This window comes from Rhinolophus ferrumequinum, chromosome 15, assembly GCF_004115265.2.
Source record: "Rhinolophus ferrumequinum isolate MPI-CBG mRhiFer1 chromosome 15, mRhiFer1_v1.p, whole genome shotgun sequence".
NCBI classification, from domain to species: domain Eukaryota; kingdom Metazoa; phylum Chordata; class Mammalia; order Chiroptera; family Rhinolophidae; genus Rhinolophus; species Rhinolophus ferrumequinum.
The window spans coordinates 43,738,553-43,880,244 of record NC_046298.1 but is presented as its reverse complement, the minus strand read 5'-3'; the positions used below and the strand labels follow the sequence as shown (position 1 = coordinate 43,880,244).

Genomic DNA, 141,692 nt, shown 5'->3' with positions numbered 1-141,692 from the left:
GGAAAACTGGGAAATGCGTTTAAAAACATTAAACAGTGTTAACTCTGAAAAAAAAACAATCTATGTACCCTTCGTAAAGATGAGAAGAATGGATGTGGCCGGGCAATTGACAGAATCAGCCACAGGAGACTGCAGTGCAAGTCAGAACAAATACTCCATATCAGTATCATACAAAGACTACATACTCTGACCGTAATGCAGTCAAATCTGGACCCAAAACAACAAACTGATAACAACAGCATCATAGAGCATATTCAACCCAAATCTAAATCAAACGCAACTCCAACAGGGCTACATGTTGGTGAGCTCAGACGTACGCTAAGTGACCTGTAAGGAGGCCACTAAATATCAAAGTTCATGTGGCAGAACTGGAAGGGTACACAGAGGGATAATCATCTTATAGGATTTTATTAGAAAAGAAAAAACTGGAAAAAAATGAATTTTGATTTCCATTGAAGGATGAGACAATAAAGGCAGCACTCATAACATTTACTGTGTTTCTTTCCTACTAGGTACTCACGTGGGCCCTGTAAGTGAAGAGCTGGGAACTCAAGGCTTTCTCAAATCTATTACAATCGATCTTTCTCCAGGTGTGGTCTCGTGTGTAACTTAAGAACTGAATGTTCAAAGAGGTTTTCCCCACATTCCGTCTTACAACGCGTCTCTGCAGTGAGAGTTCTTAGAGGGACTATGAATTTGAGACAGGCTTGTCCATATTCCTTAGATTCACAGGGTTTCTCTCTAGTGTGAGAATAAACATCTACTAATGAATGAAGATTAAAAACTTCCCACAGACCTTATCTTCAAAGGCTTTCTTTTCAGTTGGAATTTTCCCATTTTTGTAAGATGCAAGAGTTCAAGGAAGGCTTTCCCCTCTATGTTAACTTACTGAGCTCCCTTCCAATATGTCCTCTTTATGTGTTCAGCATTTTGAGAAAAATGAAGATTTTCCCACATTCCTTTCATTCACAGGGCCTTTTACAGCTGTGATTCTTTAGATGGTTTTTAAGTCCTGAATTATTAACGTAGGCTCTTCCACATTCCTGACACTTATAGGGCTTCTCTCCTGTGTGAACCCTGGTATGTTCGGTAAGTTTTGAGGATTTATGAAAGGCTTTCCCACATTCCTTACATTTATGGGACTTCTCCACAACGTGCTTTATTAAGTGTTTATTAAGGTGTAAGGAATATCGAAAGGCTTTCCCACAGTTCTTACATTCATAGGGTTTCTCTCCAGTGTGAATTTTCATGTGTCTCATAAGGAATGAATGGTAAACAAAGGATTTCCTACAATCTCGACATTTATAGGTTTTCTCTCCAATCCTAGTGCTCTTATGTGAATCAGAATTTGAAACATGGGCAAAGGTTTTCCCATGATGAGTGTTTTCATTATCTGTCTCTGCCATATAGGACTGCATCCGCACCGCACAGACCCAGTTATTTCGGAAGCTGTTTTCATATTCATTAGACTCAGACATTTTTTCTTTAACCCGAGTCCTGTGTGCCCCAAGGACACGGTCTTCAGTGCAGACTTTCCCAAATGGACCACATTCATGAACGTTCACCTCCATATAAATTTGATCATTTACATGAAGGCCATGGTTCTGATTATCAATCCACATTTTTGATTTCAGCTCTGTTCTCACACTTGGAACCAACTGAATGTTCTGCCACAGTCCTCTATCATATTTGCTATTTTTACAGATTTTTTGATTACTCATTAAGACACGATTTTGTTTCAAAATATTTTGGGGGACATATTTTCTTGTGGAATCAAGAGTACCTATATCTGTTGGTACACCTGTTTTCAATTCTTTTGGGTATATGCCCTGTGCAGACACCAGCTTTGAGTTCGGTTTAGGCTTTTCCCTCTTTTTGTGACATCCACAGACTCTAACCAGAGATTTTTTCTCTCGGTCAACTGCAACTTGCTTCACTTTTTGCTTCCTCTGTTTGTGTGGCTCCTCTGTTTGGTGGCATTCCAAGTCTTCTAACGTGGAGGGCTGGGAACTATTGCTAATGAGACACACTCTGCTGGCTGCATGAAATGTCTTTTCAGCAAGAATGTCCTGCTGAGGAACGGGGCCTTTGGTGTTGTGTTGACCATCTGAAATAAAGTGGCGCAAAAGTTAAGTTCTTTGTTGCAAGTAAAGGTAGGCTCGAGAAGATAAAATAGGTAAAGGCCCATGTGGTTTCTTTTCAAATGTTCACTTGACATATGAGAGGCAAATATGAAAGGGAAGAAAGCAAGCTGAGAGAGAGAGAGAGAGAGACTAGGGTATCTGGACTGTGTCACAGGGTAACTACGGTAAGGACAGTAGTTCAGTATGGATGGCAAGTTGCTAAGAAATGCTTTTGTGGAGATCGAGGGTGTGAGTGGGAAAGCCAAGTGGGAGAGAACTGGACAAAAGTTTGATATGCACTGAATTTGTTTCCCTCCCCAAAGTCATATGTTGAAGCTCTAACCCGCAATGTGATGGCATTTGCAGGTGGGGCCTTCTGGAGGTAATTAAGGTTGGATGAAGTCACAGGGGTACAGTCCCTGATGGGATGGGTGTCCTCAGAGGTAGAGAACAAGCTCTCTTTCTCTCCGTCATGTGAAGGCGTGATGAGAAGGTGGCCGTCTGCAAACCAGGAAGAGGGCCCTCACCAGGAACCCAACCTGCCAACACTTTGATCTTGGGACTTCCCAGACTCCAGAATGTGAGAAATAAATGTGTATTGCCACCTGATCTGTGGCATTTTATCATATCAGTCCGAACAAAAACAGAGTCCATGTGTAATTTTAAAGTTGAAGTCTTTAGCTGAGAAAAAAAAGCTATGAGAGGATGGATCAAAAAAAAAAAAATCTAGGTACCTGACAAAGTACACACATAGATGGGCCTCAGCTTTCCTTGCAGATGAAATGGGTTTTTAAATTAAATTGAGATGAAATTCACACAACATAAAAGTAACCATTTTCAAGTGCATAATTCAATGGCATTAAGGACATTCACCATGTTGTACAACCATCTCCATCAAGTTCCAGGACATTGTCATCACCCCAAAAGGAAACTTTGTGTTCATTCAGCAGTCCTTCCATGTTCAGCCCCTGGCAACCACTAATCTTTCTGTCTCCATGGATTTACCTGTTCTGGACATTTCATGTAAATGTAATGGTATAATATGTGCCCTCTTGTGCCTGGCTTCTTTCGCTGAACATTATGCCTGAGGTTTGTTCACGCTGTCACATGTATCAGAACGCCATTCCTTTTTATGGATGAATAACATGCCATGGTTTGTTTTCACCTTCTGGCTACTGTGAATAGTGCTGCTATCTATCTGCACACCTGTTTTCAATTCCTTTGGGTATATACCAATGTGTGGAATTGCTGGGGCCTTTGGTAATTCATAGTTACCTTTTTGAGGAACTGCCCCACTGTTTTCCAGGAAATGAAATGGATTCTTAATCAACATTTCTACATCATTTGTAAAATCCTTCCTCAAAAGGACTCAGATCTGCCTGGCACTCAGGTGCCCAAGTGCAGAGGAAAATTCCCCTGCACTGCTGCCTGACCTGCTTCATGCTCCAAATGGAGAGCATGTGGGGTTCGCCTGGTTGAGGTTCTGGTCCCTGGGAAATGGGCGAGTACATGACGTAAGGGAACGGTGCCAGGACTTTGCATGCAACGGTGCATGCTTTGCTTTGCAGGGGTTCTGAAGCTGAGGAAGTGAATTTCTCATGAATGCACCGAATCTCCACTTTCCCCATGAATGCACTCAAACTCTGTCCTCCACATCCACTCACTTAAGGACCTGCCAAAGGCTATTAACCACCAAGTGAATAGAAATGTAGTGCAGCGGACACATTTCCAGTTCCATGGTGGGAAGCCTACGCCTCCCACAGCAGCAGCTGTGTCTCTGCAACTTAACAAGTGGGGTCCCATTTCTCAGCAGCCTCCGGGAACATAAGAGGTGCCTGACTTGGCTTTGTCACATGCCATGACGGGGTGCAGGAAGGGGCATCCTTACCTATGGAGGCCAGGTTCCTGTAGTTCTCCAGCATCACATTTCGGTAGAGAGTCCTCTGCTCAGGGTCCAGCAGGGCCCACTCCTCCTTGGTGAAGTTCAATGCCACATCCTTGAAGGTCACCAGGTCCTAAAAGCACATACCCATTTTGTTCCCTCCCAAAGATATGCTGAAACCTAACACCCAGGACCTTTTTGTGACCTGATTTGCAAGCAGGACCTTTGAAGATGCAAAGAAGGTAAGACAGGGTCATACTGGAGCAGGGTGGGTCCTAATCCAAAGACTGATATCCTCTTGAGAGAGGAAATTTGGACAAACAGAGGGAAGAAGGTCACAGGACAATGGAAGTAGAGACTGGAGTGATGTGTCCACAAGCCAGGGAATGCCAAGGAGAGGCCTTTGCAAGTTGTGTATAAAATTGTCCCACCTCTAATTTGAAGGCAAATGAGGCATAATTTATCAAAATTTTACATGCATTTACCCCTCGCTCTAGCATTTGCACTCATGGGATTATAAAAATACCCTGGCTAAAAAGCCAAATGACACATATGTATAATTATGTGTTGAAGGTGATTTATAACAGCAAAAGACTGGAAATTACCCCAAATATTCAATAACAGGGATTGCTTAAAATCTGTGCTGCATCCACATAACAAAGAACTACAGAGCCGTGGATAAGAATGAGTAAAATCTCTTCTACTACGGATACAAAGTGGTATAATGTGGCCTCCAGGTTATAATTTATATTTTCAGTAAAAAGAAAAACAAGGGCCCAGGATATATACAGCAAACCAGACTTCTCAGTAAGAAACAGAGTGGAGGAGAAGGGATAGAAGTAAGACTTGTCATAATATAACCTTGTTATATAGATTTTAATTGGGAACCATGTAGTGTTGACATATTCAAAAATAAGAAAAAAAACCCCGTAAAATGGAAAAACTGAAACGAAGCATATATCAAGCCGGCAGGTTACCCACCAGAGGTAAAAAGTTGATTAAAGGGACTCCACAATGTGTAAGATTCCATCATACAAAAAGGGAACCAGGCATCGCACCAGGTGGCTTTACTGCAGAAAGTAACATGCTCACTGCTTCTTACAAAAATTTTATACCCACTGCAGGATCAGGAAGAGAGGGGTTATGTTAATATTAGGAAACAAGATCTTTAGTCTAAGAAGAAAGATTCAAATATAAAATAAAAACATTTTTAACGAGCCAGCTTTATGATCGAGTAACAGCATGATCCCTTGACCAGTCTATGCGAAGACAATGGTTAGAATTAATAAGCAGGAAGCAAGAGAAACAGCTGAGCCAGGAACAAGAAATACAGAATGGGAGTCAAGATATCTCGTGGTGCCAGAAGGCAGAGAAACCGTCCTAGACTCTGTTAAGAGGATGCAGAGGTTAGCTGCAAGAGTCTTCCAATGGCCCAATTTAGAATATTCTGAACCACAAAATTGCAATTCACTGAAACACACTGAATACTAAAAACACACAAACTCACGATGATACTCAAAAAGGGAGTGTCAAATGGGGAATAAAAGAGCAGTTCTCATCAGTGGAAGTGGCTTTAGTCCTTATTTTGAAACTACGTTAATAAAGAGGCATAATGAAGCCTTCAGTCTGCCTTTCTAGTAGACACGTTATTTGGAAGTAACTGACTAGCCCCTGCTGACAACAGGAAACTACAGAATTCCGGGTAAAAACTTGGAAGAAATGATTGCATTGAAAAGCTATCATTTTGCAAGCCAAATGAAATAACTGATTCAAGAAACAAACATTAATGGATGTTAAGACATGGAGGTGTCATATAATGGCAAGAGCTTTTATTTTCATATGGATGTCTTATGGGATGCGATATATTATGAAGGACATATCACCTGAGATGCACCACTGCAAAAAATGTCCGCCCTAATCCAATCACACCTTTAGGTCTAACAGGGGAGCAGTCACACAGATCTGCAAGCTGGGATCTTCTACGGCATTAACTCAGCGACTTCAACAGGTCAAGGTCATGAACAAAAGGCAGGCAAGTGCCAGTTAGACTATGAGACCTGAAAGAGAAACACTATCTATGCGATATGTTTGCACCCTGCTTAAAAGAAATCTAACTCTAAAAGATATTTTTGGTGGAAACTGGTGAAATTCAAACTCTGACCAAGGGGGTTATGAGGTGGTTTTTTTTCTTTCCTAACCCACACAAGTGGCTAATTCCTTAATCTGTGAACCTGCATGTTTATTACACTATTCAAAAATTCGACTTGTCTTTATGACTTGTCTTTATGAAATTTTTTCATAAACTCACATACTAAGCAAACTTGGATTGAAACTTAATTTTATAATATTATATTTATTCTGCCATGTAATTTTACAGCCAATCCACTCTTTAAAGAGCTCAGTAGTACAAAAAAGCTTTCTAAACAGTGATGTTAAATTATGGAAAGTATCAAACACACACAATATAGTGAGAATGAAATAAAACCAAGGCCTGGTCCACCTTTCACACAGCTTCCACACCCTCAATCTCCCACCCTTTTCCCACCTCCCTTCATTTCCCGTCTCTAATTGAATGATTGTAAACAAAACTCCAGATATTCTGGCACTTCATCATTAAATACTGCCGGTATATAGTATTCATAAAGCATGAGGGATCTTTTCAAATGTGATCACGACATCACCACACTGAGAAACACTAGCAGTCTGTTTTTATAGAATCAAATATCTAGTCAGTTTCCAAAACAAGATCCACATGTGTATTTGGTCACGTTAGTCTTTTTAAATCTATGACAGCAACCCCTTATATTTGCTGCAGGAGAGTGTACAACAAGCTCACTTTCATGAAATAAAGGGAAAATAAGGGGCCCTGAAAAAATACGCAAGGATCTATCAAAATGGTTACTTCTGGGTGGCCAGGAGTTGAGAACAGGCCAAGAAGAGGAAAGATTTCAAGATTTGCCCTCATCATTTTAATTTTTTTAAACACATTGATCATTACATATTTAAAAAATAAATTACCAAACAGAATTGAGTTTTCAATTAAACAATGAATTTACAACTCAATTTACGAGTTTGATTTTTTACTTTGAAGTCACACTTTCCAGCTGTTAAAGAGAAAAACCACAGGCCCCAAATGGCGTCACTCCTACTAAAAAGCCCATGGGCATGATCCTAAACCTAGATTTCACACCAGATCTAACTGCAGTTTTAACCTCTCCCAGAAATGTAATTTTGATCAACCAGTCTGGAATTTTCTGAACAAGCACCAGAAAGGTAATCTGTCACATGGGCCCTCTCCATCCCTCTTTGAAAGAAAAGGCAGTCTGCTTTATAAATCCCTTGCCATTCTCTTCCCCCAAAGAAAAAATTACCAGCATCCGAAGAATCCTTTCTTTCCTTTTATCAATAGCTGCCTTGTCCCACCCAACCCTGCTTCCTATAAAAACCTCCCATTTTGTACAACCTCTTAGAGCACCCTTCTAGTTGCTAGATGGGGTGCTGCCCGATTCATGAATCATTTAATTAAAGCATATTAGATCTTTAAATATACTTGGTTGAATTTCGTTTTTTTAACACAGCTAAAATAGGAACTCCTGTCTGAAGGATTTCATTTCAAAATTCTCTAGGGGCACAAAACAACAGGTGTTCTTCCAGCGGGAATGGTATCGCCTCATCTCCTTCAAAAATATACTTATTCCATTTCTTAAGAAATATGCGACTATACCTGTGTGGTATCAAAAAATTCAAATACCTATGCTGGGTCCTAAGATCCCCTGGTATTCGCTACTCCAGAGCGCTCATTAACTCAGGTTTTTACAAAATAAAAAGAAATATCTAGTCAGTTTCAAAATATTTACAAAATTATGAAACGCTTGGGCAAAACTAGACATTATAAGCAGCCCACAAATTGTGAAACGATGTGTAAATCTACCCTGCTATCCATTAGGTGGAGATAGTCAGACCCCGATGACACCGGTCGCAAAAAGTTTTTTTTCTTCTTCTACACACTGTTTTCTTACCTACTGAGAAACCTTGTTCTCTAAAAATCATATCCTAATCAAAACGAGACTGTTAGATATCAGATCAGTAAGAAAGGAACTTCCCATTTTGGGCTGGGGCAACTAAGTCACTCTGACAGAGAAGCAAACAGTTTCGGTCTGCAATTTGCAGTTTCCGATCAGGAGTTCGGGACCGGCATTCCACAGCTTATCGAGTTTGTGGTTTCCAAGGAAACAGCCAGGCCGGACGATAAACCCTCCGCACACAGCTCAGCCTGAGCTTATTTAAGCACATTTAAGTTTACCCTTTCTCCTCAATCTGATGACCTCAAACCTTCCGCTATCTGGCCGGTTCCTCTGGGGTGCAATCTCTCTTCTCGCAACAAACCAATACAACTGGGGCGCCGGTTTCGTCCCTGGCCTGGGACAACCGGGAACAACAAAAAAAAAAAGGCGTAATTCTGCGGCAGCTCAGGCCAGCAGGCAGAAGGAAACCATACACATCTGGCAGATGAAACACCTCCGCACCCGTGCCCGGGGCTTCCCGCGAACCAGACCTCCCCGGAGTACACGAAGGACAATTAAGCAACTTGTTCAGACCCTGGGGTTTGCTCCTGACAACTCCCCTGCCTCTCCCTTCAACCTGGCCTTTTATAAACTTCTACCGCGGTCTCAGTTCAAAAGGAAGCATGTGCCCATCGGACCAAAGTCAAACCGCGAAGCACTTTCTCTAGAAGAACCCAACGGACAGCCTCTCTGACTGCCTGGAATTTTCCAGCTCACCCTAATCACAACCAACTCCAACACTTTCACGGATTCAAGTAAAACAGCTCCCGCAGCAGTGTCCTCGCTCTCCCCCAGGGGAGGCGGCGTTTTGCAAGGTTGCAGCGCGGGGAGAGCCCCCCCCCCCCCGTTCCCTGCAAGGTGAAGGGCGCCTTCTGGGCGCAACACATGGGCCGCTAGGGGCTCCCCTTCTCCCCGGCGGAGAATAGGCTTTTGCACACAGCTACTCCCAACTCCTCGGAACCGACGCGGCCCACCCGACTCGGCACGCCCGCGGTGTGCACTTGTGCGACAATCCGGTAGCTACACTTACCATTTCCCCAACACCAGCTTCGGGACGCGCATCCATGGCTGGCGCAGCCCAAGAGCTCATTACAGATATTGAAGGGTTGTAGAGCTGCAGACAAGAGGGATGGAACTGTACAAATAAGAATAATCAAATAAACCAATAAAACTACTCCTCCTGCCCCAGCCCCAACGATCGAGAACAAAGATACGTCCTGCCCAGGCATCCTGTACCTGCTTCCAGAACCCCTCCTCAACACGGACGGGTTAAGAGGGTAAAGGGAGGAGTCAAGCAGGAAGGGGACCCACACCCTACCTAGCAGGAGCCCAGGGTCTGACTCCACCCCCAGCAGATTTGCATTTCCTGCAGAACTTTCTCATCAGACATTCCTGATCCTTGGACGCAGGAGACATTCCAGCATAGGTCCTGCCTCCTACTCTTTGGCGTTCACTGTCCCCTCCACGAGCTGCGCGTTCTCAGGCTTGGAACCTTGCCCGGAAGAACACTCTGGAATAGCTCTCCCTCACAGGCTTTCCCTATAGTCTAAATGCCTTCTCCACAGGTTTTGTTTGATTAGCCCCCAGCGGAGTCCCGCAGCAGCTGAGCTACTCAGACTTTATCAGGAACAACAGATGAGATGACATCCTGACATCCTGATCATACACCTTACTTCGCTCTGATTATCAAAACAATTTTACTCTTAAAAATATCTTCATTTTTGTCATAAACAAGTGGATTTGAAATCATATCAACCCAATGCACAATCATTTTAATGAAATGCTCCTTCACTTCTAGTAGTGCAACTCTACCCTAAATTTTACTTGTCTAATATTAATAAACACCTTGCTGGGGGCAGCCGGATGGCTCAGTTAGTTAGAGTGCGACCTCTCAACAATGGTTGCCGGTTCAATTCCCGCATGGGGTGGTGGGCTGCGCCCCCTGCAACTAAAGACTGAAAAGGGCAACTGGATTTGGAGCTGAGCTGCACCCTCCACAACTAAGACTGAAGGACAATAACTTGACTTGGAGCTGATGGGCCCTGGAGAAATACACTGTTCCCCAATATTCCCCAGTAAAAAAAACCAAACCACCTTGTTAAAAAACTAAAGTCAACCAAGTACAAAGACTATTTGTTTAGAGCTGTTTTAGGTTTACAACAAAATTGAGAGGGAGGTATAGAGATTTTCCATATACTCCCTACGCCCACACATGCATAGCTAGACCCCGCCCCACCGACAGCACTCACCAGAATGCTACATTTTAAACCAGAGATAAACCTACAGTGACACGTCATAACCACCCAGAGTCCATAGTTTACCTTAAGGTTCACTCTTGATGTTGAGCTTTCCATGGGTTTAGACAAATGTATAATGAAATATCCATCGTTATAATAGCATACAGAATGTTTTCACTGTCCTAAAATTCCTGTGCTCTGCCTACTTCTCTCTCCCTCTCCATCCCACCTATACTAGTTTTAAAACATTTTAAAAATTGTGATAAAATACGCATAATAAAAATTTCCACTTTAACCATTTTTAAGTGTAAATTCAGTGACATTAAGTACATCCACACTGTTGTGCAACCATCACCGCTCTCCAGATCCAGAACTTTTTCATCTTTCCAAACTAATATTCTGTATTCATTAAACTCTACCTCCTCATGTCTTTCCCCCCAGCCCCTGGAAACCTCTATTCTACTTTCCATTGCTATGAATTTAACTATTCCTCATACCTCATAGAAGTGGAATCATATAATATTTGTACTTTTGTGCCTGGCTTATTTCATTTGTCAACCGATGGTTGTTGGCACTAGATGGTCATTGGCACCAATTCAATGTCAACAAGAATCCCCAACTTGGGGTGCAGTGAACAGCTGGATTATGAAGCAGCACAGTTGTGGAACACGATGGCTTGGAAGCAGCCCTTAGGTGAGACCCCTCTCCAGCTCTGCTCCACACATGCAAGACCTCTTCCTGTCTTCCTGGGAAACAGTCCTCTGTCTTGCTGAAAAGCGGAAGTGCACTGTGGGTGGGGGGGTGGGGAGCTGACAGAAGGCCCTGATTGGTCTGCTCTAATGCAAATAACTCCATATCCTCACAGTTTGATTGGTCCAAAAAGTACTGTCCTGATTGGTTGGAACAGAGCGGCTCTGGTTGGAATAGAGCTGCTCTGATTGGTCAGTGGAGATGCTAATGAGATTATAGGTGCACAGCTCTGATTGGACAGAAAAGCCTCAGTCCTATTGGTTAAATACGATTCCAGGAACTCCTTTATAAGGGTTGGCTCAGGACCATAAAGCAGGCAGACAGTTCAAGGCAGCAGGCCCAGTTTAGTGCAGGTTTCTCTCTGAAGGGTGGCTTGTGTGAGAGGCTCATATTTAGCAAGTCTGCTAGGCTGTGTTTATAAATTTGAGCTCAGTTAGCCACCAGTAGCTCTTCTTAACAGGGCTTGCTCTTGAGGTCAACACATTTAACATGTTTTCAAGGTTCATCTATGTTGTAGCATGTATCAGTACTCCATTCCTTTTTTTTTGGTGGCTGAACAATATTCCATTGTATGGGTAGACTACATTTTGTTTACCCATTCATCCAACTATGGGTGTGTGGGTTATTTCACCTTTTGGCTTTTGTGAATTATGCCACTATGAACATTGGTATACAAATGCACCAGGTTTTTTTTGAAGTTAATGTTTTTATGGTATGATTTATTTTGAGGTTTTTGCCTTCCACATTTTGTTATCACTTTATTTGAGTCTAATCTCTAGTAATCACTATAATTGAATTTCAAAAATCCCATCTGACAAACTTTGTCTTTGAATTGGAGTTGATCTATTTATATCGAAGGTAATTAGTGTTATAATTGGATTTAAATTGTTGACCTAAAAAAAAAAAGTTATTTTCCCAGCAAAATGAGTTTACTCAGAAATAATAAAGAATTGCAATTCGGGACAAGCAAGCAAAGTCATAGACAAGTGCAAGAAAGAAGAGGAACATTTTTAATGGAGAAAAAGGAAAAAGTTGGGAGGGGCTGTTTTGAACAAAAGTCCATTAGACAAAGGTGAGCATTTAGGGATATGACTGTTTCTCATTGGCCGAGCTGCTGGGGGAGTTGATTTCTTGTAGGAGATGCAATGTACGTCTTTTCCTGAAGAGACCTGTAAATGATAATTCTTTCCTGTTGACAATTCTTCTGTTGGAGTCTGTAATTGACAATTCTTCCTGTAATTAACATGGAGCTGTACTGTGTGAGAGCTCCCCCTTCTGGTCTCCCAAATTTTAGTGAGGTTTCCCTTTATTAATTTTCACAAAATCTACCACTTTGCTGTTTGTTTTATATTTTCCCATATTGTTCAGTGTTCTTTTATTTCTACTTCCTTGCCTACTTTTGGATTATTCTGTAATCCCTCTCTAAATTATTCAGTCTTTAAAATTTTAGTTTCAGAAGTTGCCCCTAGAGATCTCAAAATGCATCCTTAACTTAAAAATCTAGTATAAAATTGTAGTCTTACTACATTGAAGATAATGTAAATATCATTATGACCTATTGGTGTTATGTATTTTGAAACAGTACATAATGTAAATTCAATAAGAGGTTATCATTGCTGTTTTATACAGACAATATTTAGATTTACTCCTATATTTATTCTTCCCATTGCTATTTGTGTCCTTTCCATATTTCTGCTCTCATCTGTTATTATTTTTCTTTTTCCTTTAGTGTAAGGCAGCTGGCAGTACGTTCTCTCAATTTTTTTGTCTTAAAATGATTTATTTCACTTTTATTTATTTATTTATTTTTAAAATTTATTGGGGTGACAATTGTTAGTAAAATTACATAGATTTCAGGTGTACAATTCTGTATTACATCATCTATAAATTCCATTGTGTGTTCACCACCCAGAGTCAGTTCTCTTTCCATAACCATATATTTGATCCCCTTTACCCTCATCCCCCACCTCCCACCATCCTTACCCTCTGGTAACCACTAAACTATTGTCTGTGTCTATGAGTTTTTGTTTCTCATTTGTTTGTCTTGTTCTTTTGTTGTTTTTGGTTTACATACCACATATCAGCGAAATCATATTGTTCTCTGCTTTTTCTGTCTGACTTATTTCACTTAGCATTATACTCTCAAGATTCATCCATGTTGTCACAAATGTTCCTATATCATCTTTTCTTACCATCGAATAGAAGGTGTATATATACCACAACTTCTTTATCCATTCATCTATCGAAGGACATTTTGGTTGTTTCCATGTCTTGGCCACTGTAAACAAAGCTGCAATGAACATTGGAGCACACGTGTCTTTATGTATAAACGTTTTCAGATTTTTTGGGTAGATACCCAGGAGAGGCATTGCTGGGTCCTATGGTAATTCTATTCGTAATTTTTTGAGGAACCTCCACACTGCCTTCCGTAACGGCTACACCAGTCTGCATTCCCACCAACAGTGTATGAGGGTTCCTTTTTCTCCACTTTCTCTCTAACACTTGTTACTATTTGTCTTGTTGATGATAGCCATTCTGACTGGGGTGAGGTGATATCTCATTATGGTTTTTATTTGCATTTCTCTGATGATTAGTGATGTTGAGCATTTCTTCATATGCCTATTTGCCATTTGTATGTCCTCTTTGGAGAAATGTCTCTTCAGGTTGTCTGCCCATTTTTCAATTGGGTTGTTTGTTTTTTTTTGTTGTTGAGTTTCATGAGTTCCTTGTATACTTTGGATATTAGCCCCTTATTGGAGGCACTGTTTGCAAAAATCTTCTCCCAGTCAGTTGGTTGCTTCTTTATTTTGTCGATGGTTTCTTTTGCTGTGTAGAAGCTTTTAAGTTTCATATAGTCCTATTCGTTTATTTTAGCTTTTACTTCCCTTGCCTTTGGAGTCAAATTCATAAAATGCTCTTTGAACCCAAGGTCCATAAGTTTAGTGCCTGTGTTTTCTTCTATGCAGTTTATTGTGTCAGGTCTTATGCTTAAGTCTTTGATCCATTTTGAATTAATTTTGGTACATGGTGACAGATAGCAGTCCGTTTCATTCTTTTGCATGTGGCTATCCAATTCTCCCAGCACCATTTATTGAAGAGGCTGTCTTTTCTCCATTGTATGTTTTTAGCTTCTTTGTCAAAAATTGTCTGTCCATATTTATGTGGTTTTATTTCTGGGTTCTCAATTCTATTCCATCGGTCTACGTGTCTGTTTTTCTGCCAATACCATGCTGTTTTGATTATTGTAGCCCTGTAGTACAAGCTAAAGTCAGGGAGTGTGATACCTCCAGTACTGTTCTTTTTTCTTAAGATTGCTTTGGCTATTTGGGGTCTTTTGTGGTTCCAAACAAATCTGATGATTTTTTGTTCTATTTCTTTGAAAAATGCCTTTGGGATTTTGATGGGGATTGCATTAAATCTGTATATTGCTTTGGGTAATATGGCCATTTTAACTATTTTGAGTCTTCCAATCCATGAGCACGGAATGTCTTTCCATTTCTTTGTGTCTTCTTCAATTTCTTTTAAAAATGTCTTATAGTTTTCAGCATATAGGTCTTTCACATCCTTGGTTAAGTTTATTCCTAGGTATTTTATTCTTTTTGCTGCAATTGCAAAAGGAATTGTTTTTTGTGTTTCTTTTTCTGAGATTTCATTGTTAGTATATAGGAATGCAATGTACTTTTGAACATTGATTTTGTAGCCAGCAACTTTACTGTATTCGTTGATTGTTTCTAATAGCTTTTTGGTGGAGTCTTTAGGGTTTTCTATATATAGCATCATGTCATCTGCAAAGAGTGACAATTTAACTACTTTATTCCCAATTTGGACGCCTTTTATTTCTTTCTTTTGCCTGATTGCTCTGGCAAGGACTTCCAACACAATGTTGAAAAGCAGAGGTGATAGGGGACAGCTCTGTCATGTTCCTGAACATAGAGCAAAGGGCTTCAGTTTTTCACTGTTAATTATGAGATTAGCTGAGGGTTTCTCATATATGGCCTTTCTTATGTTAGGTATTTTCCTTCTATACCTATTTCATTAAGTGTTTTAATCATAAATGGATGTTACATCTTGTCAAATGCTTTTTCTGCATCAATTGATATAATCATATGATTTTTGTCCTTTATTTTGTTTATGTGATGTATCACATTGATGGATTTGCGGATGTTGAACCATCCTTGTGCCCTGGGGATGAACCCCACTTGGTCGTGATGAATAATCTTTTTAATGCATTGTTGTATTCTATTTGCTAGAATTTTGTTTAGGATTTTTGCATCTGTATTCATCAGAGATATTGATCTGTAGTTTTCTTTTTTTTGTGTTGTCCACACCTCACTTTTATTTTTAAAGGGCATTTTTACTGGGTGTAGAATTCTAGATTGGCATTTTCCCCCAACACTTTGAAAACATCATTCTATATTTTCTCGGTGGTAGTTCAGTGTTTCTATTGAGAATTCAGCTGTTATTATAATTTTTGTTCCTTCAAAGGTAATATGTATTCCCCTCCCACTCCAAATGCTGTTAAGATTTTTAAAAATTGTCTTTCATTTTCAACAGTTTTATTATGGTGGACCAACATATAGTTTTCTAAGCCTTTATCCTGCTGTCATTCTGAGAACTTCTTGAATAACTTTCACTGGTTTTCGACGATTATTTCTACCCTATTGCTTCTGCCCCATTCTCTTTCTATTCTCCCAGAAGTTAGACATTTTCACTCTGCCTTCTATATTTCTTATTCTGTTATATTTTATATTCCATTCTTTTTTTATTCCATGTACCATTTTGGATTTTTTTCCTATTGACCTTCTAGTTCTTTGTTATTTACTTCAGCTGTGTGTAACCTGAGGTTATTCATACAAATTAATAACAAAATTAATCCTAAAAATGCTTTTAATTTTATGCTTCTCGCCAGACTTCTGCTGTGGCATGAAGGTATGATACTTGTGGGCACCCATGTGGCCATTTATTCTGGTGTATGTGCAAATCTGAAAGTGAGAAGGAATTAAACTTTCTCAGCAGCCGTTGACTGAGTCATGACTGGAGCCAGTGAGGAAAAGCCCCAGCTTCCCATCCTCTGTTGGGACAGTTCTGAGTACATTCTAGGTGGTTCCTCAAAAGAACCCCAAAATTATTGTTGCACAGCTGTTAAAGTGGGAACCAGCTTACTATTCCAGTCTTGGATTGACTCCCCCTTTTTCCCTATTTTATTGTTCTCAGTACCCCCATATCTGTTCCCTCTGACTTCTTCCCCAAATAAACTACCTGCAGACAAGCTCTTGTCTCAGGTTTTCCTTTTTGGAGATCCCAAATTAAGACAGAAGAGCTCAGGGGTGTTAGGCAGAGAAGCACGAGACTGGCTTCAGGCCTGCGCTCAAGAGCATTGAAGAATATTCCTCTTGCGGCCTCTAGTTGGGGGTGACCTAAATGCTTATTATGTTAGAAAAATCATCATGTTATACAATTGTGCAGAAGCCAAAGATTTCGAGGATAACTGGAACTTGTATGTATCTTGACCTGAGTCAGTTGCATTGACAGGTGATTTGTCTCCACGTTACTCCTGCTTTGCTGCCACCCCCTAAATCCACATCTATGGCCTCATGGGGGAGTTCCCTGTCACTGTTAACAGAGATGGAAAAAGCGAGGGTCTGCATAGCATGCCAGAATTAGAAGTTTTTGGTCATTGCATTATAACCCTGATCAAGCATGACCCCAAGAGAAGATGTTGAAGGGAAATTCTCTCAGGGGGCGGATTTTCCATACTTTGTGGAAAGAAAAGTGCCTGAAGTCAAAGACCTATATTGATATGTGGACAGTTCCTAAAGAGGTTTGCAGCTGGTCAAAGTCTTGGTAAAAGCAAGTTAAGAAAGGTAATGATGAGGAGTTCTGGAGGAGAGTACTCAATCCCTAGAAACTGGTTTTGGGTTTCTGGTCTTCAGAACTGTGAGAGAATCCATTTCGGTTATTTTAAGCTACCAAGTTTGCAGTCATTTGTTACAGCAGTCCTAGGAAACAATTACAAACACTGATGCTAAAATGACTAAATTGGCATTGCCCCATGAGAAAACTTTACTGATAGGGTTTTATCCCCTGCATTCAGGGCAAGAATTTTTCATCTGGACAAAGAACAAGCTAATGCTAAGGAGAACATTACATGTGTCTTCTCTGTAGTCTCCACTCAGCCTTCTAATTTTACTCTCTGACTTTCTGGCCCTTGGTCTGTGTCCCAGGAGGCAAATCTCCAGGGACTGCATTGTTCTGCAGGCTCCATACTGAGGTGGCATTTTTGCTTAACACCCCAACCTCAGTTCCACAAAACAATGCAGTGAGACAGCCACCAATTTAGATTTAATGTCCACAGAACCTGGGTACTTTCCTGGCTCCATCAGTAATCAATGGAATGAAGACTCTTCCATCCCAATACACAGCTTTTTGTCCTGGTTCTAGAGATCTTTGGGCAAACAGTATTCATATTGTGCCTCCATTATGACAAAGCTCCATTATTTCTCTCTCTCAAGGCAAGACTTATGCCATTAGTGATTGCTGGTATGGGTTGAAATAAGAGCTAGTCCTATCTCTCATCTACAGTAAGACCTAACTTCGGCTGGCTGGTGGATAAAGGAGATCAGAATATGCCACCCCATAAATAATTTTACAATATATATGTGTATCAAATGATCACATTGTACACCCTAAACTTACATGTTATATGCCAATAATATCTCAATAAAGCTGCAGAGAAAAAAGTATGTGCCATCCCCAAATATACCACTTTGCATAAGGCAATTGAGAACTGAGATACGGGAAGTTTGCTGACCTCAATTTATCTGCCAGAAATCAGGGCATATGTTTCTCTACAAAAAAGGTGCCCTTCTCTAACCTTGTACCTGGGAAGGAAAAGTAACTCTTATCACTGAAGATGGGGAGTTGGCACCAATGATGAGACAGGTGTTAACAGGAATGAGCTTAAAAATTAACCGTTGGGCTCTGAATCCCCCTGCTAGCTGTGGGAACAGAATGGTTCTCAAGAGAAGCCAATTGTAACGGCAACCCCCTGCAAGCTGACAAACACTCTACATCCCGCATAGAAAAATATAAATCCCCAGCTAAACAGAAACCCACCGCAGCTTTCTACTCTAGATTCTGCCCAGCCAACTCTCCCTCCTATTTTACTTTAATAAACCTTCTGTATTTCTGTGTGCCTCATGAATTCTTGCACAACCCACGGACAACCACAACAACCAAGAATTTGCATGATCAGACCTTACTACACTAGTCTGCATCTTTCACTCATTTCCCCCATATATTTCCTAGTCTCCTCCCTCACTGTTTATTGCTCCTTGAAGCCCAAACCCTCTTTCCTTTGTTAAAAGGGTTTATGAGCCCCCCATGTCTGCTTGTTTGAGTTTTACTTCTTTTCTGTAAACTCCCCAGAATGTAACTGTAATGGTGACCCTGTATCTTATATTTTTGAAATTTAAACTTCTGATGTAATTCAATTTGACAGTGGTTTGGCTTGGGACTTTTTGAAAATATTTTTTTCCTTTCTTTGCTTCCCTCTCCTTCCTCCCACAAACCTTGATGACTCTGTTTACTGGGCATTTACCATGCATACTAGTTTCAATGGTTCTGTTTACCTTGAATGAGTGTGCACATCTGACCTGGTAATTTGGGAGGGTTTTTATGCCTCTGTACCGGATTCATTCCTGAGCCTGGGGCAAACCAGCTTCTAGGAAGTGCCTGTTCCTGAAGTTGCCTGGCCAACTTCTCCTTCCTTTGTTTCGCGCCCCCTTGCGTATCTATAAAACTTTTCAGCAATATTGAGAGAGGAAGGCAGTCTTTGTGACAGGGAGTCCATTGTCTTCCCTTAATGCTGGCATTTTGGAATAAAATCTTACTTTTCTTTCCACCAACCTCGCCTCTCCAGTTGTGGCTTTCCTGTGGCAAGCAGCCGGACCTTTTGCACGGTAACATACTATTAATAAAAATTGTATGCCTTTCTCCTGTTAATCTGACTTTTGTTAGTTTAATTCACAGGCCTCCAGACACTGAACCTAAGAGGGAGAGAAAAAGTTTTTTCCTCTTCAACATGGGAAATGGTGCAAGAAATCATAAACAGAACAGATTCTGTAATTTTGTTATGTTTGAGTGTCGTTTAAAAAATGGAAAATGACTGTATTATCACATGGTTCTATTCCTTGATTTGAACCTGATCCACTTTAAAACACAAAATATGATAAACGTCTAAGTTTTACTTTGTTTTGTGTACCTGAAACTTTATTATTATTTAATTTAAAAAAAGTAAAAAAAAAAAAAACAAACCACAAAATAAAAGAAGCAAGTTCCCCATGGCAGTTTAGTATTTCCTCCTTCAGCATGATATTCCAAAGCTTTTGCTCTTTTTATCATTAAATTAACTGATCTTGCTTTATGCTTAATGGCCGAGTATTATTTTTGAAAATTAGGCACTTATAAATTAACACATTACTGATACTGGAGAGACGAATCCTCCAAAGTGGGGACTCAAGTCCTGGGCCAAGAAGGCTCTTGGCTTCAAGTAGGAGAGAATTTAAATGCCAGCCCATACAAAGTTTAAAGTGAAAGTAAGTTTATTTAGCAGAGAGTAAGAAAAAGCCACCCCACAGACGGCGTGTCGATTTCTAATTGCTAGCAGAAGAGAGACCTCCTACATCTGCCGGGCGAAGGTTTATATGTGTCTCATTTCCATGGAAATGGCTCGTAGCCATAGTGTTGCCAGTGGCCTAATATTTTGCCCAACAGGTTCCCAGCCAGGATCGAAAACTTAGATCCCATTATTGAGCTGGAACAAATGTGGCCACATTTAACACAGACTTAAACACACAGACAGATCCAAGTATTCCCTGGATCAGACAAATGTTGTCTGCCAAAATAATTCTCCATATAATCCACCAAAAGAAAAAGAGTTTATTTGGGGGAAAAAAAAAGAAAACTGAATCGCCATCCACTTTCTCCAAATGTGAATCTTACTAACAAATATTTCTCAAATGCCCAGTAGGATAACTTGGAAGTTTTTCTCTACCAAATGCTTGTTTAACAAGGAGGGTGTATATTAAAATCTGATCAAGATGCCTCCCAGAACAGTGGTTCCCAAACTTGTCTGCAAGTTAGAATCACTTGGGGGATTTTTGAAAAATTCCTAAGCCTAAGTCACATTCCAGACCAATTAAATGACAATATCTGGGGTTGAGACACAGGCATTAGAATGTTTAAGAACTCCCTAAGTTTCCTCAATAAGTTAAACAAAGAATTACCATATGACCCAGAAATTCCACTCTTAGGTATATACCCCAAAGAGTTGAAAACAGGTTTTCAAACAAAATCTTGCATATGAATATTCATAGTAGGACTGACAATCCACGAGAGCCAAAAGGCAGAAACAACCCAAAGGTCCGTCAATGGATGAATAGATAAACACAATGTTGTTCTCAATACAATGGACTATTATTCAGTTACAAAAAGGAATGAAGTTCTGATCCATACCACCACATGGATGAACCTTGAAAACATTATGCTAATTGAAAAAAATCCAGACACACAAGGACAGCATATAATGACTCCATTTATGTGAAATGTCCAGAATAGGCAAATCCATTGAGACAGAAAGCAGATTAGTGGCTGCCAAGGTCTGGAGGAAGAGGGGATGGAGAAAGGGATGGGTACAAGGTCGTCTTTGGGGGTGATGAAAAGGTTATGGAACTAGATAGAGGTGATAGTTGCACAACATTGTGAGTGTATTAAATGTCACTGAACTGTACACTTTCAAATGGTTAAAATGGTCAATTTTATGTTATATGTTATATGTATCTTGCTATAAAAAAACCCCCAAAACAACAACAAAAAACTTCCCCAGGCGATTCATTGTAGGGATAAGCTCGGGAACTATTGAATTAGAAAGTTATTTTACCAAGTTCTTTGCTGGGAGATATCCAAAGAAATGACATTCGGGTTTGAGAAAAACATAATAATAATCAGGGCTAATGAGTTGGCTCTATATGTCATTCCAATGGTTCTGGACTTCCTATTTAAAGTTTATTTCAAAATTTACATTCAATAAAATCCACTCTTTTCAGGGTAAAGTTCTATGAATTTTTGACAAATGCAAAGAATTTCGTAACCGTGACCATAATCAAGATACAGGAATGTGCAGGTTCCATTACTCTCCCAAATTCTCATGTGCTGCTCCCTTGTGGTCAAGCATTCCCCAGCCTTAACTAACTCCTGGCAGCCACCAATCTGTTCTACATCCCTATAGGTGGGCCTTTTCCAGAATGTCCTGTAAATGTCACCACACATTGTGAAGCCTTTTGAGACTGGCTTCTTTCTTTCTCTCAGTTGCGTGCGTTTGAAACTCATCCATGTGGATGGCTGTTAAAGAACTTCATTCCTATTTATTTCTGGGTAATATTCCATTTAACGGCTGTACCACAATGTGTTTATCCATTCAACCATTGAAGGACATGTGGGTGGTCTCCAATTTTTCTGGTTTATGAATAGAGCTGCTATAAACATTCCTATACAAGAGGCAAGGCTGTAATACGTACCAAGGGCAACCATCAGGGAAGTCATGATGCCATCCTCACTTATGTGACTAGAAGAAATAATACATTGCTCCCTGCCGTTCATCCTTAGTATAGAAATAGTTTTTCCCTGAGTCTGCTAGGGAAAGAAAGATGTTGACGGGAATAAATTTGTGACCTTTTAAACATCATCATGACTCATCTCTAGTCTGCAATGATCAGGGCATCCTGCAGCAACCAGGACACCTGTGTCCCTAAAACATGTCAGGGACCTTTACAGTCCATTTCAAGGGAAACTGAGGAAAGAAAATGTTTGCTCTAGTCCCGTTTTTCTATACCTATAAACTTTTCTAAGGGCCAACATTCGCTAAACATTCCTGAAAAATATTTGTCACCATTGCTCCTTTAAGACATTAAGCCCCTGGAATCTTTTTGTTTGTTTGTTTGTTTCGATATAAACATAGATCTCAAACAGGATTACCTAAGGGATATTTTATAATGTGGATTATTTTTTACATAGATTATAAAATTAAAAGGAAGTTTGGTCTTGTCATTGCTCATAGCCCTCTTCAAAAACCATTTAAAGTTTTTACTATTATATAGCTCTATTTTTTCCTATGTCAGTGACACATAATAAACAAACAAACAAACAAATATGTTTTCTAAAACATGCAGATTCGATTGTGAGGCTACTTTTTCTGTTAATCCCTTTACATATGAAAAAACTGAGGACCTGTGAGGTCATGAAGCAAATTAGTTGTACAGAGTGAATACAGACATCAAGAGCTGAACTGATTATTTTTCCACTATAGGTAAGTAGCCTGGATTTTAAGGATGAAGATGCTGGAATTTTGGCCCTTTAACAGTGCGTGTCTTTAGGAATGTTTTAAAATCTATACATGCCTGTTTCTTGTTTCTCTTAATAGTGATAATAATAAAACCTACCTCTTAGGAAACAAGTAAATTAATACATGAGAAACGCTGTGACAGTGCCTGGCACGTGGCAAGCTGTCTATGAATGTGAGCTATTTTTAGCAGTCATTGTCTTCAGTGCTGTTGTAATACTAATGACAATTGTCTATTATACCATACTATGCTACTATTTTCAAGTGAAAGTAGCATAGATCGCAGATAGTGCTTACAAAACATGCTGTATTACATGACGAGACAGGTGAAGAATTAACAGGAGTGAGCTTGTGAGCTTATGAGTTAGCAGGAATGAGCTTAAAAATTAACTGCTTGGCTCTGAATCCCCTGGCTAGCACTGCCCCTGCAAGCTGGCAAGCACCTATGATGGATGCATCCTAGGTGGGAACAAAATAGTTCCCAATTGCAATGGCAACCCCCTGCAAGCTAAAAAACACCCATCATAGATGGAAACAGAACAGTTCCTGGAAGAAGCCAGTGGTAACAGCAGTCCCCTGCAAGCTGACATCCATCATAGATGGGGACTGGACAGTTCTCAGAAGAAGACAATCGTAACAGCAACCCCTGCAAGCTAACAAGCACCCTACGTCCTGCACAGAAAAATATAAAAGCCCCGCTAAACAGAAACCCGCCACGGCTGTCTCTATCAGACTCTACCCTGGCAAACTCCTTTTGCCAGTATTTCTCTTCCAAATGGAAACTTGTGGCAGCTGCCTTCTCTGGACACTGTCACTGGCTCTCTCTCTCTGCCTGACTTTCAATAAACCTTTTCTTGCTTTTGTACTTTTCAGAGTCTTGTGAATTCTTTCATGTTCTGTGAACGACCAGGGGTAATTATAAACCAATACACCAGATGTCAAATGAACAAAAATAACCTTTAAGATAGTCCATCAATAAGAGGGTTTATTTGGGGAAAGAAAAAGAAAAGCACCACAGTAGTGTGGGAACATGCACCTTCTGGCCAGCTGCCTACGTGCCAAAGAGAGCAATCTCCCAAGATTGCTCCTTTATATGTCACCCCCCCAACCCCACAGGAAGTTAGAACCATAAAGTTTAATAGGAAGTCAGGACTAGAGAGTAACAGGAAGCCCAGCTCCATCCATAGACCTCCCAACTCCCTGGTCAGTTTCCTTAAAGTGCCATTTCGCTTTTGTCACAGATATCCTCAGTTTTTGTTCCCTTCCGTTCCCCTCCCTTCCCTGTACAATCCTCAGTTGTAAGTGTTGACATGCACAATTAACCCTTGAAAATGAAGTGATTTTAAATTAGTGAAAAATCATTGAATTCATTAGTTAAAACAAATACTTAATGAACATTTACAATTGGTACTCCTCCCAGGACAGGAAGAGTACAACTCTTATTTTGTTATACTTCGTAAGAAGTCTTTGATCTATGAGAAACATGTCTATGAAGAAAATACCATTCAGAACAAAGAAGAGATTGGCCAAGGTTACATGCAGTGGGCTAGCACAGGTTGATTTTATTTTCTTATTTACACTGAGGTGTAGTAGACATACATTAAAGTGGACCATGTGAATAGCCAGATTAATTTTTCTGTATGTATATTAATTTCCAAAATATATAAGGAACTCACACAACTCAGAAAAAAAGCAGATTAAAAAATAGGCAAAGGACCTGAACAGACTTTTTTTTTCCCCAAAGAAGACACACAAATGGTGAACAGGTATATGAAAAGATGGTTAACATCACTAGTTATCAGGGAAATGCAAATCAAAACCAGATGTGGAGAAAAAAGGTAACCCTTGTTCACTGTTGGTGGAAATGTCAGTTGGTACAGCCATAATGGAGAACACTGTGGAAGTTCCTCAAAAAATTAAAAATAGAAGTACCATATGATCCAGCAATCCCACATCTGGGTATTTATCCAAAGGAAATGAAATCAGGATCCTCAAGAGATGTCTGCATTCCGTGTTCACTGTAGCATTATTTATAATAGTGAAGACATAGGAACAACATAAACGTCCTCTGGCTTCTTCAGTAATTTAGTCTTTGCTTTGATTTTCAGTAGTTTGACTTTAATGTGCCCAGGTGTGTGTGCATGGGTTTTTTTTTGTTTGTTTGTTTTTTGATTTTTTATACTTTCTGTTTGGACTTTCCTGAGTTTCTTGAAAATTCTTAGCCACTATCACTTCAGATTTTACTTCTCCCTCAATGTCCTTTTAGCTCTAATTTTAATACTCCAGTTGTATGTACATATGGCTTCTTAAGTGTGTTCCTTATAACTTTTATTCTCTTTTCTGTTTTTTTTTTAAATTCATCTGTTCTTTCAATATATGGTGATGGAAAGAGAACTGACTCTGGGTGGTGAACACACAATGTGATACATAGATGATGTATCACAGGATTGTACACCTGAAATCTTTGTAACTTTACTAACAATTGTCACCCCAATAAACTTTAATTTTTTAAAAAAATCATCTGTTCTTTATGCTTCCATTTGGTTATTTCCCATTAATGTGTCACTGTGTTCATTAATACCATCTTCTTCTGGACTTACTATGCTGTTAACCCTATCCAATTAAGTTTAAGTTCAGATTTTGCATTTGCCAGATCTTGATTTGATTCTTTCTTACAGATTCCAGTTCCCTGTTGAAATTTGTCATTATTTCATCTATTTTTTTTATCTTGTCCTCTATTTTCTTTAACATATGAACCATTGTTAATTTGAAGTGTTGCCTGCTCGCTCCAATCTGGATAATGTAGTGATCTGTTTCCATCATTAGGCTTTTAAAAATTATTTATTTTTTTCAGTTAAGTTGTCATTCAATATTATTGTATGTTAGTTTCAGGTGTACAGTATAGTGGTTAGACATTTACATAATTTACACAGTGATTCCCCCCGTTTAGTCCAGTACCAAATACATAGTTGTTGCAACATTATTGACTATATTATCTATGCTGTACTTTACCATCATCAGTTTTTTAATGATTATTTAGCACATTTTTCTGTCTATTAAGTTTTTATTAGGTTGGTGCAAAAATAATTGCAGTTTAAAAGGCTAAAAATAATTGCCCAAACTGCAATTACTTTTGCACCAACCTAATATTTATGTTAGACATTGTAGGTAAAATAACTATAGATGTACCAGATGATATCTGCCTCCAGAACAGGTTTCTGCTTTCATCAATTAGCAGATAGAATGTGGGGTGAGCGGAGTCAGGGCTGGGCTGCAGTTTTTGTAATATCTGAATATGCCTCTTATTTATCAGCTTTCCTCAGGCCTGACCTGCCTTGGCTTTTGATGGAGAACTTGGCAGGGTTCTCTCTCCTCAACATTGAATTACTTTGGGAGATGCACTTTTCCCCCTTTAAAGGTTCTAAGCTTATCTCTGAGTTTACCTTCCATCTGCCCAGCTTTATTTTGAAGCTCTAGTAGAACTTCATTTCCTTAGCATCTTGAGATGATAGTAGATTTCACTCTGTCATATCCAAGACTTCAGACTAAGTCTGCAGACTCCCATGTGAAGCCCAAATCCTCAGCAAATGTTTTCTGATGAAAATCATCTGCACATTTATAATATTCATTCTCTCTATCCCACTAGTCTTAACTGTTAAGAATTAATTTTCATTAGAAGGCGAAATCATCTCTCTCACACAGATGGAAAAATGAATACACGGTAGAGATTTTACTTAATTCATGAATCAATGAGGGAACCAGATTAATGTTACAACTGGTTCAAAGAGAAGTAAAAAGCACACAAATTTATGTGGAACACAGGAATGTTGGCATGAATAGGCAAATGGAGGCAAAACTAACTTCTTCCACAGTGGAGGAGGAGAAGCCAAATGAACCTCTGCAAGACAGAACAGAATTTACCTGTCTTTGGAACAAGAGTTATTTTGTGTCACTATCAGCCACCTCCAATTCACAGATATTAAATAGCTCAAGGACAAAGACAGACTAGAATGAGATAATCATTCCAGTGTGATTTCCACGAAAGCACATTTGTCTCTTTTCATGACTAGTCTTCTTTCTAAATAAATCTCACTATTGTTCTTGTCTCTCCAACACTGCCATGGTGCAAGTCCAGACACTTGGCATCTTACATGGAGGGGAAACCATGCTTCCAAATTCTTCCCTGCCCGTACTCTCTCTTCCAGCCATGCAGAGGAACTTTGGGATGATCTCATTCCTTATTGCTGAGAGACTGAACACACACAAGGACAGTGGACAGACTATACATATATAAGATATAAGTCTGATTCAAAATCTGCAGCAAACAGTCCAGGAAGCCAACCTACTATCTCTACAAGTCAGTCTTATAGGAAGTCAGACCACTCTCCCTGGTAACTAACCCAGGAAGCAAATAAAAACCTCATCTAACAATTGGCCCCCAACTGCCAGGATTGGATTAATAACTGCCGGATTCATTGACTCCTGCCCCCACTTCCAACTTAGAACCAACTGGAGATAGCTAAATATGCATGCCTAAGCATAGGGTGCTCTGTTCTAGTTAACCTGCCTGTCTGTTCTAGGTTCCCCATGCCAACAGCCTCCAATCAGGGCACACCTGAAGCTGTCTCCTCCTCCACTCTAAAGCTTTCCCACTCTGCCTGCCTTGGAATCTCTGCTAAATGCAGGTGATGGTAGCTAAATTCCTTGCTGTAGCAAGCTCTGAATAATACCTTTTGCTTGTTCTCCTTTGGGTGGTCTGCGTCTGTATTCCATCTCAGTCCTGTGTTCAGTAGCCCACAAAGTTTCCCGCATATTAATACAGCTCTCCATGGTTATTTTCAAATTGTCTTATATCCCTTTTCAATCACAACTTGTCCTACCAGTTCACATATACTATGGCCAGTCATAAGGAACTACTTAACTTTGACAAAAATATACCATGTTATTTCTCATTTTGGCATCTTTGTCAATGTTTGTCCTTTACATAGCACTTATTCTTTGTCTGAAAAATAAAAATTTCAATCCAAATGTCATTTCCTTTGTATTTCTAGATCTTCATGGCCACGTGTTACTCTTTCCTCTTGGCTTTTCAACCTTTTGATCTCTGCAATTAAGTGCCCACCTATGATAAAAGCTGACTCTGAGGTCACCATTGTTTAATTCTTCAATGACATGGAAGTAAATTCTTAGCGATCCATTTTCACTTATCTTTTTTTTTCCATTGTTGGCCGCCAAGTAAATGGTTTTCCATTTTTTTGATCTACTAAAAAGAACATTCTTCTGAGTCATATTAGGGAAACTTTTGCTCTGTGCATGCTTATTTGTGAAAAAAAACTGTCATTGCCCTTCTCAGGGGCAAAGCTAAAAATACATCAAGATTCATGAAATTCAGCAAAATTTCCAGAAGATTGAAACTTGTGGGTTAAGGACCTAGAATTTAAACTTGGCCACCACTTACTGTGATGGTCTCATTCACAATCCTGGTGCTTTGATTTTTGCTATAGAGGCAAGTCAAAGTAAAACTCTGAATTCTATACCCAGAACCATACACACACACACACACACACACACACACACACACACACACACACAGCATCACAACTACTTAACCAGTACTGAACTAAAATTCCATACTGCGTCATCCAAATCCATTTCATCTCCCAAATCAAGCAAATTGGGGGCAATATAGGTCATGACTAATACAAGAGTCAAAATTAGAACTTTCATCCCGATGTAGGTTATTCCTTACTTTTCTTCAGCATCCATGAATTTATTGCTAGTTGCTAAGAGAACCTCACTCCTTGGCTTGCTTTTATAGGAGTTGTGTGTTGATGTGGCGTATTACTTGTTCTTATCTGCTTGTAATTAATCTTACAAATAAACAAATAACCAAATTTAAAAATGGGCAAAGGACCTGAACAAATATTTTTCCAAAGGAGACATACAAACGGTACATGAAAAAGTGCTCAACATCACTAATCATCAGGGAAATGCAAATTGAAACCACAATGAGATATCACCTCACACCTGGGATGGCTATTATCCAATAGACAAGAGAGAACAAGGATTGGTGAGGATGTGCAGAAACGGGAACCTTTGTACACAGTTTCTGGGTTGGCAGCTGTGAACTTTAAAGAGGCATTCTAGAAATGGGTCAAGTTTTGGTAGTGGATCTTTAAGCAGACAATGCTCGCTGTGGGGACAGAGTCCCAGAGAGCAGTTTCCAGGCTCTCGGCCTCGCGTGGGGAGGTGCTAGCTCCAGTAGTGAATGACCATCAACTGTGATTGGTTGGCCACCAGGTGTAACCGGTTAGTCAATTGGCTACTGATATAACTGCAGGGCTGTGTTGATTGGTTGGTTGGTTGGCAGGCGGAGAAGTGGACCGCGGATTGTGGATCATGTGGATCCTACTTCGTGTGTCTCGCCCGGCTGCCAGCGAGAATATAGTGGTATGACTCCCCTATCTATGGCTCTGTGGGTGTTCCTTTTTGGCCTCACCATGTCCTGCGTTCTTATGTGGGGAGCGGGACCAGAGGCCCCGCAGGCCGCCCCGCACGACAAATGGAGCAGCGAGCAGGGTATGGTGCCGGCCAAAACCTACCGAAGCATGGTGGAGCAGTGTGTGCGTGTAAAAGTGCAGTTTCAGGAGGCCTGAGCGGAGTTGCGTCGGGAATGGGAGGCGCGGTCTGCCTGGGAGACTCGAGCCTCCAGATGGTACACCTCCCTCATGGCCATAGAAGGCGTCACCTTCCTTTTAGTAATGTGCTGCGGCTGTAGGCTCCGAGGGTTGCGGACAGCTTGCCCTGAGGCCTCCACCCAATTGGATGCCTGGCATGGTGAACAAGGTAGGAATAGAGTCTGACTCTGGGCAGGAGGACATGTGGCCCCCACACAGTGTGTGGTGCCTGGTTGCCACTGTTCTCAGGAGTTGGACCCCCAAGGAGGGGTGGGAGGACATGGATGGCTCTTCAGCCAGCGTGGAGAGGGCCCTGCAGGCTCTGGCGGAGCAGTTGCTGGAGGAGGAGAAGGCTACAGCCGGCCGCGTGGGCTGGATGTTCCTTATGGCCTTGAGTCTCAACACGGAAAATGTGCCTAATGAAATAGCCCAGGTGCCAGACCAGGTGTCCCAGTTGGAAGTGCTGGCAGCTCAGGTCCGCCTGTTAGAAGAGGGGCCCCAAGGTGGAGACTCTGAGGAGGAGGCAGAGACAATGTAGCTCCCAACCCCCACGCCCAGCTCATCAAAAGGTGAAGCATGAACAGCCTTTGGGCCCCCGGGGGGCGTTGCTGCCGGCAACCCAGCTGTGACTGAGTTCACAACCTACACCCCTTACACTCCCACTGAGTTGCAGGAGCTGGGGAGGCGGTGCCGACAACGCCCTGGAGAGCCAGTCTCGGCTTGGCTACTACGTTTATGGGATGAGGGAGCAGACAACATTCTCGGCTCCCCATGCAAGATGGAAAAGCTAGCCTTCGTGACAGTGCATCCGTCCCTGCGACAAAGGTTACAGAATTGCCATAGGTTGGCCCAAGACCAGGGCAACCACTCTCTAATGGAGTGGCTCACCGCTGCGGTAAGCACAGTATGGGGACAGGCTGGCGAACTGCCAGACACTGTGAGTCAATGGCAGTCATATACGGAACTTACGCAAATCATCCGTGAAATGGGTATGAGACATGCTATTTTCAACCCTAATATAAAGGGGCCGGATGACGAACTTTTTACAACCAGCATGAGAGATCTGGTTTTGGATACTGCCCCTGCAAATGCTTTTGGATCCTTGGTTGCCATTCTTACGCCCTATGTGGGGTGGTGGATCCATGAAGTTACAACTGCCATGGCCACCCTAGGGGATGTTGAAAGCCGGAGGCAAAGGAAGTTAAGACAGGAGGTCCGCGCAGTTGAGACCTGGAAGCCCAAACCAAAGGTAAAGTGGCGAGGTCGCGGGCCTCAGAGAGTAACACGCACGCAGATGTGGCGTGATCTCGTGGCAGCAGGGGTCGATCGGGGGAAAAAATAGACCGACAACCCAATGCACTCTTGTTGGAACTTTAGAAACAGTTGCGTCCGGAACAGCAATTCCGGAGAAGCCCAAAGGAGAAGTCTGGGAAAGCGCGACCCGTGTCCCTCCAGGACTTCATGTGGCCACTTGAGGCCGACTCCTTTCAGCTTGATTGGGGTGGGAGGGGGCAAGGTACCCTGTCAGAGGGGACGAACGGGACCGGAGGCCCCACGTGGAACTGTCCATACATTGGTCCCCTTCTAATGTGCAGAGGGTTTTGGCCCCCGTTGACACTGGCGCAGACTGCAGTCTTGATTATGGGAACCCAGAACTGTTCCCCAGACCAGCAATCTGCATCGATGGCTACGGGGGAAAGACTGTGACTGTGAAAGCTGTTTCCTTACCACTGGGTATAGGAAGGCTTCCCCCTCGTACCTACAAGGTTTATGTCTCCCCGGTTCCGGAGTATATTCTAGGGGTGGATGTGCTACATGGCCTCAGCTTAGTTGGTAGGAGAGTTCCATCTCCGGATCCGGGTGGTGAAAGCGGTGACACACGGGCATGCTCACCACCCTCCTCAAGTGTTGCCACAGCCCTGGCGTGTGGTTACAGTGCGACAGTACCGCCTGCCAGGAGGGCAGGAGGAGATTGGTCGTACAATATTGGAATTGGAGAAGGCACATATTGTGAGGCCAATGCACAGTCCCTTTAACTCCCCAGTATGGCCTGTCAAGAAGCCAGATGGGACCTGGCGAATGACTGTGGACTATAGGGAGTTAAATAAGGTGACGCCACCTTTGCACGCGGCACTACCTTCAATACACGATTCGATGGATCGTCTGACTGCCCGCCTGGGGACGTATCACTATGTAGTGGACTTGGCCAATGCTTCTTTCTCCATTGACATTGCACCCGAGTGTCAAGAGCAGTTTGCTTTTACTTGGGACGGGCGGCAGTGGACTTTTCAAGTCCTTCTGCAAGGATACTTGCACAGCCCCACTATCTGCCACGGGCTCATAGCCCAGGATTTGGCACAGTGGGATCGCCCGTCCTCTGTGGCCTTGTTTCATTATGTTGATGATATTTTACTAACATCTGATTCTCTTTCTGATTTAGAGCAAGCAGCTCCCTCTCTTCTCCGCCACCTGAAGTCACGCGGCTGGGCAGTGAATGAGGAAAAGGTCCAAGGCCCTCGTTTATCCGTCAAGTTTTTGGGTGTTGTGTGGTTGGGTGCCGATAGGCTAATATGGCACAGGGACCCTCGCGGAAGACACTTGTCACGTAGATTGTGAGGTGAGACCCTGTAGGGGTGGAGTGTGGGGACAGAGCCCCAGAGAGCAGTTTCCAGGCTCTTGGCCTCACGTGCAAAGGTGCTGGCTCGGGTAGTAGATGGCCGTCAGCTGTGGCTAGTTGGCTGTCAGCTGTAACCCTTGAGCCATTGTTCACTAATATAACTGCCGTGGCTGCGCTTGGGAGGGATGTCGAGGAGAGTCGTCGGTCAGTTGGCAGAAAAGCAGACAGCAGGTCGCACATCGTGTAAACCCAGCCTCCAGTGAGACTGTGGTGGTATGACTCCCTTACCTATGGCTCCGTGGGTGTTCCTCTTTGGCCTCACCATGTCCTGCATTCTTATGTGGGGAGCGGGAGCAGAGACGTCGCAGGCCGCCCCGCGTAACAACCGTCTTTACAAATATGATAAACTTGTGTTCACACTATATAAAAAGAATTAAGTATTTGGCCACAGAATTATCCCAAACATGGAAGGTATGTTTAACATTTAGAATGTCATCTGTACGATTACCCACACTAGTAGACTAAAGGAACAAAGAGATATGATCTCTTCAGTATGTGCGTAATCATGAGATAAATTCAACAATATTTATGATATAAAATTTTAGTTATCTAGCAATAGGAAGGAACAAACTTGCCCTGAAAACACCTACAATGTCAACAGAGTCATATTAAACGTTATTTTGAAAGATTTTCCTTTGAAAGGTACTATCACCACTTTTATTCCTCATGTTTTTGAATTTCCTGAGCTTTATAGTAAAAAAAAAGAAAGCAAAATTTATAATACTTGGAAAGTAATACTATTTTTTATCATTGAAAAGTTATATAAATTTTAAGAGGAAACCAAAAGAATCATTGGCTAAATTGTTAGAATTATTAATAGTAATTTTCAAGGTTACTGAAAGCAAAGTCAGTATAAAAATCATTTGGATTTCTATATGCCAGCATAAAAATAGTTTTAAAATGATGCCATTAAAATCATAAAAATATGCTGAAATTAGGAATATGATAAATTAAGGTAAAACCTCTAAAAGGAAACAATGTTATAAATTACGCTTAATGTGATTAATGTATTTTTAAAAGAAAATGAATGTATGATAATTTGATATAAATGGAATTATCTATAAAAATAGAATGATGTTTGAGGGTTCCATTTTGTACACCTGAAATAAAAAATTAGAATGATGTTGGGAAAAACAAAAACGAGAACAGAAGGTTAGAAAAGGGGTGATGAAATTAAACTGGAGGCAAACTATATCAAATGTAGATAAATATCAATTATGGTATAGAGCATAAAGAAGAGAGAAGAAAGAAAAACATATAAGGGGAGATATTAGGCAGTAGGGGGATTCGGTGGAATTTTAAATAGTTGTTAATAATTAGATAAAAAGTCAAAATACAATAAAGAAAGTGTGATAAGGTTTTAAAATGAAACAATACTGATTGAAGACAATGGAACAATATTGCAAGGATGAAAGAGGTACAGAGAATCAAATGAATGAAAGAATGGAGAAAGTAAATCAATATATATGAAAGTAAAGAGAAATGGCCACAGTAATATGAGAAAGAAGATCAAATATACTTATATCAAACAGAAAATTAACACAAAGTTAAGTCTGATAAAAACTGAAGTCTGTGTTGGAAGCTTAGAATGACAACGGGAATGTCAAAAAGCTCTTTGTACCTCCCCGTCATTGCCAAGGCTGAGTGTCCAGGACCCTTACTGATGACAGTCGGCTTCCTCGTGACCTTGATACATCTTGGAAAGGCTGAGTTTGACCGATGATGACTGTATATCAGGGACAGGATGGCACATCTTGTCCCAATGGATCACTTGTCACCTGTTGTCTCCATGACCTTGTTTATTTGGGGTCCAGAGGAGCCACAAATCACTCTCCGAGATGCAAAATGACTCTCTTGGTAAATACATTCCGTTTACTGACCACGAATGCAAAGTCTCCACCTGACGACATCCATTTCCCCCACAACGAACTAATCATGAAGTCAACTTTGGATGTAGAAAAGTGATCAAGGTTGGTTTTCACTCAGCTGATGGAAATTCCCACAGGACTTGATCTAATCTAACCTCAGAGACAACGCTCACTCTCCACCTAGGCCTGTTGTGCCTCCTGCTTATAGTGCATTTTAATTCCTTCACATTCCCAAAAGTGCAAGCATAATGCAGTGCTCTGAGTTGTGTTGTAACCTAACCATCGCAGGTATCACTCAGGATTGCAAATACGTGGTTGCAGTGGACTCTCTTTCTCATTTTAAAATTTCTGGCTACAATACAAAGATGGAAATTGTGCTAAAAATTTATTGTTAAATATTTCCTACATTAAAAAGTGATGCAAATTAAAAACATAATAAAATATTATATATTCATATACAACACAGCTTAATTAAGAAAATATTGCTAATAAATTGTAACCACTTCTAAAGATGTGTGCTTGTAAAATCAACATACAAGACAACTGTATCATAAGGGGAAGCATAATTGGACCTAAATGGTGGGAAAGTTTCAAGGTTCCCGTTGAAGTGGTAGAAATGACACTAGTGGACTGATTAATACAGTGTGTATATTTTGATCTCTAGCGCAATCACTAAAACTCTACAAGGAGACATTGTATAAAACACAATACATAAATTAGATTCCTAAAAAAAGTTGAAATAACAAAAAGGAAACCAGGAAAGGGTTAACAGGAATGAAGAACTGGTGGAACAAACCAAAAACAAATAATAAAATGGCTGACCTAGGACAAATCCTAACATCAGTACTCACCATAAATGTAAATACCAGTCGTTGAAACATAGAGGTTAAAAGAAAAAGATTATCAGAATGAGTTATAACAAACCAATACAAAAAGACATAACTGACTCAACTACACATGTCTACTAGAAACTCTCTTCAAATATCGTAAGTAGAATAACAGATTATACACAAAAGGATGGAATAGATGTACATTGTGAACACCAATCAAAAGACAGAATGGATAGCCTATGTGCAAGAAGCCAGTCACAAAAAGACAAATATTCTCGTATTCCATTTATTTGGGTAGTTAGAGTAATCCAATTCAAAGAAACATAACGTAGAATGGTTGTTTCTGGGGTCTGAGTGGGGAGTATTGTTAAATGGGGCGGTTTCAGTTTTGCAAGATGAAAAAGTTCCGGAGGCTGATGGTGGTGATGGTCACACAAAATGTGAATGTACTCCTGCCACTGAACTGTGCCCTCAAAAATGGCTAAGATGGGAAATGTAATGTTCTGTATATTGTAACACACCTTGAAAATAAATAAGCAATTAAAAAAGACAACTGGAAGAGCTATAAAATGGCAGGGTGAAATGGTAGCATCCAAATATGTCAGGTCCCATTGAATTTTGTGATCTACTAAGTCAGGAAGGCCTCTCTCAGAATTAGCTAGATTCTTCTCCTTTTCCTCCTGCTGGCTCTATGAAGTCCACGTATCCACCATCTGCGTGTTCCGTGGAGCCGTTCAATGAATATATTAGCCTTCGATTCCTCATACCAGCCTATGTATACCAGTGGCAAAAGGTTGGCTGCTTATGTTTACATTTTCTTCCATTCCTATACTCTATTCAATCAAATGTACTTCTATGATTCTGGTAATTCCAGTGATAGATAAAATGATAAAGGCACCGCATCTGAAAAAACATCACCATGAATGGTTGTGAATATCCCAGGGAGGATATCCCAGGGAGTTTGTATACTTTCTGGGATTAAGTTGTGAGAATCTGAGACTTCATATAGAATGATGAGCAGAATTGCTTTCCACAATAACTAGGAGAATTTGCCTCCCAGGTCCTGTCAATCATTAACAGACCTGGCTTGCCTTCCTGCACCCTGGGTTTCCAAGAAATGTATCAATGGATGAAATGCTGATTTTCAGCCTGGCTAAGAAAAGATTTGGTAGAAATATTACTACTCTCTTCAGATATAATTAGGGAAAAAGTATTAGACATGATCTATATAAATGGAGATAATTATTTTCAATAGTCAGACTCTTAAGAGATGCAGATTAATAACTAATGTATTGGTGTAGAATTAACCATTGGTCACTTGCAGAATGTAAAAGCATATATATGACTCTACAAGAGTAAGAAAAGTTTTATTGAAAGTCAAAAAGAGAGAGAGTTCTGGCAAAGGGAAGTTTTGCCAGGGTAGTCTGAGAGAGAGCAGCGCCCAGTTTCTGTTTAGCTGGAGTTTTATATTTTTCAAAGCAGGATGTAAGGTGCTTGTCAGCTTACAGGTGCAGTGCTACCCAGGGGATTTAGAGCCAAGAGGTTAGTTTTTACGCTCTTTCCTGCTAACTCACCAGCTCACTCCTATTAACTCTATGCCAGTCCCATCCTGCCAGCTCACAAGCCCTCTCCTATTAACTGTACTTGTCTCATCAACTAATATAAACTCAACATTTTAGCGTTCAGTGTATATAAGAATAGAATGAATCTAATGATTACATTTGTTTTGTACACCTGTAACTAATAATAATAATAAAAAAATAGAATGAGGTGTTGTGAGCTCCCATACTTGGTGATGGGTTATCATTTTTTGAGGTAAGATAAAGGCAATTCAAACATCAGATGGTGACTAACAGGTTACTGATGAAATTATCTTGATTTTTTTCTCCATATTGTTTTCCAACTCTAAGAAATTAATTCATATTGCCACACAAAAATACACTTATAAAGTTAAAAGCAAGATATAGAAACAATAAAAGTGTTAAAATATCCTTCACTGAATTATTTTGGTTTATAAAAATAACCAATGCTTATTGTCACCAATACAGAAAAATTCGGCCAAGTGAAAATACTCTTAACCCATAATCACATTCTTGAGAGTTGTCCATAATTTGTCATTCCTGTTAAGTATTGCGGCTTTTATCCAAAATTCAATAGCTTACAACAACAATTATGATTATCTCTCCTGGTTCTGTGTATCAGGAAGGGCTCAGATGATACCTTCATCCAGGCAGGAAGGTGAAAATATACCCGGACACTGCTTCCTGCTTGGTCTTCACTGAAACAGCATGGGAGATAGGGGGAGGCTTTTGCATTTTTCCACATCCTTTTTCTGCATTACTTGAGATCATATAGTGGTTAGTCATTAGGAAAATACAGATTAAAACCACAATGAGATACCACTTCACACTCACTAGTACCACTACAATAAAAAAGACAGACAATAAGAAGTGTTGGTGAGGATGTGGAAAATTGGAACCCTTGTCCACTGCAGGCGAGACTGAAAACTGGTGCAGGCACTAATTCACCTCATCAACAAATATTAATTCCAGGTGCATTGAGTATACAAGACAACATTTATACAGCCTTTAGAAAATAAAGAGTACGTAGTAGAGAAGAATTATCATGATGCTGTCTAAATAAAGATTTGTATTACAAGTCAGAAGAAAACATCAACTGTAAAAACAAGAGCAGTTATTTTAGGGGGTTGTAAGGATTAAATGAGACTCTGCATAGAAAGCACCAGCAGAACACTCGACATGCGGTGTGTTCAATAAACAGTGCAACAACGGTGATCATTGAGATCATTGAGATTCATTTGTTTCAGCAAATGTTTCTCAAGCACCTGCTATAGACCCAGCCATGCACCAGGCATTGGGGATGCAAAGATGAGTAAGACTCAAGGAGTGCACAGTTAGTAGGTGTGACAGACGTACAGGCACACAATTAAAACGCCATGATATTATATCCTATAATAAAGATATGAGGCTCAATCAGGAAGCACAGAGCAGGCACCTCTAAGTTTCCGAAATCTCCCTGAGCCATTATACTGCAGCGGAAGGACGTGGGCGGGTCCAGGAAAGGAGGATGGTGAAGGGAATTCTAGATACAAAATACAGTAGTAGTTCAGGGTGGCTAGAGTGAAGAATGAGAAACCAATAAATCATGACAGACTCATTCCTTATTCTGTAACAAACTCTAAGTGGCAGATCTGGGATTTGAACCTAGATGACCTGCTTTGAGCATCCATGGTCGTAACCAGTTCAAAGGGGACTGTCAATGCCTGTGGGAGATGGTGAGGCTGTCAGAGCCACTATTCGTCTTCATTCAGTCCACGGATGAGCTAAACCAGTAGTGTCAGCCAGCCAAAGACAGTGCCTTGGGAAGTCAATGTCGGTGACGTAGATCTTTCTCGCTCCCTGTCTTCACCTCAGACCAGAGGTAACTCAGTTCAGGATTATGGCATGACACGTGTGAGAGTAAATGACACCCCCTTTCCCCTCTAGTCCACTGGAGCCACAGGTCCAGAGTTTTAAAATGAGCAGGGCTCTTCCCACTCACTTTTCCCTCAATTAGCTGGAACGTGGTGGTTTTGGATTTCTGTATAGATGGAGGCAAAATCCACATTGTAAATCCATCGATTGTGTCCAAGAGAGACGCACACTCATAGTCCACAAGTACTTCCGGCAGTTGGGGAGGGGGTGGGTGGGCACCTGGACCTTGCACTGGCATTCACGTAAATTTTTCAGGTGTTTTCCCCAGAGTAAATTTTTGCAGTAGAATTACAGTGTTGTACGTAAATTCTTCAGATTAAATTCATACAAGTGAAATAGTCTTGCCAGAAGTACCTGAAATTGTTTAAGTATCCAAAAAAGTGTTGGCAATTTATGCTCCACCATCTTGATGGAGTCACATTCATGTAATTTATGACTCTGAATTTTATGGTGGAGTTTTGGACTTCTGATAATCTGCAAACTTTGTTAATGTGCTATAAACTAAGTCAGCTGTTTGGCAGAAGCAAACGCTCTCATAAGCACTCCGGAGGCCACTGGACTGTAGTCAAACAAAGGACGTGGGGCCCTGTGTGGTGTGTGATTCTTGTCACAGCCAAACAGTGTTGAATGACGGCAATAGTTGCACTTGGAACGAGAATGGGACTGTAGGACCACACCGCAAGTGCCACTTTTAGAGCTGGTCTGCACCATTTTCTTTGATAGTAATGGATTAAATTTAAATTTCACATTACTCATGGCCAGGTAGAACGAGGGAGGGAGGAAGATAATAATGCAAGGGGAATTTTGACATGAAAAGAAACTTGCTCTCTATTTATGTAATGTGCTAAGCTGCACAAGCGTTTTTCAGACCTGGTATTTCTAAGTGGAATGTGATTTTATTGTAATTTTAATAGCAATTTTGGATGTAGATTGATAGCGATGAATAAATAAACTCAAACTTGGTCTCAATAAACTTAAATATGATGATTAATAAAACAAGTAGGGTTGAGTCCTTAAGAGACTGAAATAAGCCACAAAAGACTGAAAAGTTATAGAGCTGGATCGAGATTTTGCAAAGTTCAGCCATGGGCTCAGAAGGTAAAACACAGTTGATAAGAGTTATATAAGATACAAACCTGTTCATATTTTAACCCCATTGAGTTAAGACATTCTCCCAAATTGGCTACGAGGATCACCTTACAGGTAGGCGGGCGAGGAGGGAGGACAATCTTAAGTAAAATAATTTTGTAGGTTGTCAAGAATTTGATAAATGTTAGCCGAGGCCAGACCACGAGGTGAGACAGGGAGAGTTGAAAGTGTTCTGGAAACGTCTCAAATCACCAAGATCACAACACACTGGCCTTCACACACTTCCTCATACTGAGCTATGTCTATAAGGGAACCTCCTACGGGAGCAGATCTGGGGAGAACTGAGTGGGGTGTGGGCAGGTGGGAGGCAATATTGATGTTCTGAAAAATCTCACAAACCACCTATGGATGGCCTCAGAACCAGCAACATGGTACCTGGGATATTACTGACTTAAAATATACTGTCCCCAGAGCTGATCTCAGGGCTGAGATGGGACAACTCAGATATTCTGGAGACCACCTTGCCCACCATCCCATCAGCCATGTATCTCATCACAGTTCCAACCACCCATAAGGCAAGGTCTAGGAGTGTCTCCATCCAAAGTCAGGGTTCATGAAGCTGATGTTCGGGTGGATGGCAGCATTGTAGACGGTCTAGAAAGACCTCAAACCATCACACATTGATCTGAATGATGATGCCCAAGAAATAGCTAAAGGAGATGGGACTTGGTCAGGTCATGCCAAAATCTGTTGCAAAGTGACTGTTCTTAAAATGCCATCCACACACCACCACCCAGGAAGATTGCAGCACCGGTGGTGTCACTGTCCTATGTCTACAAGGACATAACCCAGAGTGTCCTCATTGAAGAGTTATCCACCTGTCTGTGAACTTCTTAAAATGCAATGAAGACCACCAGGAAGCCTCTGCACCAGAGGTCTATGTGTAGGTTTTGAAGGAGGACCCAGCATTACTAACATTTGAGAAAGGCTCCTATCACTGTCACCTGCATTTGTGGCTGCTTAGATGTTGTTTATGCCAGAAACCATCAGCAGGGAGTCCTTGCCATAGGACGATGTCATTACAATCGTTTTGTTAAAGGCCCTCTGCAACGTCCTTCTCAAGAGTATTTTGTGGCTCACTAGGGCACGAGTGGCAACTCTTCAAAAGTCGCAAACCACTGCTGGGGACTCCTCACCACCAGCTTCTTCATGTCTTACATCCGCACTGTCCAAGGTGGCACCAGTTAACCATTTACATTTAAATTGAAATTAATTCAAATTAAACAAGTTTAAAAATTCATTTACGTTGTAGTGAAATCTGAACAAGGTCTGTACCTGAGTTCACTGAATTGTACTGACATCAGTTTCCTGGGTTTTGACAATGTCCCGTGGTTATCGAAGATACTGTAATTGGGGAAAGGGTACAGGGGAAGGCTCTGTGCTTTTTTTACCACTTGCTGTGAGTCTTAAATGATTTCAAAATACAAAGTTATCTCCCCCGCCCCAACTCACTTCCTCGGTGGTACTAGCTATATTTTAAATGCTCAAAGGGCCACATGTGCCTGGTGGCTAAGATATTGGACATCGGGGAGATAGAACATTTCTATCAGTGTGTAAAGTTCTGTCAGATGGCGCTGCCTTAAATTGGGCCTCAAATGCACCTGGTTACCTCCAGGTCCAGTTATGGGGTCACTAAGCCCTCCTTGGCCCCTGCTGCTTGGCACCCAGCCTTCATCCATCACAATGCACCTCACTCAGGAGTGAGGTCCTGAGCTCCCTGGATGACCAGCCGGCCCTTTACATTCATGACAACTGTGTTGACCTTGGAGTCTTCCTCCCAGGGTCCACATCTTTGGACAGCTTTGTTGTCCACAGAGTCACCAGGTTAGAACCCTGGGCACGTTCCCTTCCTTCCCTCCTCCTCACTACCCTTCCCCCACCTGTCCATCCCCAAGCCCCATCCTTCCTGTGTTTTCTTTCTGCCTTGTATTGTCCCCTCTGTCCCCAGAGCCCCTGCCCCAGCTCAGGTTTCCTTCTCTCTCGCTAGATCATGACCTCAGCCTCCTCTCTGGCCTCCCTGCATCCATCCTCCCATTCCAGTCCATCCCCTACCTGGCTCCACACAGGTCTTTCCACACCTGGAATAGAAGTTAGAAAGTTTGTTTAAGAGAAGCACCGGCAGAGGAGTTGCCTGGGGGCAGAGTCCAGAGAAGATTGCTGCAGATAACTGTGCCTAACTTTAGGCTATCTTTTTCTTATATAGGCAATTTTTTTTTTTACAGCAGGAGAGGTGACATCCAAACTCAGGACATTTGATGTATAGACTGAGGTTATTTGATTGACTATGCTGGTTATATAACTAGTTTCTTTCCGAGCGTGCTCTTACCCAGAATGCATACAGAAAAACCCATGGGTGGGGGTGGAGGAGTGGGGGAGGAGGGTGTCAAGCCATAATGTGCATTTTATTTTAATTGTGTGATAATGAGGCTGGAGTTCAAGCTACCAGCAGGCTCCTGCAGTCTGCACAAGCACTAAGAACTAGCTAGTTCTGGTTGGGGTCTTATCTCCTTTTTCTAGGGGTGTTTCGACAGAAAAATTTCTCTCTAGGGGGATGAGCCTGGGTGGTCCCTGGGGAAGGGATGCAGGCCTGGGCAGTCCCCCTCTGGTTCACTTTTATTAACTCTTTTTCTGCCTCATCTGTGAAGAGGATGAGGCCTCCCTCTAGTGGGGAAGATGGGCAATTAAAAGGTGTATGATTAGTGAACAATTTAATTTTAGATACTGAGGTTTTCTGAAAGAAATAAAACAGGGGGATGGGACAGTTGCTGGTGGTGCAAAGGGGATGGCGACTACTTAAAATAGGGCTGTTGAGGGAATCCTCGCCCTAGAGGAGACATTTAAGCCTGAAGTGCAAAGAGCTGGGTGGGCATTCCTGGCAGAGGGAATGGCAGGGGTGAAAATTAGATCCAGCTGGTCTTGTTTGGGGAATAGGATGGAGCCCACTGCAGGTTAGGCAGGAGGGCAAGGGATGAGACACTGCCGGACAGTTAGGAGCCAGGAAACTCCACACTTGCTGTAACAGCCCAATTCACCCTATACTCTACAGCTGGTGGATAGAACTTTCTGTGACGATGGAAATGTTCTAGATCTTTACCATCCAACACAGTGGGGCCACTGAGTACTTGAAATGTGGTGAGTGTGACCAAGGAACTGAATTTTGTTTTTTTTTTTAATATTGCACCAGTCTTGACGTGGCTTCTTTACATCCCTAGTTTATAGGAGTTCCATTCAGTTAGTCTTCAGATGGCTCTCCAGGTTGATTGATTTATAATTTAATGGTAATTCTGATGTAGTCATGGGAGGAAGCAAGCACAGCGTTTTCCCACTCCACCACCGTGACCTCCCAAGGAACGGAATTGTTAACTGTATTTAATTTTAATTAATTTAATTTAGCCACATGTGGCTAGCTGCTACTGTGTTGGACAACACAGCCAGATAACTTCCCATTACGCCTCAAAACACCAAACTCATCCTATAACTCCTTTATTCTCCCCAAACCTCTCAATGCTCCCTACACGCTTCTACTCGCCTTTGTAAGAATCCTGTACCAACTGCACAACGCTCGAGCAGCCCGACTCTTTTTCCTTTTACACCCTACTACCCTTGTATCGCTCCCATCACGTCCTACTCCCTACTCTGAACTTCCCAAAGGGAATACACACGTTACATGGCAAACTCCAATACCAGGCTGCCTGGGTCCAACTCCTGGTTCTGCCACTTCCGGTGTGTGATTTTGGTCAAGTTATTTAACCTCTCTGTGCCTCAGTGTTCTCATCTGTAAAGCGGGGGTGGGGAGGGGATAACAGTAATGCTACCTCGGAGGGTTGTGGTGATGCTTCAATGCAGTGCTCACATAAAGCAGAGATGGTGAAGTGCTTCATTATATTGTTTGGACAGGGTTGTCAATTTCCAGAATAAAAAGCTTTTCAAAACAAAAGCCCTTAGCGCAGCCCCAGGCACATAGTGCTGATCTTAGTGTTGGTTTCAACACTCCTCCTTTTCCTGACGATCTCCAGCTCCTCTTCCTACAGCTCAATTACTCTATAATGTCCTAGACCCTATAAGAATCCATTCTTCCTAAAGTCCCCAATTCCTCAAAATTAGGGTTCCCAGGTAAAAATACAGGATGCCTCACTGAATTTCAGATAAACAACAAATAGCTAAAATGCTATGCGTTGTGAAATTTGAATTTAATGAGTTGCTTGCCCCCTAAATCCGGCAACCCTATCCATACTGCTGACTTTGCTTACTAAGGAATCCTCAGGGCTTGCCAGATGCTTAGTTGGTCTTCTAAAACAGTGCCAGAATTAATTTGCACAATTCCCCATTCCCTTGTAAAACCTCCAGCTTCTGATTATAGCTCTAGTTCTTCTCAATCGCCCATTTCTCTCATTGGAGGACAACACCCTCCTTTTCCCAGAACACCCTAACCCTTCTATAGTAAAACCCCAAACACCTCTGTAGTCATGTCTGCCCTGCTCATCACCGTATTTCTAAAATCTAGTTGTGCCTGGCACATTAAATAGGCGCTCTACAGATAATTTCCGAGTGGCGAATGAGTTAACATCCTAATTTTCCCTACAGCATTTCCACTTCCCTCACAGCATCCCCATTACCTATTAGCATATCAATATTTCCAATGTCCCCCAAATCCCCTTATTCCATGGCATGGAATTAACTCCTGGTCATTCACAAAACGTGAAACACTCACAGACTCTACAAAGGAAGTTTTATCAAAGTTAGGGCAGAGAGAAAATGCCCATGGCAGTGTCCAAAGATGACGGTTGCCTCCGGGAGTAAGGTGAGACACACCGGCGGGGGGTTGGGGGTGGGGAGGGGGTCACCGGGGCAGAGTCCAGAGTCTGAGAGTGGACGGCTGCTGAGACACAGGGGTAAGAGAGAAATACTGGCAGACTCCTTTGCCAGGGCAGAGGCTGATAGACAGCGGCACCTAACTAAAGGGTAGCTTTTTCTTGTATAGGAAAGGGGGAGTCAGGCAGGCAGGTTTGAGGGCTGACATCCTTCCTGGGGTCTGGTCTGTTTGAAGACCATGTTATCTCCGGACTCTGGACCCGGACTCGGCCATAGCAGCCTGGGACTTTAGTGCGTCACCAGTAAAAACTGCAAGAAGTTGTAAATTGGATTCCAGTGTCCAGTGTCTGGGCGCCTGAGGATTAAGAAATTGCTCTTTCCCAGGTTAGGGTGTTGTTAATTAATGAGGTGTGGGTGGCCTTGACAAAGGGAACAGAGTTCTTCAGTTAACAATGAGGGGAGAAACAACCAGAAAACAAATGAATATCAGGATGGATCAAACTGCAAAGAAACTCTAATCACAGGTGGCTAGAGAGCGAGCTATGCAGTGAGTTAAACTGCAAACGAGCTAAGTCTAACTGCGTTATTGATTCCCTGACTTTTCCCCTTACACATACGAATTCACCAAACACTCCCACTTCTTCAAAACACCCCAATATCTCTAGTGTCACCCCAACTCCCCTTATCTCAAACAGATCCATCCATCACACTCTCCAGTCCTCCATGAGCACCCCATTTGCCTGGCTGTTACTCTAAGTCCTCCCATGATATCCTTAAACTCTTTGCTCCTACTCCTCCCTCTTCGGCCCCAGGGTTACCGTGGAAACGCCCCCTTTGGCTTCCCTTCCGTTTCCCCTGCAGCAATCCTCTCTGTGCTGTGTACGAGCCCGTCCAGGCACCATGGAAACCGGAATGCCCCCCTAACGCCAAAATGGAGGAACCCAGAAGCCTCCCGACTGGTTGAGACGAGGGGGCCCTACAAAGCTCAGTGAGCAAAAGGTCGTCCTAATTCCTTTGTCCCCACTCTTACTGTCCCCACTTAGCGCTCAGGTGGAGCGCCGGGACAGCAGATTCTACTGCGCAGGCGCCCGACTTTAGCAGGAAGGCGCTCAGCCAACTGGGAGTTGTAGTTTTCTGGCCCCTACAGGAGAAACAGGTGGCCAATGGGTGAGTGGGGTGGGTTTAGTACAAGGTTATGGAAGCTGGGAATCGTCCGGGAGGCTCGACTGTCGCCACAGCAACGATAAAGCATAATGAAGCACCAGCCAGTCTGCCATTTTTATTCTTTCATCTTTCTCAATGCTTGCTTTGCCACAGGCACTGTTCTAGATGCTGGAGACACGATGGGAAATAAAATAGAGCTTATATTTTGGTGGCGGCAGATTCCCTATTAATAAAAATGGTGAACACAGACTATTGGAGAAAACGATATGTTAATAGGTAATTGAGATCCTTCGGGGGAAGTGGACTGTTAGGACACTGGTACACAGGCTCATTCACCTCTCCTCAGACTGTAACAAAGAGAGAATAAGCAATCAAATGTAACATACCGTGTTCCCCTGAAAATAAGACCGGGTCTTATATTAATTTTTGCTCCAAAAGATGTATTAGGGCTTATGTTCACGGGATGTCATCCTGAAAAATCATGCTAGGGCTTATTTCCCGGTTAGGTCTTATTTTCGGGGAAACACGGTAGCAAGTAAGGAACAGAACTGGGATTTGAACCAAGGTGGTCTGGTTTCGTTCTCAATAAGCTTAGCCACTGTGCTAAACTGGTAAAGAGCAATGCGGTATAATTTCAGGTGGTGGTTAAGTGTTGTAAAGAATACTGCTGAGAAGGGGAGTGGGAGGACTCTAGACAGACTGTTCAGGGATGGTACTTCGGAGGAGGTGGCATTTGAGTGGAGGCCTAAAGGGATTGAGCTGGGCACGTGGGGCCTGTCAAGGTTCAAGGGTCACGCAGAATGAAGCTGTGCTGCCATGGAGATAGATTCAATTTTGGCTCCTTCAATCCATCTGGTCTCCACAGGCCTTGTTGACAGAATGAAGGAATGCTGGACCATCTCAGTTTCCCTTTGGGTCTGGGCCTCTGACCCTCCCCCAGAAGCCAAGAACTCAGCATGGAAACCAAAATAATACTGTTTTATTCCAATCTTGAAGCACAATAATCCAGATGGTTCCCCAACCCTGCTGGAGCGCCCCAAGCCCATTCCTACAGACTCCTAGTGCCCCCTCTTATTCTGTCTCTTCACGGAACGACCAATCAAAAAGCAAAGGTGATCCAAGCCTCCAGGCTTGGAAACACCCAGATCACTCCTCTCTTTTCTTGTCTCTCCATCTCTCACACCTTTCCTTTGTTGTGTCTCCTTCTTCCTTCCTCCCAACCCCCTCTCCTCTCCTGCCTCTCTCTGCTTCTCCCCATTTCGTCTCCATTTTTGCCTCTTCTCCTCCATTTCTATTTCCTCTTTGTCTTTCCCATGCTTACCTCTCCTTCATTTGTCCTTACTTTCTTCCTTGCTTTTTCCCTTCACCCTCTGCACTCCCTAGACTTGACCAGTCTACTCCTGTCAGGCCCTCCCCACGGTCTGGTGTCCTCCCCTCCCTCAGTTTGTCCCTTTCCTCCTTCTGCCCCAGCCTGACCCTGTCTGTGGTACCTCTTCCTCATATTCAAGAAGCCCTCAGAATCCACCCTGGCCACTGCCATCTTCCACACCTGTGGCTTCAGGACCTCAGAGACCACTGTCAACTTCCCCTAGGACCCAGAGTGGCAAACTGCCAAGATGAGGTCCACGGGTGACCCAGGAGGTGGCCAGAGAAACTGGGGTGGCCTCCTTGGCTTCAGCCCTATTATCTTTGGGATCAAAGAATGCCCCTCCACAGTGGAGGGTGGCAGGCAGGGGCCTGAGGGTCAGGACTCCGGGGCTCTCCCCCAGCAGTCCCTGAGCAGGTCCACGTGGAATAAGGCTGCCCCAGTGAGGAGGCGCGCGGCGAAGAGGTGGTGGCAGGGCAGATGCCGGGCAGCATGGATGGAGCAGCTGCAGTGTGTCAGGGCCCCGTCCAGGAAGAAGTCTGAGGTGCCATCCTTCAGGGCAAAGCCAGCTCCTGTCATGTGGAAACCCCGGGTCCCATGCTGCCTGGCAAAGGCCAGCTCCTCGGCCACCAGATCTGCCAGCTCTGGCCCGCAGGCTGCTCGGAATTTGGCCAGGGGCTCCCAGTCCATCTCCTTCTCTCCCAAGGGGCAGCAAGGCCTCTTTGATTCCCGTGGGTATTCTCTTTCACCTCCTTCCTGCAGGCTGTCCCCTGTAGCCAGGTAGACTCTCCTTGTTACTGCCCATTCTGGATCATCCTCAAACACAGTTCCAACAGGGGTGCCACACATAACTCTATTCCCCAGCCCTAGATACCTCCCTCCTATATCCACACACTCCCTTCCTTGCCTACTCTTGGGGCCCCCAGACCCGGCTCCATCTCCATCTCCATTCTCCAGGCCCATCACCCATGTGTCCCCTAGCTGGACCAGAACTATGTCTTCCAGGTCCCTTCTTCTTTTGACGCCCAATCTCACTACTCCTCTCTCTTCTCTAATTTCTTGCTCTCTCTGCCTCTCATCTCCCCACTGGGGACCCTTTTGGTCTCCGTTCTCAGGGGCCAACTCGAGGGACCTCTCCAAATAGACCCCCCTCCAGTTGCTGACCTCCAGCTCGCCTCCCTTCTCTGCCTCCATCTGAGGCCCCTTGCAGTCTCTGGTTTTCAGTCCATTGGTCCTCTCACTGTGCAACTGGGCACCCCTGCAGGTGCTCCCTTCAAGACTCCTGGCCCCTTCGTAATCAAACTGGGTCCTTCTCTGCTCCATGGTCTCCAGAACCCTAATCCTCCCATCCTCCAAATGAGCCATCCTCCAGGTATACCCCTTCAATCTTATCAGCCCCTGGTTCTCCAACTGGGACCCTCTCCAGACACTCCCTTCTAGCCTTCTCACCTTCTGGTTATCCAACTGGACCGCTCTCCAATATCGGATTTGCAACCCTCTTCCCTTCTCACTTTCCAGCTGAGCCTCTCCCCAGTCTCTGGCCTCCAGTTCTCTGGCCCACTCCTTGTGCAGCCAGAAGCCTCTCCAAATACTTCTTTCATTCGGGGCCCCTCCCCAGCCCGCGTTCTCCAGGCCCTTCATCCTCTCATTCTCCACCTGGGCTCCCCTCCCCGGCTCGCCCTCCAGCCTAGGCTCCCCGCTGTCGGGGCCATCGGGCACCACCTCTCTGGACGCATCAGCCCACTGCATGGCCACCAGGTCGCGAAGGCACTGCGCCATGCTGCGCGAGGGACTGAGGCGGCGCAGCAGGCGCCGGCGGTGGCCGCGCACCAGGGCGCCCGCGTCCAGGTCGCGGGTCGCCTCACAGGCGCGGAAGCGCACCCACATGTCGCGGCGGCGGGCCCAGTCGTGCTCGAAGTAGTCGACGAAGGCGGCCGGGCCGTGGGCACGCAGCTCCGCCAGCGCCTCGGCGTAGGCGGCGGGGGACGAGGCACCAGCCAGGCGACACAGGCGCGGCCAGAGGCCGGGGTCCTCGCGGCCCACACCGCCCAGCTCCTGCGCCTTGCTGAAGACCGTCTCGAGGCCCTGCACGAGGCAGATCTGCACCCGCGCGCCGGGCAGCAACTGGCGCACGGCGGGCAGCTGCGCTGTCACCTCGGGCCCCGCAGTCAAGCAGCGCACGCGGCCCTTGACGTCGGGCGCGCTCTGGAGCAGCGAGGCCAGCGCGAAGCGCAGTAGGCTCGGCGTCCCTGGGCGCGCCACGCAGCAGGCGGCCTGGCGCGCGCGGCCCAGGCCATCCACCAACAGCACCACTAGCAGGTCCAGCGCGCCCTGCAGCCCCGGTAGCCGGTCCACCAGGAGCATGTGCGGGAAGCGCTGCAGCAGCGCCCGAGTGCGCGACGTCAGGAAGAACACGGTCTCCACCACCGCCTGGTTCTCCATGAACACCAGCTTCACCTGCGGGCGGGGACAGGGAAGGAGGTCAGGGGATACCGAGGTCTCCCCCGACCCCCAGCTCCGCGACCTTGGTTTCCCGCTCTGGGGAAATGGCAATCCATTCATTCATGTGGGCATGCATTTTTTTTTTTGACCGGCAGGAGGCAGTGCAGAACCCTGGAGGCCGATTGCCTGGATTTGCGATCCTGGCACCACCATCTAATAACTGTCACTTTTGCACACTAGACAGTCTCTCTGAGCCTCAGTTTCCCCCGCTGGGAACGAGGTATTCATACTTTCACGCGCTGAGAGGCAGTCTAGGGCAGTGGTTCTCAAAATGTGGGCTCTGGACCAGCAGCATCAGCATAACCTGCTAGGACCTTGACAGAAATGCATATTCTCAGGCCCAACCCAGACCTGTTAAGTCAGAACCTCCGGGGCAGGGTCCAGCAATCTATTGTGATAAGCCCTTCAGAAGATTCCCACGCACGCTCAAGTCTGAGAGCCACTGGTCTAGTAAGAAAACGCACAAACCACAGAGCCAGATTGCTGAGGTTTGAGTCCGGGGTCCCACCACTTTCTAACCTTGTGACTTAACCTCTCTGTGCCTCAGTTTCCTCCTTAACGTCCTGTTCCCCAATTTCCCCTTCTAGGAACTGAATATTCACTCCCTCATGCGTGGAGAGTCAGGTCCAGCAGAGCCTCTGGAGCCAGACTGCCTGGGCTGAGGTCCCAGAGACCTCACTTCCGGGCTGTGTGGCTTCCAGCAACTTCCCTGACCTCCATCTCATTTGTAAAATGATGATGATGAGAGTATCTCTGTGATTGGAAGGATGAAATCAATTAAAGCATTGAGAATGTTGCTTGACACAAATGATATTATTATTCAACGATACTCACTCAATGAATAGTAAGTGCTCTCGAAGTTCTCATTATTAATTATCATCTCTGCTCAAAGACCACTTCCTCATAAAGTCTTCTGTGACCATCCCCACTAAGCAAACACCCCAGCTCTCTCTGGCCCCTTTTAGCCATGGCACTTACCACCCAGAAGCATGTCACATCTTTATTTGCTGATTTGCTTACTGCCTGTTTGCCCTCCCTAAGATGTAAACCCCACAAGGATATTGTTGCATTACACTTTTGCACCCCTGATGCTTTGAATGGCACCTGGCCCAGGGCAGCAGCTCAACACATCCCGAATGAGTGAGTACATGAGTGCCTGAGTGTGCGGTGACACCTAATGGCCACATCTCTGGAACGGAGGCTCAGGGAACACAGTCCGATTTGTCCTCGAACTAGCCGTGAGTCCTTGAGCAAGTGACTTCCCTCGCATTTTAGCTTCAGTTTCCCTGTCTACAAAATGGGTATAATAACGCCTATCTAACAGGATCGCGGTGCGGCCAAAATGAGATCATCTGTGTCCAATGCTTGGGATGCTGACTGGCGTGTATCAAAGCCCAGCTACAATTAGTCTTGAGCTCTTAGCGGCATTCAGGATGGTGACCCGGCTTCCTTTCTAGAACACAGGTTTCTCTTGGCTTCTGTCACCCTGAAAGTGCCCAGTGTCCCTCCTTCCTCCTAGGTGTCTCCTCTGCAGCCTCCTCTGCTGCACCCCTAAATGTCGCACAGCCCAACCTGGCCCTCTCCTCTTTCCCATCTGGAGGCTCTGCCAAGGTGAGCTCATCCAGTCGCACAGCTGTCACCATTTCTATGCGAATACCTCCCAGTTCTGTATCTCCCAACCTACCTATTTAACTTCCTCTACAGCAACATACCCCTTGGATAGCTCCCGTGTCCCGTGAGACTAGCGGCCCAAAGCCACACTTGCTTCTCACTCCCCCCAGCCTGCCTGTCCTCGATCACCCCATGTCCGTCAAGGGCTCTACCATCCACTCCATAGCTCAGGCCCTGACACTCAGGGCTGATTCCTGGCTCCCTTCTTTCTCCACCCTCCACATGCAATCCATCCCTAAGTCCTAGAAGTGGCCTTCGAAATCAGTCCAGAATCTGACCACTTCTCCCCTCTCCCACGGCCACCACCACCGCCCTGGTTGGAGCCACCATCTCTCACCTGGATTACTGTAGATACCTCCTCACTGGGCTGCCTGTCTCCACTTGAGCCCCCTTGTCTGTTCCCCACACAGGTGCCACAGGGGCATTTTCAAGACTCCAATCAGATCACCCTTCCCTTGCTTCAAAACCTTTCCCAGGACTTCCCATCCCACTTCCCACTACACACCCAGAGTTTACACCTTGCTGTGAGCTGGGCAATCAGGCCCTTGGACCTCATCTTCTGTCTCACTCGCTCACCTGGGCCTCAGCCACCCTGGTCTCAAAGCCACTTAATGGGGCGGGGGGAGGAGGGTATTAGCTTTGAGTCAGGGCTCCGCCTACCATGCAGGTGGCCAGAGTTCCTTCAGCCAGTCCCTGCTGGAGCTGACCCACAGCTGCAGAGCCTGGATTCCAATACAGTTTAAGTACAGATCTCTCTTCAAACCATTCCGCCATACTCTGATCTCATCCTACAAGAGCAGCTGCAAAGCAGTGCATAGTTCTCAGCTTTCAAGGAAAAAAACTCGAGGAAAAAAAAAGTCCAGTAGAATCTAAAGAGAGCAAAGAAATTTCTTTCCTATTGCTAAAATCATACCCTCAGCGTCTTAAAATAGTATTGGAATTCAATAAATTTTACGAAAAAGCTGAGTAAACTTACTACTGAATTATCTAAACCACCACTATAATTTTTTTCAACTGTCATTAAGTTTTACACCTATTTTATGATTTAATTTTTATCTCAGCAGAAGTTTCAGTCTAGAACTGCTCTGTCCAATGCGTTAGCCACTAGCCACATGCCACTGTTAACATTTAGGTTAAGATTTTGAAATATATAAAAACTCAATCCCTCAGTCACACCAGTCATATTTCAAGTGTTCAACAGCCACACGACGCCAGTGGCTACTCTATAGGATGTCACAAATCTAGAACATTTCCATCTTTGCAGAATGTTCTATTTGACAGCACTGTCTAGGAATTAACATAAAGATAGACATCATCAGATGTTAATTAGAATTATCGTGGCAATCATTTCACAATATATATAAATATCAAGTCATGTCCCTCCTGAGACTAATATAATGTTATGTCAATTATATCTCAAAAAAAAGTTGCGATAGGTATAATAGGTTGAAAAAATTTACATGTTTCTATAGTATTAGGCAAATCCTTCTTTTTCTCCTTGGGAGTCAGGAATCAGAGAAAAGCAAACACTGCAAAATGTATTTGCCTTGAGACTTGTCCAGGGCTGACAAGCACTCAACTAATTAGAAGCTGATATCCATTCTTAAAGGGAAAACTTAGATTTATGATCTTGAGTTTCCTCTGTAAAGAGGGTATACAAGCTTTTTGTGAACAGCTATTTGTTCATTAAATGGCATTTATTGAGCACCTATTGTGTGCCTGACACTGTGCTAGGCCTTGAGGAGAAGGGGCTGAGGCGAGCCCGAGTCCTGCCCCGTTGGACTGGCCGAGTCTCCGTAAGTAATAGCACAACCAGCGTTAATTTCAGCTGAGAGGCCCAATAACTGACTAGGCGAGAGTGTCTGGACCCTGGAGCCAGATCGTAAGCATGCAGATCCAGGTTCTTCTACTTAATAGTTGTGTGAATTTGCACACCAACTGCGTGACTTAGGGAAAGTGTCTGAACTTCTCTTTGCCTCAGCTGTTCCCATTTGCAAAGGTGGGGAGCATAACTGCATTACCGTAAAGTCACTATGAGGATGAAATGGGTTAATCCACATGAAGTATGTAGAATAGTGCCTGGAAAGAGGTCAGTGCTTATTGAGTATCAGCCGTTGTTGTTATTATTATTACCTGAGCATGGAGGGCGTGCTAAAGAGGAAGGCTAGTGGGACTGCAGTTGGTGTGGGGCTCTCTGCTTCATGAGAGTCACAGCTTGGAGGGGACCATTGTTTTCCTGATATTGCAGATATGGAAACTGAGGCTGAATGATTCCAGGTACACAGTAAAGGATTAACTCAGCAGGTCTGTGTGATCCACATCCCGCACATTCCAAAGAAAGGTTTGGTTCTTGCCCGGCTCCTGGAAGATAGCCTCTAAGCCAGGGGTGTCCAAACTGTGGCCTGCGGGCCAACTGCGGTCCGCAATCCATTGTTAATTGGCCCGCAGCAAATTCCAAAAATATATTTAGTTTCCTTAAATAAACCAGGTGAGGCAATACGTGCTTCACCTCGAGTGAGTGGCCCGGCTGTTTGTGTATTTTACCGCATGTGGCCCTTAGTAAAAAACGTTGAAAAAAGTTTGGACACCCCTGCTCTAAGCCCTTGGAATGTCCTGCCTGATAAGAGTGTCTTTGTTTACCTGGGGGCCTTGGGCCGCGCAGGATCAGCGTGACCTCTGGAGGGGCTGGAGACTAAGGTCAGCCACGCAGGCTGGCAGTCATGTCTATGTGACTGAACCCCAACAAAAACCTTGGACACTGAGGTTCAGGTGAGCCTCGTGGCAATACTTCATGCACGTTGCCACACATCGTCACTGGGGGAATGAGGCACTGTCCATGTGACTCCACTGGGAGAGACAACTGGACGCTCACGCCTGGGCTCTCCTGGACCCTGTCCCGTTTGTCCCTTCCCTTTGCTGATTGTAATCTGCGTCCTTTCACTGTAATCAACTGCAGCACGGACGTAACAGCTTTGCTGAGCTCTGTGAGTCCTCAATGCATCTGAGGGTGGCCTTGGGGAGCCCGACTGCACCAGGGGGTGATTGCTCAAGGTCCTGGAGCTAACAAGTGGTGGGGCCGGGGTCCAAGTCCAGATCACTAAGAATGGGTAACAAAAGAGAAGGGAATGCGTGGGGGGAGGTATTTTCGTGATGCACAAGGGGAGTGGTGACATTTGATGAAGGCAGAGGATACGTAAATGAATGAATATATCGATCAAATATTTACTGAGCAAATATATGACTAGTTCGGGCACCAAGGGTCACTGTCATTATGACATCTTAGAGTGGGGAGAGACAGCTTTGAATCCTTTTCTTGCTAGCACCTCACCCTGTTGACATTATATCACATTTGGATGTGTCTGTCTGTTGTTGGTTTCTCCCACTACAACTGCAAGCTGGTACTAGCAGCTATCTCTGCAAGGTGGTCAATAGCTATCAGTAGCTATTTAAATTTTGATTACAATAAAATAAAATAAAAAATCCAGGTCCTCGGTCCTAATGGGCACATTTCTAGTGCCCGATAGCCACCTGCAGCTGGGGCCTACTCTACTGAGCAGCGCAGAATCACAGACCATTTCCATCTCGGCGGAAAGTTCAAGTGGGCGGGGCTGTGCTCCCAGGGGAGTTCTCTGCGAGCAAGGACCACGTGCGTCTCGTCCACTGCTGCATCCTCAATGCCTTAGTAAATACTAACTGAATAAATGCATGAAGGAAGGAAGGAAAGGAGTGAATGGGTGAGCGGGAGAATGGATGAATGAATGACCCGCCCCTGGCCTGCCTCTTCCGAGACCCCACCTTGGCCTCAGGGTCGGTGTGGAAGAGCCCCTCCAGCACCCGCAGGGTGTCGATGACGCCGTGGTCACGGTCCTTGCAGTAGGAGAGCAGGCGGTGCACGTCGGCGGGGGCCAGGAACTGCTTGGAGATCTTATTGGTCGTGCGCACTGGCAGGCAGGTGTTGGCCAGCAGGCGGCCCGGACGGAAGTAGTAGGCGAACTCGATGGGGCAGGCGGGGTGCGAGTGGGTCAGCTGGCACTCCGTCACCACGAGGCGGTCCCGCAGTGGGCTCAGCTTGATGATGATGAAGGCAGGGCAGCCAGCCTCGTGGTGCCTGCGGGAGCAATGACCACGGCCGCAGTCACGTCACCCTGTGGCCCTCTTCTTCCTTCTCTCTCCTTATCATTATTATGTTTTGAAATTAAGACTGGTCTCAAGCACAGAAAGGAGTAGAGGGACTTAAGACTACGCCAGCTGTTCTGACCTCAGGTGAGTCATTTCAGATCTCTGTGCCTCAGTTTCCTCGGTTAAAAAAGGAAGTTATACTCAGTAGGAAGTACTGAGTTATACTCAGTAGGAAGTTATACTCAGTAGGAAGTAACCCTACTAGCTTTTTCGTAGGGTTGTCGTGAAGATTAAAAGAGCTGGAATATGGAAAGCACTTAAAAAGTGTCTGGAACATGGTGAACCCTATGTGTTGGCTGTAATTCTGTACGCACCACCCCACCTCTATGAAGAGTGAGTGAATGTTTTATTATATTTACCTCACACAAGTTTAAGAAAAAAAAAACCTTTCAGGTATTCCTGTATCTGCTTCTGATTTAGCAATAACAAAATTGAAAGCTGAGGCCCTCTGTGAACCCTGCCCCAACAAAGACCTCTCCTTCTGTCTCCAAAAGCAGCCAAGACCCAAACTGGGTACTTAGCACTCCTGCATGGGTTTTTATGTACCCATCAACAGTGGGAGTTAGGTTCCTATGTTTTAGAACTTTGTATGCTCAAAAAGGTACTCGAACTCATTGGGCTTCAAGGCAATACAAATTTAAACCCTAAGAAAATGCCACTACACACCGCCAGGATGACCAAATAAAAGGGACTGACAACATCCAGTGTTGATGAGGATGTGGAGCCACCGGAACTCTCATTCATCACGGAAGGGAACGTAAAACGGCATCGTCGCTTTTGGAAAGCAAACCGTGGCCAGCCCTACTCAAGCTGATCACGAGCCTCCCAGGTGAGCAGTAATTCCACTCAAGACAAATGTCCGAGGACGGCCACTGAAGGATTGGACTAGAACATTCATAGCAGCACCGTTTGTATTAGCCAAATACGTGAAACAACCCAAATATACAACCGAGTAGGAAACTAAGTTGTAACATAGTCCTAAAATAAAATACTAATCAACAACAAGAATGAGCAAACCATTACTACCCCCAACAACGTGGATGGAGCTCACAAACCTGCTGTGTGCAAGAAGCCCGACACAAAAGAGAACCCACCACATGATTCTCGTTTAGAGAAAATTCGACAGCGGGTAAAGCTAACCTGTGCTGGCAATAGATGGACAGTGGTTAGTCTTGAGTGGTTAATCCTGTGGGGGGTGTGAGGGGGCTTCTTGGCACTGGTCATGTTCTGTCCCTTGTTCTGGGTGCTGGTTACAGGTACATTTGATTTTGGGAAAACTCATCACGTTGCACACGTATGATGTGTCAACTTTTCTGAACGTGTGTTACACTTTTGAAAAGTTTTCTTCTCTGAGGCTGTCCATCTCGGCAGAACTAGCACATCCCCTGCAGGGTCCCAGAATCTCACGCAATTGTCTACTGCAGCCGCAACACTCTGCTTTGCAACGTCCCTCCACCTGGCTGGGGAGTAATGCCACCCACCTTACAATGTAAACTCCACAGGGGCAGGACTTTTTGTCTGTTTTCTTTACCTGCCACCTAGAACAGCCCCCCACCCCTGGGGGGGGTGCTCAGTAAATTTATGATGAGTGAATGACTGGATCCCACTGTATGAACCCCCAGCACCTAGGCATACAAGTCATCCTATCAAAACCACCCATCACCCAGTCCTGCCCGTCATGCCTTCTAAACTCCCCAAACCATCCACTTTTTTCCATTCCCACTGCCACCAACCTACCGTAAGTTCTTTCCTTCTTCAGGAAACATCCTTCTCCCCATTTTTATCGAGTTAAGTCCCACTCGTCCTTCATAACTCAGAGTCAGCATCACCTCCTCCAGGAGGCCTTCCTTACCCTCTCCAGGCTAGGTAGATTCCATCACACAATGGGGCGATGGTTTGATCGATGCCGTCTTTAACGTATGCTCCCCACTGAATGGGGAGCTCCCCCACTGAAACCCCAGCATCTAAAACATTCACCCAGTACATAGTAGGTGTTCTCTTGGATGAAGAGACAAACGGCATGGCACCTAGGACCAAAAAATCTTTAGGGTGCCACCACATTCAACTCTCATACTGACAATCCATGACGGAAATAAAGATGAGGGGAAAGGGAGGGAGAGAGAGAGAGATACGGAGGGAGGACAGAGGGTGGTAATTAAAAGCATGGACTTTGCGGTCAAACTGTGCAGGTCCAAATCCTGGTTTCCACTCTTAGCAGCTGTGTTATCTTGGGGAAGTCCTTTAACCTCTCCGTGCCTCAGTCTTCTCATCTGGAAATTGGAGCTAATAATAATAATACCGACCTCACAGGCTTGTTGAGAGGACTAAATTAGAGGACTAAATTACGTAAAGAGGTTAGAAAAGGGGCGGGTGCTCAGTAAACAGTTAATAAAAAGTAGCCACTATTTTTGAAACATCTTTTTTCTCCTGAAAGTACCATTATTTTGATTTGTTTTACACTCCACTCACCCATGTCCTCTTCATCTTTCAGGTTCTCAAGAGCTCTGTGTTCTTGAAGGCTGATGTGTGTTGGGAAAGGTTGAGCTCAGGGGAGAGGAAGATGGAAGGGTGATTCGGGGAGGTCACTGTGCAACTTCCGAGAAAGGAGGCAGGAGTGGCTGGGAAGAAAGCCTTTCTGACCCGCCTCCTCCCTGGCCTCCTGTCTCTCTGCTCTAGTCCATCCCCTATGAGGCCACTCTGCACAGTTGACCCTGGTCAGAGCCCTCCTGGGGCTCCCCAGGGCTCCCAGGACAAACTTTCAGCCCCTGGACTCAGCCCTGCAGGTCTGGGTCTTGACACCATTCCAGCCACATCTTTCACACTAATTTTCTCCAGCCTCTGACCTTGGCCCAGTGCTGTCCCTGGGCTGTGACACTGCAGAAGCCCTGAATAGCTGAGGGGGATAAGGGGCTTACAAGTGATGGCCCCAAGTCATCCTTGAAGCAGCTCATCAACCACCCTCATTCTTGGGCTCCCCATCCAGGGACCATCCCACTGTCCACCCAGTCACCAGGCCAAGCGCCCTTCATAGACTGTCACTCTCCAGCCCCCCTGCCCGACTCCCTCTGATATTTGTAGAGAACTTGAGACAGTGCGTACATAGAGTAAGTGTTACGTGTTTAAGTCACATACTTTACATACATACATATATAAACAAATAAAACCCTTCAAGATTCCATTTACTGGTCACCTCTTCCAGGAAGCCTTCCAGAACTGCACTGTTGCACTGTTAGCTCTCAGGTGGAGCTAACCAGCTCCCTCTTCGACCTCTCTCTCACTACTGTGGGACACCTATTTTGCTTTTTTTTTTTTTTTGGTCTTTGCCTCCTCCACTAGGTTCTGAGCTCCTCAAGGGCAGAGACCAGCTATGAGTTCCAAATGCCCAGCAAAGAGCATGCACACAGTCCATGCTCAATAAGTGTTACTTTGAATTGAATTCTGTTAACAAAGAGAGATTCTAGACCCGCCTAAGCTTCTTGCAAGCTCTAACGTTCTAGATTTCTGTGTGATGAGGCGCGTTTGATGCTGTACTGCTTCCAGATCTTGGAGTCTCTGCTTCTAGAAGAAGCAGTGACTAAATTACTAAGAACAGTAATCTCACAATCAGTATTTAAATAACGATGGCTAAGAAATGCTGTCAGAGCTTACTCTGTGCTGGGAATGCTTCTGCACGACCTGCATGTATTAGCTCATTTGATCCTCACCAACCCATGAGATCAGTACTATTACTTCTCTCATTTTCCAAATGAGGAAACTGAGGCTCAGAAAAGGTGAAGTCACTAGCTCAATGTCACTGGCTCATCAGCAGCAGAGCGGTGGTCTGCACCCAGGAGTCTGTGCTCTTGACTCCTGTAACTCCTTTTCCAGGCACCGGGTCAGTGCCTTCCTGCCTACGTCTCAGGCTAAGCTCCCAACAGCCCCACAAGGCAGGTGCTGCCCTAACCCCATTACAGAGATGAGAAAACTGAGGCATGGGGAGGTGAGGTCTGTTGCCCAAAGACACCCACCCAGGAAGTGGTGGAGCCTGTCTCAAGCAGCCTGAAGGCAGAGCCTGTGTCCTTAGGCACTCTACTCTTGTCTATGGCTCCCCAACCCAGGGTCTCGAACTCATGCACATACGAGGGCCAGGCAGCCAAAACAAGGAAGTGGCAGGGCTAAGTATGAGGTGGCAGACAGCAGTGCGGGATGCAGCAAACCTGAGCGCCAGTGCCCAGGGTAACTGGGGTGGCCATCTTCCACACATGGCTCAGCCTCTTCCCATGGTTCAAGGGAAGCTAGAAACCCAACATTCTGTAGGGGAACGTTCCCAGTTCAAAGTCAGGGTCAATTAAAACACCCGTGGTCACCTGGGTGTGTTTCTCAGCTCGCTTTTGGATTTTGCACTTGCCCTTGTTGTAACATTATGTGAGCTGGTTCATATAACGTCCATCTTCCTGCTCAGTCTGAAAGTTCTTGAAGAGCAGGGAATCCCCCCACCCCGGTGAAATATTCCTAGCCCTCAGCGTGGGACCTGGCCCTGTATTTACTGAATGGATGGATCTTTTCTATCTTTGTCCTGTGGTTTCTCTGCAGCTCTGTCTCGGATCTCTTCCATGGGTACAAAACCTGGCTCTCACCTGTTTTTCTAGCTCTGTCTGGTGTCTCTGGCTCCATTTTTCCACGTTTCTCAAATTTTCTGTGTCTTTTTTCCCCCTTCTGTCTCTTGGGTATGTGTATCTAACTTACTCTCTGTCTCTCTATGGGTCTTTATTATAAAATCTGTAAGTGGAGCCCCCTACCCAACTTTCACCATGTGCGCCTTTGTCCCTCCAGCTCCCTGTCTCTGTCTCCCATTCTCAGCAAGCTTCCTGTCTTGACTCTCTCAGCCTCTCTGTAAGGTGCATTTAGCTGTTTTAGTTGACATCTCTCTCTCCCAATCTTGGCGTGGCGGGGCTTTGTGCCTATCCTTCCCCGTTGGCTTCCTATTCCCCAGCACGCAGCAGGGCGGAGGTTCAGCTCACCCCATGGCAGGCCGGCTGGGAGCACGCACATCCTTGCACACGAGCCGCACATAGCTGTACTTGAGCACATCAATGAGTGTGTAGAGTGGGGGCAACCTGGCCCAGTGGCAGCGCGTCAGGTGCATGGAGCTCTGGACGAAGAAGAGAGCCAGCCGCTGCTGGCACCACTCGTCAAAGAAGCGGCTGAACTCAGCCCATGAGAAGAAGGCCTGCTCCAGCAGCTGCTGCTCCTCCTGCCCCACCGCCATGCCAAGTGGGGGCTCCATCCTGGGTGCCTGAGTGGAAGACACGTGGATATCAGACCCATCCCCACCAGAGGTATCCCACTCTCTCCATTTTTTGGCCTGCCTCTTCAGTGTTGGCGCCTCTATGCAGGTGGGACCGGGGGCGGGATGCACCTTCATTAACCTCTAGATATGAACCTCCACCCCATCTTTGGCTTCCTCCCACCCCCTGCATTATTCCAGGGACTGTTGGAGCCTGTCATCCTGATCCCTAATTCCAACTCTAGTTCCCTCCTATGTAGATGTGACCCCTTGGTACAACTGAGGCCCCTCTTCCAAAATATGACTCTCAAGCTCAGTTGTGGAGACCTCAAACGTGTTTTCAACTTCCAGCTAAGACCTCCTCCCCCTGCAGAAGTGTCTCCCACATGTGGCACTAACCTCTAGTGCCCCCATTCATATGTATAATAACTCTCCCCTCCATTTGTCTACACTTGGCTGTAACCCACATCCAGCTGTGTCCACCTCTAAAGATGCTTTATCTCTAGATGTGATCTTACATCCAGTCATGGACCCCTCATCCCCAGTCATGTTCTTCATGCACCGGTGTCTCCTCCGATGTGCAGCTGTTGTCCATCCCCCAGATGTGGTCCCTATAAGTCGCCACATCCAGCTGTGGCCCCTGCTTCCCAGAAATGCTTCCATATCCAAATGTTCTCCCCACATCCAGTATGTACTTTACTCCTACAAGTGTGCCCCCTTCACTTGTGGCCAGTATCTCAGAAGTGTCATCAATACTCGTCTATGGCCCCTTCCTACCCAGACGCTCCCCTCCCCCAGTCCAGCTGTGGCCCCCTCCTCCCATCTACAACTATTAGAGGTGCATCCTCATCCTAGATTTGGCCCATGGTCCTCTGATGGGCTTCATCATCCCAGATGCTCCCCGCGTCCAGCTGCATCTCCCCTCTGGTGCAGCCCCATCGGCCCGCTCCCGCCTCCCCAAACCCTGCCAGCTCCGCCCGCCGCGGCCCCTCCAATCCCCGCTGTCCCACCCAGCTGTGCCTCTCCCCTCCCCCAGAGGTGCACCCTTTCCGCCCCTCCCCACTCACCTACCCGCCCCGGAGTGGTGTCCACCTCCCACAGTGCCCCGCGCCGAGGCCCTTGCTCCCGGGATGCCCCGCGCGGCCTCCCGCCTCTCTTCCCGCCGTGCCTCGCGCAGCGGCTTTCCTCGCAATCTTCTTACTTCGCCAGTTACTCTGGAGACCCGCAACCACATCCCTCGGCCCAGAGCAAAGGAAGCCACGGGCTTTTCCCAGCGTGATCTGCGGGAGGGCTCGCCCCACTTCACCCCCTCTCCTGGCAGCCTCCAGCCTTGGAGACTACAATTCCCAGCGTCCACCGGGCCGCGACGGAGCGGACGTCTCCCAGGTCCCGCCCCACAGCTCGGCCCCGCCCCCGGCCGCCGAAGTCTGCGCGCGAATTTCGTGGCGCGCATTTGGGACTTCAGTCAAGCGGCCAGGGGTTCCGGTCGAGACGCCCAGAACTGTGGCGCACGGGGTGGGTGCGAGGCAAGTGGAGCGGTCCGGGCGGAGCTGAGGGGCCCACGGCTTCGCGGGGTCCGTCGGCTGCAGCGGAGTGGGCTTGGGGGACGTTGAGGAGGCCCTGAGCGCGGTGAAGGAGGGCGCGGGCAGCGGGCCGCTGGAGGGACGGGGTCAGGGAGGAGATAGACGTGGGCTGAAGCCAGTTGAACTGGGTGGGTTTAAGGTGAGGCCTGGAGGGGCGGGGCCACCTGAAGGGGGCGTGTTAGGGAGGGGGAACATTGGAAGGGCTGGGGGATACCGGCCACCGGAAAGGGGATGTGCTACGGTAAAGTGATAGCGAGCGGGGCCAGAAAAAAGTTGAAAGAGAGGCGGGGTCACCTTGAAGGGTTGGGCCCAGGGAGCGGTCAATGGTAAGGTCCAGGTCTAGGCACAGGCTTTTTGAAAGGTCGGGAACCTTCTGGATAGGGAGAGGTCTGGCCTTGTATACCTGGTGAGGGAGTGGAGCCAAGGGAAGGGCTGTGAAGGCGCGCGCTGGACAGCAAGAAGGAGGCCGGAGTTTGGGAAGGGATGGGGCCAAGGAGACGGTGGCCGAAAGGTCTGGGCTTATTGTTGCCCATAGGGGTGGAGGGAAGGCCAGAGGAGCCTGGGGAGGGAAGACAGGTGGATCTTGATGTCCTTAGGTGGGGGGGAAGCTGAAAGGGGAGGGCACTTGGCGGGGACAAGAGAGGAACATTTGGAAAGTGAAGCTAGCATGTGAGAGCTGAGGGGCATCAGTGAGGAGAGAGCAGAAAATGGGGTTAAAGACGTCATCCTTTGGCTTCCATCCCCATTTCATCACATTAGAATCTCTGACTTCGTTTACAGCCTGAGAAGGAAGCATGAGGGAAAGGCAGGAAAGTCAAGCCTAAGACCTCCTGAATTTCACCTTAGGATCCCACTGGGAGCTTGCTAGGCCTGCAGATTTTCCCCTCTATCCCAAGAACTTCTGGTTCAATTGGTCAGGGAGTGGGGTGGGGATATTTTAAACACGAATCCCAGGTGGTTCTCAGAACTGGCATCCTCCATGTTTTGTATCCATCAGGGACCAGCTGTGTGGGGCTGGGCCAGGCACTGCCCCTTTCCTGTCTCAGCTTCTTCAATTGTCTTTTGAGGGATGCTGAGCTGTTTTAAGCCTCAAAGGATGAGGGAGAGTAGCATACTTAGGGGAAAGGTGTAAAAAATTTCACAGGGATGGAGTGTGACTAGGGGAGCAGACAGGTCAGGAAATGTGAGCTTTTATTAACCAGAAGAAATGCAGACTTGTGCCTTCTGGCCTCTCATCCTCATACCGTTCACCACTAAACACCCTTGTACATCACTCCTTATCACCATGGCCTGCAGGTTTTGAAAGATCTTGCCTGTGAATCCTGCATTTTTCAGTAATGTTTTTGTTACCCCAGTTTTTAGTAATCAAAGACATGGGTATGTGCCAGTGTATTCAGTGCCAGGCATTGTTTATGCCCTGTGACCGTATCACTGAAAAAATAGACAAAGTCTCTATTGTTAAACATAAATTTTAACTTCCACGGCTGAAAATCTTTTTTATTTTTTATTATTTTTTTAAAGGTTTATTTTTTATTTTTATCATTATTTTTTCTTAAGTGTGTTTTTTCAGGACCCATCAGCTCCAAGTCAAGTAGTTGTTTCAGTCTGGTTGTGGAGGGCGCAGCTCACTGGCCCATGTGGGGATCGAACTGGTATCCTTGTTAAGAGCACCGCACTCTAACCGACTGAGCTAACCAGCTGCCCTGAAAGCCTTGTTAAAGGAAAGGGTTTATTAGACCATTGCTAGCAAGAAAAGACCAGGTCGTGGGGCATGACGTCGGAACCACCAGCAGTGCCAGGCGAAAAAAACAACTATGCCCCTCATCCTGGAGTTGTTGAGCGTTTTTATACATTAAGTAGCAGGGAGAGAGATGTAAGTCATTCTGAAAGAATTGACATTCGCTAAAGGCAAAGGGGTTGGGAGAAGCTGAAGTGGGGCCAGCTCTGGCATAGGCACAGTCAGGGAGGAAGTGTCTGCTCCTGTGGATTTGCTGTGGGCAGCAGACGGGAAAGTTCATGTGCAAATAAGCGGAGACTCCGAGTGGAAAGGAGGTTTCAGATCTTCTTCTCGGACGTGGAACTCTTTTTGTACTAATAAATCTCACTAACAAATCATTCTGGTCCAAAAAAAATGGGAGTTTCTTCTTGAGGGGGAAATCATGTTTTGGATTTTGTGGGGCTTTTTTTCTTTCTGAAAGAAGGAAGTTTATGTGTGTTAGTCTCTGCACAAGCAGTCTCCTCACCAAGTATTTGGGTATCTTTCAGGAACAACTGACAGGAGAAGAGGAGAGCAGAGAAGGGATCATTCTGACGCCACCATGCAGCGAAGTATCATGTAAGGGACCCCATCTCCTTTCTCATGTTACACTAAGTTCTCTGCTTCCTTCTCTAACGCTCTGCCTTTTAGGAGAACTCAGGTTGACATTTCCAGGAGTTGACCACTATGGAAAATGGAGAGAGGGATATGGAAAACAGGTCGTGTATGAACTAAAATTTTTTAGCTGCAAGGTTCAGAAACCCTAACCCAGTGGTTCTTAGCGGCAATTTTGCCCCCCCAGCGAACATCTGGCAGTGTCTGGAGACATTTTTGGTTGTCAGTCTCGGCAATAAAGGCCAGGCATGCTGCTAAAAACATCCTCGATGCCCAGGACAGCCCCCCGCAACAGAGAATGATCTGGCCCTAATGCGTTAGTTGTGCCGACGCTGAGAAGCCCTGTAGTAATGCAAGCTGGCTTCAGGGAAAAAAAGAAAGGAGTCATTTGGCTTGTGTAGTTCAAACCTCTGGTGTTAATAGTTGGATCCCGTTGCCAAAACTTTGCCCCTGGGAATCTGTCTCCCCACCGTTCAGCTCTGCTTTCTTCCTTGTTGCGTCCTGCTGGCAGGCTCTCTTCCTTGGGCTTGTGGCTCCTTAGAGTTATTAGCCCCAGTGACAGGAGGCTGTCTCCCAGCTGTCCCAACAATATCGAGGGTCGAGTTTCATTGGCCCAGCTTGGGCTACATGTTGGTCCCTGACCCAGCCACTGCAGCCACGGGGATGCAGGGCTCTGATTGGCCAGGCCTGGGGCACGTGCCCACCGCGGCTGTGGGTGAAAGGCCCAAGCAAATCTCAGGTACTGAGAGAATTTGGGGGGAGGAGCCTCGCAAAAGAGAAATGGAGGGCTGTTCCCAGAAAGAGGAAATGTATTTATTGTAGGCAGACCCAGACCTGGACATCCACACACAGATTTGGGGGATGGTGGTTCACACAGATCCCAGGCTGCATTTCCCCGCTGTGATGAGAAATCTGGGGATAGTCTGTTATGGGATGAGAGCACCTATGATGGCTTTCCGCCCCTTGATTTCCTTTCTTTATTTTTAAAGATTAAATAAACAATATTTTGGAATAATTTTAGATGCACAAAGAAGTTGTAAAAATAGCACAGAGCATTCCTGCATGACCCTCATCCAGTTTCCATTGTTGACATCTTATATTACTGTGGTCCATTTGTCACAATAAGGCACCGGCATCAGTCAGTGCGCGATTGTTGACTAAACTCCACACTCTTTTGGATTTCACCAACGTATCTGTTAATGTTCTCTGTTCCAGATCGAGTCCGGAGTAGCATGTTGCATTTAGTTGTCATGCCTCCTCGATCTCCTCTGGGTGATAGTTTCTCAGACTTTGTCACAATACCTGTAGACTGTCCCCGACTATTTGGTTTGTTTGGTGTTCTCATAATTAGACTGGGGCCTTGGGCACGGAGGTGAGGTGCCTACTCATCACCTTGTCTTAGGGGGTACACGGTGTCCCCAAGACATCGTAGGTGCTGCTGCCCATCCTCACTTGGTCAGGGAAGCATCGGCCAGGTCTCTACCATTGAATTCCTGTTTTCCCTCTTAGTTCGTTCTCTGGGAGCACGCCCCTCCTCCCCCCCAAGTCTAGCCAGTCTCAAGTGGTAGGAGGGTTCCTTGCTTTCTTTTCAGAGAACTTACCGCCTCTTGATCTGTTATATTTAGTTACTTGTTTAATACTTGCCTCGTCCACTACAGTGTTAAACCCTTGAGGGCAGGGATTTTTATGTGTCCAGGTCACCCCCAAATCCCTAGGGCCCAGGACAGGCCCTGGCACATATTTAAGTGTTTAGTTAATACCTGTTGAATGAAAATGGGGGATGTGTCATATCTCTCAGGTTGAGTCTGGGCAGAAAAATAAGCAGAGTATTGCCTCCTCATTCTGAGCTTCAGTTTCCTTATCAGGCAAAGGGGGTTGGTTGAAACCCTCCGTTACGTGCTGGGTTGGGAACAGGCATCAAAAGCTGTAGAGTATATCGTGGATCGGAAGAGTTTTTAGTGCTGTTATCATTCTCTTTTTTCCCCCACTCTTGTACTTCTCCAGGTCATTTTTCTACCCCAAGAAAGAGGACAAAACGAAGAAGCCAGAGAAGGAGACGTCCAGCAGCATCAAAGAGACGGAGCCCCCACCGAAGTACGTAATGGGCTGGGATGTGGTGAGTTTGTTCCTTTATCAGTCAGGACTCTCTTGGCAGCACACCCAGCTCAGAATGTCTCAGGACCCCAAAGGGAGTTTTAGGCTCTAGTAACTGAAAATCCAAAGGTGTCCCAGCTTCAGGCACAGCTGGATATACGGCCTCAGAGTTGTCTTCGGGGCTTTGTTCCGTATGTGTTGGCTTCATTTTAGAGGAGACTTTCTCCATGAAGCATAGAGACTGGCCACTGGCCTCATCTTGATGCTGACATCTTGATGCATCTTGGTAAGTAGAAGAGAGCAATGTTCTCACCTCCAGCATCTACTTCACAAGTTCTCAGAAGATCCTGCTTGGATCGTATGACACCCTGGACCATTCTCAGAAGATCCTGCTTGGATCGTATGACACCCTGGACCAATCAACTTGCCTGAGCGCGGACTCAACCTAGATTTAGTTCATACCCCCACTTTGGGACCCTGGGCAAATACCTTCATTTCCTGTGTCCCAGTTTCCTCTTGTGTAACAGGTTATCGTAATATCTCTCAGGCTTTCTGTGTGGGTTCAGTGAATTAACACATGTGCAACTGGGGGAATAGTGCCTGCTTCATACACTCATTAGCTCAGTAAGTAGTAAGACTCAAGCTGTAGTTTTTTTTGACACTTAATTTTCAGATCTGTCCTTTTTGTCTGTACCATGCTCTATGTACTGTATGTGCATATGTAGTTTTCTGTGACATATTTTACTTTTTAAAAAAATGTTGTTCATACTGTGTATATTGTTCCTTAACTTGCTTTTTTCAGTAACATTATGACTCAGATTTTTTTCAGTTCATGGACACAGAGGACTATTTTGTCCCTTTTACCTTCTGCCTGCTATTCCATTTTATGGATATACCATGGAAATTATTTAACATTCCCCTCCTGGTGTATATTTAGGTTGTCCCTGGTTTGTGGCTGAAACATTCCATGCTGCAATAAATAGTCTGTGTGTCTCCTACGGCACGGGTACAGATATTTTTTTCTAGCATAGATACCCCTATGTAGAATTATACATTCTACATAGTAATTGTTAATGTGTCAACCCAGAGAAGTAGGTAAAGTAAAAAATTTGAAGTCCTTCCAATATTTAGTCTCTAGAGGAACGATTACCAGTTTGAGGTATATCCTTTTTTCTATGCCTATAAACCTATGTACACCCAACACAGTTATTGACATAGTAGGTGCTCAGTAAATATTTATTGAATGAATAAGTGTTTCCCATACTTATTTATCAGATAGAAGGGCTGTCATTTTGATCACTGTTATATCTCAAGTGCTAGCACATCCCTGACGTGTAAGATTCCCAGTAATGTACACCTTTATTTTTAAATAACAAAGAAGCATTATTATATATGCAAGTTGCAAATATACATCGGCAAACATGCATATATTTTTTACATTCGTGGACTCATACTGTACATACTTATTTATTCAACAAACACCTATTAGAGTACCTTCTACTTGCCCGGCACTGTTCTAGACCCTGTGGCCGTAGCAGTGAACAAAATCAACAGCAACAGCTCTTGTGCCATTGATAGCGTGCTTTCTCTCCCCGGCACAAAAGATGTCTTTTAAAGTCCTCTCCACGATGCTTTGTATAAACTCACTTTATTCTTCTTGATGATGTTCCATAAAATGAGTGTGCCATCCCCGACCTAAGTAGTGAGCTGTTTGTCTGCATGTTGGTCTCATCGTCCAGACCACGAGCTCTGTGAAAGCAGAAACCTGTAGGAAACCTGTTCTCAGCGCTTGAAACGACCTCCACGTCACAGTGTATTTGGATGGTCTGTGTCTGTACCTCACCAGACGGGAGCTCCTCAGAGCCAGTGTCAGGGATGCATTTGAGCTGCTTTAACGGTAACTCAAGTCACAGTGATTTAATTAAAATAAAAGTTGCCTTTTTCTCATAAGAGTTTCAGCTGTTTAGACAATATAGGGCAGGTAGACAGCTCGGTACCACTACAAGTAGGTTGCACTGAGACCCAGGTTTCCCCTCTCCTCCCCGTCTCTGTTCTGCTGTGGCTTCATCTGCGTTGTCAAAGCAGGTCAGGAAGTCCGAGTTGCAGGACTGAGACAACATGAGGGCAATCGGTCACATGTCAGTCACGGTCACTTACATTCTATTGGTCAAAACCCATCACTTGACCATACCTAGCTGCAGGGGAGGCTGGGAAGTGTAGCCCCTATTTGAGTGTCCATGTAGCTAGCTAAAACTTGGGCTTGGATGACTAAAGGAGGTCTAAATTGATGTTGGAGGTTAGTCTTTGCCTTCAGTAATAACTCCACTTGTTCCTCAGCGCACCCATCACAGGTGGGCACATAGGAGGCCTCCAGAGATGTGTGATGGATGGTTAGATGAGTGAAAGGATAAGCCTAGGAGGCCCCTAGAAAATGTTCATTGAAAGAAAGGAAGGGAATGAAACATAGTGAAGGAGCTGGAGTGTTTGGGGTGTCACACTCTGCCTGCTAGAACACCCCCATTTTCCCACCTTCCAGGGTGGCACTGAAGGAGCGGAATAGAGAGGTGCCCGACAGTGACTCTCCAGTGAAGAGGCCGGGCAGGAAAGCGGCCCGGGTCCTGTGCAGTGAAGGGGAGGAAGAGGACGAAGCCCTCATGTCCCCCAAAAGTCAGGTAGGTCCTCATCAGCGTGCCCATTTTTACCAGAAGGGACCCCATTCCCATAATTCCCATTAGCCTGGGGAACTGAGTGCAGCAGCTGCTCAGGAGGACTCTGGAGCATTGCCCCAGGAGGCGGAAGGGTTTAGTGGCTGTGCCACGGAGCAGACGGACGGCCTGGTCCGCAGGGTCCTCACTCTGCCTCTGCCCTGGGCCTTGGGGCAGGCGCGCTGACCTGGTAGCCTCGGCTGCCTCCCCTGCGACTTGCAGCTCCTGCCTCACGGTGGCTGTGAAGATGCAAGCAATCCGTTCACATAAAGATCTGAGAATAATGCCTGATGCAAAAGGGCTCAAAAACATGTCCAGTATCTTCTGTTGACAGACAGCTTTTCATCTTCTGTGGGGCTCATTTCCTTGTTTAAAAAGTCATTAATGCCTGTTCGTTGCTCTGTGGATAACGTCCACAGGGCAGTGGGTCTCTGTCAGTGGTGAATTTGGATCCTCTCTGTCCCCTGCTCGAACCCCCAGGGCTGGGAGTTCCGGCCCAAGCCGGTCCTTATGGAGACACCTCTTCCACCTCCTTCAGCTCTTCCTCTGCTCGCTCTGCCCAGATTCTCACACACGCCAAGTGGGCCTCTTATTCTTTTCTCTGCCTAAACCTTTCCCCATGTACACGTGTGGCCCATTCCCTCCCTTTCTTCAGGGCTTTGCTCAGATGTCACCTCCGTGAAACTTTCCTTGACTCCTTGTATTTGTTTCCCATGTGCTCTGCTATAACGATTCATTGCAGACTTCAGGGCTTAAAACCACATGAGTGTATTACCTTGCAGTTCTGGGGGTCAGGAGCCTGACATGGGTCTCATCGGGGCTAAAATCAAGGTGTCGGCTGTGTTTCTTTCCGAGGCCTTGAGGGGAGAATCCGTTTCCCTACCTTTTCCAGTTTCTAGAAGCCACCTTGTCTCCATTTGCAAAACTCTCAACTCTGTGCCTTTCCTCGGTAGTCGCATCTCACTCTCCCGCCTCCTCCTGCCACTGTTTAGGCCCCTGTGATTGCACTGGGCCTATTGCAGAATCCAGGATCATCTCTCCATTTAAGGGCAGCTGGTTAGCAACCTTCCTTCTGTGTGCAGCCTGAATTGTCCTTGCTGTGTAACTGAACATAGTCACAGATCCCGAGGATGAGGACGGGAACATCTTTAGGCCTTGGACTTGGCTCTGAGGCCGCTCGGTAGCTACGGAAGGATTTTGAGCAGGAGAGGGACAGAGGTGGCTTTGGCTCCTGGGCAGCATTTCGAACATCCCTTTGGGGCTCGTATCCATCAGGGTCCAAATAGGAGACAGAAACCACACAAGTGATTTGAAGAGAAAGAGTGTAACACAGAATTGTCAACTAGGTCTATAGTTATTAATGGGTGAAAAGAGAACTCGAAGTAAGGCATTGCGGTGCAGCTACCATCCCTCGGGCTGGGAAGCTGAAATTCAGACCTTCCTGGCGGGGATGCTGGCGGGGTGCCCGGAAGGTGCCCTGTTGGCCTGGGGCTCCGGTCTGTGAGGGAGGGGCACCGGGTGGAGGGTGCTGGTGTCTGACGGGGCGCCACTAGCAGGCCCTGCGAGTGTTGGCGATACTGTGGGTTGGGTCCAGCTCACACATTCCTATCTAGCACCCTGTATTTGTGCTGCCTGACACAGAGCTCACTGGCAGAGCAGGAAAAGAGTCTGCAGAGTCCTGGCATCACGAGGGAGAGCGATGGGAGCTGAGGAGCGATTGCTCAGTAACTGGCACAGGTCCCTGGAAGAAGATTAGTTAGTGGTTGAAACCAAGACATAAATAACAGTGGTGTAAGCAAAGTAGGAATCTATTTTTCTCTCTAACAAGCCCTAAAAGTCCAGGATTAGTGTGGCAGTCTCACCGTGTCGGAGAGCCAGCATGCTTCCCTGTTGTTGCGTGCTATGCCTAGATGCTCTTGTCCAAGTGAGTGTCCACATTGGGACGAGGTGGGCACTCACTTGCCATTCAGTGAGTGTTATTTGGACCAAAGGGAGTGTGCATTATTCCCCCTTGCATTGTGTGGCACTGAGGTTCATGGCCACACCAGCTGCAAGGGAGGCTGGGAAGTGTAGTCTTTAGTTGGGCCATCGTATGCCCAGAAGAAAACCAAAGATTCTGTAACTTTAGAAAACAGGGGGTTGGTATTGGTGTCAATGATGGGGAGAATGTGGGACCATTAAGCTACACGGGGGTAGAATGATGGCCCAGTAAGCGAGGACGAGGCCTGAGCTGCGCCAGGACCGTGCGGTGGAGAGGAGGGCTCGCACAGAGAGCGCCGTACAGCCCCCTCTCCTCTCAGCCGCTTGGAAATGAGGGCTGTGTGTACCCTCCGCGCTCCCCTCACTCTGTAATTGCCCTCTTTCCGCTTCCAGAAGCCGGCCCCGGACTCGCCACACGTTTCCCCTGCCAGTCCTGTCCCGTTTCCTGAGAGCAGCCGTTCCCTCTCCAGTACCTCTCCAATGCGCACCTCCCTGTCAGGGATCCCAAAGCGTCGCACAGGTAAGGACACGGCCCTGCCTTTTCAGTTGCCTGTCTTTGTCCCCACTTGGATTTCTGCCCCAGGCGGCCATCCTCATGACACCTCCGATCTTAGCATCGCGGTTAAAAGCACAGCTCCACCATCGCTGCCTGTGTGACCTTGGGGAAATGACTTAAGTCACCAGGTTTTTTCCTCTTTTCAGTGTAGATACTAGAAAATGTAAGGTGACGTGTGTGGCTCGCCACGGATGGCCCTTGGATGGTGTGGTATAAGGAATAATAGTGGTAACAGAGGGTGCTGTGGAGCGCAGAACTGAGCCAGCCCAGAAGAGGTGACTGAGTGGAGTCTTAGCAGATGGTTTAGGGTTCGTGGTGTTGACAAAGACGATGGGAAGTGTCACAGCCACGAACAGCATGTGCAGAGGCCTCGAGGTAGAACAGCATGGCATGTTTGGGGAGGCCCATATACTTCAGTGATTCTGGAGAATAACCGATTTGGGGAGCAGGGAGAGTTTGGGGATAGTGTGTAGAGAGAGATGAGGTAGGGAGGAGAGTGGGGGCTGGCTCCCCGAGGGTCTTGCACGTGAGGCTGAGGAGGCTGGGCTTTGTCCTGTGGGAGCTGGGGAGCCAGGGGCGGGCTGCAAGCTTGAAGGGTCAGCTCAGACCTGTGGGAGAGGTGATCGTAACGAAATAGCTGAGTGGCTCGGGGCTGCTGGGAGCTCGGCGCTGACACTAAGATTTGTCCTGGGGGCGTGTCAGGAAATTCATTTTAGAGGAAGTGACAGCTGAACCTTGTCCCAAAGGACCACTAAACAGCACGTGCAAAGGCCCGGAGGTGTGACACGACACGGTGTGTTTGGGAACAGTAGCAATTCAGCGAAGTTGGAAAATAAAGTATTATGTATACGTGTCATGGGAAGTTAGAAGGTCAAGTGGGGAGAGATTAGGTAGGATGGTAGGACAGAGTGGAGATTAAAAGACTTTACCCTGGAGTGGGGAATGGGGAAGCGTGGACGGCTTTTGAGCAGGGGAGGGACGGTGCCAACCTCAGCTGATAGAAGGTCCCTCTGGGGCCCTGGGAAGGAGTCACGGGGCCAGGAGACCAAGGGGAAGGTGAGAGTGGATGAAAGTGGTTACAGCTGCCTTTTCTTCACCATGTGTTAGTGCCTCAATATGGAGTTTTCTAGAAGCCGGCTCTGAAGCTCTGAAACAAGGATTTAAGTGCAAGTTGTTTCTTGAGGGGGTGGGAGGTGGGATGGACACAGTGATTCAGGGAAGTGGAGGCAGCCACTAAAAGATGTGTTCTTAGGTCAGCTACCTCCGTGGGCAGCAGCACTTAATCCTCTGGGGGAGCTCTGGGAATCCACGTAAATGTGTGCTCAGAATTATCTACCTGATGTGTGAGGAGCTGGGGTGCTCATACACCAGCACCCTCAGTCCCTGGGTGAGGGTTACTCCCAGGGCCTGTTGATTCCCTGCCACTTCCGGGCTTCTGAAGTTCTGGAAAGTCTGTCTGGGACACATGCAGATGGTAAGATCCCAGGGAAGCAGGTTGTGCACGGAGAGCGTCTGCTAGCGTCGGGGAGTGGGCCGAGCCCCTTACCTCATCGCTCACTTCTTGGGGTTGTTAACATTCTGCAGACGTGGGCGAGTGAGGCACAGAGAGATTAAGTAACCTGCTCATGTCACACAGCCAGGAGACAGCCGAGCGCGGGCAGTGGCTATGGGCAGGTGGAGAAGGGATGGGACCCAGAGCCTTCTCAGGGCCTGAGCTCATTGGGGCGGGGACGCGTGGGCCAGGGATTCCGCCACACTGAGCCCTTTGCCTTCTCAGCTCGGAAGCAGCTTTCTAAACGGACAATTCAGAATGTTCTGGAAGAGCAGAGCGAGGACAAGGACGGAGACACCAAGAGGAAGAAGGAGGAAGGAGGTGAGGCACCTGGAGGAGAGAAGTGTGTGCGTGTGCACGTGTGCAGTGTGGGAGGGCGGGGCCTGTCCGAGAGGACAGGTGTCAGGGCCCCGATGGATGCCTGTGTCCGTGAATCCAGAAGCGTCTCTCAGAGCTCCACATGGCCACACAGGGAGATTTGCTAGGGGAGCATTTTGGAACACATTCATTGGGCCGTCGAATTCAGTGTTCATTCAAACGTGCTTTCCCCTTTTTAGCTTTAGTTTATGAAAGTGTGTCCCTCTAAATGATTTGTTGTTACTTGTAAATTTTACCGGAAAGCACAGGTTCCCCACTTTCACGTCACCCTCAGTGTCTCAGTCATTTTTCATGGCCCACCCTGGGCCAACACCATACCAGTTCCACATATTAAGTACTTAGGTTCAAACAACTATGTATGTTCTAGCAACTTGAGCACTTGAGAATAACACACATTGAAAGGAAAACTAATATTTTTGTAAACGTTGCACCATTTGTCAAACTTTGGAATCTAGTTGCAAACTGCCACCCTCATTTCCTGTTTCCTGTCCCACACTGATTTTTGTGCAGTACTTGGTTTTTATCACAGCAACCAGTGAAAACCCAGCTTTGCAGAAATACAACATCAAGAATTAGAAAGAATGCGACCTGATACTGAAAACCAAAATACACTGAGCTGGTAGTTCATACAGAGTCGAGCAGATGTCACCAGTTTCCCTTGAAAATGTCGAATACTCTGCTGTGTCCTTGTGAGTTCCCTGCATCTTGGTGACACCTGGGAAATGCAGTCATAAGGGTCTGATCCATTGAGCATTTGGGTGCTGAGATTAGAACAATTGCAGCCTTTGCTTCTGTCAGTTTGTTTGTTTAATAACAGGTCCTTATTAGGTTCATCTTTCCCAGGAACGATTTGAATTTGGTCGAGATTTCATTTCCTGTTCGCAATTTTTAGTCAGGAACAAATTTTGCTGTAAATCGTGTAGTTTCGCTATTGTCAGCGTCTGAGGGCGTGGGGGTGGGTGGCAAATTTTTCCCAAGTTAGTTTATTCAATTTTTATTGTTATACCTGGAGGTATAACCGTTTTTCTGTCAGTTTTAACATTTTTTATTATAATCTGTAACAAGTTATCATGTGCAACTCTAATTTTGAGGTGAATAATTCTGAAATAATAGTTTATAAGAATGGACTGGCCTTGCTCAGCTGCACAAGCGAACACTGGGGTTGGGTCCCCTCGGAGGTCCTCGTCTTGCAGGAGGCCGACCATCTCCCGTCACTTCACAGACACACTTGATTGGCTCCGGAAAAAAGAAATGGAGCAGAATGTCTTGGGAGTTGAAATGTCCTTAGTGATTTGAAATGTCAAAGTGACTTTTTGCCATCTGACATTTCTGTCTGTCAGCAGAAGCAGAAAGCCTCCCAGAGCCGGAAGAGGCCATAGAGAAGGAAACAGAAGAGGGGGACCCACCCACGGCAACTCCTGAGCCCCCAGAGACCAGCAGTGAGTGTCTGATCCTCTTCCCCCAGCAGCCCCATCTCTCGATGTTGGGGTCAGATGTCTTGGAGGATAGTTCATGTAAATGAGGCATAGATTCTCAAATGTGTTATTTAAATGCAAATTCTAGGGGAGTCCTTGATTTTATCGTGATTATTTTTATTATTATTTTTCCTCCATGCATGTGGGAAAAAAATGAAAGAGCCATTCGTCCTCCAATAGTATACCTTTCAGAAATCATAGACTCTTATTACTTGAGCAATGGTTTTTGAAGTTAGACTAGCGGGAAGATTAGGCCGAGTTACAGGATTTTAGAGGTTAGTGTTACCCTCAGGCCATAGAACAGGCTCTGTGTCTCGTGTCTGCGGGACTCCTCTGTTAGAAACAACACCATGGGGACATTTGTAGGATGCCGAATTGTACCTGCTTTTCTGCAGCTGCAGAAGTGGGTCCATTGTCTTCTCATCGGGCTGAGATTTCTTTTTGCCACTCTCCACAAGTGTCCAGTTTCGGGCCAAATGCTAAAATTCCAGGAGTTAGTACTGATAAAAAAGCATCAAGCCTGAGAGGCTCAAAACTCACGAGAGGAAAAGGGCAGAATTGGTTAGGTTTTTCTATAGTGTCAGAATGACCTTGGGGTTAAAAAAAAGGGTCGGGGTCGAAACAGTTTGCATCATCACTATGTGACCTTTTTAGGAGCAGAGCCCCTGACAGAAAGCAGTTCAGAGCCTGGTGTGGCGATAAAGCAGGAGCCACAGGAGGAGGATCCGGCTAAGCCCCCCAGGGCTCCCAGGACGCTCAGCAGTTTCTTCAGTGAGTTTGTCCCCCCTTCGCCTCCCCGGGGCTGTGCAGGGCGGAGGCAGGGGGGTTTTCTCCGGAGAAAGCTGCAAATACCTCCGGTCTTCCCTCGAGTTGGAAAGTCTAACTCATGTCTCCTGGCTTGTCACCCTCTCCGGGGCAATGGGGCGGTGCTGGGTGGAGAGGGTTGTGGGGTGGGGGACAGGACCCACAATTTCCTGGCTTCATTCCCAGCCCCCCGGAAGCCAGCAATCAAAAAAGAAGTAAAAGAAGAGGAGTCTGTTACCCCAAGAAAGGAGGAGCCCAAGGGGTGAGTTAGTGTCTGCTGTTGAGTAGAGAGGACAGTGGACTGAAAAGAAGGATGCAGTGAGTCAAAGCCTCTTTAATTTTATTCTAGGCCTCCAAAAAGGAGACAGATAATCACAAAAAATTCTGCCAGCTGTAATTATTCTGATAAAAACGTTTTGGGGATTCTTAATGTCAGCTTTGTACTCCAGTTGAGACCTTATCATGACAGTAAATGGCACCATTTCAGGGTGTGACAGCACTGTAGGAATATTCAGCTCCTTTCCTTAAACGCCTACTATGTCAGGTACGGTGCTAAAGGTTTCTTTTATGCTGTTTTACTTCATCTGTGCAATAGTCCTGTGAAGGAAGCAGGTATTTTGACCATTTCACAGACATTGGAACCATTTGCCCAGAGAGGTTAGGTTGGCTTCCCCAAGTCACACAGGGAGGTAGGGCTAGGACCAGGCCTGGGACCCGTGTTCCTCTGATTCCTAAGCCTGGGCTCTTTCTTCACTGCCCCATCTTGCCTCCTGGGTACGTGTTTATGCTTACATATTTATAAGTAAGTTTCTCTAACAAAAATCGGTGTCCTACTATGCATGAAGTTTTAAGTCCTGTTTTTAATTTCCTGTGATGCTATGACCAGTTTTCTTATATAGTTCCCAGCCTGATCTCTGATGGCTTCCAGCAGGAGACAGACTTTCAGGACCTCCAGTTTTCTCCCCTTTGAAATGGGGACATATGGGTGACAGAAAGCACACCTTTTCATCCACTGTTGACTGTGTGCCAGGCCCTAGGCGGCGTGCCTTTTGTATCCTAATGCAGTGACTGCTCACAGCACCACCGTGTGTAGGTTCTGTCAGCATCCCCATACCACAGATGAGAAAAGTGAGGCATGAGGTAGGGCAGTATTGTGGAGTAGTTAGAAATTCCAGCCCCACCTTTGCCAGCTGTGTCACCTTGGGGAAATGACTTAGGCTTTCTGTGGCAGTCTCCTGAGGATTTGGAGTGTTTAGACTACAGTCTGGCCATGGCCAAGCTCAGCAAGTTGTAGCTGCTGCTATTAATAATACTAATAACAGTACTACTACCACTAATAATTATTACGTGATTTTAATGCCTAGCTTAGGTCATAGACGGGGAGCGTGGCAGAGTTGGGGTTTGAACCAGGCCGTCTGGCTATAGAATTTCTTACCCATTGTGCTCTGCTGCCTCTTGTAATGACAGAGACAACCAGGATGGCTACCACTTACTAAACGCTGAGTCCGTAGAGTTTACTGCACAGCCCAGCTCTGCCATCCTCAGCCCGATCTGTGCATCAGAATCAGCTGAAGAGCTGAAGAAAATCTGGAGTCTTCTCCTGTACCCTTTTGTTCCCCAAGTTTTGGTAGAGATATAGGCCTGAGGTTGGGGAATCGGTGTTTGAAAAATGCTCACTACAAACTGCATCAAGGAGTGGGAACCTTCACCCTAATTTCTTCCTTACCCTGACGACTACATGTCATGCTAGGACTCTTTGTGGCTCCACTGGATGATGGGGACACTGGTTCGGAGGGGGCAGCCACTGCCCCAGGGATTTGAACCCAGTGTGTGACTGCAGTCTGGACTGTGCTGGCTCCGATAGGGTCAGCGGGAGGCATTTCCAGAGGCGTTTATTTATGATGCAGAGGTTTAGAATGCGGTCTCTGGAGCCCTGTTACTTGCTAGCTGTGTGCTTGTGGGTAGGCTGCTTAAGCACTCTGTGTCCTGTTCCTTTATCTGGAAAACAGAAGTCCCTGCCTATAGGGCTGATTGCTAACAGATGTGTTACGGGACCTTAGTACGGGACCTTAGTACAGGACCTGGCACTTTGTGACACCCAGTGCTGGTCCCCTTCTGCTCATCCAAGGTGAAGGAGGGAGGGGTTGGCGGAGAGGCCCAGAGGAGTCGTTGGCCTCTTAGAGTGGGCTCTACAGGATAGTCAGGTCATACTGTCCACTCTAACCATGTGACCCCTTTTTTGTTCCTCAGATGTGTCGAGTGTGTCTCTCTCTACCTCACGGCCTTGCACTTGCTGTTGCCCTGCCCGGAATGCTCTTCTCCCTGAGCCCCACTCGGCTCACCGTTCACGTTATTCTGCCCATGTGTCTCCTCTCCAGCCTTCCCCAATCACCCTCTGAAGTAGTACCTACTGTCCGTCTTTCTCCCCCTACTTGGTTTTCTTTTCTTTTCTGAAATATTTTCTTAATGCCTAAAATTGTTTGTTTATTTTTCCCCAGACTCTCCCACTCAAATGTGAGCTCCGGGTTAGCAAACTTCGTTTTCATTTACTCCTGTGTCTAGAACGGGGCCTGGCCCATGATAGGTGCCCAGTAAATATTAGTTGGAGGAATGGCTTCTCTTTGACCCAGGCATCTACTCAGTCTAGTCTCCCTTTTGCCCCCACAGCCCCCTGGACCCCTGCAGCTACAACCCTGCCAAGAACAACTACCATCCTGTGGAAGACGCCTGCTGGGGGCCGGGCCAGAAGTGAGGCGGTCCCTCCCCGTGCTGTCTTACCCCAGCCCCTGTCACTGGGGGGGGCCTTCTCACCGGTGGCCTCAGTTGGAGGAAACTGTCAAATCTCTCTCTTCATGTTTTGGGGACACAGTCAGCAGCATTGAAGGGGACAGAGAAAACCCTGGGGAGCGAGCGCGTTACGGGTGGGCGTGCATTTGGGAATTAGCAAGGCTGTCCCCAGGGAGGCATGGGGAGGTGGCTGGGTGAGCGACAGCATGTGTGTCTCTTTCCCCAGGGTCCCTTATTTGGCTGTGGCCCGGACCTTTGAGAAGATCGAGGAGGTTTCTGCTCGGTAATGAGTCAGGCTGTCCTGGCTGGGGTGGGTGCTTCCCAGGGGGTGGGGGGGTGCTTTCCCGGGGGGGTGGGGGGGTGCTTCCCGGCTCTGTTCCTCACCCAGCAGTCGTGCCCTCCTCCTCCAGGCTCCGGATGGTGGAGACACTGAGCAACTTGCTGCGCTCTGTGGTGGCCCTGTCACCTCCAGACCTTCTCCCCATCATCTACCTTAGCCTCAACCACCTTGGGCCGCCCCAGCAGGGCCTGGAGCTTGGCGTCGGGGACGGCATCCTTCTCAAGGCGGTGGCCCAGGCCACAGGTATGGAGGGGCTGTGGTGGAAGCTCTGACAGGAGGGGCACTGGGGAAGGCCTGGGATGATGGAGAGGGACGCTGAAGAGAGGCCGACGCGGGCCCTGATGCGATGGATTGGCAGGGGCGTCAGGGCCGTGGGGCTGGGAAGAGGCTGCAGGCGAAGAACAGGGTCGGGGGCTGGGCCTGAGGGCTGGGGCTTGGGGAGGTGGCGCAGGTCCTGCAGGCCCGACCGGGAGAGCAGGAGGGACCCAGAGGAGACGAGGAAAGAAGGGGATATGGGCGGGGCTGCTTGCCCACAGCAGCCGAACCCCCGTGCTTATGGAGAGGCTGGCCTGTGCCAAAGGCCTCAGTGCTCGGTGTTCATGGTGAGGGCGTCGGGGAGCCACAGAAGGCTCGTGAGCAGACGAGGGGCCAGGTCGGTTCTGGGCCGGTGTGGAGGACGGACAGGAAAGCAGGAATCCATGGAGGAGGCCGGGGTGAAGGTCCAGGGGAGGAGGAGCTGGGGCCGAGGCTGCAGGGAGCAGAGGAGAGGGCAGGAGCCGAGGGAGATGGGAACAGGAAGGACCAGCTGGGCTCGGGGGGCCAGGGACGGAGGAGGTGCAAAGACTGCCTGGGCGTTTTATGTGATGACTCAGTGGATGATGGATCCAGCATCAGGACAGGACACTAGGGAGGGACAGGCACATCATTTCAGCTTGGGAGCAGGTGAGCGACCTGTGTCTGGGGGCCATCAAGAAGCACGTCCTTCGCCCGTTAGCGCACACTCTCAATGCGTCTCCTCATGGCCCCGATGGCTGCCCAGCCCCAGGTTTATTAAGAGCTGGTCAGCATTTCGGAAAACCCAAGTGTGCGCTATTGACAGCACATACCTCCACATCACACACATGTGAAGGCTCACACTTGTTGCTGCCCCTTGTGTGCAATTCCACGTGCAGGCACTAGGCCCGACCACTTCGTTATGTCGCTTCGCATCTTCGAGTGCAGTGGCCGGGCAGCCGAAGGTGGAAACGCGTGCTCTTTCATTAGAAAGTGCTTTCCCGCTGTTCCTTGTATGTCTTACAGTCAGGGCATTATAGCGAAGTGACAGTGTCTGTAGGTTATAGCATATCTGCATTTCTTTTCAGAATAGAAAGCACTGACACAAAGTCCCTTAGTGCTAACATTCTAAGGGCAAGTGCCAAAGGGCAGAGTGGCCTCCTCCCCGTGCCACCGCTGGGCGGGGACACCAGTGTCAGCAGCTGTCTGCTCTCGACCTCTTATTAGACGAGAAGAAGGAGTTGCGGTTCTGATGGAGTGAGAAGTGTTGGTCAGAGCCGTGTGTTAACTGTCTTCCCAGCCTCCTGCTCTTCACAGTGCGGGGTGCCTGTGGGACCCCGTCTGGACAATGAGAAAGGCCAGAAAACACAATGTGTGTTTAAACTGGGGACTTCAGAAAGATAGAATAACAACAATTAAAAAAGCGTGAAGGTGTATTGGTCCCTGCTGGAGGGTGTGCATGACCAACTAGGGGACAGGCAAAGGGTCCCTTGGCCGCCTTTTCTGCCTACACTCGCTCTCCTGGTGATCTCATCCTACCCCGTGGCTCTGAATCACATTGCATTCTGACACCGCCACCCTAGGCATCTCCCCCGTGTAGACGTCTTCATCCAACTGCGTACCTGACGTGAAGGGAGGCGGGTGTTTAGTGAGCTATTTCAACAAGTGGGTGAGTGCTAGGACTGGGGAAGTTGGGGTGTCGCCCGCAGGACACCTAGCCAGAACATGCAGCCAGGCCGCCAGAGAAAGGAAGTGCAGCCACGCTCCTCACCACCTGGCTCTCTCCTCCCCCAAGGTCGGCAGCTCGAGTCTGTCCGGGCTGAGGCAGCCGAGAAGGGCGACGTGGGGCTGGTGGCCGAGAACAGCCGCAGCACCCAGAGGCTCATGCTGCCCCCGCCCGCCCTCACCGCCTCTGGGGTCTTCACCAAATTCCGAGACATCGCCCGGCTCACTGGCAGTGCTGTGAGTGGGGCGGGGTGCTTACCTCCGTCCCCAGACCCTCTGCTCCTCACCTCGGGGACCCAAAACCACGCGTGAGGCAAGAGGGCTCTGGTTAGACTATCTGGGGCAGGATCGCTTCAGTTCTGCCTGTGGGGTGCGGACCTGCCGTTCCTTCTTCCCGCCCTCAAGACTGAACCTCCTCTTGAGATTCTGGCAGCTGATCTGGTGTCTGCCATGTGACAATAATTATATGCTGAATAAAGCTAGAGAGGGAGGCAAGAAGGAGAGCTGGCCCTTTCTCCTGAGCGCGTGGCTGTAGGAAGTGGGGGTGCAGGGGGCAGAGAGGAGGTGTCCCCTTCACTCCCAGTCCCTGACCTTGTTCCCCCACCTCTTCAGTCCACAACCAGGAAGATGGACATCATCAAAGGCCTCTTCGTTGCCTGCCGCCACTCAGAAGCCCGGTTCATTGCCAGGTGAGTGCGGCCGTGAGGTGCGAGGAGGTGAAGGCAGGGGACTGGAGGCTGGGACCACTGCCGGTGCCCTGACCTTGGACGAGAGCAGTGTGAGCCAGGAGCCCGGCCCTGCGTGGTTGGATGGGACACTGGCTCCTCTCGTTGGTAATGCTGCCTGGAGAAGTGTCCTGGGCTGTGGGGAAAGAGTGCCGTGATTGATTGGTGATGTCTGCCTCGGCCTGAGCCAAGTGCAGTACGTACAGGAGCCAGGTGGTTGCCGTGACAGTGAAGAAACCACTGACATCCTGGAGCATTTCGTGGGTGCCCTGCCTTGGGCCACACGCTTTATCCCGTCAGTTCCTCTCTGCAGTTCTGCGAGGCAGGCCCTGTTATCCTCACCCTGGTTTACAGAGGGGGAGATAGAGGCACAAGGGAGTTAAGCCTTGTGCTCCAGGTCATTGGCTCAGAACGAGGCCTGTGCCGGGGCAGGTCCTTGACCATCACATGCGGGCACCAGTGGGGCAGGCTGTGTCCCAGTTCCATGCCAACTGTCCCCAGGAAATGCCAGTGGTCGTGATTGTTACTGGTTGGCCTCAGTTTCCTCATCTGTTCAGTGGGGCTGTGTGCTGTCTTGGGTCCCTTCTGGCTGTGGAGGTGGTTCTGGTTTTGGGGAGAGGGTCTCCAAAGGGTCACGGTGGGGGGACTGGAGGAGGCAGAGCCAGGTATGGAGGTCACGACTGGACAGGTGCGATGTGCCCACTGCCCCTCGCCTGCTCTCTTCCCAGAGCCCTGAGTGGACGGCTGCGCCTCGGGCTGGCAGAGCAGTCAGTGCTGGCCGCCCTCGCCCAGGCCGTGAGCCTCACACCCCCAGGCCAAGGTGAGCCCCAATGGCCAGTCCCGGTGCCCACCACTTGAGTTAACCGGGCTGCCCTTCCTCCCAGAAGTGCACGCACTCCTCCCCAACGTGATTGTGCCCCCCACTGCCAGTCCACGCGCCTTCCCCGAGGACCGTGTCCCCGGCATTGAGTTGACATTCCTTGTGGTGCAACACCTCACCCACTGTGGACGCTGGGGTAGCGGAGGGCGTCGGGCATCCCAAGGCTCTTCTGGTGGGTCTTGTCTCAGAGTTCCCCCCGGCCGTGGTGGATGCAGGGAAGGGCAAGACAGCAGAGGCCAGAAAGACGTGGCTGGAGGAACAAGGCATGATCCTGAAGCAGACGTTCTGGTGAGATCCAGGGGCCTTGGTCAGGATGAGGGGGTCAGGGGGAGCGGGAGGGGCCACGGATGATGTGGGAGGGGCCGGCGGCTGACAAGCATCAGTGACCATGATGGGGCTGATGACAGGCAGGGTGGTGATCCAGACAAGAGTGGCGCTAGGCGCAGGATGGTGACAGATCGGGAAGGGAGCAAACAGTGCAGGGTCTGGCGCAGGGAAGGGGAGAAGCACTGAGAGGCTGACAGAGGTGAGAGCAGCAGACGGGACTGTGCATGCACAAAGGCCATGAGGTGAGCAGAGGGGCTGGTGACCGGCTCAGGACTTCTGTGCAGTGATGGAGAGGACTCCAGGGAGGGCCACGTGGGAGGACCCGGCTGGCAGCTGACTCGGGGCCGGCCGCAGTGAGATGGCGACTGCGGATGGGGGCAATGGCAGCTCAGACCGAGAGAGAGTCAGAGTGATGTGTAGTGACACTGAGGGAGGACCGTGACAGAGACAGGGTGACAGGAGGAGTCAGGGACAGGTGCGACCAGCCCCAGGGACGAGGTGACAGGCAGGCAGAAGTCCATACTGCAGCCAGAGTGCTGTGTATCCAGGCTGCCTCCCCCTTTGTTCTCCCCGCCTCCCCTCAACCCCAGTGAGGTGCCTGACCTGGACCGGATTGTCCCTGTGCTGCTGCAGCACAGCCTGGAGCGGCTCCCGGAGCACTGCCGGCTGAGTCCAGGTACGAGCCACCCCGGGGCCCTGTGAAGGTCTGAGCACCGCCCACGCCCTCCTACAGGCTCCCCTGGCCTTGGCTTCCGCCCTCGGGGTGGCTGTGAGGTGCCCATTCCCAGGCAGCTCTCTGAGAACCTGCAGACTCCTCGTCTGAGGATGGGACCCTGTCCCCTGGTGCGCAGACCCATGCCTTTTCTCCTTGGGGTCCCCCTCTGTATTAGATCAGGTGTCGATGAAGCTGCTGGAGCAGAGACACCCCAAAACGCAGTGGCTCAGGCCAGACAGGATCTCTTTCTCTCACATGAGTCCAGAGGAAGACAGGCAGCCAGGGAGGGCACTTGGCTCTGCCCAAGAGATCACCCAGGGACCCAGATTTCTTCTGTCTTGCCACTTTGTCATCCCAAGCTTGTCACCCTAATGTACGTAATTATAGATGGCTCACGTCTCTGTTCTGGATTTCGAGATGAGGGAAAGAGAAAAGGGGATGACCAGACTGCTTGTGAGGGTGTGACCCGGCCCTTGCACACGTGACTCCTGTGTGCAGTTAGCAGTCGTCACAGTTAGCAGCCCCTCTGCCATCTTCCATGACTCACCCTCTCTCCCCGCTCCCAGGGGTCCCCCTGAAGCCAATGTTGGCCCACCCGACCAGGGGCGTCAGCGAGGTCCTGAAACGCTTCGAGGAGGCAGCTTTCACCTGCGAGTACAAATACGATGGGCAGAGGGCACAGGTATGGGGCCGGACACATCCTGCAGCGGAAAGGACAGTGCCCAGGAGCAGGGGCGCAGGGGCAGTCAGACCCCAGCCCACTGCCCGCCTCTGTGCACTGCCTGTCTGACCGCACGTCTCTTGAGGCTTAGTTCCCACCTATGTGCAGTGGGTATGATAACAGCCACCTCACTGGCTCATCTGAAAATCAATTTTATTCGATAAAATCATCAAAATTCCTGACCCGTAGCAGTGAGCGCTCAAGAAATGCCCGCCGTGCTCGTGCCCTGCTGGTGAATGTGTTCATTATAACAGGCGCGTGCGTAACCCTCGGTGCAATTACGGACGCTGTGTCCTGTGATCCAGTGCTTGACACCTCTTGTCCGGTCTGTAAGGACGCTTCTAGTGGCTTTAGTGCCTTGGTTGGGAGTTGAGTCCATATCCCGGTTCATCGCCTGGGGATGGGTGAGCAAGCGTGGAGGGTGCCACCCTGTGGTGCTTTGAGGAGGTTACAAATAGTGGAGTCGATGGACCTTTGGCTTCATAGATGGACCTTAAAATACAGTGTTGAGAAAAGCAAAAAACAATGATTTACAATAGTGACAGGGATTTACAATATATATATATACAAATATGTTTCAAGTCATATATTCTGTCCCACACACAACTGTTACTTCTTGAGGTAACGTGCATGTAAGATGGCATAGATGGAGCTCTGCTTGAGGACCGTGAGCATACTATTAAAATAAGTAAATTAACAGTGAAACCCAGGATGATATTCACAGCATAACAACGTCCAGACAAATCCACAAATACATACGCAGCACGAGAGGAGTAGGGATTGCGATGGTGAAGAGAACATGGTGGGAGCTTTCACACCCGAGTGGGAGGTGCTGTTTGAACAGAGATAATTTGCTCAGGTCTCTGAACCAGTTCCTCCTCCAGAGCTTCTGGAACCTTCGGCCAGTGAAAGTGGGGTCAGAAGAGAAAGGAGGGGGGACTGGGGTAGACCAGGCTCTGATTTCCTCTCCCCTCTCCCACTGTTATAGATCCATGTTTTAGAAGGCGGGGAGGTGAAGATCTTCAGCAGGAATCAGGAAGACAATACTGGAAAGTACCCCGACGTCATCAGCCGCATCCCCAAGGTGGGCGTGTGTCACCCTCTTTCACTCGGGCGGGGCTCTAGTTACTGGTACAAAGAACCAAGGCCTGTCCTGGCCAGGTTGGTGCAGCAGGGGGCTCGTTGGCCTCAGGGCGTCAGTGGACCTTGAGAGCTACTGCAGGAGAAGGAAATTTGTTTCCCTGTGTCTGTCTTTGGCCCTCATCCTCCACGTCTCACCAGGCCTGGGTCTCCCCCTTCCTCTTTCAGATTAAACTTCCGTCAGTCACATCCTTTATCCTGGACACGGAAGCCGTGGCTTGGGACCGGGAAAAGAAGCAGATCCAGCCATTCCAAGTGCTCACCACCCGCAAACGCAAGGTAGCCTCCCCGCCTGCCGTGTCCCATGCTCCCTCATCTGCCTCCCAGTCCTGCCCAATCTCCAGAGGGACGAGTGTCAGTCAGGGTGCAGGTCTCAGCCTTTTGCAATATGGCTGCCACAGCTCCAGCCGTTGCTTTCTTATCCCAGCATGCCAAGTAGGACGGAAAGAGCTATTTTCTACATCTCTGTGTTTCATTATGAAAGAAAGTCTGTTCTAGGCGCCCCCACAACCTGCACCCTAGCTAATTTCTTTACTCTCATTGACCGGAATCGTATCATGTCACCATCATTAGCTGTAAGGGAGGCTGGGAGAGGAAATACCTGGCAAAGGGGAATGAGGTTGTTGGGATCAGCTGAGCGCCATCACAGTTCGGTGCCTGGGGCCACCAGCATTGCCACAGTCACAGGTGTGCGACCTGTTAGCTGCGGAGAAGGGGAGAGTGGAAGGTGACAACGGTGTCTGCCACAGGCATGACGGGAGGGGACCCAGCCAGGCCCTGGCTCACCTCTCCCACCTCTGCCCTCTATTCTGCTTCAACCCAGGAGGTGGATGCAGCCGAGATCCAGGTGCAGGTGTGTTTGTATGCCTTCGACCTCATCTACCTCAATGGAGAGGTGAGTTCCGGCTTCACTTCCAGGGCGGCTGAGGGGTGACAGGTGATGTATGAGCCTGGGAGCCAGCCGTCTGAGTTTCATTTCTGACTCTGCCATGTCACTGAGCTGGGAGGCCACACCGGGGCAACATTTATGAAAGCGAGGTCCGAGGACCCCTGTGGGGTTCTGGGAGGCCCTCCCTTTTCAAACTTACCATCTGTGAGGCGGATTTTCTTCACGTACTGTAGCCGTATGAGTGCAGAAGCAGATATAAGAATCCAACCTTTGTTAAGCCAGATGTTAAAGAGTTTTCCAAAACGTAAAATCCCTTTTCACTAACTTTTTAAAAATGTAGACATGTTTCATAAAGAGGTTGGATTAATGTGTTGGATTATTTTTTTTAATGTTTTCAAGATTTCTCACTTTTAATATGGTCACAGTGAATATGGTATAATTAATACTGTATCACTAATATGGTAAATATCGAGAGAGGCAACCCACATACACAGAAGCCCTTTGGAGTGAGTTCTCAATAAATTTCAAGTGTGAAGGGGTCCTGAGACTAAAAAGTTTGAGAACCACTGTTCCAGGGTAGGTGTGGTTGAGTCAGGAGCCAGGCCACCTGCTCTCATATCCCAGCTCTCCCCTCCTAGCTGTGTGGCCACAGGTGAGTGACTGAACCTCTCTGTGTCTCAGGTTCCTTATCCGTAATAAAGACCTAACAGTAGCCCCTGCCCTGTCTGTTACAGGCAGGTTAGGTGGTGGGACACAGGCATGAAGCACAGTGGCTGGCATGGAAGCCACCATCACCATCTTTATCCCAGATAATCTTTGACGGTCTAGTCGCTGCACAGTGACAACTGGCCCGTCCCACTTACTAGTGGAGCGAAGCCAGTTGTGGTCCTAATGCTGAAATGTGTCCAGTGCCTAAACCACCCACCTCATGATGCAAATGAAGAAGAGCATTTAATCTCATAGAATAACTAGGAAAACCAAAAGAATTCTGATTTTGTTTCCCATGGTTTTGTGGGAGTAGGGGGACATCAAATATCTGATGCTTTGTGGGTTTTTTTTCATGTTTTGATTGTACCTGCTCTGCTGGGTCCTTCGTGCCATGAGCATTTCAAATGTTCCTTCTTATTTGGTTTTTGCCTTTTGGTCTTTTTTGTTCTATAGAACTTGTTTTTAACTATTATTTTTATGGAGTCAAACATTGTTTTTCCCCTTAATGCATCCTTATCCCCAAGATTTAAAAAAAAGAAAAATTAAAAAAGGCCATTCTTTCCTTAGCATTCTAAAAGCTTTCACTTAGTTTTTCTTCTAGTATTTTTACAGTTTTGTGTTTTGCTTTGAAATCTGTGTTCCAGCTGGAATTTGCACGTGTGTGTGTGTCAGGCAGGAAGTCGGTGATCTGGCTTTCTTTTGAACAAATGACAAGTCATTTGTCCCAGTCTACCATTTATTGGCTGAATCCCTTTCTCCTGCTGCTTTGAATCACTTTCCCATGACACGCCCTCAGTTCCTCTCCTGGCTCAGTACTTCTGGTCCCTCTCTCTTACTCTGCAGGCAGGTCTTCCACTAGTTCCTTCCCAGCAGTGATTGTAAACTGCTTTCACTGCTTCTCCTCCAAATGGACGCTTAGGCTTTTTCTATCAATAGTGTTTTTCTGTTATAAAATATTCATCCCAGCGAATATTTTGTACAGAAAGATGAGAGAACAACCATAATGGTTAAGTGTGTAGAATCAGACCACCTCGTCTGTCTATCCCAACCACACACTTCCCAGCTGGTGACTTAGGGCAAGCGACTTAACCTCTCTGAGCCTCTGATCTCTGTAGAAAGGGGTAACACCTTCCTCAGAGCGTGTCTGAAAGATCAGCTGAGTTGCACTACCCAGTGCCGCAGCCACCAGCCCCACGTAGCAGCTGAGCACCTGAAATGTGGCAGGTCTGAAGTGAGATGTGTTAGACGGATAAAATACATACTGAACTTGGAAGATTTAGTCCGAGAAAAGATCAGCTAAAATACCTCCTTGATAATTTTTATATTGATCACATGTTGAAATGATACTATTTTACACATTGGGTTAAATAAGGTATATTATTAAATAATGTATTTCATCTATTTGTTTTGAATGTGGCTCCAGAAACTGTAAAATTAAAAATGCGGTCACACGACGTGTCTGTTGGACAGCACTGTCCGAGCGCGTCTCTGACGTGCTCCTTGCCTAGCACAGAGGGGGCAATTAAGATGCTCAGCCGCTGCTCCGTCGCTGCTACGATTATCACCTTTCTTTCAGAATCTTCCCTTAGGCTAGAGTTGGGGAAAGGATCGAGACCCAAAGGGAGTGAATGAGTTCAGGGCCCTTGAGACACTGCCACATTCTGTGCCCTCGCGGAGGTGGAACAGGCCACCCGGGAGGAGTGAGTTCCCTGTCTCAGGGAGCACCCGCCTCTGCCTGGTAGAGGAGGGCCAAGCCCCCCGGGGAGGGGTGGAGGGCCGAGCGAGGTGACTTCTTTCCTTTCCTCGCCCTTCCCTCTGCTTCCCCGTAATGTGCTCCGTCTGCTTGATGGTTTGCAAGAACAAGGCTTCCTGCCACATTCAGCTTTGAATCTGTTCGAGTGATTCCCAGCAGGGCTGTGCGTGACCCTCAGAACTTAGAGCATAAAGGGTGCGATTAATTCAGTCAAGGCCAGAGAGCGTAGAGAGTGGGTTAATTTCCACAAGGCTGGTGGGTTTGCTCCGCAGTGGCAGCCGGCAGTGCTTCCCTGGGCATAGATTCAGCCTAACGGGGCTTGGGGCTCGGCACCTGCGGCCCTGGGCCAGACCCATCCTACACCTGTCTTTGCAAAGAAAGTTTTGTTGGAATGCCACCATACCCAGCGCTTACTTAGCATCTGTGGTGCTGCTCTCTGACTACAAAGGCAGAGTTGAGCCGTTGTGACAAAGAGTAGCCCTCAGAGCTGAGAATATTTACTGTCTGGTTCTTGATGGATGAAGGTCGCCAACCCCTGGATTAACAGGGGATTAACAGTTCTCAGAAACATGTCTGTGTTAACAACCTGACGGTCAGAGGCTTCTTTGTGCCTTTATCCAACCAGTGTTAGAAAACGGACCCCTAGTCAGAGTTACAAGAGACCATTCAAGTTCCAGCAGGGCCGTGGCCCCCCCGTCTTATGCCCTTGAGGTCACCAGAATCTAAATGGTCTCCAGCCCCCTGGCTGCTGACCAGCCCTGTTCTTAAAATTCTCAGAGTCCTTCCTTTGGCGTGGTTCTTCCCTGTTAAGGCTTTCCTCTGTCTCTTTCCCTTCTTCTCTCGCCCTGCCCCCTCAGTCTTTGGTACGTGAGCCCCTTTCCCGACGCCGGCAGCTGCTCCGGGAGAACTTCGTGGAGACAGAGGGCGAGTTTGTCTTCGCCACCTCCCTGGACACCAAGGACATGGACCAGATTGCCGAGTTTTTGGAGCAGTCCGTGAGAGGTGAGGGCACCCGCGCCTCTGCCTGCTGAGGTCTCGCCTGCCTGCCCCCCACCCCACCTGGCCAGTTTGCCCAGAACCTGCCTGCTCTGGCCGCTGTGAGCCCGGGCTTCCCAAGGGCCTCACTTCTACGTCTCCTTCAGATTCCTGCGAGGGGCTCATGGTGAAAACCCTGGATGTGGATGCCACCTACGAGATCGCCAAGAGGTCACACAACTGGCTCAAGGTGACTGTCCCCCGCTCAGCCTTCCCGCAGCCCTGGATCTGGTCATCTTCTCGACCGGGCACTTGACTTCAGGTCCCCACACTTCATCCTGTTTGAGCTCAGGAGCCTTTCTCGAACCCACCTGCTCCCACTGCAGCCAGCCTCAGGCCTTCCACCCTCTACATGTCCCTGCTCGTGAATTCACCGGGAATTGGCTGAGAGCAGCCCCGGCTACATGCCCTGATGGCTGCGATGGGAAAGCCAGATGAGGTTTCTCTTCTCCCTGAGCGCTCCTTCCATGTCGGGCGAGGAGGTCAGCCTGGACACGAGGGAGAGAAATTCGGGTACTGATCTCCCTCCTTGGGAAGGAAATACCCAACTCAGCCAGCGAGGGTCTAGCAGGACTTTGGGTAATTGGGAAAAGCCCCTCCAGAGGTGATGTTTGGGTCAAGACATGGATGACAGGAAGGATCGGAGCAGAGCATCTAGGCGGGATGGGCAGTAAGTGCAAAGGCCCTGAGGTAGGTGTAAGCCCGGCATGTGCAGGGAGCGGGCGATCGAGGTATGAGGTCAGGTCAGGGTGGACCACAGGTCCCAGGGCACACAGCATGTCAGGGGCCGTGGTAAAATAACACTGGGTTTTCCTCGAAGGGTTTTGGGACGCCAGTGGGGTTTGTACGCAGGGAGTCACATGGTCTGGTTGTCATTTTGTACAGGTCTCCTGGCTACTCTGTGGATGATGACGGGTGTGGGAGGTGCTGGGCAGAAGCAGGAGCAGCGGGCAGGAGGCTGTGATGTGCTCAGATGCTGGAGGCGTGATGGAGATGGGGCTGGAGGGGGCAAGAGGACCAGAGCAGGAGACAAGCTGGAGTTGAGCTGGCCAGGCCTGCTGACTGCTACTCTGTATTTATGAGTTGTCTGGTCTGTTTCTGCTCCTAGACTGTAGGCGGCTGTGAGGGCACGACCCTTTGCTGTCTTAGGAAATAGTACTGCATCCTCAAGGCTGAGCTCCTGCCTGGCACCCCGTTGGCACTTAGTGTTTCTGGAATGAGTGGATAAATTCTGTGTGTGAAGGAGTGAGTGGAATGTGTCTCCGTAGTGAGGGAAAGGTCTCCTCGCCTGACCTGTCCTCTCAGTGGCACCTGCTCTTCCCATTGCAGTCGCCTCCCTTCCATTTGCTCTTTAAGCCTGTTGCACGTCCAGTCTGCTCACGGCGGCCATCCTCAGTCTTCCTTATGGAAGTTCTCAGACTCCCCCCAGCCCCGCTAATCTCCTGCCTTCCCTCCTCCCAGCTGAAGAAGGACTACCTGGAGGGTGTGGGCGACACCCTGGACCTCGTGGTGATCGGCGCCTACCTGGGCCGCGGAAAGCGAGCTGGCCGCTATGGGGGCTTCCTGCTGGCCTCTTACGACGAGGAAAGTGAGGAGCTGCAGGCCATTTGCAAGGTGCTGGGAGCGGGGCTGACCACAGGAGCAGGGGAAGTAGATGCCACTCAGCCCGGGGAGGAAGGGCCTGGACCAAGGGGCCCTCATGTCCTCCCTGTGAGGGATAATTGTTCATTTACTTTTCTGATCCTATAAGTAACTTGCTTCATATAAAAATGGGCCTGTATAGAAAGATGTAGGGAAGCTATGTCAGCAGTTGAGTTTTCAGATAATGGGACTTAAGGGAGAGAAGAAATTATTTTTCTTTCATGTAATAAGAGATCTGGAAGTGGGCAGGCAGCTCTCCGGTGACGTTAGGGACCCAGGCATTTTACTTTCCCCACTGGTTTTTGTCATGTGCTTCAGGCCTCTTTTTCACAATGTGGCTGCAGGAGCTCCAGCCATCATGGCCATTCATGCACGGCCCATGGCAGAGGGAAAATGGGCCCCTCGAGTCAGCTTTAGCCAATGAAACAACTTCTGCTTAAGTTTATTGGTCAGAACTCTGCTCCGTGGCCCACCCCCATCTGCAAAAGAGCCTGGGGAATGTAGTGGGTTTTGCTTTTGTCTAAAGCTGCACACATTGTTGATCCAACAAATTTGCGGCTTTTGCCACAGAAGCAGAATAAGATACCACCACAACTCCATTAACCAGCGGCAATCACGAGTAATGTTTGAGGGAATGTTTTATTTTTATTTTTGCAAAGTTGTGATTCTTCTATATGAGTAATTTTCTTTTCTGTTTTCGCCCTATAAATACTGTATTTTCAATGCTGTCAGATGCACTTAAGTCATATAGTGGTAAGAAACATTAGTGTTTTCACTTGGCATTCAGGACTTATACATATGACTTTAGTGCTTGCATAAGAGTTTTCCAATAGCTGGGCCCCAGCTTCCTGAACCAGTCCTGTAGTTGGATGGTCTGTTGTTGCAACTTTGTTCTTACTTGTGAATAAGTCAGCACTGCATATCCATTAACCCACGTAATCTGTGATAGAAGGGATTTTACAGTTCACAAATATCTCTGGGCACCAATCTGTCACCATTTTACAGTATTACTTAGAATAGTTTTCTGGAAGAGCCATTGCTGGGGCCAAAAGGTGAGAAAATCTTTTTTAAGGCCCATAACAAAAAGGGCTTTCTGTTGACATTTTATATCCGTAGTTTGAATGTCCATCTTGCTGTTTTTCCGGCATTAGGAATATTTTTTAGCCTTGACTGTTTTGGTGGGTGAAGAAAACTCTTGGCAGTGTTAAGATTGAAGATGACACCAGTTGTGGGGCAGGTGGCATGTTGGGGGCCCATGGGGTGACTTCCTGGGCCAGGGAGACCAAGCAGAAGGAGCAGGGACTGCAGCCGGGAGAGTGGCTCCCCACCCGGGGTCTGTGCGGGGTTGGCTGGGTTCCCAGCCTCCCCTGGCCCTTCCTCTGTGCTTTCTGTGGGTACCGGTTAGGCTGGAGCGGGCCGGGGGCGCTGGTGCACAGACTGCGGTCCTTATTGTGGCAGCAGCGGGGAGGGAGTGCTGCGCCTCCAACCGCCTGTGCCTGTCCTCCCGCAGCTTGGAACTGGCTTCAGTGACGAGGAGCTGGAGGAACATCACCAGAGCCTGCAGGTGAGCAGTGCGGCCTCTGCGGCACGTTCTGTGCACGGGCTCTTGGCCTCCACCGCCGTGGGGCTCAGTGTGGACAGGGAGCGGCAGTGGAGCCGGCTTTGGCGCTGGCTTCAAGTCCCAGCTCTGCCGCCACTGGCCGGTGAGGCCACTCAGGGAGCCTCCTCTCCCTGAGCTCAGTGCCTCAGCTGCACCAGGAGGTCGGGGGCAGTCGGGGGGGCAGGGCGCTATTGCCGGGTTCCCTGAGTTCATCCTTAGGGTGCTAGCTAAGCCGCCAGTAAGTGGCAGTTTTGTTGTTGTCATTGCTGCAGGTGTTTTGGGTGTGACTCTCTTTCTGTGTGTTGGTGTCTCTGTCCATTTGGTGCTTCTCTCTCGGTCTGTCCCTCTCTCTGGCTCTTCTAGTCTTTAATTTCTTGTCTCAGCTCCCAGGGTCTCTGTCTTTCATTTCTTCCCTTCTCCCTTCCCCCCACCCCTGGCGTTGTGTTATACCTTTAAGGTGTGTCTGTGCCTCTGTCTTCCCCATTTTCCTCACTTCCCACCTCCAACCCTCGGCCTGACTCTGAGACCTGAGACCTCTCTCCTCTTTCCCGCCACCCACTGTAGGCCTTGGTGCTGCCCAGCCCACGCTCCTACGTCCGGGCGGATGGCGCCGTGGCCCCCGACCACTGGCTGGAGCCCAGCGCCGTGTGGGAGGTCAAGTGCGCCGACCTCTCCCTCTCCCCATCTACCCTGCTGCCCGGGGCCTGGTAGTGACCGGGACGTGGGCCACACCTCCAAAGGAATTCAGATGGGAGAGTTGTGGGGGGGACCCCCGGAGACGTCTGCTGCCTGGGTGACAATTAGGAAAACGAGCTTGCATTTTATTTGGATGTCAGAAACAGGGTCAAAAATTTCTTTTTTAAAAACAAATTCCCCAAGAGTAGAAAGAAAACAGTGGAGTTGCTCCCTTTATTAAGATAATCTCACATTCAACTCTTAGGTAATTTTGAACATAGTTCTTTTAAGTAAAAGCTTAGGACACTTTCTGCTGCGTTAATTTCTCAGCTGTAATTGATTTCACGCCACCAAGTTTTAAAATTCCTTCTGTCACTTGGTGGTTCAGTGCTCAGTACCAGCTGAAGGATCAGGGAAAACTTGCCCTGTGACAGCACTAGGACAGCTCTCCTGCAGGAGAGTGGGAAATCTCACATTTAATCTTCCTTTGAGATCTCTTCTGATCCTTCAAAATCTAGCATGCGCTTCTCTGGTGAAAAGTGGACATCCATTTAAAGGTGGATCTCATATTTTTGAATCTCATTTCTTTTTTTGAAATTTCTCACTCGTGCTCTACCTTAGTCAGAGTCCTGGGTAACAAGTGATGGGAGCAGCGTGTATCAAGCCTTATGTGCAGCAGGCACTGCTAATAAGCACATCACTTGTGTACACTTATTTACTCCTCACAAAAATACTGAACAGCCCCATTTTACAGATGGGGAAATAGAGCCCCAGGGAGGTCGGGTAACAAACTGGTGCCGGGTCTCACGGCTCCTAGGAGTTGGGAGCTGGGATTTGAACCCCAGTCTGGTTCCAGAATCCACTCCCTGACTCGGCTGTTCTGCCTCTCAGCCCTCATATTAATAACAGCTATCGCAGCTGGCATGTCTTAAGCACTTATGCACCAGGGACGGTCCCAAGCTCTTTATTGCCTATTTATTAGGTTGGCGCAAAAGTCATTGCTGTTTAAAAGGTTAGAAACAATTGCAAAAACAGCAATGACTTTTGCACCAACCTACACAACAACCCATCGCTTAGCCCCACTGTGGAAACAGGCCAGAGGTACGGGAGCAGGGGCACGTTGACGGGAGGACTGCGGTCCTATCATTCCCCCCCCCCCCAGGTGGACAGTGAGAAGGGGATCTCCCTTCGCTTTCCTCGGTTTATTCGCATCCGTGAGGACAAGAAGCCGGAGGAGGCCACCACCAGTGCCCAGGTGCGGCCCTCGGAAGCGGGGGAGGGCTCACCCAGGGGCAGCTTGCATGGCCGGACCCGCTCCCTGGAGAGGTGGATTGGCATGGAGCGGTGGGGTGGGCAGCCCCGGGATTCTGACTCCCCCCTCCCCTCTCAGGTGGCCTATCTTGTACAGGAAGCAAAGTCAGATTCAGAAGCAGCACAGTGCAGACTCCGACTCCGACCCGGAGGGTTTTTCTACTAGGCCCCGCCCTCCCGGGGGACTCAAGAGGGCGCCGCCAAGGCTAAGCACATCCGGTGTGCGGTCACGTGTGTGTGTGTGTGTGTGTGTGTGTGTGTGTGTGTGTGTGGTTCGTTTCAGCGGGGGCCTGGGATTCATCTGGTTATGTTTTTCAATAAATAATTATTGATCACCTGCTCAGCGTCAAGGGTCCGTGCGGGCTCTGGGCTCCTCTCTCATAGCTCCCACTTTGGTAGCGTGTGGCAGTGTGCCAGGAACTGCTGAAAGCAGCGCTTTCCAACAGAACTTTCTGCAGTGATGGAATGTTCCACCTCCGCTCTGTGCAGCGTGACAGCCACGAGCCCCTGGGGCTGGCAAGTATGTGAAATGTGGCCGGTGACTGAGAACCCGCTATTCCATTTATTTTTAGTTAAATTTCTCTTCAGTAGCCCCATGTGTGGTGGCTGTTGGATGGTGGCAGTCTCAACTTCGTATGTACATGCATTCATGTAACCTCCCCACGACCTAACCAGATAGGCACTGTCACAGCCCAGGACGGCAGGGGCTCACCCCGGCCGCAGCTGGGGGTGCCAGCGCCAGGGGTCTGACGCAGCAGTCTGGCTCCAGCCCCACAGCTGTCGGGTTCAGGCTCCATGCTCTTGGGAGACAGCGCAGCGACTTGTGTGAGACTCCCAGCTCTGCCCCCCACCAACTGGTGGCGAGGCCTGACCTCAGAATCCCCAGAAGTGTTCCGGACCTGCCCCTGAGGGGCAGGCAGTGGCCGATGTGTCTTGTTCATCCTTATATTCCCCAGCCCCTAGCGCGGTGCCTGTCATGTGGTTGGTACTATTTTTCCCGATCAAAAAGGAGACTTGGTGGTGGCAGCCCTTCCCTTCTTCCTGCCCCGACTATGGATATGATGGTTGGAGCTGGGGCTGCCAGCTTGTGATCATGAGAACCAAGCCTGGAGAGTCACAGACAAAGTAGCCCTGACAAACCTTTAACCAGTGAACCAAGGGCAGCAGTTGGCTAACTGGGCTTGTCATGGGGGTGGAAGGGAAGGGTGATTATGCCACTGTTAAAATGGCTTGTGTTTCTCAGCTAAAAGCTTTCCTAACTGAAAGAGCTCTGCCTTAGAGGACTGGCAAATTAATGTGCTTCCATATTTATGAAGTTCAAATAATATGTTTAAGGCAAAACAATACTCGTTTGATTAGATGTTAAATATTGCATGTCTGGGAATCCCCGTGGTTCCCTTAGGTGTGGAACTGGGTCTCCTGATGAAAGCTGGGCCTGGGACACGCTCTTCCCACAGCCCTGCAGGGCCCCTGCAAACACACCTCCCCAAGCAGCCATGGCTACCATGTCCCCTCTGCCAGGGCGGGGCAAGGACGTCCTCATTCACAAAGGACCCTCATGACAGCCCCATGTGGGTATTTTTGTTATCCCATTTACCAGATGAAGCACAGGAATATAAGTCACTGCCTAGGAAATGGAGGACCAGAGTCTGAGCACAGCGGTCTGCAGAAGGCCCTACCTTTTGCCACTAACTATAGTGACTTGAGATCCTCGTGGGCCCCTGCAAGGATGTGATACCTTATCTCCAGGCAGGGAGGTGACACAGGAAGGCCTGGGAGTGAAAGGTCACGCTGATGGCTGGAGTACACGGATTCTGCAGAGATGACCCTGGTGTTGCCGGGAGCACAGACTATCCCCTTGGTGAAATCCTTTTCTTTATAACGATTGTCGAAAGCCATCAAGGGAAATGATGCTTGGACCTGGCTCCGGGCAAAGTACGCAAGAAGGAGGTTTGCAGGAGCAATAATTCATAATTGCATATGAATCAAAGTGCATAAGTTTGATTTGTCGCATTACTCGTGTTCATTTTAATCATTTGAGAAAGAGTTACTGCCTGGTTTCCTCCCCACTATAAAGTGACTCCTTTGAAATTAGTATAAAGGAGGTACTGTACTTTGAGCCATGCAAATATTACCAGACTTTTCCCTTTATGTGTGTATGGACTCCTGGTTTCCTGTCCTATGTAATTTGTTATTATTTATTTTGATTTTCAAATGTGGTCCCTGATATGGCCAGTGGCACTTCAAGTTGACCTCTGTGTCCTTCTGACATGTCCCCATCGCTCTTTGAGCACGTTTGCTTTATGGCACCACAGGGTGTTCTAGGCTCATCTTACACTTGTCCTGTTCCAGACATGGAACCAGCAGTTCTCCTAGGAGTCTTGGTTCTTTTTCTCCGGAGAATGGTATTTAGAAGTCAAGATCTGGATGCGAGGGGTGCTCATTGTATCAGGGTCTCACAGCTTCTGTGTCCTCTTGGAGAGCTGGACCACGGACGGTCACGTGTCCCTGCACAGGCAGTGACAGCTGTGTTCGTTTTTATCCCTCTCTCTATACCGAAGTCCATGGTGACACACCCGTGCCTCCAGTTCCAGCCCAACACCACAGAGCTCATTCGACTTTGTCCCTTTTATATTCACTCCCTTTTCCAACAGTGACAGCCCTGATGCCCGTTGTCCTTAATATACTCCCCACAGATAAGCAATCTCCCTCCTGCGTTGTCATCGCACCCCTGTGGGGACGCCTTTCTCGCCCTGATCTGGCTTCAGCACCCTATGCATGCTGCCTCCGTGAGTGGGCGTCTTCAGGACAAACCCCCACCCTAGGCGACCACACCTACGTAGGGATGCCCTCCTCACTGAGCTCATGCTGTCACATCCACGGGTTCACCCTCACCTTCCCAGGCCCCCACGGTGAGCCGAGCGGCCCCTCTCTGTGGGACTCCTGCCTCACTCCACCACCGCTTTTTGAAATCGGGCTCCCCAAACTGATGGTCCCCAGTCCCCTCCCCAACCAGCCCCCAGTGTGGACACCCTCATCGCCTCCTTGGGCTCGGATATCACATGACTTCTCACCCTCCCCTACCCCCGCACCCGCATGGACGCCTGTCTTGCTCCTCTCCCTGAAGTAGGAAGAGATGAGCAAGGAAGAACAAATACCACTTCCTTAACCTCCCTGCCGTCTTCCTTCCTGAAGTCAGGTTGTCTCGGAGGTCCCGTGTCCTGCTCCTGGGCACGCGCTCCTGTCTTACGCAAAAGCTCCTGGAGGTCAGGGGCCGTGCCCGCTCCATCTTCACACGCCCAAGGGCCAGCAGAGGCCAGGCTTCGAGCGAGCACTCAACGTGCCCTGGGCTCGAAGCCCCACTTTTGAAACTATCCAATTCCATTCTGGGGATAAAAAAGGTCAGAGCCGGAAACCAGCTCCCCCTCCCGTCCCACTCAAACCAGATGGGGAGGCAGGAAGCGCTCTGATCCCTCTCCAACCCCAGTGGAGATTTCCAACCCAGCTGTCACAGCTCCATGACACGAGCACCAAGGGAGAGGCTGAGAGGCAGGAAGAGTTGGCAAAGAAGTGATAGAGAAGAGAAGGAGGCTGAGTCACCAAGGGGACGGGAAGGAGGGGGGCCAGCTTGAGACCGGTGCCTGGTGAGCTCTGCCCTGCCCCTCCATGCAGTTCCCCGTGGGCCCTGCCTGCATCTTCTTGAGAAAAGGCATCGCTGAGAAACAGAAGGTGAGGTTGGGGACAGTGGGAAGGATGGCGGGCAGGGCAAAGGGAGCTGGGATGTGGGAAAAGAAGGGGCATGACGGGTGCAATGCAACAAGGGGGACAGGTGGGGAGGGCACGAGCTGAGAAGGTAGAATTCCAAGGGACATGGTGAGGACGTGGGTCAGTGAAATGGGTGAGGGTGAAATTGGAAGTCAGGAGCAAAATGGGGGAGGTGAAGGGGAGAAAAAAAGGAAAACTGGGATGACGTCATTATTGACGGGCATCATGATTTGTTTTCTGTGGACACCTATAGTCGTGATGATGATGACACTAGCTGCCACTTATTAAGTCACTGCTCTGTGCCCAGCCCTGTGTAAAGGGTTTGCATTCCTGATGTCATTTAATTGTCAGAACTTGTAAGGGTGGTAATACTTTCATTCCCATTTTACAGATGTGGAAACAGGCTCTGAGTCATGAAGTGACTTGCTTTAAGCTTGTGCAATTAGTAAGTGGCAGAGCCAGTTCTGTTTGATTTCAGTGGGCATGCGTTTAATTGTTAGGCTTTAGATCATCCCCCCCAATAAAATAAAATAAATAAGGGAGGGAGGGGATTTAGGGTGAAGGGAATAATAAGCTAGGGGAAAGGTTCCAAGGATAAAGGCAGATAAGGGGTGAAAGGGACCAGAGGTTGGTGGAATTTCCCAGGTGATGTGCCTTGTAGCCAAGCCTGACCCTTCAGGCATATGCAGGAGTGGGTGGAGGCAACAATAACTGGAAATTCTTGAAGGTTTTAGGCATCGGTCATGCTGGCACCCATCATCCTGGATGCCACTGGACACTGGTCCCTCACAAAGGGATTCTAACTCTTGGCAGAAAGGATGGAGGCGGGTGGGAAAAGTCGTTGGGGTGTAATAGAAAGAATTCTGACCTGGGAGTCCGGAGCCCTGAATTCAAATCCCAGTGTTCCCTGGGCCTGGCTTGCTGTACAGCCTCGGGGGAGCGATTTAACGTCACTTAGGAGCTGTGTGACCTTGGGCAGGTTCCTTAACCTCTCTGTCCCTCAGTTTCCTCTTAAATAAGTTGGGAATGATATGTGGATTGGCCTCACAGAGCGGTTCTGAAATTTAAATGAAATGATTGCGGAGGCTGCCTGGCACCGAGTCAGCATTCTGAACACATTAGCTGTGATTGTGAGTCTCCCTTTCTTCCTCTGGAGATCAGTTCCATGGCCTATAAGACCACTTCCCACACAATGGGATGGATGTCAAGATTCAAAGATGGGAGAGAGGAAATGAGAGGGGTGAGGAAGAGGGAGAGAAGCAAACAGCTGTGAAATGAGAGTCAGGAGATGGAAGGAAGAAGAGATGGGTAGAGGGAAGCAAGAATGAGAGAAGAAACAAGAAGGGGTGAGGAGTAGCTTGGGAAAATGTGGGGACGTGTTGAGATTGGATGTTGGAACCTGACCTTCTCTCCAAATTCTCTCTCCCCTGCATTCCTCTCCAGGAAAGACCACTGGGACAAGATGAGATTGAAGGTAACACTTTCTCCCCCCAAATGTCCCCACTTCGCCATCCACTCACTTGTCTGCTCTCTGTCTCTTTGTGCATTTCAGTGTCAGTCCCCTCAGATGAAAATTGTACTTCGCTCTCTTTTTCCACTTAACTGTGATTTTGTGGAACTCTTTCTCATGGCAGTGTCGGTACCTCCCAAAGTGTTTAGAAGGCATACCCATCCCCAAGTGTCTCAGAGACCCAGGAGCGACACATGAGTTTTAGAATGTTAGTTTTTTCTTTTGATGGTTTCAAAGTTTCCTATAACTTCACCCAAGAATTGGAAGGACTTCCGTGCTATCATTTGGTGGTCTCAGGAATCATTGCTCTTGCTAACATATTTCATTCATACATCGCTCCATTGAAATTTTTGTTTTTCAAAATGTATTCTGCTTTGAAAAGTCTCTAGTCTGTGCCTTGTTGATGGTTTCAAGGGATGCCGCTCTTCCTCACTGACTGTTTCAAGTTCCCCCAAAGTTCTTCCCTCTTCACTTTCAGAGCTCCGGGAGGCATTTCTTGAGTTCGACAAGGACCGAGATGGGTTCATCTCATGTAAGGATTTGGGGAATCTCATGAGGACAATGGGTTACATGCCCACGGAGATGGAACTGACTGAACTTGGCCAGCAGATCCGCATGAACTGTGAGGCCGGTGGGTGGGAGGGATGATTGGGGTTAGGGGATGGCTAAGGGTGGAATTGGGAAGGATCTAGGGTTGAGAATAGAGTTGGAGATAGGGAAGAGGGTCAGAGGGGCTGGAAGTCTAGAAGGAAACAGTTCAGAATATACTAGGGAGGCAGCAGTTGAAGTGGTTAAAAGAGTGACTTTTAAAGATAGATTTGAGTTCAATTCCCAGTTTTCTTATTTACTAATTGTGGTCATTTTGAAAAGTGGAGTTAACCCCCACTCTTGAGTCTCAGTTTCCCCATTTGTCAAGTGAAGATGATATCATACCTTATTTTGTGGGATTATAGAAGGGATAAAGATGATAATACAGGCAAAGGCTTAGCCTCCATAAAAGCTTAGTATTTGTTGATTATCATCACCAATAAGATTCATCAGTGGAGCACAAGATTGGAACTGCATTTGATGCTGGAAATAAACTTAGACTTGGAGCTAATGTTGATGAATAGTGTTGCAAAGAGAATGGATTTTTTTTTAGGTGGTGACCAAAGCTGATTTTGAGATGGGAGCTGGGATACAATTGCTATTGGGTTTGCTTCTGGGCATGTTACTGAGTAAACAAGGTTGAATTCAAGGTCATGATAGTATTCATATCTGGAATAGACTTTGCTGTTCATTTCATTCATACTCTTCCTTCTACACAACTACCGATGAGAGAACATGGATCTGAACCAATTAAGAGATTTGCTCCGTCACACAGACAGTTAATTGTTTCCACTATGCCTCACTCCATTCACCCCTGTTCAGATTAGAGGGACAAGAGGACTTGAGAGAAAGCTCTTAGGAGGCAGAGAGATGGGAGCAGATCTATTTCTGGATCTTAAAGGTGAAGTGAGGTACCGGAGGGTGTGGTCATGTGGAATCTGACTAGACCTGCCTCTTCCTTCCTCAGTGGGTGGCCGTGTAGACTTTGATGATTTTGTGGAGCTAATGACCCCCAAGTTGCTTGCAGAAACGGCTGGGATGATCGGTGTCCAGGAGATGCGAGATGCCTTCAAGGAAGTGAGTTAAGAGTTTCATAACGCTTGGAGGTGTTTGCAGGACACCCCAGAGGTCAGTGATTACTCATCAGCCATGAACGGGACCCATCCAAACCAATTTTTTCTAGCTATGGTGGAATTTATAGGGAAGGAAAATAACATATTCCAAGCACTTGCAAAGGACAAGGTCCTCTACCTATTTTGTCTAATGTAACCCTCAAAAATAAGAGTAGCAGTCATTTATCTTAATCATACATATGAGGAAACTGAGGCTCATGGAAATTACAGATCTTATCCAGGGTCCTGTAATCTCCAAACCATGTTAGGACCTCTAAGCTCCGTGCCTGTAACAGGAAGAAGGAATCCAATAATCTGAGATCCAAGAAGGGGACCCAGAGAGATCATGTAGTTTAACCCACTTGCTATAGAGATGCTTAAAAAATGAGATCCAGGGAGGGTAGGGGGTTTACTGAAGTTCACTTCTACTACCTGATAAAATGCTTTCCTCACTCCGAGAGCTTTCAGTTATATGAGACAAAATCAAAGAATAATATCGTGTTTGGAAGGAAAGACAGTGGATCCAGACAAACACGGGTCCAAAACCCAGAGAGATCTCCCCCTACTAGCTGTGGGATCATCTCTCCCAGCTTCATATAAATTTCTAGAATGGCAAAGGGGTGGGTCCAACAGAATTTCCTGTGGTCACAGAAATGCTCCGTCCAAGACGGTAGCCACTGGCCACTTGTGGCTATCGAGCCCTTGAAATGTGGCATGTGTGACTGAGGAACTGTTTTTTTTTAATTTTATCGAATTTTGATTCATTTCACTTAAGTTATACATTTAATTTCCATTAATATTCAGTTGACTATAACTTCAGTTTGTTTCCATTGAAAAGTGAATACTCAATTCAATCGTTGGAAAACATTCATTTGGAACAACGTGGGAATGTGAGTTTTCTTTGTCAAGTACAAATTTTGTGAAACCCAAATACAGACCAAGTACCTCTGGTAACATTTGTGTGTGTCTGAATTGAGAAGTGCTGTCAGTGTACAATACACCCTGGATGAAGGTGTAGTATCCTTAGCTTAGGTGTCCTTGGATGCTGAGTTTAGCCACTAATTGGGCTACGCTCATACAAGTATAAGTAAGTACAGTGGAACCTCGGTTTTCGAACGTAATCCGTTCCAGAAGACCGTTCGAGTTCTGAAACGTTCGAAAACAGCCGACAGCTAGGCCTCAGGATCTTGTATTCAGCGGAAGCTGAGTGACATGTTCGACTTCCGAGGCGTGTTCGAAAACTGAAGCATTTACTTCTGGGTTTACGGCGTTCGTAAACCGAAATGTTTGTCAACAGAAAACCGAGGTACTACTGTACTCGGTATGGTAATGATAAATCTTAAGAAAGCCAGTCTTCCTGAAAAGAAGGTAACATAGCTCATTAATCATTTTTCGATTGATTACATGCTGAAGTGAGGATATTTTGGAAATATTGGGTGAAGTAAAATAAATGATTAAAAATTAATTCCACTTGTTGCTTTTCGCTGTTTAAATTTAATGTGGCTACTTGAAATTTTACAATTACCCCTGAGGCTCGCTGGCGCTGTATTTCTTTTGGACACACTGCTCTAGGGGAATCGTATGAGGAAGCAGCAGGTCCCAGCGCTGGGAGGCAGGAAGGCATATCCTAGGAAGAGCAAAAGCCTGGGTACTTGGTGAGGTACGAGCTGGAGAGACAGTGGCGTGAAATAAACAAGGTCTCAGAGCTGCCGAAGGGGTGGGTTAGGAAGCCCCTGGAGGATTTTAAGCAAGGGAGAGGGACAAGGTCTGATTTGTTTCAATTACATGAGACAAAAACAAAGAATAGTATTGTGTGAAGTCCTGATGTGTGGACCACGATGGCAGCCCAAAGACCAATTAGCAGGCTGTCGCGATAATCCAGACAAGAGGTGATTGTGGCATCGGCATAGCTGGAGAAGGATAGTTGGCGCCCCGATATGTCTTGGAGGTAAAACATACGAGACGCTCTGGTAGATTGGCTAAGGGTGTGCAGTGTACAGGCTTGGCGGTAGTTCACTAATTCCTAATTCAACAAATATTTATCCAGTGCCCATCAGGTGGAAGGCACGGTTCTGAGCACTGAGCACGGACCAGTCAAATCACCTGCCTTCTGGAGCTGACATTCTCGTGGATGATGTGCAAAAGCTCTTAGCTTTGCTCTTGCATCGCAGCCAGTGATCAATACACACTGCTGCTATTATTTTTTATTTTTTTATTTTTTTAATTAGTTTCAGGTGCACAAGACAAAGTAATACTTAGACGTTTATCATTTCTATCCCTCACACTGTGTGAACCCCCCGCCCCCTTACACTGCTGCTATTATTAATTATTGTCATCACCACTGCTAATATGGTTGACCCTTGAATAACATGGGCTTGAACTGTGAAGGTCCACTTCTACGTGGATTTTTTTTCCCAACAAATACATTGGAAGATTTTTTTTTGGAGATTTGCATCAATTTGAAAAAACTCACAGATGAGCCTTAGGATTTTTGTTATAACATTTTCTTTTCTCTAGCCTATTTTCTTGTAAGAATACAGTATGTATTACATATAACATACAAAATATGTGTTACTGACTGTGTTATTGGTAAGGCTTCTGATCAGCAGTAGGCTATTTAGTAGTTAAGTTTTAGGGGAGTCAAAAGTTATATATGGATTTTCAACTGCGCAGAGGGTCGGCGCCCCTAATGTCTGCGATTCTGTTTCTAATCAGTTTGACACCAACGGAGATGGGAAAATCACCCTGGGAGAGTTGCAGCAGGCCATGCAAAGGCTTCTGGGAGAGAAGCTCAGCCCCCGGGAGGTCTCCGAAGTTGTCCAGGAGGCCGATGTGAATGGAGACGGCACTGTTGACTTTGAAGGTGACGCTTCCAACTCCAACACCTGTGTGATTTTCCAAAGCGGGCCATTCCTTCTCACTCTTCCCCTAGTTTGAGGTTGGTGTGTGGGGGGGGACAGGTTCTGCAAGTGTTTTTGTTGCACCTCCTTCCCCCATGTTATTTCAGAGAGCTCAGTGTCTCCCACCTCTCCTGCTTCTGCCCCTCGCTACTCCTTTTCCAGTAGCCGATTCTTACGCATGCTCAGGCAGGACTCATTTCTACCTCCCCCATCCCTTCCTTGTTCACTGTGCACCTTTGTCATAGGGACAAAATGTCCCATCAGAAGGAGAATGGACTGATTATTAGCTGGAACCCTGAGGTCAGATTCACGGGGTTCAATTTCAGGGTCGTCTCTTACTATGTGGCCTTATCTTAGTCGCTTACTTGTTTTAAGTGTCAGTTTCCACATCTGTGAAATGGGGGTAATGATGACACTTTTCCCCCATGGTTTTGGAGAAAACTAACAGGAATCGTGCACGAAGCTCCCCTCCCTGTCTTTGCTCATGTCACTGTTTCTGTCTGGAACACCCTTTCCTCTTTCCACTGCCTCTGAGTTATGCTGCTGGAAGGTGTCCCCCACCTCTCTTAGAGGCCCAGTGTCCCTCTTCTGTGATCCCATAACACCCGTGCATGTTTCTGCAGTAATCCTGACTCGTGACGTTACAAGAGCTTACATTAGTTTATAGCCTGTTTCCTTCTGAGGTCACAGGCTGAATCTTTCATTACTATATCCTCAGTTCCTACCTAAGCTCAACACATGTAGGTTGAGTCACTGGATAAATGAAAAAGATTGGAGTCCTTTGCAGATGGGAGAGGAGATCATTTTTGTGGGAGGAATAAATAGACTATGTCAATTTTGAATTGTGACGCTCTCTGGTTCAAAAATCTCAACATCTAACTGCTGTCTAAAAGACCAAAGTCCAAAATTCTTAGTCTGATGTTCAAGTGTATCCATAATCCAACAACCCCCCACCCCAGGGGTTGTATCTTCTACGACCACTCTCTGAATTTTTAGGTTCTGGTGCACACTTGGTACCTGCTCTGTGTTCTCCAACTTCTGCTCCTTTCTCCCTGGTGTTCCTTCCACTTACCACACCTTTTCCATGTCATCAGTGACTTTCCAAATCTTATCCATCCATCAGGAATTCACACCAATGCAACCTCTGCTAAGAAGCTTCCCTTCATCCTTAGCTGGGTGTTTTAGTCCCAGCTGTGAAGTCTTACAGGTTTTTCTATTCTTCTCCAAAGGAAGTTGTCACAGCAGACCTTGCTGTGTTGAGTTGTGTTTGCCTCCTAGGCTGTGAAATCCTCAGGGGCAGTGAGGGATCTCCTCTAAGCCATCTCTGCTCTATAATCCTCAATCCTAAATTAATATTTGTTGCATGGCTGCAACCTATCAAATGTTTGCTGGCTGCCTGCTGGATCTAGTCATGCTCAGGTGTACAGTGGGCCTCAATGGAGATGTGGAAGAGGTAGGAGAGAGGCCTTTGAGGGGACAGAGCCTCAGACCCACCACAGGCAAGGAAAGGACAGACCAACCTCAAGACCTGGGTGGGGCCAGCAAGTTTTTCTGGGGTTGAGGCCCAGCAAAGTTAGGTACAACCTGTGTTCATTCCAGGTGGTGAATTCGCCATTCACCACCCCCATGACCTCAGGCACGTTGGTCAACCCCGCGGATCTGTTTTCTTATCTGTTAAATGGTACTTACCCTACCAGGAAGGGTTGAGAATATGAAAGAAAATACTCATAATTACTGTTTATTGAACCCTTTCTGTGTCTTACAGACATTGTATTGTTCAACCATCTTAAAAACCATATAAGGTAAAACCCCATTTTGTAGATGAAGAAACCGAGGCGTAGAGGGGTCAATTAATTTCCCAAAGACCACTAGTAGTTTCCAACACATAGAAAAGGCTCAAAAAAGTAATGTCGGCTTCTCTTATGAATAGATGCCTCACCAGGGACTTTTCTTTGCAGAGTTTGTGAAGATGATGTCTCGCTGAGAAGGTTCTAGAAACCCCAGTTACTCCCCACCTAGTCAACCTGGATCAAGCACTTAGAGAGGACCAAATCCCCTTAAGGGTGGTGGTGAGTAGATTGAGGTTAGACTTGATAAAAGTGAACTGGCATCTTAAGATGACTAACCATAGAGCTGGGAGGACTGTGGGTGGAGCTGGGCCCCTTGTTAACTCTCTAGTCCTGACTTCCTGTTAAACTTTGTGGTAATGTTCTTGGGTGGGGGGGATTCAAAGACAATATAGAGGCCTTCCTGGGAAGGGGCTTTCTGCACGTGTGTGACCATTTGGAGCGCCGGTGGAAGTGTGCATTCACACGCTGCTGGGGTGGTCTCGTTTATTTTTCTTTTCCTGAATAAACCACACTTTTGGTGGATTTTCTGGAGAGTTATTCTGGCCAGTTGACAGACTGAAAGTGATAGCTTTGCCCGGAAGGGTTGGGGTGGGGTCACATCTCTAGAACTAGATTAAGACGGAAGAATCTACATAAGGAAATGTGAACGGGACTAGCGTCCACTTGCGGCTCCAAAAATCCCAAAGATTAATGACATCTTTTGACTTCACCTAATCCTAAATTCCTATGACCCGCCAGTCTCTTCCACAACTTCCTCTTGGGTTAAAATAATCTATTCTCCTCTTAGACTCCAAAAATTGGGCACTACTGTATCCTTCCCCCTCCCACGTCATCTGCTTCAGACCCTCTGTTTCTTTCTCTCGGATAAGAGGGAGGCGTGCCCATCACCGGGCTACACACGGGCTTCTTTTTTTTTTTTTTTTTTTTTTTAAATATCATCTCCCCAATCTCTCTCCCTGGTAACTACCATCCTACTCTGGTTTTTCTTTCTCTCTTTCTCTCTTTCTCTCTTTCTCTCTCTCTCTCTTTCTCTCTCTCTCTCTCTCTCTCTTTCTCTCTCTCTCTCTCTCTCTCTCTCTCTCTCTCTCTCTCTTTCTTTTCTTTTTATTGGGGAAGGGGAACAGGACTTTATTGGGGAACAGTGTGTACTTCCAGGACTTTTTTCCAAGTCAAGTTCAAATTGTTGAGCTTCCAGCTTCAAGTTGTTGTCCTTTCAGTCTTAGTTGTGGAGGGCGCAGCTCAGCTCCAGGTCCAGTTGCCTGTTGCTAGTTGCAGGGGATGCAGCCCACCATCCCTTGAGGGACTTGAGGAGTTGAACCGGCAACCTTGTGGTTGAGAGCCCACTGGCCCATGTGGGAATCGAACCGGCCGCCTTCGGAATTAGGAGCACCGAGCTCCAACCACCTGAGCCACTGGGCTGGCCCCCTACACACGGGCTTCTTGATAAGACTGGCTTGGAAATGGTTAAGTAAAGAGTCATCGGTGAGCTTACTGGCCTTTTCTTGATTTCCTGTAAGCACAGTCTATTTTTTTCCCCTCTGGCCCCCTACTTCCTTCTCCTTGTGTAAGATACTCAGGCCTCTGAATTAAATCACAAATCTGGATTATCAAGGTTTAGGACAAGTTGATCCCCCAGGGAATTAATCCCCCACAAAATGTCATCACGGAAAGAGAGAGAGAGAGGGAAAGAGAGAGGGAGGGAGGGAGGGAGAGAGAGAGAGAAGGGGAGCTTCCAAATCCTCGGCTCAGCCAGGTTGCCGAGAAGCCATTCCTGGAAGCTCCCTGCCCCTGTGCCATCTGCTGCCCTGGGCTGCTCGGGGAGATTCCACCCATTAGATGGGTGGTCAGGTCCACCCCTCGCATCCTGACACTGACCTGCGCTGTGAAACTGGAAAGATACGCTCCTCCTCCCCTCTACCACGAGCAGGACACGTCAGTAACGCAATCATCCTCAGAGGAAAGAGTTCAGGTCATGCCTTCCTCAAAGGTTTTTTTACTTTTGAAATCCATCAAGTACATATACAGAAAGGTTCAATAGCCTCATTTCATGTAGTTAAAATTTAAATTTAAAAATATGGAACCAGAATAATGCATTTCCTAACCCCTTACTGTGGCCACACTTTTTTTTGTCATTCTTCATTATCCCGAGAGCATTTTATTTTAATCTGCCTACCTTTCATTCCTTCCTTCGCTGTTTTTCCTTCTTTCCCTCCTTCCACCCTTTATTTATTCAACAGCAATATATGAAGTGCTTGCTATGTGCCAGGCTCTCTTCCAAGCCTGGGGCTGTATCAGTGAATAAAATAAACCAAAACCCCAGACCCCAGGAGCTCACATAATGGGAGGAGACAGTCACAGAACAAAATAAATGAGCAAATGTAATCATATTTAGAATGTTAGAAGGTGGTAAGAGATATGGGGGGAAAAAAGCAGAAAAGGGACTTGAGGGATTCTGGGAGTGGAGAGGAGTCATCATTTCTACAGGGACATTAGGGCGTTCATTGAACACCAGGGGCATGTCTGGAGGGGGTTGTGCAAAGGCCCTGAGGCAGGAATGTACCTGGAGTGTTGGAGGAATAGCAAGGAGACAGGGTGGCTGGAGAGGGGTCAGAGTGGATCAGGGGTTAAATCATACAAGTAAGTTCTCAGAGGCCATTTTAAGGATCTTGGAGGGTTTTCAATGGAGAAGTGACATAATCCAGTCTACCCTTGAAAAGATGACTTCAGCCTCCTGTCTCAGCTCCATTCCATTCCATTCCTACAGTCCCCCACCCAGCCGTCCACTCATTCTCTGACCTAGTTAGTATCATTTTTGCTGAATCCCTATGATATGCCGGGCATGGTTCCAGGGGAGAGACATAGAATGATTATAAGGTACTTGACCTCAAGGAGCTTCGATTCTAGAGCCACACAATTCAATAGGATCTTCTATGATGCCAGAAATGTCCTAGATCTGTGCTGTGCATGATGGCAGCCACATGTGGCTCTTGAGCAGTCAGTGTGGTGAGTGAGGCTGAGAAAGTGAATTTTATGTATTTTTATTGTGTACGTTAATCACATTTCATTCATCAATTATTGAGCTTGTGAGTTACTTCAGTTAAATTTAAGTAGCCCAGTGTGCGTAGTGGCTAGTGTATTGGACACTGCATGTTCGTGCTATACGCCTGGGATTATTCTAGGTCCTGGAGACAGCCCAGCGATAAGGTCTTTGCTTTCCTGGAGCTTATAGTTCAGGGTGAGGGGAGAAGAAAAAAAGGATTACTTAAGAGAAGCTTAGATCTAGATGAATAGTTTGAGTGGGGTGGTGAGATACCAAGAGAATTTGGGGGGGTGAAGCAAGGGTAGCTGAATTAGCATTTCGTGAAGACAGGTTGTCTCAGGTTGAGTTCTCAGGGCTCCCCCTCTGTCTGAGAGTGGAGATCGGCAGGTAGGAGGTTTATCAAGGAGTGTCCTTGGCGTCAACACCTAGGGAAGGTGCTATTTGTTCATCAAACCCATGAGGGCAGGACCCTGCCTTATGCGTCACCATCTCCCCAGTGCCCAGCACAGGGTCTGGCACACAGTAGGGCTGGAGTAGGTGTTTGTTCAGTGAATGAATGAAGGGACCCACCCAGGCCCAGCCAGTCCCCTTCCCCAGATTACTGGTGTCGGCACAGAGACTCCACTTTCCGTCCTTGCCCGTGTTCTCGGTGGTTGGACACCACAGCTTGTTGCTTTCGTCCTCGATGCATTCAGAGACCGCATTATTTCTGTAGACGGAGGGGAAGATGCAAGACTTGCTGAAGGAATTTCCCCCATACTCTGAAAACGATCATGGAAAGGTTACCGGTCAAGAGGACATGGGAAGGGCTTCCATTTATCGCACACCAACCATGGGCCATGCTTTGTGTTGGGAAAGGCAACAGCATATTGAAGACTCCCAAACTACTTCTTGGTGAAGTTATTGTTTCCACTTTACAGATAAGTGAGAACCAAAACCATCGGCACCCACACAGTTCTCTGTCTACATTAACAAGGCTTTACTGTTCCATCAACATGACTCTACTAATCTCGGAAATGAATGCCTGCGAAGATAAAAGTTGCAAAAAACTTGATTGTTCATCTCAGGAATTTCCTGAAAAATCATTTAAATAAATGTCAGACCTTTCAACTTTTCAATCGATTGCATCAAACGACTGTTTACGCTTCGAGACTCTGGAACCTTCTCAGAAATTTCACCTTGCCACGAGCACCAACTCTAAACCGTCATATCTGTACCCATTCCTGACCACACCCCCACACTGAAAGACCCCAAGTCCTCATTAATATCCCAAATGTCTTCTCCCCTCCCCCAAGACACTATTGAGACACTGTCAAGTTAGTTATCTCTTTTACTCTGTTAAGCAATCAAGTCAGCATTTTCGAATTAATAGGCTATGTTGGTGGTGTTTTACGTAGGAGGAGCCAGAATTCCACTAAAGGGGTTGGGTGTAGAGGCAGTACCAACTAGGATTAAGAGCACGATTTCTGAAGCTTAGACTTTTGGGAATCAAATCACAGCTCTTTCACTTAGCAACTGAACCTCTATAGGCCTCAGTTTTCCTATCTGTAAAATGGGACCACTGGTCAGTTGTTTTGTTTTGTTTTTCCTGTTTTGTTGGGACTACTGGTCAGGTTTTTTTACCTTTTTTGTTGTGACTACTGGTCAGTTTACCTTTTTTGTTGGGGCAGATAAATGAGTTATTGCATGTGAAGCACTTAGAACAATGCCTGGCACACAGCAAATGCTTACTAAAAGTTGAGTTATTCTGATCATTATCATTTTTATTATCTGATGTGCCTAAGATCACAGAGCTGGTAAATGGCAACAGCAGAAGTCTAACTCAAGTCTAACTTCAAAGCCCATTTTTTGATTACTGGCTCAGATAACAGGGAGGTGGAAAACTAAAACTGAAATATTTCTTAGGCATGCGGTATGTTCAAACCATCACGGCACATCGTTTATGAAAATGAACTCTTCTTATCTTTACAAAAACCCTGGAAGTCAGCCTTAGTATCCTCATTTTTCAGATGACAAAGTGACCCAGTGTGCTTGCTTCAGCGGCACATATACTAAAAAAACAAAAGCGACCAAGAGATTTAACTTTCCTAACGTAGTGGAGGAAGCCAGAGCTAAAGGGTACCTTTTCTTCCAATACCTTTTCTTGGGCATCTGTTTGGTGACTTAAGCAAATGCCAATCTGTCACCCCATCAGAATCGGTTCTGAGGAGCTTGAATTGCATGAAGGATAAACAGAAGTGGAGGTATATTAAAGTTAGAGTTCAGGTACAATAAGATTTGAGGTGGATTTAGAACTATACCGTGTTATGATATTATCATAAAATTGATGTCTTAATCCTTCTACTTGGTTTAGGGTTTTAAAATGCCTAAGGTTATGGGTGTGTGGATGGAAGTTAGTCAAGAGTGGAGACGGAGAAAGAGTTGGACCTGGATGGAAAATTAGGTTAAGAGATAGGATAGAGTTTGGTGAAATTTAAGGATATGGTTAGAGTTAAGGAGGCAAGTGATGGCTAGGGCTGGGCTAAAGTGAAGGTTTGATATGGGATGGGGAGTTTTGAGTGCTAAGGGAAGAACATAATTAGAATTTTATACAGGAACAAGTGTATTTAGGGATAGGTACCTCACACACATTTCCATTTCTATGGAGGGAACAATGCTTAGTGAGAAAGCATGGGCTTTGGAGCCATATAGACTTGAATTCAAATCCTAACTCTGACATCACCTAGGAGTGTGACCTTGGGCGGGACTTGATTTTATTGGGACCATTTATTGAATGGGGGGAAAATAGCATCTCATAGAGCCTCCATGGGAAGAGTCAATGGGATATTGTACACAGAGCTTCTGCATCACAGCCTAATACAGAGAGGGCACTAGGATGAATACAGGTCATTATTAAGTTAAGGGTAGGTATAGAATTGCGATTAGATGTTAAGCTGCATTGAAATGCAAGTATGGCACCAGGGTAATCTGGCTATTGTCATTCTAGAAACAGAAATACTTAAAAACCAGTATCAGGATAACTGCCCATGGTTTTGGGTCTCAGGACACCTGGTTTTTCGTGCTTGCCCTGGGGACTCGGGTGAACGTGGCCTCAAGCCATTCCTGGCTCTTGTGGTTGTCATAGCGTGTGCTGTCTGAGAAGACCCTTGGTTCCTAGAAGTATTTCTCCTAGTGCTCTGCCCGCCACACGTCCACCCCACCACCCCCCGAGGGTCACTGCTGTCCATCCTCCTGTTCACCAAACACCCCATCCTTGCCCCAAGGCCTTACCGGTCACCTCACAGTATTTCCACTGCCTCTTCTCATCAAAGCTGAAGGAGACTGAGCACCACACTTTCCAAGGAAGCTGCCCTCCATGATGCAGTTGTTCTAGGACTTTCTTCGATAGATGAAGAGGAAGACGATGGCATCGTGGGTAAACTGTATGGAAGGCAGTCTACGGGCAGCTTTACTCTCGTCACTCGCAAGACTGTCAAATATCAACCAATCCACCAACCACTACCATACAGGACAAGCATCAGGTTTCATACATACATTTTATACATTCATTTCATCAAGATTTAGCAAAGGAAGCCTACTCCGAGAGAGGTCCCCATATCAACCCTTGGTGCCCCACCTGCTCAACAAACATAACATACTTTACACAGTGTCTTGACAATGAATCTGTTATAATCACCAAACGACCTGTGGGAATAAAGTCAAGACCAAGGCTTTTGATGGTTTATGACCAACAGATAAAGTCAAGATCTTGATATTTAGGAAAATGTTGAGATTACAGAAAACAATGTCAAATGTTAGTGAAGTTAAATATATCACCTGGGTGCTGGTGCCTTATTGCAACTTCCATAAAACAGACTGAATTTCCCATCACAAATGTGGTATAACAAATAGAGGTTCTGACACTATGTTCATAGTGCGTGGATTTACTCCCACACAGTGAGGGAATCAGGGTCATTTGGGAGTGAGGGAGGGGCTGTCATAGATGAAGGGTTGGGGGAAGTCTTCCTTGAGCAAGTGAATTTTGAGAAAAGAGCCATGCAAAAATCTGGGGGGAGTGAGTTCCAGATAGAAGGCATAAAAGTGTGAAGAGTTCAGAGACAGGAGGGAGTTCAGAATATTCAAGATGTGTGGCAACCACTGTAGCTGGAGCTCAGCAGGCAAGGATGGGAAGGAAGACGACGAGGACAGAGAAGGGCAGGGTCATGTAAAGTTTTGCAAACCAAGGTGAAGGGTTTTCTTTCATTCTTTTTTTTTCTATTGAGCTGTATGACCATATATATGTATGATATTAACCCATATCACATATATGGGATATATGGCTTGCAAATTATTTTCTCCCATTTGGTCGGTTGCCTTTTCACTTTGTTGATGGTTTCCTTTGCTGCGCAGAAGCTTTGTAGTTTGAGGTAGTCCCACTTATTTAGTTTTGCTTTTGTTGCCTTTGCTTTTTGGTGTCAAATCCAAAACATCATTGTCAAGACCTATGTCTAGGAGATTACCCCCTGTGTTTTCTTCTGGGAATTTTACAATTTCAGGTCTTACATTCAAGTCTTTGATCATTTGAGTTGATTTTTTTGTATGTTGTATGATAAGGGTCCAGTTTCTTTCTTTCCTCCTCCTCCTTCTTCTCCTTCTCCTTCTCCTTCTCCTTCTCCTTCTCCTCCTCCTTCTTCTTCTTCTTATTCTTTTGCATGTCGCTGTTCAGTTTTCCCAATCTCATTTATTGAAGAGCCTATCCTTTCCCAATTGTATCTTCTTGGCTCTGATGTCATAAATTAATTGACCATGTATGCATGGGTTTATTCCTGGGCTCTCAATTCTATTTCATTGATATGTGTCTGTTGTTATGCCAGTACCTTACTGTTTTGATTACTACAGCTTTGCAATATAGTTTGAAATCAGGAAGTGTGATGGCTCCAGCTTTGTTTTTCTTTCTCAAGATCACTCTGGCTATTAGGGGTTAGGGTATTCTTCTAGGTGTGACAGTGAGCCATGAAGGGGCATGAGCAGGGGGATAGCATGATCTGACTTCACATTCTAAAAAGGTGACTTTGGCTGATGTGTGGAGAGTAGATTTGAGGGAGGTGAGTGGAATCTGGGGAGACCAGTTAGCAAATTTTTCGGGCAAAGAGTTGATGGTGATTTGGAGAAGGGTGGAAGCAGTGGAGAGATAAGAAAAGCTGAAGTTGGGATCTATTTTGAAGGCAGAACTAATAGGCTAGTTGGTGGATCACATGTGGGGTGGGAAGGAAAGAACAATCAGGGATGACTCCTACATTTCTGGTCTGTGCAGTGGTGGCATCTTGTCTTTATTGAGGAAGCCTGCAAATGAGAAGGAAAAAAAGCCTCTGCACAGCAGTATATTTCTAGTTATATAAGTATCTTTAACTTCTCTTGGGATTGTCATATAGGTGCCTGTTTCTGATTTCACTGTTCCACTCATGAGGTAAGATGGAGGAGAAGATCCTGCAAGACATTATTTGGGAATGCCCATGGAATACCACTGTCCCACTTCTGCGTAAGGCTAAGATGTTAAAGGTGTTTAGAGACAGTGACAGAGCTGCCAGTTATGATGAGTAAAGACCAGTACTTGGTTCAGAAACCAGAGCCAAGGGAGGAGATTCAAAAGGCAAGCCTTTGTCTAAACAGGAACCCTGAATGATTTGGCTGAACAAAGCTCAGTCAAAAGCAGGTTGTTGAATTCTTTAATTTGCTCAAAACAATGGCACAGAGGAAATAAATATCTCTAGTCCCTGATTGTGTCTGTATATCCACTTTTGGCAGAGTTTTGCCCCCTTTCGTGTGTGTTAAGCATGTCTAGGACCTTTTTCCCCCCAGAATTAAAAAAAGAAGAAGAAAATGTCTATTTCTCATTTTGTAATTCAATTTCAACCAGTTGATCCAACTAGCATGGAAGTTTTCAACAGGTGGTTATCGCTTCTATGTTTTGTTTTGTTTTTCAATGTATGGGAGTTTTCTTGTAGTCATCTTTATGTAGCTCTTGTTATCAAAGAGATTCTGCTTAGAGGCACAAGCCTCTGGCTACTTTTTAATGTCTCTTAAAAGATTAGTTATGGTCATGCATACTTATTCCTTTATTATTGATTTCTTCCATTTTATTTCTGTCTTACTTATGTATTGCAATAAGTCAACTAACGTTGATTTATTTTGAAATTATGAATGTAGATAGGTAACATTACTTATAAATTAAATTTCAGGATAGTAAAAAGGAGGTCACGTTACATTTATAGTAAAAGTAGGGCATTTGATCTAAACGTCAAGAACAGTGATACCAGAGAAAAGTACATCATAAATATTCAAAAACTGGATACGAGTAGGAACAATTTAAATGTCCAACAATAGAATATTGGTTAAAACAAGCTAAATGTCTTCTGTCCTGTGCACAAAAAAGAGAAATCATGTAATTGTCAAAATGTCTTGGATTCTGAGAAAAAGTTAACAGAGTCGCTCAATTCCCCTTTCTTTTATGCTTTGTTTCATATTTTCCTTATTCATTTAGAAAACTAAGAAAGAGGCAGAGAATACAGTGGTTCTCTCGGGTTGACTGATCTTACAGTACAATATCTTCATTCAGAGAGCACTGTTTTTAACTGTCGCTGTGAACATTATTACCCGTTGTTAACATTCAGCGCCCCCAGAGCACTTTCTATTCACACATACATGTTATAACTTGTCTGCAAAAATATGATCATTTTATACACATTCACACATTCTCTTTTGTAATCCATTATTTTAAGAAAACTGCTGGTGGCACAATGTGGCATGACTCACCTTCCACCATGCAGTTCTTCCATTGTCCATTATAAACCACTCTGATTGCACACCAAGGGGAGAAGATATTGATTCTGGTGCAAGAGAAGTAAGTCGACCCCTAGTAGATGAAGGGAAAGACACATGTATCTTTGTTATCTGAAGAACAGAAGGACAAAACAGGAGGTGACTAGTCACAATGAATGAGCCAAGAATGAGTCTTGGTTTGGTTCTTGCAGTGGTCTGAAAGCTGCACGTGTGGTCTTCGTTTCCAACTTCCTAAGGACACATAAGGGCATGTCCAGTTTGTTTGGACCGAGAGTATTGGAGGAGAGTTTTATAAACAATGATGTCCAGACCACTGTTTCTCAGAATGGGCACCACCAATGTCATACAAGATACATTTGGTGGCTTACAAGGTTGTATTAGGTTATGTAGGGACACACATTAAATAATTTTGAAACACAGACTGAAAAACAATTTCCTTCCTCAATGCTCTTTCAATCCTTCTGATTACACAAAAGAGAAAGCTTCAATTTATTGCTAGTATTTCTCTACCATGACTCTAATATTTAATAATCTCCCTTTTTAACAAAAGAGAGGGCAGGACTCAGGCACAAAGCCTTATAATATCTAGTAGAATTTAATAACAGGATTTTGTTTTCAGAGTATTTTTATTTGCACTTCCTATTTATGGCAAGTAGTAGTGCTTTTATGGATTACAGAGTTGATGCTAACTATTCTTTTAAAATAAATGTATTCAAGCAAAGAATATTGAACACATTTAAAGAAAAATCTTGCGTAAATAGTAGTGCTGGTGGCGTGCAGATGTGGCAAATAGGGAGGGGTGATACTCGGACGAGTAAAGTTTAAGAAGCACAACCTTAACCTTTATATTCTTTTATATGAGGACAGGGACTTTCTCCTTTACACAGTGTATCCTCAGAACCTAAAACATTGACTTGCTCGTAGCAGATGCTTCAAAAATAACTGACAGAATAAAATAAGTTGAGAAAATGCCATGTGAAATAAACAGGTTTCTTTAATGAAGGACTCATCAGAAGGTCAATATGGAGGGCTGAGTTAGCAAGGGTGGCAGAGAGAATATTGAGTTGTCTTTTTTTTTTTCCATTACTCAAGCACTCTGGAAACTAATAGTCCCAGAAACACATCGTAAGAAATGCTGTTCTAACCCAAATATTCATTGTGTGGAGAAGGAAATGAAGACACACATAAGATAAGGAATCACTTAAAATGAATTTTTCTGAGCAGAACTAGGATTTTTCATCTACTAGAACACAGCTTCCCTCCTGGCCTTCATTTGGACATCTCCTCCTTCCCTCTTCCCTCTCTCTCTCCCTCCCTCAAAGATAAAATGTTGGATTTCTATGAGTAAGATGCTCTGATAGGTTATTTGTGTGTGTGCACACATGTGTGCACATGTGTACCTACCTGTGTGCATGTGTGTGTGCACGTGTCTGCTCATGTTACAAAGAGGGTAAGGCGAATCTTCCATGTACTCACTAAACCCAGCTTCCGTTTCTTTCTGGGCTCATAGCTAGAATCCATTTTTCAGGCTCTCTGACAGTTAGGTGGAACCATGTGACTAAATTATGACTCACAGAACATTGATAGAAATGAGGTTCACCATTTCCATTTCCTGGCTCAAAAAAACCCAAAAAGAAACCCCAAGCTCCTCCATGCTCCTTTCTTCCTCTGTCTGCCAGCTGGATACAGAGCCGTGGTTCTCCATGGAGAAGAAAGGGCGACTATGACCTCCCAGGGGACACTAGACAATGTCTGGAGACATTTTTGGTTGTTATAACTGAGAGAGAGGGGAACTGGGAACTGTGTCACTGGTATATAGACACCAGGGATGTTGCTAAACGTCTTACCATGAAAGAACAGCCCTCCAGAACAAAGAGTCACCCTGCCCCAAATGTCAGTCGTGCCAAGGTTGAGAAGCTCTGACGAAAAGGACTCTGCAGAGAATGCTGAGGCCCAGGGGATGATGGAGCCACAAAACAAAAGGACCCTGTGTCTCCAAATCACAACAAAAGAGGCTTCCCACCAAATATCCACACCGAAGTGTTAGATGAGTCAACATGTACCTCTGTTTAGTTCAGCCACTGACGTTTGGGAGTTGTTTGTTATTAGGTTGTGCAAAGGTAATTGCGGTTTTTGCAACTATTTTTAACCTTTTAAACTGCAATTACTTTTGCATCAACCTAATGCACCAGTTGGTCCTTTACTAATACAGATGGACAAGACACGACCTCTGTCTTCAACCTGGTAGTCCCGTCTCTCGTTCTGGATCAGGTTCTGACCCTGTGTCATCTGGCAAAGACCGCGATAAGGATGAGGGAGGATTTGGGAGAGAGTGGGAAAGGCAGGCCTCCATCTTTGAGCCTCACCCGTTGCGTTGATACAATTGGGGATCCTTAAGTAACATTGTATTTTCCACCTCCAGGCCTCTTCTGGGTCTCAGAGCAGTTTGGTCTTGGTTTTGTCAGGTTTTAACCACTTAATACCTGGAAAGTACTTAGAGGAGTACGTAGAGCATGGCTGCTGCTGAACAAATGTTACCATCAGCATTATCGTCTTCGTCTTCACCAATGAATTTCCTCAACCACAGACATCACTGAGTGTAGGGGGTGCTGGTGGTGAGGGGGAGGCAGCCGGATGCCCCCTGGACATAGAATTAAGGTTATTGTTGAGATTTAGTAAGAATCAACACATCATAGATACTATTAGCCATCTGCAAAGTAATCCGACAGATGGTCTAATCTTCTCAACTGGATTAAAATCCTCCATAATCCGGGCCCTGCTGACCTCTCTGTTCTCACTCCCTGATGAGCATGTCCTTGACCTTACTCCATGTTCTTTGTTGCTTTTGGGGTTTTGCTCATGTCCTTCATCGTGCCTTGACTGCCTTTCCTGTCTTCCTAGTTTTACTCCCTGCCCGTCACCTCCTCACCCATGAAGACTCGGTCCAGTCCGGATGAATATCCTCCCTCACTCTTATAATCCTCTGAGCTGATCTCTATAAATGTACTTACCAATTTTTAAAAGAGTATTATTATCTGAGTATGTGTCACTCCCATTCGCTGTGAGCTCTCCGTGTAAGGCCTGGTTTTTACTTATTGCTCTGTTTCTGGCCTGTAGTACAGTGCCTGGCATTTAGGATACACTCAATACACGTGTATTGAATAAATGAGTTCATAAATATGTATGGAAGAGACTTGGGGATACTGAGTTTCCGCAGAGGACTGTGGTTGTGGTCTCAGGAAGGCATGGTCAGGACGAGATGATAACTAGAAAAGCTGACACTCGGTAAAATACCTTGTTCCCTGTCTGAATAAAATGTAGGTGCTTAACATTTTAGGGACTTGACTGTTCTTTTGAGAATCCAGACCTTCTCTCTAGGAAAATGCTCGTATGTCCTTGTGGTAGAGACTGCTGTGTGTTCACCAAAACCAGCTTTATTTTCCTCTCAAATGCACACCTGAACTACATTTCCCAGAGTCCCTTGCAGTTAAACATCATGATTTTGGGCCCATGGAAGTGGAAGGGAGTGATGTATGCCACTTCCTGGCCTGGCCAAGAAAACTCTCCTCAAAGGTTCTCCAGACTCTCGATTTTTTTCTAACAGCTGAAAGCAAAGAACCCACACAGCACTCTGAAGCCTTAGGGGATGGTGGAACCTCAAGATGGAAGAAGCTTGGATCCCTGCTGACTAGAGGTGCTCTTGTTGGATGTTACTGTGTTAGGCTGCTGACAGTTTGGAGTTTGTCTGTTGCAATAACTGTTCTCACTACCCTGATAAATACATACCTTTTTAATATAAATCTGGGGTTTCATGAACTCTAGTGCTTGCCCGGTGACCTCAAGCTAGGAATCGCTGGAATATAGAATGTGATCATTGAAAAAAGGAATTCATGGAATGAAAGCACATAAATATGAGAGTGTTTCTTGAGCCTAACCAAGGAAAAAGGACTTGTCAGGCAGAAAAGGATTCTAATTATAGAGAATGTTTCACTATAGCTTAAGTGAACTATATGTAATCAAGGTCTCTCTTTGTTCTATTTCCATGCTCACCATACTTTGGGTGGTTAATTTAGATCCTAGATACATTAAGCATGTAGCCTTCCATTTACTAAAATGGCTTCTTTGAAAAAGAAAAGCAGAAAATAACAAGTGTCGGCAAAGATATGGAGAAATGGAAAACCTTGTGCACTGATGGTGGGAGTGCAAAATGGTACATCTCCTATGGAAAATAGTATGGATGTTCCTCAAAAAAATTAAAAATTAACATATGACCCAGCAATTTTACTTTGGGTATAGAATTGAAAGCAGGTTCTCAAAGAGATATTTGCACACCCATGTTCACAGCAGCATTATTTACAGGATCCAAAAGGTGGAATAACTCAAGTGTCCATCAATGGACAAACAAAAGTGTGGTTTATCCATACAATGGAATATTATTCAGCCTTAAAATGGAAGACTATTCTGACATGTGCTACAACAGGGATTGAAGACATTATGCTAAGTGAAGTAAGCCAGTCACAAAAGGACAAATGCCCTACGATTCCACTTATATGAGGGACCTCGGGTAGGCAAACTCACAGAGACAGAAAGTAGAATGGTGGTTGCCGGGGGCTGGGGGGAGGAGGAAATAGGAGGCATTTTAATTCAGATGGTTTAGTTTTGCAAAATGAAGAGAGTGCTGGAGATTCATAACCCAAAAATGTGAATGTACTTAACACTACTGAACTGTACACCCAAAAATGATTAAGATGGTAACTAAAGTTTATGTCCTGTGTACTTTACCACAATTTTTTTAAAAAAGTGTAAAGAGAGTGATCAAGTTACGGACTGTGGGTTCAGTCCATCAGAACTATGAGCCCCCTCTTTTTAATTAACATAGCATTTGCATTCCCCTACGAGGGGCTCAAAATTATGAAAGATGCTTGTGTCCGTTATTCTATTTAACCTTCAAAATAGCCCCATGAAGGAAACGCCGTTGTTCCTCTTTCCCAGGTGGAGAACCGACCTCAGAGAGGTTACATTGTTTAACCAAGGTCAGACAGAGAAACACTGGCAGATCCAGGGTCTAAACCCCAGGTCTGTCTGAGATGTCTACTAAGCCATCTTGGATCCAGGAATCATTATTTTGGCCTACTCATTCTTTCCAGTTTCTAAAGTCTCCCCCATCATTTTTCAGTAAATTTTGTCTCATAGGAGTAGAGGAGGAAGGCCGCCCATCCCAGCAGGTAACTGGACCAGCGGTTCATCTTGGCTGTTCTCTTCTTTCTGGATTGAAGGAAGACAAAAATTTTGCTCCTGTGGGGTCCCCTTCCTCTTCCACTAACTCCCAGGTTTGATGCCACGCATGCTGTTTTTCTTTCTATCCCCAGAGAGTAATAAAGAATAACATTATTACAGGAAAGAAAAAAATAGATACTGTCATTATGGAGGGGAGGATGTGATGGAAAGGAGAGATGGAGCGTTTCTTGAGCACTTACTATGTTCCAGGCAAGATGCCCAACACATTGCATGTCACTTGGGTCTCATAAATCAATTGATTGATACTTTTAATCCCTTTTTTAAAAATGAGGAAATTGGGGCTCAGAGAAGCCACGTAATTTGCCTGAGTTGGTTACACAGTGAGGAAATGGCAGGATTCTGACCCACATAAATGGCTTCAAAGGCTCTATTCATCATGGAAACGGTAAATATAGCCTTAACCCTCCCCGTGGACCACACTCATCTCCTTGGCTGGATGTTAAAGTACCTTAACAATCAGCATTTACTATCTTCATCAACCATAATTTCTACTAGCTCTGTTGGTTCCATGCCATTTCCTCAGTGACACCTAAAAATGCCATTCTCAGCAGAAACAACAACCCGGGGTTTGGAATTGGTGGTCTGGGCTTGTCTTGAGGCTCAGCTACTATTACCACATCTCTTCCTGGCTACGAGTTCTTGAGTGCCTACTGCAACCAGAATCCAATTTACTCCTTCTAGAAACCTACGGAGAAGGCATGATCAGCTTTATTTTACAGAAGAGGGACACTGAGATTTGGAAGGTTAAGTCACGTACCCAAGGATCACAGATGGTGACAGATCTTGGATTCAGCTGCAGACCTGTCTACACCAATGTCAGAACTCTTAAGCTCCATAAAGCATTTCCCCTCTACAGGCTTTTGTTTCCTTACCTGCACAGTGTACGTTAGTAATTCCTGCCTCTGAGGGAGGCCATGAGGGTCTGATTAGATCCTGATGTAAAAGTGCTTTTTGTTTGTAAATTATTTGCTGCATTTATGAATGATTAAGACGAAGGTCAGGACAGCTCAGGGGAGAGACGTCGAATGGCACCAACTGTTAACCACAAATCCAGATGATGGGCTGGCAATCAAAATCCCAAAGCCGTTGACTTGGGTTCTCCACAGGGAGGTGGCGCCACTGAGCACCTGAGCTGCAGAACATGCCCCCAATTTTACCACGCTCGGCTTTCCTGTCACATATGGCGCCATCTTTCTGATTTCTCTTGTTATTCTTAATCACAGCACCATTCCTCAAACATGCTTTTCCTGAGTGACGTCTCATTCTCTGCCTACCTGCCTAGGACTCTAACTCCAGCCGGTGGTTCAGACCCTGGAGTCGGACCTGCCTTTGACGACAGAGGCTGTCTGCTCTGGGTTCAAATCCTGACTCCACCATTTAACACCAGGGTGACCTTGGGAAGTTACTTAAATTCTCCAAGCCTGAAAAAATGGGAATACTAACTAATTCTATGTACTATTTACGCTTGTCATCATGATTCACTGGGGTCATTGAAGATAACAGGTAATACTCACGGAGTGCTACACACTATTCTAAGTTCATTAAAGTCCTGATACTAGCCCAATGACGTAGATATTAATACTATTGTTATCCCCATTGCATGGATAGAGAAATGGAGGCACAGAAAGCTTAAGCTCCTTGCTGACCATCGCCATCGCTGTAAGTGGTGGAGCTGGTAACGGAACGCTGACAATCTAACTCCAGAAACTGGGCTCTTAGCCACTGTTCTTTACTGCCTCGAGGCTTAGCATGAGACCTAGTGTGTGCAAGCACTCCACAAATGTTAGCCAACATAGCATCATGGTTCCTAACAGACATCGCCAGCCAAACTTCACTTCTGAGTGTCAGAATTGTGTTTTCAACGGACTCCGGGACATGTCCATCTCAGATACCCATCAAACACCTCAAATTCCAAGACTTGGCATTTGCTATGTAGCCCAAAATGTCTTATCCTCCCCTGACACGTTATTTAATTTAATTGCACTACGTTTGCTATGGACTAACCGCCCCCAAAAACACCTCGTATGTTGCAATCCCCTGAAGGTGATGGTACTAGGAGGTGGAGCCTTGGAGAGGTGCTTCGGCCATGAGGGTGGGGCCCTCCTGAAAGGGACCAGTGCCCTTATGAAAGACCCCAGAGAGCTCCCTCGCCCCTTTCACCCTGTGAGGACACAGTGAGAAGATGGCCGACCTTGAGGAAGCGATTTGTCACAAGACACCAAATCTGCTGGTACCATGATCTTGACCTAACCAGTCTCCAGAATTGTGAGAAAGAAATTTCGGTTGTTTATAAGCAACCCCGTCTGCGATATTTGTTACAGCAGCCCGAAGAGACTAAGACAGTGTTTTTCCCAATCTCTCCAGTTATCACCCCAAGAATAGAGCTTTGCTGTCCTTATGTCCTCCCTATGTCCTCAAATCCAGTGGATTCTGCTTTTTCTGAGTAGCTGTAGAACCCATTCCTTTCTCTCTGTCTCTGCTATTATTGATAAAATTCAGGATTTTACCATCTCTCCCTAAACTGTTATGATGTCCCTCTCACTGGTATCCTGGCTTCCAATCTCTCCCTTTTCCAGTCCGCAAGGCTGCTGACAGGCTCTCGCTGGGAGCATGCTTTCATGCATTCGTTCAGAGACAAATGCTTACTGAGCGCTTACTCAGTGTGGCGTGCGGTGCTAGGTCACGAGTACACGGCAGTGTGTGAAACGGGCATGGTTCCCGCCTTCACGGAGATGACTATCCATGAAGGAGACAGACGGGACATGAATACACCAGAGACAAATGTACCTCCTAGATGTAATTATTGCCATGAAGGCCATGAACATAAGGAATAAGTGTGGCAAGGTTGTCTTTCATTGGGAAGTCAGGGGAGGCACCTCTGAGAAAATGACATGTAAAGTGAGACCTGGAGGAAAAGAAGGATGAGCAGACATGAGGGGAGTTGGGGTGTGTGGGCAGAGCTTGAGATGGAAAAGCGCTAGTTGTGCTGGAGGAACAAACCAAACTGGCATGTCTGGGGCCATGAGCAAGGAGGAGTGAGGCCAGACAGGTGCTTGGTGAGGTAGACGGGGCAGGACCCTGCAGCGCCTTCTTTATATTCTAAATATAACTGGAAGCCGCTGGAGGGATTCAAGGGGGGAGAGGTGGCATTCATTGATTCAAAATTTTCCATCACGTTTCTATAATAAACTCCACAGTCCACACCATGGCTTTCCCCTGGAAGCGCGTCCCTTCTCATTCTTCCCTCCCCCTTTTTTTTAAGGAAGGTGCAGCTCACCATGGCCCATGTGGGTATCGAACCAGCAACCTTGCTGTTATTAGCACCATGTTCTAACCAACTGAACTAACTGGCCACCCCCACACTCTTCCCTCCCTTGATCTGCACCAGCTACACTTGCCTTTTTAATGTGTTTCTCACAAGCTGACCTTGCTTAACCTCAAGGCCTTTGCATTTGCTGTTCTGTCTGCCTGGGATCCTTCCTCCACCCCCAGATATTTATATGACTTGCTTCTTTGTACCATAAAGGATTTTGTGCAAACACGAGGAGTTGATATGTACTGATGTTCTGGAATATATATTATTGAGTCTATTTTGATATTAATAGAAAATAATTTGGGGGCAATTCAAGACAATGTTTGAACTGTAAAGTGAGCCTTAATGGCCAGAGTCCCACGTCTGGAACATTCTGTTTAGGACCAAGTTATTCCTCAAGTACTGGCATGTTCAAACATTTGGAGAACCCTTTGTCCCAGGCCATGGGGTAGCTGGAGCTGGCAGCCTGCTGCTGTCACCATGTTGAAAGAAAGGTGTGGAGTCAAACCACAGTCAGACGTGGGTAGTTGTCCCAATCTTCAAATGTGAGAAAATAAAACCCACCTCAAGATCTTATTAAAAGTGCAGTAGATGCTTGAAATTTATTTGCAAATGGCAGAGGGCATACAAGTCAGATGACTCATAGGACAGGAGAGAGATACATTTTGCCACTTGCTCTAAACCCTTTACCACCTATGGTCTCATGCTTACATCCTGCCTCACCAAAGGTGCACCGTAGGTAATTCATTAACCTCAAGCTGCTGGGTGGCTTTGGGAAGGTCAGTTCACCTCTTTGACCTCCAGTTCTCAATGTTCTCATGTGTTAAGTGGAGATAATAATCTAACTATGGAAACTATTGTGAGAATTACGGGAGCTCACGGGAGTAAGGGCCTGGAGAATAGTGTATCTTCAAATTACTGAGTCTTTTTGCTCCTCTGCAGCAAATGACTCCATGTCTGAACCAAAAAGCTCCATGTAAGACACACACACACACACACACACACACACACACACACACACACACACATCTATTATGTGCTCAGGCTGCCTTTGGAGGGAGAAGCAACAGGACGTCAGAACAATCTCTTTGAATCTTAGCTTTCTCCTTCATAAAACAGGAAGAATGAGTCTTACCTTAGTGAAAAGACTTGTGGAACTACAAAAATATTAGTCTACCACCAAGAACTTAATAGGCAATTGTCCAGGCTAGTTCCTTTACTTCCATCTCTTTTCCCCAAACTTAGGATACCGGCAGCCTTTGTCGTTCATATAGTCTGCCTCCACCCACTCCTTCAAGTTTCTTAACAGAAAAGGAATCTGCCCCCCAGGCCACCTGCCCCACTTTCTCTGGCCTTTCCTTCCCAGGGCTCTAGAGCTGTGCCGTCCAGTATGGCAGCCACTAGCCTCTTGTGGCCCCTGAGCCTGTAAAATGTGGTGAGTTCTAAGTGTCAGATGTTGTACGTGTAAAATGCTTGCTGGACTCTGAAGATGAAGTATTATGCAAAAAGTAAATATCTCATGAATAATTTTTGTGTTGATTACATGTTGAAATGGTAATATTGGGGATGTCATGATTCAACAAAATACATTATTAAAATAAGTTGCAGCTCTTTCTTCATTTTTTTTTAAATGTGGCTACTATGAAACTTACAATGATATATATGTCTCACTTTCTATTTCCTCTGAGAGAGAACGCTGCTATAGACCCTCATTCCTTGCTGCGGGGGCCCCCAGGCCTCACGTCTCACACCCTCCCAGGTCTCTAGGTTGAGGTGTACCTTTGAGAGAGTCCTTCTTGAGAGTCCTGAGAGAGTCCTGTCTCCACAAGCCTGCTGTAGTGCAGGGGATCCTGCCGACTTCGCCATGTGTCATGCAGGGCGGCCTGCGGGGTCTCATGAGGGGTCTCTGGTCCTGCTCCCCACATAAGAACGCAGGACATGGTGAGGCCAAAAAGGAACACCCACAGAGCCATAGGTAGGGGAGTCACACCACTATACTCTCACTGGCAGCTGGGTTGGAGACACAGGAACCAGGAGCCACACAATTCTCAACCCTCACTGTGCCGCTTGCAGACTCAGCCACCATCTTCTTGCTAGCTCCCACTTTTCTGCTAGCCTAGCCACCGCAGTTATATTCATGGCTAATGGCTCACTGGTTACAGCTGACGGCCAACTAGCCACAGCTGCTGGCCATTTGATCGCAGTCGATGGCCATTTACTACCTGAGCCAGCACCTTTCTATGTGAGGCCGAGAGCCTGGAAACTGCTTTTTGGGGCTCTGTCCCCACACCTGCTTTAAGGTTCTGCTCCCATGATCTCTGGATTATCTGGGAGTTGGCCCGACTGTTTTGCCCCCAACCTGTCTGTAGTGTGAGACTGCAGGTTCCCCCAAGGAGGGTTTTCTGAAGGGGTGACGACCAGGGGCAGTTAGGATGGGATAGCCTTGTGGTTCCTGATGCCCCAAGAACAGCTCATACATATCAATGAGGCCCATCAAATTCAATCATGTGCATATTGATGGGCTTTTTCCAGGGGCGGGGCTGAGGTCAAGGTCAAGAATATTAATGAACCAAAGAGAACATGCCCCTCCATAGTCAGCTACAAGGAAAAGAACAGGTTTCAACTGAATAATGAAAGACCAAGAGCCATAAAATTTTCTGGTGAGAAGGGAAGCGTGGGAGAGTAGAAACTAGCTCTCTGAAACACATCTGATTTTTCCCACTGTTTAAATGCTATTCTACCGTTCTGGAAAAATGTGTTGAACGTCCATAAGCTCTCCCTTGGTACCTTTCAGGATGGACACCGTAGAGATTTACCCAGTGGTACAGTTGATCCCAAATAGCATGCCTTGGTTTTATAGATGAGGAAACTGAGGCACAGACGTGCTGAGGGATTGCCAAAAGCCATACAGCCATTTAGGTAGGGAAAGTGGGGCTGGAAGCTGTGTGTTTAGGGTCTCATTTTGTCACTTTGGTGCTGTGTTCTCATTTCACAGGCGTGAGTGTCTTCAGAATAACAGGGATTGAAGTTTCAATTTCTTCACATGGCAGCCTCCGTATCTACGTCGTCTTTGTCTCTGTCTCTGTCTCTGCCTTTACTTCTTTCTATGTCTCTCTTCCACCATCTTTCATCTTCCCTCCCCGTTTCTCTTTCTGCCCTTGTCTCTTTTTTCCACCTCTTTATATCTCTCTGTCGTTGAGTTTTGTTCAGTCTCTCTCTCTCTCTCTCTCTCTCTCTCTCTCTCTCTCTCTCTCTCTCTCTCTCTCATTCTGACTTGAATGTCTCTCACTATATAAGCATGACTGTGGCCTTTGGCCAGACAGTCCAATTGCCTCATTCACTGTCTTTTCTGGAATCCCCAAATACTTGTTCGGTTACTGACTTTTGTGATCAGCGAGGCTGTTTTCATCTGTAATATACATAACCTGAGTAATGCTAACAAGACATATTTTTAAATTCATTTTACTATGCTAATATTCACCTGGAAAGAGGAATGTGCACTCTAGATATAACTGGCAAGTGAATCTTACGTACTTTATATGTAGAAATTATGTCAGTAAGACGATAGATCTAACTTGTTCATGCAAAATGCACCAAAGTCAATGCTATTGTGAACACAACATGAAAAAAATCAGTTATTAAGAACTTTCAGATCTATAGAATAAGGAAAAATATTAATAATCTATGTGAAAATTGTGAAAGTGAATTAACTAGTCAACTTTCAGGAGAACACTATATCCCTTTAGGGTAAAATATTATTGTGATTGAAATGATCATAAAAAGGCAGAATAATAGAGATTAAGTATTTACCTATATCTATATAATTATTTTGTATTCCAAACTTATGGTATTAAACAGAATCTTTAGGAATCACATTTATTCCAGGTAGGCCACAGGTCTTTAAAAAATCCTGTTTTGGAATTCTTCCAATTGTGTAAGCATAAGTTAAAACCACAATGTAAAGGGGATCCAATATACATGATGGAAGGAGAACTGACTCTGGGTGGTGAACACACAATGTTGATATATAGATGATGTAATACAGAATTGTACACCTGAAATCTATGTCACTTTACTAACAATTGTCACCCCAATAAACTTTAATTTAAAAAAAAAGAATAATAACAATTTCGCCACTCTTCATGTTAACCATGTAACACCAGCTTTTCTTCTAGATATAATAAGGAATATAAAACAGCATGAGAAAAAGAAGAACGTGGCAAAGAAAAATGGGACACTCTAATCCATTTTGTTCTCATTCATCAAACCTCAGAACACCATATTTTACAAAACTATTTTCAGAAAAAAATTCCTTTGCCTCTATGGCAGCTAAGAATTTAAACAATTTTAAAATAATTGCTGTGCATAGCCAACAGATTTTAGAAGTTGAAGAGTTTTGAGATTTGCTCAAGCAAATCCTGGATACAATGTCCTAGAAATCCTAGAAATAACATTTCTGCACAACATGAACAAATAAATTAAAAACTGACAAGAAGATGGGTGAATGAGAAATTCAACTCTCTTCTACTTTATTTGGTCTCCTATGGCTAAAAACAAAGTGAATCTGATTGAGGAAATATTTACAGAATGGGAAATTGGTGACGTGCCTTACAATTGTTACTGACGTGGAACAAAGATGGTGAAGGCAGAGACAAGTGATTTAGGAATTGCAAGTGTATGATATCCTAACGTACTTTGGTTTTGTGTTCATAAGGACTCGACCATAATAGCAAAAAGATAGTGAGTCAAAGACCAACTGGTATGTGGTAGAATATATTCCAGAACTGCCTATTTTGGTGAAAGATGTTCAAACGAGAAGGGAAAGCAGCTATTATGTGTCCAAAGGCTGCTTGAACAACAACCTAATAGGGCGTCTCCTGGCTCACTGGGTCACCAAGGAAAGACTGTCTTACAGAGAGAATGGTTGTGTACAGAAAGGTTGAAGAAGTAATGAAACTGTGCTCTGAGAATGGAAGTACTGTATTTCTTGCCAAATCCTTGCTGATAACAGAACAAGGCTGCAGATCGTGTAGTCAGACAATCACAATGAGCACTAAACACTAATTCTAAAAGACATACGCACCAGGGTAAGGGGGTTGGGGGGTGGGGGATGAGGGTGAGGGAGATCAAATATATGGTGATGGAAGGGGAGCTGACTCTGGGTGGTGAACACACTGTGTGATTTATGGATGATGTGATACAGAATTGCACACCTGAAATCTATGTAATTTTACTAACAATTGTCACCCCAATAAATTTTAAAAAAATAAAATTAAAAAAAAAAGACATACACACCCCTATGTTCATTGGAGAATTATTTACAATAGCCAAGATATGGAAGCAACCTAAGTGCCCATCAATAGATGATTGGATAAAGAAAATGTGGTATATGTATACAATGGAATATTATATTACTTGGCCATAAAAAATGAAATCATACCATTTGTGACAACATGGATGGACCCAGAGGGAATTATGCTAAGTGAAATAAGTCAGACAGAGAAAGACAAATACTGTATGATCTCACTTATATGTGGAATCTAAAAAACAAAATAAACAAACAAACAAAACAGAAACAGACTCACAGATACGGAGATCAAACTGATGGTTGCCAGATGGGAGGAGGTTGGAGAGATGGGTGAAAAGTGTGAAGGGATCAAGAAGTACAAATTGGCAGTTACAACCTAGTCATGGGGATGCAAAGTACAGCATAGGGAATATGGTTAATAATGTAATAAATATGTATGGAGCCAAGTGGGTACCAGACTTACCCTGGGGATTACTTTGTAGGTTGTATAAATGTCTAACCACTATGCTGTACACCTGAAACTAATATAACATTTAATGTGAACTGTAATTGAAAAATAAAATTTTAAAAAGAATCTTACTTACTATAATAAATGCACTTTTATTATAAACAAAAAAGAAAGGAAGGGAGGGAGGGAGAGATGGAGGGAGGAAGCAGGAAGAAAGGAAGAGAAGGAAGGAAGGAAGGAAGGAAGGAAGGAAGGAAGGAAGGAAGGAAGGAAGGAAGGAAGGAAAGAAGGAAAGAAAGAAAGAAGGAAGGAAGGAAGGAAAAATTCACCCTAGAATACCACTCTATGCCACCAGGTCAAAATCCACCACGGACTGTATACTACCCCCGCCTCTATTCAAACACATTCGAGGTAGCGCCTGCACACTAAGCTTTCATTATGTCACATTAATGTAACTCTATAGAATACGTATAACTTACCCCACTTCTTCCTTTAAGTGTAACCCAAAACCCTCCCTCGAGGAGACAGATTTGAGCCTTGCCCCCTGTCTCCTTGCCAGCTGACTTCTCAATAAAAGCTATTTCTCAAAAGCTGGTGCCCTGGTATTGGCTTCTACACACGTCGGACTGCAAACCCTTGCTCGGTAACAGAAGTTCAAGTGCTTCCCATGAGACGAACACTGAGAGGCTGGTAAGAAATCTCAAAGGCCAACTGTATTGTCTATGGACACATCTGTAGCTCCAAGATATGTATAAATGTATAGGAACAAAGTTTCTTAAGTGACGCTTGTAGGAGGAGCATATGCACACGGAAATGATGGAAAGAAGTGAAGGAACAACTATGGTATTTCCAATGACTCGGTTTCCCCAGACGGGGGTTAGCTTTTTAAAATTCTTGAGCAGGCTTTTATTTCACTTTTAAAAATCTATTGTGCAAGAGCAGCAGAAGTCATACAGTTGCCAGTGTCTGATTTGATAGCTGGTGACATTTTGATGGCTGTAGTGTCGGGGCTTTCTGTTGTCATTTTCTCCCAGTGGACATTCTTGTGTTAAAGATAAAAAATAATAATGGAGACAAAATGATAGACATGCTTTTAACTTTTAAGATTATTAAGACTAGAAGACGGTGTGTTTCAGAATTCACAATTAATCTTCCTTGCAGATTTGGGAAACGTCAGTGACTATGAATCTTGCATTGATTTTCCGCAGAGCTGCAAAGGCACCCACAGCCCATTAGGGTGAATCGCCAAGGGCAGCCCAGGGACCAGTGACCACTCTGAAGGTACGGGCAGCACAACTGCCTGTCCCAGGAGCCTCCCCGAGCCACTCCAGGGGACTCTTCAGCCCTGGCTTTCAGAGACAGGTAAGATCCAAGACACGGAAATCCTATGACTGCTGGTGTGATCCTCGGTGAGCGTTGTTTTGACAACCCGAAATTCCTCATCATGACTCTTCTAATCCTTGTCTGTATTTAATACCACTTATCTAAAGTTTTTCTTTTCCTGTATTTATTTCTATGCGAGGTAGGTGTGTTGCTTTGGAGCAGAGAGGAGGAGCAAGGAAAGATGGAAAAGGAGGAGGAAGAGGGAAGAAGGAGGGACAGAGACAGGGAGAATGGGGAGGAGGGAAAAGGTGTAGAGGGAAAAGGAGATGAGAAGGAGAAAGGGTGTTAGAAGGAGGAAGGAGAGCGGAGAAGGAGGAGACTGGGGACGATGGAGAAAAGAAGAGGGGAGAGGAGGAGAAAGGAGGGAAGTGAGAGATGGAGGGAGGAGACCGTGGTTGTGGCTATAAAACCCTGAGATGGGCTGGTGGCCCTCCAGTCCCTGGAAGGAGGACCATGCCACTGCACGTGGGGCTCCTGTTGGTTTGGGTCTGCTGGTGTCTCAGTGTGGTCGGTCAGCTGCTGGAAGGTGAGGAGCGTTGTCACAGTATCTGGGGTTGGGCATCAAAAACCGAGACTCGCACATCTACTGCCTTTGGTAATGAAACCTGAGAAGCCGTGGAGGGTGAGTCATTCTTATTTCATGGGCTCCAAGAAGGAAAAAGATACTGTCTATACTTTTCAGATATTTCCATTTAATAGACACCATCCACGGATAGGCTGAAAAAGACAAGCAAACAAAAAAACTAATAAAAAAACAAGAGTAGGAATGTAAATTGGAAAGTTCTATTGATAGAAGTTACTTGATAACCCTTCACTCCAGTATGTTTTAAATGCCTTATGTAGAGGTTTTGAAAATGAAACTAAGTTTTGGAAAGCCTGTTGTATTCCTTTACCAAAATCATGTTGCCTTTGACAATTATAAAGTGACAATATGAGAAGATACTTCATTGTGGATGCATTTCTTACATGTTTCTTGAGGATTCGCTAGAGTTGTGAAAGCAATTTTTTATGGAATGGTGAAGGATCAGGATCTGGCATGTACTACTTTAAATATTTTTCAGGCCAACTTTGTATTGAAAAATAAATCAAATAGGGGGTTGATAAATGTTTTAAAAAGCAGAAAAAAGAAAACAATGCTCTCCAGGTAACTATGATCACTGCTTTTTTATCAGTTAGAAATTTTATTTTACGCTTATTGAAAAAGAACACTTTTGGACTTGGACATAGATTTTCTTTCAAATGAGATATCCTTTTGTATGTACATAAAAAAAGAAAATATAAGTGAAGGAAGCTGATTAAGAGGGTCGTAAATTTCTCCACTTTTGGTGTCTGGCCTCCTGAATTATCGGTGTCATATTTTTCCACATTTATCTCGGTGCTGTCAAGAGTCAGTGATTATATTCCCCAAACCGTCCTTCGTAACCGCATGGCAATCTCGTGGTTACCAATTTGTGCTTTAATTCCCCACCATCTCTCTCATCTCCACCCTCCTCCCATCTAGAAACCCTCAGTTTTTTCTCTTTGTCTCTGAGACCGAGACAGTTTGGGGAATATAATCAATAATGTTGTCAAGATTTTGTAGGGTATCCGATGGACACGTGTCTTATTAGGGAGACCACTTCATGGACGGTGTGGATGCCTGACCACTGCGCTGTACACCTGAAGCTGAAGCTGCATAGTACTGAATGTCAACTATCATTTAACACATATAGTCACAGGATGTGGAGTACAGCCTAGGGAATAGAGTCAATGGAATTGCAACAGCTATGTACAATGTCAGAGGGGTAGTAGATTGGGGGAAGAGGTTATCACTTTGTGAGGGGTGTAAATGTCTAACTATTACATTGTTTTGTACACCTGAAACCAATAAAAAAATAAAACAAAAAGAGTCAGTGATGGCAGCATTTCTTGCAACAATACATAAAAAAATTCAAACCCATTGGTTCTAGACATGTTCTCCGGTCTTTAAAAATTACGCAATGCTAATTTACTTTTAAGAATAAGCAGTAATGGTTATTATTATCCGCTGTCTCCTTCTCCTTCACAAGCATCTGCTGCCAGAGGTTAAGGGGGCCCCGTTGTTGTCTCTGGGAGTTTCTTTTGAGTCAATGACATCCATACTATAAATTTTGATGCTGGCCTTTTGAACATGGTCACATTCAGTGCAAACAATAATGACCACGTCCCCACAGCAATCCAGACTGCTGGTAATAAGAGCCTTCAAGAGTAAGGGGTGTTCTGACTTGGGAGACATGAGAGCACCAAAAGCTTTGCATTTTTGCATTTTAGAAGCTATGAGATGGTAGGTTTCCGGTCCTGCTAGGTCTGGCCTGAGAAAGGAGATACGATTGACCTGGCAAGGCTTCACAGAGGGTTGGGCTGAGTGATCTTATTCCAGGCCTAGAAATCTGGCGTGCACAAAATGTCATTCCTCCACTGTTACAAGCTGTCAGGGCGTACTCAGGGATCACAGTGGGGTCCCTTCCAGGGAGGACTGTCCAGGCCAGCAGCCCCTGACATGCAGCACAAACCCGAAGTTCTGCGATTGGTAAATTATACTTTTCTGTCTTACATAATTTTAATGGGTATTAAGCAGCATGTACCTCATGCTGTTTGGGGGAAAAATCAAGACTTTTCATTCTATGTTTATTCTAAAATTCATTCTAGATTATAGTTCACTGTAAAATTGCAACTATTTTCAAGATGTGATTGGATTAACTTAATAACAAGGATTTAATATTTAATTAAGTCTGCGATGATTTAACAGTAAACAGTCTTTACATAAAATCACTTTGTCGGAAACCATCCAAAAATGACAAAACAAAAAAATTCAAGTTCTACAGGGGTGAGGAGGTAAGCATTGCAGGTGTCTTGGCTCATGAAGGAAAAATGGTTGGGGAGTCCTGCTTTAAGGAAAAAAGTAAAGCCATCAGGCAGTTTCTCCCATTGTAAGAATATTGAAATATTTTAATTGGGGGAGGATTTGACACCTGAGGTTCTCTCCCCATTTTACAGCTGAGCAAACTGAGGCATCTGACTGGTAAGTGGTTGCACCTGTCTCAGGGTTTGAACCATTAGATTCCACTGAACCATCTCCCCCAAGGGGGACTCAAATTGAATTGCCAGAGCTTAGTTAACTCTTGTGAACTTTAATTCTCTTGTCTATAAGATGGTGAAAATAATGCCTGCCTCACAATGTTGTTCTGATGCATTCAGTAAAATATAGTGCCCAGTACATATAAGATGCTCGATGCATTTACCTTCCCTACATATCCCCGTGTATCACCTTTATTTTTCTCTCCTCGAGGAAGGGATTTCCATTTGGAAAGTGACAACTCCAAAAGCATGAATCTCTGATAGTAGGATTCAGGCGTGTGTGAGAAGTGATGACAAAAACTAAAAACGTATAGTGTTCCGTATCAGAAACACCACTAAACATTCCCTGAAGACAAGCCTGAATCTAGTAACGACAGACAATAGTGACGACATGATGAGGGTGGTCCTTCCAGTAGTTATAACAATGTTGATAGCAATAGCAGCTATAAGTTGTTAAGTGCTTTCTTTGTACCAGGCATTATTCTAAGTAGTTTATACGCATCATACATCTGTTCTTCATAACAATCCCCTGAGATAGGTAAAATTCTTACCTTCATTTTATCGAAGACCATCTGAGGCACAGAGGGGCTGAGTCATGTTCCTAAAGTCACACAGCTAGCTCGTAACAGCTGGGGGTTGAGCTAAAGATTTTGAGAAAAGTGTATGTTTTTAGTCACATCTCTGCCCTGTCAATTTATATTTATGTGTCCTCCTACTGATATGCTTCACACTTGTAAGGGCTTCTCCCACTCCTGTCCTTATGCCATGCTTCCTGCTCCTAGAAAAAAGTTTCATAGTTTTTAGAGGTTGCCTGTTCAAAATCCACAGGCAAATACACACACATGGATATCCTGCCTGTATCCTACTTCAAGAAGCGCAGTTGAAAATCTGTGAACAATGGACAACTCTTTTATTATGAAATGCCTTATTGCTTTCTTTGAGATTTCTCATAACTTCAATATTTGCTGGTTATCAAAGTCTCCTAAACTTGAATTCTGGAGCAATTTTTAGTAGATGTAAGTTCTCTATGGTTTATAAAAATCTATTTCAAACTTGAGTGAGTCTTCCATCTGGTAGGGGAGAAAATAATAATGATTATTGTAAGAAGAGAAATCCTTATCACTGTAATAAAATTGTTACCATATGATACGTGCTTGCTATGGGTTCTGTAATGTGCTCTGCCATACATTTTCATTTAATCCTTACAGCAAACCTACGGAGTTGAGCTGTAGAGACCCCTTCTTTTACAGATGCTAAAACTAATTTGATCTCATTGTAAAAGCCAAGGACACTTAAGTAAAATTTTCTCCAACTTGTACTTTCCCGATAGTACTAAAAAGAAATAGAAGAAAACAAAAGAATGATGAAATGATAATACACGTTTTTCCTACTGTAATGTGGTCTATGTTGTAGGAAAGTGGGGGGAAAGTCAGTCATTTACTTTTGCCTGCTGAATTTTTTTGTTTTAAAAATAATTTTAATTGTTCCTGTTCATTAACAATGTTTGGAAAATACAGTTGAGGCAAAAGAAAAACATACAAATCACCTACAATCACACTACTAAAAAGAAGCACCATTGAAATTTGGATGTATCACCTTCAAAATATTATTATTATTATTATTATTATTATTATTATTATTATTATTATTACTAGAATATAATTTGGTAAAGTATTTTGTTTTATTTCAAAGCCTAAAACTAGTAAAATAAATATTTGTTTAAAATTGTGTCTTTCAGATGGTGCTGCAGGTGATCCAACTAAAAGTGAGTTGATCAAAACTCTTTTATTAGAGTTTCTTTTTAAATTTTGCCATAAAATGTGAAGCCGTTGAAAACTATAATTCGTTTTCTGGTGAGAAATCATATTTTTCATGAAAAATTACTGTTTTATGTCCTTGTATAGAAGAAAAAGAGTGTTCTGTGTTTTAAAAAATGTTAAAAATTGTTAAGGAAAAAGAAGAAAAGAACAATAATAATTTTATTGTAAATTTTACTGTTACTATTTTTGAGAAATCAAATATTTCATTATACACAATTTTATAACGTGATTTTCCTTTTGCAAAAATAGTCTTATGGAACATAGTGAAATAGAAAATGCCATTTTGTCACCTAAAGATGAGGTACAAAAACTTTCCATATCTACTTATATTCTCATTTTTGTTAATGCCTGTATGATTTTATAAAGCAATACTCTATTTTAAAATTTCCATAGTGATTGATATTTTGGATTGATATATATATATAGATATACATATATATAGATAGATATATAGATATATATTTTACTATTATTAACCATGCCAAAATGAGCATTCTTTTTTTTTTTAAGATTTTATGGGGGAAGGGGAACAGGACTTTATTGGGGAACAGTGTGTACTTCCAGGATTGTTGTCCTTTCAATCTTAGTTGTGGAGGGTGCTGTTCAGCTTCAAGTTGTTGTCCTTTCAGTCTTAGTTGTGGAGGGCGCAGCTCAGCTCCAGGTCCAGTTGCAGGGGGCGCAGCCCACCAGCCCTTGTGGGAGTCAAACTGGCAACTTTGTGCTTGAGAGGACGCGCTCCAACCAACTGGCCATCTGGGAGCTCAGCGGCAGCTCAGCTCAAGGTGCCGTGTTCAATCTTAGTTGCAGGGGGCGCTGCCCACCATCCCTTGCGGGACTCGAGGAGTTGAACTGGCAGCCTTGTGATTGAGAGCCCACTGGCCCATGTGGGAATCGAACCAGCAGCCTTCGGAGTTAGGAGCACGGAGCTCTTAACTGCCTGAGCCACCGGGCCGGCCCTAAAATGAACATTCTTAACCTGAATGTCATTCCAACTAAAACCAGGACAGTACATAGGTGTCTTTTCTGACCGGTACTAGTGAACATTATTGAGCTGGGGGTATTTTAACATGTGGTATTGCAAAAAGTAAATAATCCATAAGTTTATAGAAAATAACAGACAAAATTTTTTTATGATTGTATACTTTAAAACCCCTAGGAACACTAGTAAAGATTACTAGTTTTAGAAAGAATCTGGCGGGGCCAGCCTGGTAAAGAGACAAAGGAAAACAGAAATAGAAGTCACCATGAACTTTGACTGGCAATGTATGCTCTACTCTTTAATTTCTACCAATCTAATAGAGAATATCTGATGTTAAAATGCATAGAAAAATGGTAATTAGATATATTATGAACAAAAATAGTGCTGGGGTGGAGGAGCACCTTGTGTTCCCAGATGTTTAAACAAACCATAAATACAGTAACATAAATAATGTGGTGTGGTATCAGCCTAGAAAGTGTCAAATAATAATAAACAATATTTTCTGATGCTTGATGTCTCCAGACTCTGCTCATTTTACCACCATCTACTTGTATCTCACTGCTCCAAGAATTTCAGTAAACGTGATAGAAAATATAGAATGGACCTCAGGATATAGGATTAGAATCTATACATGGTTTTAAACGTACAGGTGGTTTAGTTTGTCAACAATTTACCATTATGTAAAAGCTACGAGGAAGAAAATTAAATTGTCCTCCCTTCTTGTATCTTATATAAAACGAAATTCCTTTTTAATCAAATTTTAAAAGTCAAAGAAACAAAATCATTTAAGAAGAAAATATAGAAAAGTATAGGTATGCCTAAAGGACCAGGAGATCTTTTAAAATAAGATAGGAATCATCTATTATAAAGGTAAACATTTAAAAAGTGTATAAGGGACGGCCGGATGGTTCAGTGGTTAGAGCGCAAGCTCTGAACAACAGGGCTGCAGGTTCAATACCCCCATGGGGTGGTGGGCTGCGCCCCCTGCAACTAAGATTAAAACAGCAACTGGACTTGGAGCTGAGCTGCGACCTCCACAACTAGATTGAAGGACAACAACTTGGAGCTGATGGACCCTGGAGAAACACACTGTCTCCCAATATTCCCCAATAAAATTTATTTTTAAAAAATAATAAAATAAAATAAAATAAATTTAAAATAAATAAATAAATAAAAAGTGTAGAAATATTTCATGCTGGTGAAAACTCAGATGAAAGAGCACACTGGTGGGAAAGCTGAATTGCTATTGTCCTTTGAGAAAGCAATACCCATCAATGTTAAAAATTCATATACACTATAACCTAAAGCCTTCCTTTTGGGATTCTATTCTCTAGAGACAAATGGTTCAGTACAGAAGGATTTACATAGATTGAATGTTTGCTGCAGCTTTATTTATAGATGGAAAAATATTAATATGAGAAATACTGAATAAATTGTGGCAACATTCATATCACAGAATGTGGCTCAGTGTTAGAAAGGAGTTAGAGTGATAAAAGTTCAAAGGATACATTTAAAAGGATTTCTATGATATGTTAAGTTAGAAACCGAAGTTTTGGGAAAAAAAGTATGATTCACTTCGGGAGGGAGCAAATATCTGTGTGTGCACATGTGCATACATGTAAGTTATGTATGGTTATATGTATGTTATATGGCTATATATGTTGTATGGGCAATGGACAGAGATATACTCTATCTATATAAAGAGATAGATCAACACATAGAGATATCCGTGTGTGCATGGAGAAAAGTATATATATATACTCTGTGTGTGTGTGTGTGTGTGTGTGTGTGTGTGTGTGTGTGTGATGGTGGAAGAGGGTGAAGAAAAGAAATACAGGGAGAAATAATTTAGTAGATAAATGCCCACATTTATGCTTCAAAGCTTAGGGTACATTTCTGGAACTAGGGCTAAATGTTAAGCAAAATTTTGACTCTTTATGCCACAGAAAAAAGTGGGACAGGAATAAGAATATAAAACACAAAAGCTCTGCTATTGTGTGACTCTTATAACATTCAGTAGGACCCCAGGTGGTGGCTTGGATTTCAGAGTGAAACCAGCCTTGGGAGGAAAGTACCTTTGTGATATCTCGACCAACAGTCCCAGAGACGGAAAAAGAATTTTTGTTTTCTCTAGGTGACAAGTGTTTCTTTCCATTCTACTATAAAAATGCAATACATCATGACTGCATCAAGTTCAAGGCGAAACAGAAGTGGTGCTCATTGAACGAGACTTACAACGGATATTGGAAGTATTGTTCTGAAGGAGGTGAGTGTCTTATCCCCGAAGACCTCAAGGTGGCCGGTAATCGTAGATGACTGGATTAAGAAACTGTGGTACATTTATACAATGGAGAATTATACAGCCATAAGGAAGAAAGAAATCTTACCATTTGCAACAACATGGATGGACCTAGAGAACATTATGTTAAGTGAAATAAGTCAGACAGAGAAAGACAAATACCATATGATCTCACTTATTTGCTGATTGTAAAGAAAAGAATAAGTGAATGAACTAATCAGAAACAGTTTGGGAGACAATGAGGAAAAACTGAGGGTTGCTAGATGGGCGGGAGGGGTGGGGGGGGGGGGGGAGGGTGAGGGGATTGGAGGGCAGTCGGTGACCACAGGATGGCCGCGGGGTTTGAAAATTAATCTGGGGAACGTAATTTGGTGGGTACCAGAGCGTAAGGGGGTTGGGGGGTGGGGGATGAGGGTGAGGGGGATCAAATGTACAGTGATGGAAGGAGAGCTGACTCTGGGTGGTGAACACACAGTATGATTTATGGATGATGTGATACAGAATTGCACAACTGAAATCTATGTAATTCTACTAACAATTGTCACCCCCAATAAATTAAAAATAAATTTAAAAAAAAAAAAAAAAAAAAAAAAAAAAGATGGCCGGTAATCTTGGTTGCTGGAACGGAGGTTAGGTGAGATCCTCAAGACGGTTCTGAAAATGGAATACACAGTCCGTAAATTGTGAAAATAAGTTCTGTGAAGTATAAGTTCTCTGACGGTATGAATCGCATTGCACCAAAGATGTATAATGAGAGCTTCAACTATGTTACCTTGAAGAGAAGTCTTTTAACAGAACCTCAATTCCCCACCAATACTGTTGCCATATGCTTTTGGTGGAATAGACCAGGGTGGGACACGTGTGTGTGTGTGTGTGTGTATGTGTGTGTGTCTGTAGTAAGAAGTGGTACCAATTAGAAAGATTTCTTATTCTGATTGCTCCTTCCTTCTCCGTAGACTTCGCAAAATGTGTGTTTCCCTTCTGGTACAGACGCATGATCTACTGGGAATGTACTAATGATGCGGAAACATTTGGGAAAAACTGGTGTTCACTGACGCAGAATTATAACAAGGAAAAGATTTGGAAATACTGCGACTAGTGGTGAGATTTATTGGGGGAGGGGATGAAGAGGTTGAATCATTCTCCTGGGAAAAAAAATCTACAATTTTTGTTGGGAAAGGAGGAGGTAAGACTCTCATTAAAAGGATTTTTTTTTTTCCTGAGATGTGAGTTGAAGGTGATCTGATTGTAAATAACTTGGGGTTTCGATTATGGGTTATGGGGTTTTGATCTAGAAATCTATATTCTAGCC

At 45.7% G+C, this 141,692-nt stretch overlaps 6 protein-coding genes across 12 annotated transcripts; 3 read left to right on the top strand and 3 right to left on the bottom strand.

Annotated features, from left to right (window-relative positions):
* Positions 1-709: 709 nt before the first annotated feature.
* Positions 710-9,520, bottom strand: ZNF114 (zinc finger protein 114). Of its 3 annotated transcripts, none has more exons than XM_033128311.1 (4): positions 9,388-9,520; positions 9,100-9,183; positions 4,012-4,138; positions 710-2,107 (listed from the first exon to the last, which is right to left on the bottom strand). In XM_033128311.1, exons 2-4 carry the CDS (start codon positions 9,157-9,159, stop codon positions 963-965), a joined length of 1,332 nt encoding a protein of 443 aa, XP_032984202.1. In that variant the 5' UTR covers positions 9,160-9,183; positions 9,388-9,520; the 3' UTR covers positions 710-962. The 3 variants fall into 3 exon arrangements, with proteins under 3 accessions (XP_032984202.1, XP_032984204.1, XP_032984203.1); XM_033128313.1 differs by lacking the exon at positions 9,388-9,520 and adding an exon at positions 9,306-9,354; XM_033128312.1 differs by lacking the exon at positions 9,388-9,520 and having other exon boundaries at positions 9,100-9,286.
* Positions 9,521-46,313: 36,793 nt separating this feature from the next.
* Positions 46,314-61,298, bottom strand: ZSWIM9 (zinc finger SWIM-type containing 9). 2 transcript variants are annotated; one of them, XM_033128896.1, is made up of 4 exons: positions 61,177-61,298; positions 59,844-60,118; positions 54,460-54,772; positions 46,314-48,948 (listed from the first exon to the last, which is right to left on the bottom strand). In XM_033128896.1, the coding sequence occupies exons 2-4, from the start codon at positions 60,107-60,109 to the stop codon at positions 46,870-46,872; spliced, it is 2,658 nt and encodes an 885-aa protein (XP_032984787.1). In that variant the 5' UTR covers positions 60,110-60,118; positions 61,177-61,298; the 3' UTR covers positions 46,314-46,869. The 2 variants fall into 2 exon arrangements, with proteins under 2 accessions (XP_032984787.1, XP_032984786.1); XM_033128895.1 differs by having other exon boundaries at positions 61,181-61,287.
* LIG1 (DNA ligase 1) lies at positions 61,229-95,112 on the top strand. Its single transcript, XM_033128894.1, is given in 29 exon segments — positions 61,229-61,624; positions 63,958-64,027; positions 66,068-66,157; positions 68,694-68,829; positions 71,236-71,362; positions 73,176-73,271; positions 74,669-74,767; positions 75,458-75,574; positions 75,794-75,869; positions 78,275-78,355; positions 78,621-78,677; positions 78,805-78,977; positions 80,803-80,969; positions 81,345-81,421; positions 82,186-82,277; positions 82,526-82,625; positions 83,255-83,340; positions 83,946-84,061; positions 85,089-85,184; positions 85,409-85,519; positions 86,064-86,135; positions 89,448-89,592; positions 89,733-89,815; positions 91,087-91,239; positions 92,777-92,830; positions 93,431-93,542; positions 93,545-93,573; positions 94,704-94,796; positions 94,932-95,112. Coding segments are annotated over 29 exon segments (3,180 nt in total). The 5' UTR covers positions 61,229-61,239; the 3' UTR covers positions 95,019-95,112.
* Positions 95,113-98,327: 3,215 nt separating this feature from the next.
* On the top strand, positions 98,328-128,132 carry CABP5 (calcium binding protein 5). Of its 4 annotated transcripts, XR_004425152.1 has the most exons (7): positions 98,328-98,581; positions 100,061-100,091; positions 100,606-100,749; positions 101,683-101,792; positions 104,543-104,690; positions 106,686-106,796; positions 128,043-128,132. XR_004425152.1 is itself a non-coding variant. In XM_033128593.1 (6 exons), the coding sequence occupies exons 1-5, from the start codon at positions 98,519-98,521 to the stop codon at positions 104,762-104,764; spliced, it is 480 nt and encodes a 159-aa protein (XP_032984484.1). In that variant the 5' UTR covers positions 98,328-98,518; the 3' UTR covers position 104,765; positions 106,686-107,013. The 4 variants fall into 4 exon arrangements, 3 of the variants coding, with proteins under 3 accessions (XP_032984484.1, XP_032984483.1, XP_032984482.1); XM_033128593.1 differs by lacking the exon at positions 128,043-128,132 and having other exon boundaries at positions 100,606-100,659; positions 104,543-104,765; positions 106,686-107,013; XM_033128592.1 differs by lacking the exon at positions 128,043-128,132 and having other exon boundaries at positions 106,686-107,013.
* On the bottom strand, positions 109,967-121,682 carry ELSPBP1 (epididymal sperm binding protein 1). The gene is given in 9 exon segments (XM_033129271.1): positions 109,967-109,984; positions 110,188-110,378; positions 112,888-112,956; positions 112,959-113,022; positions 113,024-113,037; positions 116,410-116,547; positions 120,207-120,255; positions 120,258-120,292; positions 121,616-121,682. Coding segments are annotated over 9 exon segments (645 nt in total).
* Positions 128,133-132,639: 4,507 nt separating the features above from the next.
* LOC117035395 (binder of sperm protein homolog 1-like) lies at positions 132,640-141,488 on the top strand. The gene is made up of 3 exons (XM_033129270.1): positions 132,640-132,712; positions 140,216-140,347; positions 141,337-141,488. Exons 1-3 carry the CDS (start codon positions 132,640-132,642, stop codon positions 141,477-141,479), a joined length of 348 nt encoding a protein of 115 aa, XP_032985161.1. The 3' UTR covers positions 141,480-141,488.
* The last annotated feature ends 204 nt before the right edge of the window (positions 141,489-141,692 follow it).

What these genes read in the sequence shown, in the direction of transcription:
- ZSWIM9 (XM_033128896.1), bottom strand. Translation starts at nt 60,109, where the DNA reads ATGGAGCCCCCACTTGGCATGGCGGTGGGGCAGGAGGAGCAGCAGCTG. An exon ending in CCCAGCCGGCCTGCCATGGG is followed by an intron (nt 54,773 to 59,843) that starts GTGAGCTGAACC and finishes TTGCTCCCGCAG; the next exon opens with GCACCACGAGGCTGGCTGCC. An exon ending in ACACCGACCCTGAGGCCAAG is followed by an intron (nt 48,949 to 54,459) that starts GTGGGGTCTCGG and finishes CCCCGCCCGCAG; the next exon opens with GTGAAGCTGGTGTTCATGGA.
- ZNF114 (XM_033128311.1), bottom strand. Translation starts at nt 9,159, where the DNA reads ATGAGCTCTTGGGCTGCGCCAGCCATGGATGCGCGTCCCGAAGCTGGT. An exon ending in AAGCTGGTGTTGGGGAAATG is followed by an intron (nt 4,139 to 9,099) that starts GTAAGTGTAGCT and finishes ATGTGCTTTTAG; the next exon opens with GACCTGGTGACCTTCAAGGA. An exon ending in CAGGAACCTGGCCTCCATAG is followed by an intron (nt 2,108 to 4,011) that starts GTAAGGATGCCC and finishes ACTTTATTTCAG; the next exon opens with ATGGTCAACACAACACCAAA.
- LOC117035395 (XM_033129270.1), top strand. Translation starts at nt 132,640, where the DNA reads ATGCCACTGCACGTGGGGCTCCTGTTGGTTTGGGTCTGCTGGTGTCTC. An exon ending in GGTCGGTCAGCTGCTGGAAG is followed by an intron (nt 132,713 to 140,215) that starts GTGAGGAGCGTT and finishes TGTTTTCTCTAG; the next exon opens with GTGACAAGTGTTTCTTTCCA. An exon ending in GAAGTATTGTTCTGAAGGAG is followed by an intron (nt 140,348 to 141,336) that starts GTGAGTGTCTTA and finishes CCTTCTCCGTAG; the next exon opens with ACTTCGCAAAATGTGTGTTT.
- CABP5 (XM_033128591.1), top strand. Translation starts at nt 98,519, where the DNA reads ATGCAGTTCCCCGTGGGCCCTGCCTGCATCTTCTTGAGAAAAGGCATC. An exon ending in GCATCGCTGAGAAACAGAAG is followed by an intron (nt 98,582 to 100,060) that starts GTGAGGTTGGGG and finishes ATTCCTCTCCAG; the next exon opens with GAAAGACCACTGGGACAAGA. An exon ending in GGGACAAGATGAGATTGAAG is followed by an intron (nt 100,092 to 100,605) that starts GTAACACTTTCT and finishes CTTCACTTTCAG; the next exon opens with AGCTCCGGGAGGCATTTCTT.